Raw genomic sequence first — 122093 nt, 5'->3', positions numbered from 1 at the left:
TATTTCCTTTTCGTCAATGCTATCTCCAGCCTTAGTTTCAGTATTGACCTTTGGTGCTTCTGGTAGTTAAAAAACAGAACAGAACAAAAATCCCCACCTTCCTCTATAACGTTGAGAATAACATTGAAAATGTCGCAACAGAAACAGCTGCTTCACTTTGACTTAGCTGAGGTCTGTTTGAAGGGGAACTCTTCGTGCTTTAGGCTCTCTGTTCACAGGTTAAAGGCTTAAAACCAGCTCCTTATGGTTTTTTACTGGATTCCCTTATCTGTAACAACTTAGAAATATGATGTAGACTCTATGGACTCTTGTATTCTGTGGATAAGAGGAAGTTAGAGACCTATTTTGTAGTCATGCATTGCAGTTCCTTTAGTTCTCGGTGGTGGTGGACTTGACCAAAAACCATGTTATGAATGGGATCTGGTCTTAAAGCACTAAAGACAAGTGAGAGAGGCTGGGGTTTTGCAACAGAAATGTCTCTTCAATCCCGTGGCCATCAAGCCAGTGAGCAGAAGGAGCATAAACATCGTACACAAGTGGTTGGTATTCTAGGATGGGTGACACAGTAAGCAGTTACCCAAAAACATTCATGATAATCCAGCGTTCATCCTGGTGTGTGCTGTCAGCCTTCTTGCTGATGGCTCCTTGTTTCTTTTCTCAAAGATCTCAAGCATGTTTATGAAACTCTCCAAGCATAAACCCGGGTTGTGCTCTGGCTGGGTTAGGGAGCCAGCAGCACCTAAGCGTTCTTCATCAAAATCCCATTTTGGTCTGATGACTTGGTGTGTTTGCTCTTCCTTTGGGATGAGTGCCCAAAGAGTTGTTCTGTGTAGTCCCATGCAGGGATGGAGGAGCATGCTGTGTGTCCCTGGTTCTGGGCTGCCAAGAATCTTTACTCTCTGTCAGTAAAGCTGTACCTGCTTCCTTCCACGTGTCAAAAAAACCCAACAGCCACCCAAACAAACAAACAAACAAAAACACCAAAAAAGCACCGCCACCCCTAAACTCTTGGTTATTTGGACAAGTGTTTTAATTGCACATTTAAGAAGTTACATTCAAAACTTACAAGAAGTTCAGAAGCATTTCTGAATGTGTTGCTGCTCTTATCTTTGTTCATCTCACCCTCCTATAGCCCGATTTCTTTCATATAAAACTTGTATGTTCTTGACAACAGGATTATTGCTTGTAAGCTCCCTAGAGCATGGATAATGTCTCTCCCCTTCTGTCAATCACCTGTTGTGTACACAGGGATAGCATAAGCAATTTGAGAAATGTTAAATTACACTAAGATTTATGTGATTACTTGCTACGCCCTGTAGCAAGTAGTATTTTTGTGTGAAACTCTTGGTCTGGTTGCTGACAGAATGTGCTTTTTCTCCGTGAGCAAGCCAGTAGCATCCTGGTTAAACGCAGTAGCTGTGTTAAAAGGCATCCGAAAACCATCTAAAGGTTTAGGTCTTCCAAGCATGCAATAAATCACTGAAGCTGAAAGGTGGTTCCAAGAGCTTTCTGAAATCTTAAGCTGAACAGCAGTAAACTTTTGAACTTGAAACTTGTTTGGGACTTTCTGATTGTAGAAGGTGTTTTTTATTATAAACCCAGTGGAAAACACTTGAGTAATAGCAGTATCTTTTTATATAAAAGACAGAGGAAAAAAATAGATATTTTAGGCAAAACCAAGTTGGGATCCTGCTACATCAGATCTTAAAACGGGATTGTAATTTTCCAAGAAGTAGTTACCCTTGGCTCTACTATTGAAACCAGTTCTTCTCTGTTCCCCTTGTTCTGTGGCCAGATGGAGCGCTCGCTACTGGTGCGTAGTTTTGGGGAGGGAGGAAAGGTGATCATTTTGGCAAGTATGTAGAAATACCTCTTCCAGAGATGCCGGCTCTTTACCAGCCTCAGTACGGGATTGCCCGGCAATAACTGATCCATCACTCCAGCAGGACCTGTTAAGTTAGTGATGTAAATTTTGGGGGTGAACGCCTGTCTCCAAGTCAAAATTTTCACTGTCTCCAAGGGGGAGAGAATTTCACTGGCAGAAAACATCTAGACTTTGCCTAATAATGTGTAAAACCCGTATTTAAAGTTGGGAGCGTAGCTCCTACTGTGTAACGGTGACTTCTTATTCTTAGTGAACGGCAGGTTGAATGGAGAGAGTGTGGCTGAGGGTCTGACCTGAGCCTTGCTGAAGGCAGTAGGCAGATACTCTTGCTGGAGGCAGGATGGGGAATGTATTAGTTCCAGGAACTATTTAAAATATTCCTGGCAACAGACCTGCATTTGATTAAGCGCTTGCTTTATCCTGACTGTCTTCTGCTGGTTAGGGGCTAAAGAATTTTCCCTGTGATACTACGGCCACCTACGCTTGTTTGATTTTCCCAGCAGGTGAACTTTTTCAGATGAGGAAGACAGTAATAACGCTTTTCTCTGGTGCTGATGCAATAAATGACTGTTTCCTTTAGCAAAGCAAATAGCTCACTGGGGTGTGTAGACCAAAACACCTGTGGTGTTCCACACTACCAGTTTCAAGAGAATGTTTTTTTTCCACGCGAAAGCCTAACACCATCAGGAAAGTGGTTTTGCACGGGAAACCTCCTTATGAGTCATGCTTGGTCCTCTCCGTAGCCTCCAGGAGCTGTCACAACGAGGGTATCTTGTTTTGAGGTTGGTAATGTTTCTTTCCGGTGAAGGTCTAGTTGTTTCACAATGCTCAGCCTTCAGCTCAACGTAGGAACACCCTTTAGCGGGGGGGGGGGGAATCTTCCTCTCCAAAACCCTCTCCCACTGTAGCTCTTGAACATAACACCATTGAGTGACAATAAATCCGTGGAAGCTCAGCGTGCTTCTCAGCACGAGGGAGCACAGCAGAGAAAGGAAACGTCTCCGTGTCGTGGTTTAACCCCAGGCAGCAACGAGGACCGCACAGGCGCTTGCTCACTGCCCCCTCCTCCCCCCCCGCTCCGCCCCAGCAGGAGAGGGAGAAGAGGGAGAAAAGGAGGGCTGAGAGAAAGGCAGTGCAATAGAACAGTAACAGAAGGGAAAAATAATAACAACAATGATGATAATGGTAAAAGAATACACAAAATAAAATGATACAAGTCACTCTCGCCGCCCGATGATCGGTGTCGTGAGCAGTGATCCCTGCCCCCCGCCTAACGCCCAGTTATATACTGAGCATGATGTCTATGGTATGGAATGTTCCTTTGGCCAACTTGTCCTGTCTATGCTCCCTCTTAGCTTCTATGGGAAGCTGATAAAGTCCTTGACTAACGTAAACATCACTTAGCAACAACTAAAATAATATGTGCTCTCAACGTTATTCTCACACTAAATCCAAAACGCAGCAGCTACTAGAAAAAAAAAAAATAACTTTCCCAGCTGAAACCAGGACACTGAAAGCACAGCCCTGGGCGCTCAAATGTTTATCTGCGCTGGTGAGCGAAAGGGTCTGAGACCATCTGAAAGATTAATTATGATCCTTTATTTTGCATGGTCTTCTGTCTCTCAACTAGCGATCAGCCAGGTAAAGGCCCTTAACAGATGTCAGGAACTGGGTAAGGGTCTTCCTGGCTGACTATGATTTGAATGATGCTGAAGTTTTTTGCTCACGGCTTTTTACAGTAGACGGGTTTAGTCATTTCATTGCAGATGAAAGACGAGTGCAAAATTCTGTTATCTCGTTTTCTTCTCGTTTCTTTTTATAAGCTCTGGTTTGTTCTTATTTATGTAGTAAAAAACCCCGTTTTACTGAGAAGTAGGAGTTAAAACGATACTATGTGATGTCGTATGCTTTGCTCTGTTGCCTTCCTGGATTATAAATAATGCAGCAGCTTTCTCTTTCCTTTCCAACCGTACTGCCCCGCGGTGGGCTTGTGATGAGCTGTTTGGCGTTCTGCCGGTTTAAAGGCAGCAAAGGAGATCCTTCTTCTCCAGGGACGTGGAGTCAAAGGCTCCTCTGTAGCTGTTCTGGGTAGCCGAAAACTAACAAGTGTGTATAGTTTAGGAATGCTTCCCTATATCTGCAGCTGGTAACCTGCCCGGCCAGACCTCTGTGGATCAGAGGAAGTTTTGTGCCGCTGGAAGCAACAGATTGTGCGCTGCCCTTTTACCCTGTGACCGCGGGGACACTGCTCTGCCCAGCAGCGGGGCAGCCCGGGGCCCGGAGCCTTCCCGGGTGCGATGCAAAGGCGTAACCATTGACTGGAACCCACTGGCAAGCGGTGGTGAGGCTCGCTCACCAGCAACCAGACTTTGGATTAGACAGGATGCCACTCCCAAAGCTTTGGCCACTTTTTGGCTTCCTCTCGCAAAGTACGCATGTAGGGGGGAATTTCTGGCCGGGAAAGGGCAGCCCTTCTCTGGTGTGTCACCTTGTGGCAGTGGCAGAGGCGCTCTTGGGATAACCCCAACCTGCACCTGCAGAGCTGTCTGCAGCATCCAAAGGGTCCCAGAGGTTAACCCCTCCTTGCAACTCCAACCCTCCCCTCTGCCTAAAAGTGGATCTGGGGCACGTTTGTTTGCAGCAAGGTGAGGAACAAGCAGGGGAAAACCTCAGGTTTCTATTGGGAAGCGCCTGTCGGTCTTTGCTGTGGACAGGCTGTGCGTCTCTGTAGCAGTCTTTCAATCGAGGTGCCAGTAGGTTGGGTGTTTGCTTTGGTTTTCGATATTTTACTGTAGTCTCCCAGAGTAGGTTCCCTCAGGTGTGGAGGTGTTTGAATGAGGCTTTGCAATGTCAAGTCATTATGCACAATGTTGATGTTTTAAACATTTTTTTCCATGTGGCCCTGAAGGTCAGAAATTTGCCAGATGCAGGGGAATGAGGTTAAAATAAGCATCCCTGGCGGAAAAATTCACTTGCCCCAGAATTCATATGCCATTTTCTTACTGCCCGGTGTTGTGGATCCCTGCCAGAGTGGGTTTGACTAATCTTTGCCTGTGACTCAGAACTGAGATGTATTAGGAACCTCTTTTTTTCTTCTTTTTTTTTTTTTCTTTTCTTCTTCTTCCTTTTGAAAAATGAAGTGAAAGTTTATCAACCTGTGCAGTTAAATGAGAGCCCTGCCAGCCAAATGAGGAAGTAAAACCTTCCTATAGAACGAGCTCTAACCTGCTCACTGCACTTATTTGCTCTCAGCCTTGCCATAAAGCCTCTAAATACGGGACGACGACTTCCTTGTGAGCCCGGTCCTGCTCTGGATCCAGCTTCTGGCTCACGAATGGTGGGGTGGTATCGCTGGGACGCAGAAATCGCAGCTGGCGGGTAAGGAGCCAATTTTGCCGTAAGCAAACGGGGCTACCTGTGCGCAGGGCTCGCGCTCTGGGGTGTTTGCTTTTTGGGTTCTGGCAAACACAGCCGGGAAGGTTGGGAAGAAAAAGGCAAATCCCTTCTTAGTCATCAAGATGACAAATGACTGCTGCTATTAAGAGTTTGTGTGCATCTCTAATTTATGAGAGTAAAAATTCGTATTTTCCTGAAAGCAGAGCAGCCCATCTTCTCTCAGAGACACGGCTCGTGGAAGGGCTCAGATGGGCTGGTGGGCTCAAGTGGTTTGCGGCGTGATTCTCAGGGACAGAGGAGGAAGAAGAAACAGCCCAGACCTAAGGTGTGAGGGGGAGCACTGTCACGGCAGAGGGCTGTTGCTGTCCTCCTGGTGTCCCTCAGCATGGACATGCCTAGTTTAGAGATAGACCCGAACCTGCTCTGCCTCAACCAGTGCCAGGTCTGGCTGGGGCTGTGTTCCTCTCTGTCCCTGCTGCCACCACTCGGGCAGGACGGGGCTTTGGGGGGGGCTTTGAGGAGCCTCTGCTCCCCCTGAGTCAAACCGGTCCTTACTGTGGTTCTGTGGAGTGAGCGAGGCCGCTGGAGGTGCTGCTTAAACACACACCTGCGGGGCACATGGTCCCGCTCTGACTGTGCACAACTGGAGCAAACACCTGGTGGAAGGACTAGGCAAAAATTATTCTTTAAAGCCATTCAAGATGAGGAATTAGAATATAACCCCTACTTTTTTTTGGAAAGTTTTTACAAGAAGTTTGAATTATTATTTTCTAATCTTCCAAATGTGTCAAAATATAGAAAAGAGGGAAGACCCTGACAGGCCTTTCAATATTTGGAACTCGATGATCTTCAAGGTCCTTTCCAACCTAAACCATTCTATGATTCTGTGATTTTGGTCCAAAGTATTTTTTTTTAATAGCTAAAACGTTAAGATTAAAATAGAATTTCGGAAACATGGCTAAAGCCATACCCTCTGTGTGTGTGTGTGTGTGTGTGTGTGTGTGTGTATGCCAGAGGGGACACGCCACCGCAGGCAGAGAGGAGTGCTTTTTAACCTAGAACATAGGATGGGCACACGATTACCTGTGGATAAATTTAGCCGGGAAATGAGAAGACTTTGGCTCTACAGTGGAGGGAAAACAAAAGCAGCTTCTCAACAGGGTCTCTGAGGTGATGGGGAGGGAGGAAAGTGGCAGGAGGAAATGGGCAGGAGGAAATCCAAGTAATTTGAAAACAATAGTCATAAAATTTATAAATGGGATTTCACAACCTGTTTAGCTGTCATAGTAAAAGCTGGACTCTGTCATACACGTTTTCTCTTGTCATAAGCTTTTGTGCTGGTTATAAGCAACCAACTGACCTGTTGGACTTGGGCACGCTACTGACTGTTTACTAGCGTGTAAGCTAGTGATTTTATTATCCTTGAATTCTCTCTTTAGGAGGGTGACCTCAGTGTTGGCTGTAACCAAGGCTTTTATCTCAGGGGTTCAAACTTTTTCTCTCTGTGGTGAAAACCCTGCAGTCACAGTATTACTCACTTATAATAATTGGCCAAGCAGCAGCAGAAATCCAGTGGTTAACTTTGCCGAACTAGCGCGTTGCTGGTGATGGCTGATACTGCGCCGTCTCCACCCCAGGCAGCCACCCAGAGCTCCAGCCTTTCCTGCGCCTTGCCCCAGCTCCCCAAGCTGAGGGGGGTTCAGTGCTCGTGCAGAAGGGCCAAGCCTTGCAAAATGCTGCCTGTCAGGAAGCAAAGGCTGCAGCCGCAGACCACGGGCCTGGGGGCTTCCTGGGATGGGGCTGGGAAAGCGATGTGGTGAGCAGCCTTCATCCAGCAGGTGCTCGCCTGTGGTGCTGCTGCTGGGTGCGTGCTGCGAGGCGGACGTGGCCTCTGCAGATGGAAAAGTGTCTGGTAGAATTGTGATGGTTTGAATTGAACCTACTTTCTGATGAAATCCAGGACAAACGTACACATGACACAATGTGATGTGAACGTGGGAAGTTGCTCTGATATTAAGAAAGAAAAAAAAAGAAAGAAAAGAAAAAGCATCAGAATAGATAGAAGGACATTTAAAAAATAGTAGTGATGGGTATTAAAATATGTATTAAACGTTTTCTTTTCAACCTGATGACAGGTAGCAACTAAAGTTTTTAACTTACAATAATTTATTAAAATAATTTAGACATAAAAAAATATAATCAAGTAGTACCTGTGATAAGTGTTTGGAGCCACTGACCGCACACCTGGAAGCAGGGTTTGTTACATCGCCAGCCCAGCTGCGACAGCTTCAGCTATTTTCAGGTACAAAGATATAATAATGTATTTCAGTAGTTATTTCAAAGATGAGAAACCATTTCAGTAATAAAAAAGCAGGCAAATTCCTTTTCATCTTCAGTCCATGAATTAAAAGCAAGGATTAGATGTAAGAACTGCGACACTTGTGGAGTGCGCTGTGAGGAAAACCCGTCAAGCCTACAGCTAAAATAAGCAGCATTTTCGTTTAGATAGAAAAATACACATGGTAACTGCTTTCCCCTTATGTATGTGACATACTTAAGGTGTTTTTTATTTTACTGATGATATTTGTCACTTTTTAATAAAGTGCCAGATTTCTTCCCCAGGAGAATACCTGGAAGTTATAAGGCTGTTGTAGAAAAGTAAAGGTCAAAGTTGTATGAGGTGGGGTTAATAACTAATTATCAGTTTTTCCTACTGAACGAATCGGTTTTAAATTAACCGAACCCAATGCAGGTTTCTTCCCCATAGGCCAGGGAGCCCCTTAATGCCTCGGGGAGGAGCTGCACTCACGGTCCTCTCCCGTCTCCCTGTCTCCAGTCCCCCTGTGCCTTCCTACAGATGGTTTTGGCTTCTGAGCTCCTGGGGTGGCCCATTACTGGGCAGGGAGCAGCCGGCGGTGTGTGGGGCGGGCTGGGAAGGGGAGCCGGTGGGTGAGATGTGGTTATGGCTCTGGGCTCATCGTGGAGGTAGTTGTTTGGTCAGACAATCCTGCGTCATTTGCTGGCCGCAATTAGTGAAAAGAAGTGGGCTGTCCTTGCATCCTACATGTGGGTGGACGAACCAGCCACAGCTTTTATCCAGGTGGCATCAATAATTGCAGAGGTGTGGTGAGAGGAGCATTGCTGCAAGCACGCCAACAGTGGCCGAAGATGTTTGGCTTGATGGATGAGTGGTCGCCATGTATGTCCTGCTCTTGCCATGCTTGTTGGGCTGAAGCAGCTCTGGGTATGCCTGTGTCTGCTGCCCATCACCTTCATTTACTGGGTAGACCAGAAATGTAAATAGTGCAGTTCTGGAGAAGCCTGAAGTAGCTTTCTGCTACTTCTGCACCCTCATTTCTGAATTACCAGTTTCTCATGACAATAAATCTAAGTGAAATCAAAACGCTTTTCTGATTGCCTGCTTCCAATCACTGCCCCAGCAGCTTTCGAAAAACAAGCCTCTTCTCTGAATATAAAAGCCCTCAGTGACATAGCAAATAACAGGAAAAGAGTAAGTTAGGCATCATCGGAACAGATGAGTGACAGAATTTCATAAGGTATGTCTGTGTGTACATGCACGGACACATACAAAACTATAAAAACAAAGTTCAGAGTTCCCGGCTACTTTGCAAACAACTTGTTTCCTTAAATCACTCAATGAATTGTGCTATACTTGTTAGGTTGCTATGGCATCTGAGCTCATCCAACAACATTCGACAGATTTTTATCTGCGGCTCACAAACCACACTGAGCAAATTGAAAATCCCCGGTTACACCGTCCTTCATATCATTTCCTGTGAGATAAGTCTGAAGAACAAACTTACGCATACAGCGTGTCGCTGTACAGACAGGCTTGCATAGCTCATGAAGTAGGATGACACCTGTCTGACATAATGCCTGGAGAGTGACAAACGTGGCACGGGACACTCCAGTGCTTTTATAAATAAGAGTGGAGCAGAAAAGCGCTGAAATGTTGAAAGAAGACCGGGCAGTCTCTTCAGTGAGAAGCCAGCAGATCAGGTGGTCTCTTTGCTGTGCACTGGGCAAATAACTGAGATCGCACATTCTTCCTTAACGCTTGGGTTGTGTTGTTTCTAGTCTTTCCTGCACCTAAAGCTGATGCCTGTTGGACAAGACTGGGAAGACAGGAGCACTGGGTTTAAAGGAACGTAAATGCCTGCTAGGATGGCACTGGCCAGTTCACTTTCTAGCAAGCCAGTGCCACCACGCTCCAGAAAAGTTCCTACAGCGGGGGTGGAAGTGCACCAGAGCAAGCTGGATTTTTTCTGCAAGCTGGGCTATGGTAAGCAGGACATCTGCAAAGTGCTGGAGAACCTGGGCCAAGAGGCCCTGGAGGATGATGTGCTGAAAGAGCTGATTCGGATGGGGAGCAAACCTCAAGCTCTGGAGAGCCAGGCTCAAACTTCCCAGCTAAAACTTGTTGCCCGTGGATCATGTAGCACTTCACAAGGGTCAAAGTTGCTTGGAGAAGACGAGAGTGATTCTTCCGACCACTTGAGACCCATTGTGATCGATGGCAGCAATGTTGCAATGAGGTAAGCTCTGTCTCCTAAAAGGGAGCTCTTTTCCTCTGAAGCTTTTGACTTTTAAAGCTGATGGCTCGAAGTGTGTTTTTTCTTCAGGTGAGAGGTGCATCGATGTATTTAATGTATAATGTATGAACCACTGCTTACTCTTGTTCTTTGGCTGAGGCACAGCTTCTGGGGACCTGCTATCTCTATGCCCGCAGATACACATGCCAAATGCAATCACTGGCTTGCTCTGCATTTTGACCTTTTATAACCCACCAGCTAGCTAACCACTGCTGTTTATGGCAGGATGATTCAGCAGCTCTCCCTCCCTTTTAGTTCGCCATTGATGTTTCCCTGCCTTTTCAAATGGGTACCTACAATTTCTGAACCTGTATACTGAGGTGTTTCCAGGAAAAACTGATGACCAGATAGAACAACCCAACTAGCTTAAGAAGGAGAGGGAAAATAAAGATGGGTGGCTGCCGTTCCTAACAACATCACAGTTGTACTGTTTTGCCTTGCAAGTAAACCCCAGCATTGTTCCCTGCTTGTATATTTTTGTTGGGTTTCGGTTTGGCTTCATTTTATTGGAAATATAAGGAAATCAATAGTTGACTTTTCTACTAAATAGCCTTGTTTCTTCCTCAATTGAGTCTGTTTCTGGGAAAGAGTGATAGGACGATAGCGATAGGATGAGGGGGAATGGCTTTAAACTAGAGGAGGGCAGATTCAGATTAAACATTAGGAAGAAGTTTCTCACTTTGAGGGTGGTGAGGCACTGGAACAGGTTGCCCAGAGAGGTTGTTGAGGTTCCATCCCTGGAGGTGTTCAAGGCCAGGCTGGACGTAGCCTTGGGCAACCTGGTCTAGTGAGAGGTGTCCCTGCCCATGGCAGGGAGTTGGAACTTGATGATCTTCAAGGTCCTTTCCAACCTAAACCATTCTATGATTCTATGATTCTATGACATCTCATAGCAGCCCATGCTGGCCAATTTCATTTCCTAAGCAGTGTCCTGACACTGTGAAAGCACTCGTACTGATGGGGAGCCTGGCACGTCCCTGTCGATGGGAAGTTCAAAGACAGCAGTGGGATTGGCCTCGGCTTACCCGAGCAATATGAACACCCAGAGGCCCTAGCAGTCAAGAGTCCAGGACGCACTGGCTCTCCACTGCTTTTCCCTGTTAACTTCCCTTCCCGCTCAGCATGGCCAAGCCCATCCTCGAAGGCTGGGACGGGCCAGAGGAGGGCTTCCTCCTTCGGTTAGCTTTGGTGTGAGGTGAGATGGGACCACATTACCCCTGGTTAGAGGGCAAAGAGGACAAGCACATCCAGAGCAACTGGAGACTAAGTAAATTATGCCATCTTCTGGATGAAGGGAGAAATCCCATCTGAAAACAAGGGCTTCCTCGGTCAGGGCAGCTCACGAGCAGTGAGAAATACACAAGGGTGATGAAATGCTGGAACAGGTTTCCCAGAGAGGTGGTAGATCCCTCATTCCTGGAAACATTCAAGGTCAGCTTGCATGGGGTTCTGAGCAGCCTGATCTAGTTGAAGATGTCCCTGCTTATGGCAGGAGGGCGGGACTAGATGACCTTTAAAGGTCCCTTCCAACCCAAACTATTCTATGATTCTATGAACAGAGCAAAATTGCTTAGCCTTGGCTGCACCATGAGCTTGGTAGCCAGGTATTAGGGTCTCCTGCTCCCATTTGCATTTTCACCCTAGACCCTTCTTAGGGTGTCCTTCTTGCCTCTCTGCAAAAGGAAGGAGGACCCATTCAGGCAGAGTGGCTGAGCTGAGCACCTACCCTTTCATTGCGTTAGGGGCAACGCTACCCCTGACTGGCCATGTGCTCCATTCTCTTGGCCCAACCTTGTCCTCCCCGATTTACCAGGGCTTTTTTTAGAGCAGGCAGAGGTGGACAAGGCAGAAAACAGCATTGTTTCCAAGATGGCAGAAGATGCACCTTTGCCACTGAGCAGGAGGCCCAGAGTAGGTTGGTGGCTAATGAGAGAGTGCTTGTTTTGAGCTTGGAGTATGCTGAGAAAGCTCCGAGACCATCCTGCTGCATGAGCCCACGCACGGGAGCTTGCTCGACAGAGATTATGTAAACCAAATGTCATTACAGGTATGTGCAGCAGATGGCTTGAGCCAGAGTGCCGTATCACTTTCCTAGACCACATGGCCACCTAAATGGGTTTTCAAGAAGCCACCCATGCTTCTGGCATATAAAATTTAAATCTTTTTCTGGAATAATTTCCAAAATTTTAGGCTGAGAGATGTTTGCCTGCTAGATTATTGAAGGCTAGTGTTCTGCCATGGATTCCTCATCTTTCACCTGAAAGGAATCAGAAGAATGTGAAGTTTCAAACAGGCAAAGGTTTTAGAGCTCCTCTCAGACATTCCCAACCTCTGTCTTGATAAAGTTAAAGGCCATTTGGCACGATGGAGAAGACTATTGAGCTTGTTAGTTCATACTGAACAAACACAGCCTGGATGGAACTGCTTTCCTCTCCTAGATGCCTTTCCAGAGCGGTGCTGAATGACATTTACTTTGGCTAATGGGATGGACTCGGTGAGTGCTTTTGGTATCCTTGTTTTAATTTTTCTGGTTTGCTCCTGTCAGATGGAGAAGGGCTGTTTGCAGCATAGTCAGGGAAAAGGGATGTTAGGTTTCCTTGCCATGAAAACTTCATCATCATCAACACCAACAACCATAAAAGTGCAGGAGAAGCAGCAGTTTGGGGATGAAGCTGTCAAAAAGTTGAAGCTTGGCGAGGTGGTGTGTTGCTTGGATAGAGAAAAGCAGCTCGAGCATTTGTATTTCTGTCTTGGGACTGGCGTTTCTGGAACATTGCAGAATTGGTGTGGAAGGCCCATTGTGGAGTGCAAGGTTTTGCAAGGGATGTATATTCCCCAGGGTAATAAAGCGGGTGAGTTGGCGGTCTCTGATCATCAATCAGCCTGTCCGTAGAAACCGAATGGAAAACAACCTTGCCTCCAGCCAGTCTCACTAGTCAGATGTCTCAATACACTTTGCGTTTCCATCAGATGTAATGAGAAACTTAGCTGTCTGCCAGCCCCTCCATGGGAGGTGGGCAGGAGGGTTTAGCAAGGCTAGTGGAAAAAAATAAATTGAGTTGTGTTAATACGAAAAGGGAACTGTCATAACCCCACTCGCTGCACACCAAAGAGGCTATCTAGTTTAGCACGTGCACTTACACCCAGTTTTTAAGGCTTTACCTAGGCCAGTGGAGTTCTGCCTTAGGCTGTCTCCCTTCTGCCAAAGCTGTGGCTGATGCTGTGTCATGACCAGGTGGGGATGGGGCTATTTGACGTTTCCAAAAGGAATTCTTTTGACTAAATGTCTTCTCAAAGGCATTTGAATACCACAGTTTAAAAACAAATTGGTTTCTGAGAGAAGGGCCCTGCTGATCTGTGACCCAAGCGTGACATACCCTGTTGCTGACAGGACAGAGAGCGATGGGACTGAGTTCCACAGATCTGTCATCAGGCAACACAAATTGACCATGCAGGAGAATGAGAAGTTTTAAAGCCCCTGCTCCGTTGCACGGCAGACACGGTGTTCTGCTGTGTTGACGCTGCAGCGCACCGTGTGTGCACATACTATTTTAGATACGTGTTCCCCAGGTTTGGCTGTAGCCATACAGCAGCAACTGGATTAAGTGATAAAGCTGAGAAACAATTCCGGGTGCCTCTTCTTGCTTGTTCTGCTTGGCCTTTTGGCCGAATCACTTGTGCTTGAGTGCTTTATCTTCTACACTGGGGATACATCCAGAATTACTTTCCTAAAGCTGACAAGGTTGTATGTATGTATGAGTAGTCAATATTAAAGCAGGCTGCTGTTGAATTTTGTTTGAGTCACTGGCATTAAAGTTGTACCTAGACTTCCCTTTAAAGGCAGTTATCTGAAAAAGGCATCTGCATTTGCAATTCACCTGTCCAGGTGACTTTATACCTATCCTGGGCAGATCTTGTCCTTGAAAACCAAACAGAACAGTTGCTCTAAGATAGACTTTAGATGTGTCCAGCACTTCAGACCATTTATTATTGGTGGGTTTGTTGTTTTTTTTTTTAAGACTACCTATTGCCTAGGTAGCTATTAATAAACAACCAGGGTTTTCCTCCAAACTGTACTGTTTTTCATTTGTGAACACCATTCCAGCACTGAAACTTTTATTCAGTGTAAGATGGAGCTTTGATTATGAGATTGATGTAGGCAGAACCTACACTTGAATTCCTGGGGGATGGTGGGGAGAGAGGCATTTAAGGCAGCAGCATCATCGTTGACTTGGTCTGTCACTGCAGGTAGGTGTAGTAACCAAGAGAGCCTTTTACAAGTACGTTCTGCAGAGGTGAAAGCCTGAGTGAGACTGTGGTGATATTATCCAGAAAGCTCAAAGTACAAGGATGAGATTTCTGTAGATACTGTGAGGGCATTTGTCCATTTTAGGACTTTGTGTAGAGTTCGTTTTTGTTTCCTTGTGCAGAGGTAGTTAAAAAATTATCTTCCTTTACATGTGCACTGCACTGTAGTCAAATTTTAGATAAGAGAATGACAAGGAGTAAGAACTTTCAGTGTGGGGGGGGAAAACTCAAGAAGGATATCACTCCTAATTGTTTTTCTTGAGGTGGTTTTCTGTGTCACTTGAGTCACAACAACCCCGTGCAGCGCTACAGGCTTGGGGAAGAGTGGCTGGAAAGCTGCCCGGCAGAAAAGGACCTGGGGGTGCTGGTTGACAGATGGTGGAAAATGAGCCAGCAGTGTGCCCAGGTGGCCAAGGCGGCCAATAGCATCCTGGCCTGTATCAGGAATAGTGTGGCCAGCAGGACTAGGGAAGCGATTGTTCCCCTGTACTTGGCACTGGTAAAGCTCCACCTCGAATACTGTGTTCAGTTTTGGGCCCCTCACTACAAGAAAGACATTGAAGTGCTGGAGCGTGTCCAGAGGACGGCAACGAAGCTGGTGAGGGGTCTGGAGAACAAGTCTTACGAGGAGTGGCTGAGGGAACTGGGGTTGTTTAGTCTGGAGAAACAGGTGAGACCTTATTGCTCTCTACAACTACCTGAAAGGAGGTTTTAGCGAGGTGGGGGTCGATCTCTTCTCCCAAGTAACAAGTGATAGGACAAGAGGAAATGGCTTCAAGTTGTGCCAGCGGAGGCTTAGATTGGATGTTAGGAAAACATCTCTTTACCTGAGAAGTTACCAAGCACTGGAACAGGCTGTCCAGGGAAGTGGTGGAGTCACCATCCCTGGAGGTATTTAAAAGATGCATAAACGTGGTTTAGTGGTGGTGTTGGCTGTGTGAGGTTGATGGTTGAACTAGATGATTTTAAAGTGCCCTTCCAACCTATACATTTCTATGATTCTATGAATATTGATAATGCTCCAGAACCCGCCTTGCCTGTATCCTCTGCAGCACCTGTCCTAGGGTTTTCCTACTTCTTTGTAGGAAAATACACCCACTAGAGCAAGATAAAGATGGCACTGATGTCCACTGAGATCTCGTCCCTTTTTTGGTGTCCTGGGTTAGGTGTTCCGTATTTCCCATCCTGCCTCTTACAGTTTTGCCTCCCCCACAGTTTGACTACTGTTTCCAAGAGAGGTCAGCAGCTGAATGATCTTCGATCATGTTTGCAGCCGCCTCAGACATTAAAATCTCTAATGTCACCTACCACAGAAGAAAATTCCCACATCTTGTTTCTCATAGGAGACCCTCATGGGTTCCCGCTTGTGGTGGAAGAAACTCTCACTCCTCAAATCACTATCAGACAAGGCACGTGAAGGGTCTGACACAGCCTAAGATCTTGCTGGTACTTTAGGGCCCAAGTCCATCCAGATACAGAGGGAAGTAGCAGGCAGGTCATAGAAATGGGGGAGAGGATACCTCTGGTTTTAAGTATCCAAACTGCTCCAGATAGCAAGTTGCTGGTTCTGCTGGAGGAGGTCTTTGGATCTGTACAACCGGGACGCCCTGCCAGGTTATTTTCTTGGAAACTGGTGAATGACACAAAAGCTGTTTGTTTTGCCTTTTCATTACTAGCTCAGTTAAAGAGAACTCTAAGCTTCTTGAAAGCTTTGCCTCACCATCCTCCTCCTTTTTTTTTTTTATAGTCATGGAAACAAAGAGGTATTCTCCTGCTGGGGGATCCAACTGGCAGTGGATTGGTTTCGAGAAAGGGGGCACACGTACATCAAGGTTTTTGTCCCACTCTGGAGAAAGGAGCCCCCTCGACAAGACAGTCCAATTGCTGGTAGGTGACCATCCTGGGCATAATTTGGCAACCATTAGGTGCAGTGTAGAGGCAAGGAGTGTGAAGAGTCCAGTACAGTTTTGCTCTGTAAAGACAAGCACAGCGCAAGATGCATTTCAGGATTACATCACTTAAATTAGTCATTAATTTACTGCTGCACGCTCCTGGCTAGCAGCTACGTTACACTGCGTTGAGCCTTCTGCTTTAGAAGCACAAGTTACTGCCAGCTGAGTTAAAGAAAGAGCAAGTTTGTCAGCTTGCAACAAGTCTGCAGAACTTTTAAGGCCAGCCAGGAGGCAACAGCATCATTTCACACATTATCCAATGGCAGCAGTTTCAGAAGCGTTCACTACTGCATGACTATTGTCTGTTAGCCTGTTACCCCAATACAGGAGCTACGTGGGTTCCTCTCCCAGGAGAAGGAAACGCACCATCTGAAGTTTGTGGAGGGTGGTGAGATTTAGTTTGGATGGAACTAGATCTGCCAGATGTGTGCCAGCAGCTTGGCATCTGCAGCTGCAGATGAGGCGGCTGGGGATCTGTCTTTCTGTGTAGCACTAATGACAAGAAGCCAGAGTGTCCTCAACAGCAGGAAAAGAAGTTTGTTTATTTATTTATTTTATCCGGCACATTTTATCTCCTAGTAACACTCATACCAGGGCTGGTTATAAGCCTTCTAGCACCTAGTGGGGTGAAAAGGGAACTACAGCGGTTCAGCGTATCTCTGGTGTAGAATTCAAGCCGTCCTTCTCTGGATAAGGTTTAAAAATAAAAAAGGTATCTCAAATTTTAAGATTAGATACTTTTGTAAAAGACCTAATTTTCAAGCTGCCAAACAACCACCAGATATCAGTGTATCTGAAAATCGCACAGCTTTAAGGTGCCTACAGTGCTGGAATATCTTTAGATTCCTGTAGGCTTCTAGCATGCATTTGAGACCTGGTCATTACTAATTCATTATTATTTTAATTTTTATTTTCTGCCAACCACCCCACCAGATCAGCACATTCTTGAAGAGCTTGAAAAGCAGTCGATCCTTGTGTACACCCCATCCCGGAAGGTGAAAGGCAAGAGGGTAGTTTGCTACGATGATCGCTATATAGTGAAAGTTGCTTATGAGAAAGATGGAGTCATTGTTTCCAATGATCATTACCGGGATCTCCAAAATGAAAACCCCGAGTGGAAATGGTTTATTGAGCAGCGACTACTCATGTACTCTTTTGTCAGTAACAGGTAAGAGGCAGTTGTTCAACAATCTTGAATTTAAACTTTATGGGCCAAGTCAGCTCCAACATCAGCGCACCTCCCACTGGTAGCAGAGTACACAAGCTTTTTCTCTGAAAGGAATTTACCGCAGATTTTCTTATCTCATTTCTTTAGTTCCTGTTCCTTCAGCTTTGATCTTAAACGCCCCACGTCACTCTTCAATGAACTTCTCTGTTTGAACGGCAGCAAGAGTGACCAGCTTTGCTGATCCAAACTGGGATGTTAACCCAAGGCTTGGTATTTTTTAATTTCTATTTCCCATAAGAAACCAAATTACATCCATGAGAGAAGGCTGGCTCTCTGGCAGTATTTTTAATTCCTCTACAAAGCAGAACAGTTCTTTTTCCTGTGATTTTGTAATCATAACTTTCTAGAAGAAGAGAGACAAGAAGCTGGTCTGTCTGGCCCGTAACCATCCCCACTGGGGAAGGTTTTCATTAAGGCACTTGCACCGTGCCCACGAGGCTGAGCTGCATGCTTCTCAAACCAGTACCTACTAACCTCGTCTGAGTTTCCTAGCAGCCGAGGTGTTTGTCAGGCACCAGTTTGGCTGGGGAAATGCGCTCGGAGACATCCAGTGTGCATGGACGACTGCGAGCAGAGATGCTGACTCACACAGCGGCTCTCTCCATGGGTCAGGATGGAGACTCGGCTCTCCCACCACCAAAATTGGGTGGGAGTGCTTGGCACTGGGTTTCATTTTCCTTGTAACATTGTTCACAGAAATGCAGTCGCTGAACATCAGCATACTGTATTTCTCAAAGCTCTGGCCTGTCCAGCTCCATCCAGCCCAGCTCCACCAGGCTTCTTCCCTAATTACTAATGGGTTACAAATACTTATATGATATTTTCCTTCCTATTTCATAGGGATTCCCAGACCTTTTCAGAACCCTTCCTTCAGAAAGTCTAGCTGTTACTGTAAGGCGCGTTTGAGTAGTTTCAGTAGGACTTTCTTGCACAGCTTTGGGAACCTCTCTAAAACCACAGCCTGAAGTTGGAGGTTTCAGTCCCATTATGTGGATAACCAAATTCCCTGAGTGCCTCCCTTCCCCTCCTTCCCGCGACACCCTTCATCCGACAGTGACTTGTTCCATGGGTGAGTGCAGTGCAGATTCATTTGCGAACAAGTCCAGAGACGCTAATTAGTTTTCTTCTTGAAGCACCACATTCAGGTACTGGCATAGAAGAATAAACCGTTTTATCTGAGCGTTTTGCAGACCTTGTACCAGGAAGCTTTTACTGAATCCTTGAAAAAAGGCTGGGCTTGTTTATCACACCATGTGCGTGATCAGCTGTAGCTCTGAATTGACTGCTGGCTTTTTAATCCTTGTTCTCCTGCAAGCATTTAGTAAGAGAAAAGGGAAGGGAGCTGATGGTGAGGACCACAGTGCTGGTACCACAGAAGAGTGTGCTCCTGCTGCTGCTTCAGAGAAAAAGGAAGGATGCTGCAACGGCTGAGACCACTGGTTGGCTGGAGCTACGCCAAGTCACCGTGCTTTCCAGTTTTTTAAGTTGCTAGGAAAAAAACCAACAACTACATGAAGCTGAAGCATTGTTGTCTTTGCAGGCGGGAGGGCACTGTGTCTAGTAACCCTGCCTGACTCCTGACGGCCAGGCCACAAAAGGATCACAAGGATTTTCTGCCCTAAGCTCATGCCACAAGCTGTGATGGCACTTTAGCTTCAAAAGCTTGAGGTATTTTTGTTACCCCCTCGCCCCGTGACTTTTTCCTTTTTCAGGTTTATGCCTCCTGATGATCCCTTAGGCCGGCATGGACCCACTCTTAATAACTTCCTCAGCAAAAAGCCAGTGCTTCCTGAACCAAAATGGCAGCCTTGTCCCTATGGTGGGTTTCTCTCCATGCTGTGAACTGCCACCCCTCTCCCTCCTGCCCCTTGCTTCCCAGCGGCGCTTTCCTTCAGCTAAGGGCAGGCACCGTGGCCACACGCTGTCCTGCTGCGTGCGGTGGGGCCTTGGGTCTGGGCTGCTCACGGGTGAGGTGCTTTTTTCCTCTCCTGGGTAAGTGGCTTCAGCCTCAACAAAGGCAGCAGCTGCTTGTGGCTACTCCATCCTCCCCTGCAGGCAGCACCCAAACCAGGTGCCCTGGCTGTGCTGACCCCCTCCCCCCCCCGCCCCGGCTCCCCAGCCTGCACACACTTTCGCCTTTGCAGCCTGGATTTGTATTGTGGCACCCAAACGCTTCCCCTCTCTGCCCTCCCAACAGCCTTCCACTCATCTGGAGGCTTCTCAGAGGTAAAACCCTATGCCTTTTTTTTTTTTTTTTAAAGCAACCTTTTGTCTGAGTATGGCAACCAGAACATTAATAAATTTCAGACACTTCCAAAATAGCAAGGACTTCCTTTCACTGCTGCTTCACCCTGCTGTTTCGGTCAGCAGTATTTAAATCTGAGGTCAAAAGTACTGAATTGGAAAGTAGCACTTCCCCTCTTTGCTGTTTGTGTTCCCCACGCCCCTGCAAATGCACAGAGCTGGGGAGAAGTGACAAGTATGTTAATTGATGTGGCTGCTAATGACGACCTCCTTTTTTTTTTTTTTTTTTTTTTTAATTCTTCCAGGTAAAAAATGCACCTATGGCAATAAATGCAAATTTTACCACCCAGAGAGACCCCATCAAGCTCAGCTCTCAGTCGCTGATGAGCTCAGGGCCAAAATAAGGGTCCCATTAAGCAGTGGGAAAGAGGAGGAGAAGCGTAACCGCTTGCTGTACAGGACAGGAGGAGAGGCTGCACCATCTGATGCCTGCACAGAAACCCTGCCAGAAGCCAGGGGCTGCGCAGGGGCTTGCTGCCACCCAGGGTGGTCCTGGGGAAGCTGTTCTGAGCAGCCATCCAGTGCCTGGGCCAGTGTCCCTGGCTCTGACTTGGGGCCGGACCAGCAGTTGCTACAGCCAGAGCTGCTGCGAGACCAGCCGCTCCTGGAGAAGATGTCAGCGCTGGCCATCAGTGAGGACACCTACAGCTACAAACGGTCCCTGCGTACCTCTCAGGACAGAGAGGTGATGGACAGCCTTCATTGCTGTGGTGACCTCAGGCACAACCCGTACTCGCTTCATCACCCCCATAACTTGGACCGCACCTGCCTACCGGGATATCCCTTCCAGCAAACAGTGCTCCCGCCTGCGCGGGGCAGGATGTGCCCAGATGCCAGCTGGCCCCAGGAGTGCTGCGGCATGCACGGCCTGGGTCAGAGGAGCCACTATGTCCCTGGCGGTGCTCAGCACACACAGGCCCTGGAGACTCAGTGCCATGTTTTGCCGCAGTCCGCAGCTCTTCCCCCTGATCCGCTTCACTTGTACGGCGAGCATCAGCTGCAGCAGCAGTGTCACCGTTTCCCCAGCCGGCCCCCGGGGCAACCCTTTCTGTTAGACTCCAGCAACGGGCTGGGCTTCTTCCAGAAAGCCCATGCTTACCCCGATGCCTCTTACGGTGACTACTGGTCCCCCTCAGCTGCTAAGCCACCATCTGCCCAGCAAGCAAACATACACAGGGACCTGTGCTCCCTTTTCCCTTACGACGAGGTGAACCACGTCATGGCTTTGTACCCCAATATCAAGGATATTGCTAGCTTGACTTTACTGATTCAAAGACACAGAAACTTGTGAAGCCTCCAGATCAAACATTTCCTGACAAAAAGATGCTACTCTGAGGCTTAACTAAGTGTTATTAAAGAGCTTTATGGCAAGGGTTATAGCTGTTCCAGGAGGACAAGTCTAAGCATCAACCAGCTACATCGCATTGATGGGGCATCAAGTCAAGGCAAATGCTGCCGGTCCCTGCAGCGGGATCTCATTCACCTCCCATGGAAGCGAATGGGAGGGCTTGGGGTAACTGGGCCTCTCACCTCACTGGTGACCAGTTTCAGGATGGCAGAGATCTTCATTAATGCCTTGAAATACTAGATATGTTTTTAAAGTCCTGACCTATTGTTCAACTCCTGTAAAAGAACCATACTCCATGGTCCCCAGTAAAGGCCTCTCCATAGACCTCCCACGACTACTTGCTCAGCAACTTAAAAAGTAATTTAGCCTATTTCCCCTAGCACAGGGCTGCGCTCTCTGCTAGAAGACATCTTTGGGTCCACATTATTGCCACATACAGGCCCAGCCCTCTATCAGTGAGCTTTCAAGGATACGCCTTGTGTTTATAAACCAATGCTGTGAACACAGAGAATCACTAGCAGGGATGGTGGAGGTACAGCAGAGCACCTGAAGATTGCAACAGGTACATTTCCTCAGGGATCTCGCACAACCTAAGTCCAATCAGGGAAGTCATCTTCAATGTACATCCTGATGTGGACTGAGGCCTCAGGGGTGTTAATTCAGAAAAGAAACCTGGATGATGCCAAGGGGGAAACAAAACAAACAAACAAAGAGCTTTAAAGTGTCTCCGTTGTATCAAACAAGAAAACTACTGTTGCCTTAACCCTTAATGACCAAACATGGTCCCATAATGCAATTGTAGAGCTGATTTATGGTTACGAACATTTAAACTCTGTTCTGTTGGGACACGTTTGATTTTCAGTAAGCTGTAAAGCTGCTAATCTCTGCATTATTCCACTGAATTCTTCAGGTTGTCATTCAAACATTAAGGTTGATCCTGAAGGTTTTTGGCATTATACCAAAGTTTAAGTATGTCAGCATGACATGTTTTAGAAATGCTTTAACACATTATAAAATGGTCATCTAAAGCACTTTATTCTGAACAATGTAATCTCTTTTTTTTTTTAATTTTTTTTTTTTCCATTCCTCTTAGCACTGATGCTTCATCAAGTCCAACATTCAGGTGGAGTTTAAAAACTCTCCCCCACTGCAATATCTCTGTTAGGTTCTTCTCTGAAGTACAGTCGGTGATGTTGGTCCCAGGCAGGAATTATACATGGCCGTCACTGACAACTCTGAATTCTCTTGCTTTCAAAAAGGTGACTAAGGAGTAGTAATTTACCTTCAGTGACATTATCACATGATGCACTTTGTGAAAGTGGTGGTACTTTAACCTGTTTGCCTCTGAAAAGCATCAGCAGCTTGTTTTTGGTGGTGGTGTTTAAAGAATCTTCAGGAAATAAGTATACCGTATGAGTTCAATCTATTATGGCCATGTGGTTGGATCCAAGAATTTCTAATTTGGAGTTTGGGGGTATGATTTATCTCCACAGAACATGGCAGTTTTTTCCATATGTCATGAATTTTCCACTAATTATAGTCATAATATATATATAATAAATTTATAAGCCATTCTGGCGATACAGTTATCCACTGCATATTACATAAAGATCAGAAATGACATTAAAACAGAACTATGGAATAAATGCCCCGTGAAACGCTTTGAAAGGTACTTGAGCTCTACATCCATCCTTAGTCGCGCTGAAATATGCCACGCACCACACAACACACTGAAGCGACCCGAGACATTTCATGGGTCAGATGCCTTTATTGTGCCTATGCGAGGCCAGGCTCGCTGGCTTGCCTAACTACCCCTACTGCAGCTTTCCCAGCCACTGCTGTACACATACATATATACTGCAGCACACATATACACTGCTGTACACATATATACACTCGCAGAGAAAGTGCGATGCAGAATGGAAAAATACCTTCCCCATTCTGAAATGGAGCGAGTCCCAGATGACAGCATTCAGAAAACATACACACAGAGACGGAGCAGGATATAAGTGTAAAAATAAATATTGACATGTATGTCTGGAATGTATGTTCCATATTTCAATACAGAAAGCATTTAAAATCTATAGGAAAGTTGGCACATTGCCTTTATATAGTGCCCTCGGTTTGCTGGAGACATGTCCGTAAGCTTTTCTCCTTTTCCTTTGAGGATGCACAGGAATTTGGTGGTTGTTCAAAACCCTCTCTTGATGTCTAATAACTTATTTTTCTTTCATTTCTGTCTTATTTACTAGGGAGTCTTTCAGGAAAATGCATAGAACGTGCATTCTGCTGAGAAAGTGTCTGAGAAAATAAATCAGACTTTGGCCTTGAACAGAACTTGGTTTCTCTTGGCTCTTCTGCTCAGCAGAGGGTGTTTTCTCATGGAGCTTTTGTTTGAAGGGCAGCTCAGCAGCAGCGCTGTGTCACTGCCTGCTCCAGAGGAGCTCTGCCGCTGGCCCGGAGCCTGCGGAAAGCACAGGCTGTTTCGGTATTCCACTACGGCAACAAGAATCTGGGACTCAGGAGGTTCTGCTGCGGAGCCTTTTACGCTTTCCAAGACAGGAGGGTTTCTTTTTGGCTTTGTCAGCTCCTGAGGTAAGGGGAGGAAGGAGCTGTGAAGAGAGAGGCAGCGGCAGCTTTTGCACAGCCAGGGTAGGAGGCTGCTGCTATTTGGTGTCTCTGCAGAGATGCATTTGAGTCCAGCTCTCGCTGCCAAGTTGAAAATGAATCCATAAATCCCAGCAGGCTCGACAAGCCCTTGATGTTCTTTGCTTTTGGGTTCTCAAGACTCTTTCAGAAGAAGCTGGAAGCAGTGGGAGCAATCCTCCAGCAGACGGGCTTCTTTCCTAAGGGAGAGTTACAGAGTTGCCAAGTCCATTTTAAGATAAAAAAAAAGAAAAAAAAAAGTCATAAAAGAGAATCCTCTTCCTTCTCTACTCTCACCCTTTCCCAAAGTTAGGAAGCCATAGACACCCCCCCTTTGTGAGGGGCTAGGGAAACTAGATACAGATATTTCACTGGGAAGTCTTGGGTGGAAGTCACCCCTGTGACAGCTCCTCAGCATCAAAAGGGGGAAAGAGGGTGGTCCTCTGCTGCCCAAGCAGTCCTGGGCAGCTCTCGCTAACCTCCCTCCCACCTCTTCTTAAGTACAGAAATTTCTCCCTCACACAACACTGACAAGTCTACTAATTTGTTGAGCTTGGATACCATAAAAATTAATGCCATAAGACACTCTATGAAGTAGATATAATAATCTTGCTCCGCATCAAACACTTGTATTTGCCAATTATTCTGAGAATAATGCTAACTAATATGTTAACTCACTTCCCACAAGAACTGGCACAATTTATAAGCAAACATTTGAACTAATTACAAGCAGCTAAATAGAACAAGACAGTTTTCACAGCTTCTCTCATCCTTAAAATGTTGGATTGCTGGGGAAGAACAAGCAAGCCCTGTACTTCACCAAGCGTGACAGACCACCTCTGCACATCAAAAAAACCCTAAAGCTTCTGGTGAAAGCTTTTAATGGACAGACTCCTACATTGGGCACAGGTACTTTACATACATATTTCTAAGATAACAATTCAGATATTATCTTTCACCTTTTCCATGGACTTTTCCCAAGTCAGGAGTCAGAAGATCTCAGTTTACCCCTGAAGCTGTAATAAGCCCTTTGCTTTTCTGCCCCAAGGTATGTCTGCTCTGCATTCACTCACATATATACAAGACCACTCTAGTATTTACTTCCTACGTGCTGGTGGGACTGGGATGCTTTAAACTTTTGAGAACAGTTTAATATTACAGCACCACACATCACCAGCATTATTAAGAAAGCCCTATGACGTGCAACTGATGAAGGGATTTTTCTAGCATTTCAGCCACGTCCCTTCTCCGCCTTGAGTCGGACTCACTGCCTTGAGCTCTTGTAGCAGGCTCGGAGGAACTCTCTAGTAAGATGTACCGATGTGCTGACTTGACAAATGCAATCGAAACGGATGTGCAAACGAAGCAAAGCTGTGAACACAGCAATTTGTGGAGACAACACATGCAGGGCTGGCAGGCCTTTGAACGCAGTAAGGAAGTTAGACGATGTGCCTCTGCCGATGAGTGGCAGCATCAGAATTGCTCACTGTAACCGCACTGCCAGCTCCTCCTCTTTGGCTTCCCCTGGGTCACACAATTTCCTAGGCTTCCCAAGTTTTTCCACATTTTTTTTTCTCCTGTTCTCGCTGGGCTCAGGATTTCCACTGCAGTCTTTATGGAGTGGGTCACAAGTTACAGAATGTTTCCCTGTCCCAAGCCCTCTTCTTCCACCTCTGCAAAATGACATGCCCCCACCTGCTGCCACCCCAAACTCCTGTCTCTCCCCTGCTCCATCCCCACCTTAGGCACTCACCTCCTCCCTTGCTGTGCCACGTGCTCCTCCTGCTCAAGCCCAGGTCACATCCTACCTCTCCCCTCACCCCTGCTCTCCAGCTGGAAGCGTTTTCTAGTTTGTTTGGTTTTTTTTTTTTCATATTTTCTTTTTTTTCCTTTCTTTTTTTTTTTAATGTTTGGTTTTGGGTTTTGTTGTTACAATGGTGACATAGATACCTTCAGCCTCACAGAGATCTGATACGCTCAGGGCTGTTTTCCCATCACCCCTTAAAGCAGTCTTCCTAGCAAAAGCTGTTTGGGGAAGGAAATGGAGGCAAAGTTATGTTCACAGGTGCTTGTGCTGACTTTGTGCACTTTTTCTCCTCTAAGGACCACCCGGGATGCCAGCAGAAATTCAGCCACCATACACTCTTAGTTACCTTAAATCCTACTGTAAAAGCAACATTCATCCTTCTAACATCACCAAGATGGTACATTTGAGGGAGTTACTAATACTACTGGTTTCATACAGAAGACAAACGGGCATTAAGACACTGAATGGCAGAACAAAACCATAAACTAGAAGCAGACAGCAAAACACGGATGGCATAAAAAACCCTAGTCAGACTGGACAAATAGAAATAAATTTTCTTATAGAAGACCGAAGAGGTATTAAACAAAATTAAAGAAACGTAGAGGTGGTAGAAGCAAGTATTGTGTGTTACATACGGTACAACAGACCTGGGGAAAGTACTGCTGTGCAAAGTAAGATTGAAAAGGGTGGCTGCCGTCCACCTGCATGCTTGCAACACTGAGCGAAGCGGGGTCCAGCTCCCCTGCAACCGTCAGCTTGCCGAGTTTAATATCCGTAATTTAATAGCTGCCGAGGCTCCAAACTACTGAGAAAAGCGCTAAATAAGAAGTGGTACCAACTATAGTAACTGAATGAACTACAATGCTGAACACAAAGACAAGACAGAACAAAGCTACCATCACCATCTGGCGATTTGGTTTCTGGATTAGACCTAGTTTTACTACCGGAATAATGTTCTATTACTAGAACTGATTAACAGGACTAAAGAGCAACTGACACTTGCTAAAGGGCGTAGCAGGAGAAGCACAGGGAAACGTGATGGCTTTTACCACTTGAAATGGCAAAAGGCAAAATGCACTTCATAAATAAAACCACATTGTGCAGCTCCAGGGAAACCAAAAGCGTAAATGCCACGACAGCCTGGCAAAGGCTGCAGTCCATCCGATCGCTGCTCCAAAAGCAGTGCTAAAGAAGTTTTTAGCAGGGAAGCAAACTTGACTAGGATTTGTTGTTGCCAAAAAACACACAGCCATTGGCAGGCAATTATAAATGTTACTCAAAACTATCATCGGAATGAGAAGTACCGAGTTCTCCCCACAGGAGGTCCTGTTAGGAAGAGACTGAAGGGAATACAGAAGCTTGTAAAAATGTTATTTCCAGCAGGGAAACATTCTCGGAGAAGAACTTCAGCATCTGAATATCCTGTTGCTCATAACGTAATATATGACATGTGGTGGATTTGGAGCCCTGGCTTCACTTAAAAAAGCAGATGGAAGATCTTTAAACCTTTAGAGCATCTTTCTTAAGTTACATAGATCATAGAATCGCTGAGTTTGGAAGGGACCTTTAAGATCATCAAGTCCAACCATTAACCTACCCTGACAAAACCACTTCTAAACCATGTCCTCAAGTACCACATCTACCCTTTTTTTAAACACCTCCAGGGATGGCGAATCCACCACCTCCCTGGGCAGCCTATTCCAATGTTTAATAACCCTTTCAGTGAAAAAATGTTTCCTAATATCCAATCTAAACCTCGCCTGACATAACTTGAACCCATTGCCTCTTGTCCTATCGCTAGTCACCAGGGAAAAGAGGTCAGCCCCCACCTCTCTACAACCTCCTTTCAGATCATGTTTAAGCCTTGCAGAATGGGGAAAAAAAGTGACTACCAGTTTAGCTGAAGTCAAAATAGAAATATTATGGAAAAAAGGGGCAGAGAATCCCAACTCTAGGTGAGTAGAAAAGTAGAAAAAAACCCCCAAATTCTCCAGTGGTTATTTCTGTTTATCTTTTATGATATTGATATGCAACTGGGGATGGTATTTGGGAGACACTGGTTTGGGTCAGCCTCTGCACTTTGCTCTTTGATGTTCTAATGTTTGTATTTGTCCAAGGGAGCTTAAGCAGAGTTGTTGAAAGAGAAAGCATAAACAGCCAAGTGGAATGGCTCTAGGAAATGTCAAGCAATTGAAATCTGTAAGATATACACCAATAATATATTTTTAAAAAACACTATGGCCAAGTCCACCACCAGGTGTCAATGTGGTCATGCCACAAACAGGACTCCCTGCTCCAAGGGCCGACTTTCCCAAGGCAGCCCCATCCACTCCCATAAATCCCATCCACGGGGGTCATGTCCCTTCAGCCGCCGGCCGAGGGGCCTTGGTGGGCCCTGCGGCCGGGTTTTGGCTCTGTGGCTGGGTTTCAGCTCTGCCTGCCACGAAGGCAGCTCTGCCTGGGCCTCCTGCCTAGGGGGGCTCCCAACGGCTGAAAAAAGTCACATATGTGAGGCTCGATCACACCAAGGGCTTCTGCCACCTTCTGCCAGCTGCTGCTGCTCCAGACACGGAGCTGAAGCACGCTGCGTTGTTAAGTGTCCACGCTGCAGCTTAACTTTAGCATGTGTTTCACGTTTAAGCAGCGCACGGCAGCTCAGACCTTCTTAGAAGCTGCAGCACCGCGTCAGACCCTGGAGCGGTGAGAGCCAAAGGCGGGATCACTCGAGTAACAGGTTTCAGAAAGGGGACATTTTACAAAACCCACCCTTTATTCCGTCCTTTTATTCTCCCCTCACCTGCGGCTCAAGCTGTGGCTGCCCTGATTCGGGCGGCTTGGGATTTCTCTTGGCCGGGGCCCAGGGGCTGCTGCCAGGCTTCCCTTTCAGGGCAGCGGCCCTGGGAAAGTCACTCGGGGTTAAGTTTAGAGTTCCAGGTTGGCACATTCTTAACGCAAGCCAAAAATAAGTGTGAATGGGGACCAATTTGATGAATTTGCTGAGCTGCCAATTATATTTTAAAGCTGAAATCTGAAACTAGGTTTGCCAATTGGATGTCACAGCCAACCCTTAGACAGAAATTAATTGGAAAAACACTTTCTCTTCGAGTCCAGAGAGCATTGCTTTACAAATGTTATCTCTAAAGTCTTTCCAGGTGTACTTTGGGCATTACTGGTCAATCTGAACACAGGGGATTTTAACTGATTAAGTTTATTCTCTTGCATATGTGTCAATCAAGAGTCAGGCAGATGCAACACCAAGTATTCCAGGCATGCAACTGTGAGGCAGCATTGAAGGGAAGAAGAAAAGAAAGCTTCCTGAAAGCAATTCAAAATGCTGCAATTTCTTATTGCCTTCCTTTTACACCTTCCTTCTTTGCATTTTTGGGGAGAGGGGTCACCAAAGCCATACAGTTGCCCAAGGCCATGTACCTTGTGCACTCACACCTCCATAAAAGCGCAAATGAACCTCCCTGCTGGCTGTGCGGAGGCTGGATGAGCAACACGACAGAGGCCAGCTTGAGCTCACAGCTATCTGAGCCCTGCCCGCAGCCTTTCTAAGCTCCTTGCCAGAGGCACAAATAACCCCCTCGGGTCCCGCTATCGCCTCCCTGGCGCAGCAGCAACACTGGCTTGAAGGCAGGACCTCCCCAGCCTCTGGATGGAGCCTGTACTTGCCCACGGGCCGGCAGCTGATTCCCAACACTGTGCCATCCTCTCTTTCATTTATTCAGGCCTGCTTTAAATACCGCATCTATGGTACCCAGCAAATCTCAAAACGTAGTCTTTATTATGTTCTGGAAAATGCAGTTTCTGTTCCATTTCAAGGCAGAATTGCGTCACAGTAATAATATCACAAGAGTTGCACAGGCTTTCCTGACTTTATAATCTATACAAGAATCTGTAAAAACAAAAGACACCCCCATCTTTTTTGCACATATCTAATTAACAGGTAATGTTTACACTCACATATTTTTAATAAAATTGCTCTCGAGAGATTGCCATGGTGAAAGCAAAGACTGCACGAGGAATTGGAAACAAATATGCCTCAATTATAACTGGCTTCTTAAACAGTTAAGTTGAAAAACTACCGAGTTGTTCAGGGTGTTAAATTCTAAGCTATATAAATCCACTGGGAAACTTCCAGAGAAAATCTCCTAGAGGATACAGACGATGCTGTGACGTAGACACCCCCTGCAAAAGTCAGGTTACAATCACCCCGATACACAGGTGGGTCGGGACCCAGGACCCAGAACCCAGGCTGCAGGCAGGGTTTCACAGGAGCATTCCCAGGGGTGCTGCTGTGGCCCTGCCTGGAAGTGCTGTTCTCTGGTGCACAACATCTGAAGCACAGGGTCATCTGCACCAAAAGCTGCACACAGCTGAAAGCATGGGTGGCCTCCACCTGATTCTGAACGGAGCAGGAAACACCGGCTCCTCTCCTTCCTGCTCAAGGACCAGACAGCTCCGTATGGGGTTGAGTGCAATAAAACATTGCCAGCTCAGGGCTGACTCAGCAACTCGTGCACATTACATCAAGCCCCGCACCATCACGTACCCTAGCAAGAAATTCAAGAGAGAATGATAAAATGAACCGTTTGGGAGCTCTCCGCAACCATACCATGGTATGGCCCCTCACAACGCTGCAGCAGGCTTACCCGCTCCAGACTAGAAAGGGCTAAAAAGGCAGGGGAAGAAGCAAACTCCATCAACCCAGATATTGGAGGCTGATAAAGAAAAAAACACAACATCTGGAAAAGGTCAGTGAGCGTGCTGGCTTGCCTCACTGCTTGAGGACACGCAGAGAGAACTAACTGTGCCTGCATCCTGACAGCTGGCGGGCACCCTCTCAAACCACCAAATAAAAAACATCCAGAAGCAGCCAACAGAAGCAGCAGGTACGAAGCTGCTTTTGGAGCTAAATACAATACAGCAGGGCTTCGGGGTGGAGAACACCCCAGAAAGCACGCTCGCTCAAACACAAGTGACGGCTGCTGCTTTAGAGGATCTCATAGGAGTTGCAAGCAGATGACTAACAATGGACAAAACATGCCTCTGAGCAATCCAGTTTGTGCCACCTACCTCAGGCCCTTATCCACAGCTTCTTCACTGGTATGTTTTAGTGGTTGGTTTTCTGTAAGTTTGGAGTTAAATACTTTTACTCTTACAAAAATGAAAAGAAAAACAAGCAGGTTATGGCAGTAGCAGCAGAATCCGATTGTGCTGTGAAATGAGCTGTCACCTTTCTGAGACCTGGCTACAGTCATGCAAGCAAAATTCAGGGGAAAAAAATATTAATTTAATCAACACTTTGATAACCTCTTCCTTTTGGCCTCAGAAGCCCTTCCACATTAGTGAGAAAGTGGCAGCTGTGACCAAACAATGGGCGATGCTGAAATTCGCCATTCCCTGTCACGCCTCGGGAGGGGGTGTCAGTCTGCAGGCAGAAGCCAGGATTCACAGCTCCACGGAGGATGGGAGCCCCGCGGAGTACAACCCTGTAAACTAGTGAAGAGGACACTTCCAGCTGGGAGTGTGTGTGGTGCAACCCCTGCTCTGAAGCATTACTAATGCATTTAGTCCTAAAGTCTCATGAGATGGATTTCACATGTGAAATCAAAAGATATTAAGTGAGTTGCGATCACCACACAGCAGCCTACCACCTTCTGGGGCCGTAACAACTAATAAAAGTGTTTTAAGAACCAAGAGAAAAAGCATGGTTACCATAGGGTGACAGACTGATGTTCAAGTGAGATCTAGATGCTGATTCAAGTCTTGAACTAAACTACTGTATGCGATCAAAAATCAGTAGGTTCAAGCCTGATATCAGGATACAGGTACTGGTCCAGGAAAAGAACAGGATAAAGAGACAGGAGAGTATCAAATAAGTGAAAGAAAATGAAAACCAACACAAAGCCATAGATGAGGAAATGGATGATACACCTTTCAACAAAACTACGTAACCTTTGCATGTTACTTATCTTATATCCACTTTGAACATGGCTGGGCTCTTCAAGTGAGAAGGAACATTCCAAGCACAGTGCCCCATGGCACAGCTATGCCTGACAGTTGGTTTGGGTGCAATTTTAAATCTTGTGAATAGTAAAAGTATCTCTCTCCATCACCCAACTCAGGAAGCCCCAAGATCTGGAACACGTCACAGTTGCCTTGAAAAATGGTGAAGTCTGTTTTTAAGAGCAAAACTACTGATAAGTTTGGAGGGTGGAGCTTGGTGGCCAGGGTTGTGTGGCTGGTAGGAAAGCACTCCCCGGTGCGATCCACTGGGGCAGCTGTAGGGTCCATTAACAAAGGGAAATGTCGTCTCAGCCCCTGCGAGCTGGCTCTTCTGTTTCATGTAGTCCTGAGCCTCAGGGCCAGAAGCGAAGCTCACAGGGGCAGAACACTGGCCAGGCAGAACACCACTTGGTTTCCTTTGGGGTTCAAAAAGCCTGAGCAATTTTATTTAAAAGTCTCAAGCTCAGCAGAAAAAAAAACAAAACACATTACTAACCATTATTAGAGAGGGAAAACTTTTATCATGTCCTTCAGCTCAAAAACATTAACACATACTCATGCAGAGCTGTGCCAAGGATTAGGAAGGGTTTCTAAAGCCAAGAGTTACACTGCCTTTACTTTTTTTTTTTTAAATTTATTTTTATTTTTTACTGAAGTCCAGCAGCAGCTTAGTTGCACTGGTATAGTATGAACCTCTAGTACACAGCCCCATTCTGGAAAACCTTAACATTCAGGAACATGGATAGAAGACATGAGAAGAGGTACAAACCTCCAAATGCTTTCACAATACTGGGGGAATTGCAGAAGAAACACTGCAAAAATGAGAAAGGTTATGCTGTTCCACAGCAGCAGTTAGACAAGGATCTGGGTAACTGTATCCAAACCACCAAACATGTCTGTGACACATCAAGCCACATTCCGACTTCAAGCTGGATGCCTGATGACAGCATCCAGCATCCTCTCTATGACAGTAATTGTAATCTGTAGACTTCGGTTACCAAAAAGTGGTTTTTGCAGATGAAAAAGGTGCCTCAGGACAATCTTTTCATAATTGCGTCAGGTATCTCTGTTGGAAGACAGTATTTTCTTTCCTCAGGTCATATTTAAATTTGATTTATGGCCCCAAAACACAGAGGGAAGGACAAGGCTCATGAAAGAAAACAAAAGACACATCCCAGTTTTAATCCGAATTTTCACTCTTGGCTACTGGATAGCTCCAACAAAACGTAGGAAATGCAGCTTGAGTGGCTGCTCAGGTCTCTAATTAGGGAGGGGAAAAAGGAAAGCTGAAAAGACAGAGGCAGAGACAGGGACAGAGATTTATGAAGGCACAGGGAACAACAAAATCTTGGGTTCACCTCCTGCATAGTGCTGGGAGCAGAGCTGCCACGTTGCCAGAGCAGAGCACCTTTGCGAGAGTGAGCCAGTGACACGGTAATATCGCTGAGACAAACGGTCGCTGTGGTGGTGTTGGCACCTGTGGTATCTTTGCAACTTTTATTTAGTATCTTCTGTGATCCTTTGACGACTTCCCTGCCCCATTCTGCTCCCACTGGCAGCAAAAACGCTACTGCAACACGAAGTCTGTAAGAAAACATCTATTCTCTTTGGGATGTCTTTACAGGTTATACACGAAACCCTAAAGCGGTATCATAAATCTTCCAGCAGAAAGCAGCACTGGACCTGCTGCTGCTTCAATTGCTGCACAAGAAGGTGGTTCTTACAACTTTCCCAATTTGCCTTCCCTGTCCTCTCTAACAGGTCCCTTTAGACAAACTTAGTTTTGGCCAAATGAGTTCTGAGTGGCATTTCACACTTCTTCACTGCTGTCCACAGGATCCCAGTCAGCTCCAGCACCAAAATAAGGGAATGGGAAGGGGCGCAACGCGCCCAAGTACCTTCTGTGTCTTTCTTAGAAGCAGCAGCTCCCCAGACTGGGGGACAGTGAGCCACCGCTACAATGCTGTAAGAAGCTAAGCAAGTCATTCTGGAAATTTGACTAATACAAAACAAAAGCAAGCAAAAAAAGAAAAACTGAGAAAAGATTTTTGTAAAAAATAAGACCATCCATCCAATTATGTTCTACCCAGGATACAACGCATGAAATGCCAAATATTAAAAGTGATAAATAAAAACCAAAACAGGACTCCCCATCTTACAATTTACAGCTAACTATGAAGTACAGAGTTGCTACCACAAGTAAAGTAGTATTTGTAAATGAAGTAACTTTTTTTAAATATCAGCTGATAAGAGACATTCCATACATACAAACATTGCTTTGCTTATAATCTTAGATCAACATGAATATAAAGCCACTATAACACTAATTCTTTATTTGAAGTTTTTGGACTGATAACTTTCATAATCAAGTTTTCATTCCAAACATTCATCCTCTCATCTGAAACATACGTTTCCCATCACATCAGAAGAGCCATCAATATTCACCAACCTGTTTTGAACTCGCTTCTAGATTTACTACCTTAATTAGAAAAACACACTTTTAGGAGTTTATTGTTGTAGCACAATGGTAAAAAGCTAATTCAGAATTGCTGATGCACTGGCCTTCGTTTTGAGGCTACAGAGTGTCTATTTTAAGGAATAAATGTCCAACCTCTGAAACCGTAGAGGCTTTCAAACAACCCATTTTACCTGCAGGCACCCACATTTCTCTTGTGGAACAGGAAATGAGCTGTGTGTTGAGCTGTTTATGGGTACCTCCTACACAGACTGCACCTCCCGCTGCCTCTGAAGTGAGCCTGACAAGTCAGCCATCCTTTCCTGTTGACACGGATATAAATTGAATACTCTGATGCTGCTGTTCCCCAACCTTACTGTTCTTCTGCTGACCTTACTTAGCACCGTATTGTACAGGTCTGCAAAGAAATCATGGGATAGAAACACACTTGGTCATCATGCCCAGGAACATAACACATCAATCAACTCGATCAACCACCACAAAAGCAAGGAATCCCCCTTGATGACTGGCTACATGATGCGATAAATGCATTTACTTGTACCAACAAACTTCTAAGGCACCACAGACCATGCACATGACGAATCTTCATGGATGAGCACACTATGGATGAGCACACTATGGATGAGCACACTATGGATGAGCACACTATGGATGAGCACACTATGGATGAGCACACTATGGATGAGCACACTATGGATGAGCACACTATGGATGAGCACACTATGGATGAGCACACTATGGATGAGCACACTATGGATGAGCACACTATGGATGAGCACACTATGGATGAGCACACTATGGATGCTATGTTCCAAGTTCCTAACCCTAACAATTGCAGTCTTTTTTCAGTTTGCATGTTATCGTGGGTTGCAAGAAAAAACACCCCCACTTGCTTCTGTGCATGAAGAACAAAGGAGAGAGCATTCCCATGTCCATTTCCTCTACATCTCCATCACTGCAGTTCTTAGCCCTGGATCTCAATCACTTGCAATGGGAACTTGAATTTAGGTAAAGCTTATCAGTCATATGCTAGATGTGGTCTGCTGTTATCTACTAAGACAAAACCTCAGTAAATATGCTTAATATACATTTCCTCCATTCGTTACAGTTTTGATATAGTTGATTTGGTATTGGCACTGTGCTCCTGTAACGGTGTGGAAAAATAGCACGCAGTCACAGAATTTAAAGCCATAACCCAATGCACACCCATAAAAATGGAATCCGGTTTATACAAGCATCTCAGATTGCTCATTTGAGTAGTACCCAAATTGATCTACTACTTTTCTCTTTCGAAATCTGCACTCACATGCAATGTGGTAAGTGTTTTATTATTTGAAATAAACTTGCAAATAACAGGCAGTCTATCTGCAACTTAGATCAATGAAGAGAATAGGACACTGGGAAAAATAGTCAGCTAACCTCATGCCTGCAGCAGTATTGCACTGGCCAGAGATTGTTATATTTTGGTTAAATATTAAAAATATCTGCATATTGGATGAAAACATAGTTATACCCACCTACACTGCTGGAAATTAGCATGTCTAGTCTGACTGAAGCAAGCAGTTCAGTGAGGTCTACCAATGCTGCCTCTTAAGGTGGCACTATTTGAGAAGCTCTAGTGTAGAAGCAAGCATATCACTGATACAGAACTGCTCAAAAACCAAATAAAATACATTGATAACTGTATCAAAAAGAAAAAAGGTCAAAATTTAGTCAGATTGCATCATTCTCAACATTCACCATCGTTCCCAAATTTTTCTATAGCACTTAAGCTCATCATGGAGCCTGAAGCCCTCAAACATTTAATACTAAATCTGTTCTCTCACTTTCCAGTAATCTCTAAATAGTTTATACAAAATATGAGCCTCAAGGCATTTCGCACTATGTAAAATCAAAGACTGTTCCTCAAAGCTAGCAATAAAAGAGCTATTCAAGTAGTCAGGCTTGAAAAAGAAATGCGTAGTAATCATTCGACTGTACCAACAAAAGGAATCAAAAGTTAAAAGCTAATTCATAATTTCTGTTCAAATTATAAGGATTCTTTTAACAATAAGAGATAAATACAATAAATAAATCAAAGCATTTCCTTGCTATTTAAAGTCAGAATTAAATATTATAGTATAAGTTGCCATGGATTCACAAGCTGCCCTGCAGAATCTGTTAATTAACTGCACTGGAAAGTTTCTCACACTGTTTTATAGCAATACTCACATTTTAGAATACCAAAGAAGTAGTAGTATTGAAAAGGGTAAATGCAATACTTGGCTTTTTTTTTTTTTTTTTAAATGCTTGTTCAACATCCTTATTCAAGTATTCCTTTAATTTGTGTCCAGGCTCCAATGTACATTCAAGGTAGAAGAATCTGATTGAAGAAATGCAGTACTGACAAGGATACTTTTCTTAAAATGAAAAATGTATTCTCCCTGGGCATCTACAAAGTAGGCTGAAGGTAGAAATTTCAAGATCATAATATTGATTAAGCACACAATAATGAAACGAATACACAGTCACAAATACCAACCATACAGTTTTAAAAATCAATCTATCATTAGGTTGAGACTGCAGATATCAAATCTCACAATTAATCTTCATTTCAGGGGTGCCACATGTAACCATAATCCTGGGCAACAGAACAGCTCTACTCACTGGAGACTGCAGAAGACAAATGTTTTTGTAATTTATCTAGAGTGAACTGAAGTCAGTTCCACAGAGCTGGTGTGACACAGCAGCCCAGTTCTGGTTACCAGCTCTGTCCCAGTTTTGCTGCCTGCATTTCTAAAGTTATCCCAATTCTGAAGCTTGACCAAGTGATGAATATTTCACATATTCATGAAAAATAAACAGGAGCATCTCTAAAAGCCAAGAAATGTAATTCTGCCCTCCTGCTAAAGAGGGAAATAATTTTTTTTTTTAATAATTATAGAGATCCCTGACAAAGAGAGTACAAAAATATGAAGTCATATATCAGCATCCAAGATAAACTACTGATGTTCTCAAAGTTTAACCTTACTGCGAATGTTTTATTTTTTGTATTTATCTTCTGGGGGGGGGGGGGGGGGGAATCAGCAGTGAAATCTAGTTCTATTTCATCCTTCAAAATTTTAACCCTTAAAAGCCTACCCTTTAAAAACATACAGTAGCGATATGCCAATATACTGGTATCAACTTGAAGGAAGAGCTAATGATACACATGACCTGAAATACAAAGTCAACGTAAACCCCCTGAAGGTGAAGGTAAAAGTCTGTGGAACAGACGACACTGGAGATGTCATTTCTCTTGTCCCACTATTCCAGGATCAGTTATTGAAAATAATGCCTGATACACTCTCATGCCAGTGTGGCTCTGCATAGCTAGCTGGAGCTAGGATGTAAATATTCATTTTTTTCCCCTTCAGTAAATAAACACTCAAATAAATGCAGAGAAAAGATAAATCACACATTTGATAGGATAAGCAGAATTCCATTTTACCTGCATCCCCAACCATGCTTTTTCTACCCCACAGCTGACTGGAGTTTGTTGTTTGCTTTTTAAATGCAGCTAGCCTCCTCACTACAAGTATTATTTTTCATACAGCAGATTAAGGCACTCCAGTTGATCAAACTGTGTTAAGGAATGTTTTTTGCTGGATCTGTAGTTAATCTTTTTATAGATGCCTCCTGAAGGGCTTTTACATGGCACCACCATGTCTCAAGAAAGCCCAACTCCACATGCCAAATGTCTGTGTAGACAGGGTCCAAGTGGGAAAGACATGTCCAGGAACACTCCACATCTCACAGCACTATAATATACTATATTATTATATTATATACTATAATGTACATAGCACCAAAATACAGTTTAACCTTAAACTGTGCTTATATGAACAGTACACAAAAGTATATAACCTATTACCTCAGACAAAGTGGTTGCCCGTTTTGAATTAGAAAAGTATTTTTAAAATCATAAACCTTTAAAGCTTGAAGTAAAAAGGGCCTCTCTCTAGCTTATTACTTTATGAATAAGTGAATGGTTCTTTCATCAGGACACAATCTTGTCAGTGCAACTTTATGGAATACACTCCCTACTGAATTAGAATTAAACAGAATAACGCATGGGAAGAAAGACAAGATTCAACAAAACAAATGCTTAAATAAAATCTCTGGTTGGTCATAAGACATCAGCCTACTTTTAATATTGTTATTGCTTATTGTTCTGTTGAGCATCCTGTTACTCCACAGAGTGGAAAAAGCAAACAAATCACAAAACCAAACATTAGAATATAATTTTTTTTTAATTTTTATAAATAACTTATCTGTTACAAAGGCAGTTTACCCAGCTAAATCACAAAACCATCAACTCAAGATATCCAAATTAGGTTTTATTAATAAACAGGTAAAAACTGATTTGTCAATCTTCACATAGAACTGCAGATGAAGCTGAAAAACAAGGCCTCATTTTATAAACAAAATGCATTGAATGCAAGTGCTTTGGGTCTACTGCCTAATTACCTGGGATTGGCATTTTCTTCCCACATAAAAAAAAAATGCAAAGCCTTCAAAACAAAGGCTTCTGTGCATTCACATAGATCACTTGTAAAATTCCTAATAAAAGTGTCCACTGGCAAATGTTTACAGTGGGTGACAGTCTACTTTGTCTCCTGCTACATTATTAGCACTCCCTCCAGCCTCACGCTAAGTGCTGCTACATAATTCTTTGCGTGCCGTCTTTCATGCATACTGTACTGGAATTCCATTTTCTTGATCTCGGTTACGTACATCCCCGATCATGTGAATATTTTCCTTAAAAAAAAAAAAGATAATCAAAATAAAGAGATGCTTGAGGTTGCTTCAGTGTTCAAGTCTGTTTGATTTCTCTTTTCCAGCCTTTATTTCAGTTGTCCTAAATATTGCTATCCTTGTTTTCTATAAATATGAGACTTCACCACAAAGTCAGGTTTAGAAACTGGCTGCCAAAACAGGAAAGCATTTAAAGTCCTTGAACAAAGCTGTACGATGCTGCTGCTGTTGATTTTGGCACTGTATGTACTTCCCCAACGAATCTCTCTTCAGGAGTCTGCAAGATACCCAGCAGATGAAGCAAGCTTAAATCGGACGCTGATCTGTTGGTGGGTTGAAAGTTTCTTAGTATAAAGTTTCCTAACGCCAGACAAAATGCTACCTTGTGTCACCCACCGTAAAACTCAGTGTACAGAGTGAACTATATGCATAACTCTTCCAACTTTTCCTGCATTTTTACCACGCTGCATCTGCAGGTCTTCACAGATCATCAGCATTTACAAGAGCAATGTACAGAATGAGCAGAGGAAAGCTATTTTGTGCATAGTTTCTTATTAATGCTCTTATTTTAAGGCATTGCTTCTCTCAGATAAAAGCTTAAAAAAAAGGGACATGATCGTGCTTAATCATTAAAAGGGAAAAAAAGAAAGTTAACAAAAAGACTATTACACTATACATACAGAAGTACAAGAAAATAATAAAGGTGAAGAAAAGAAATCACTTAAAGCAGGCTCTAGAGCTATGTACAGTAGGAAAAGCTTTGGGGTATTTCACTGTGTGTATTGTACAGACAACGCATGCAGTTTTTCCTTTTCATCTTTAGACGTGATTGTGCTGATTTCTGGCTTCACAGAGATGTTTTCAGGGAAGACATGGCAAGGAGTACCACTGATTCGTGAAGTTCTTCCCTGTGTCGAAGGCACTATGTGGCAGCGAACAGTTTAAACAGTTAAACCTTGTTCCTTTTAGATCTCCTCTGTGCATGTAGTGTTTCACTGAAAGCTCCGAAAACAAAAACGCTAGCACTCTATTCCTTTCCCCTGTCAAAATTCAGCAGTGACATTGGGGCAGAGCAGAGGATGGGCAACACCCAAGCACTGAACATGGTGTGTGTTACTGGGACACTGGTAATACTGTACATGGTTTAGGCAGCTGGCAACTGAGTCTTTCAGCAGATGACCTTTCAGCCGATCAATTTCAACTGCCTGTGACACAACACTGAGGTATTACTAGCTCTGTGGGCTGACATTTAACATAAGCAAAATACCATCTCGTCACACCTTCAATTTTACAAAATCCTACGCATAAATGCTTTTTTTGCCCCCCAATGACTGGATAGTTCCTTGTACGAATGCTATGGTTTTACAAAAGGTAACAGGCCTGTTGGCTCAGAAATGCCTGGGCATTTCACACTGTTCACAGCGATTTAAGGCCGGGTGATTTAAAAAAGTACAGGCAGTACAACTCCACTGAGCTCCCTCATCTTCATCTGTGTCTGGAACAGTCTTTGGTGTTTTCACAATGGACCTCTGATCTGTGACATGAAAGAGATAAGATAAGCAGTTACTAACCAAGAACAGCATGGAAAGAATTTTGAGATGATTTTTTTTTTCAGTAACCGAGAACTATCTTGTTCCTCTGAGAAGAGCACAGTTATTACAAGTGACAGAGGCAGCTTTTTACCACCCCCTTGACTACAGCTTGATTGTAAGTCAGCCAAATGGCACAAGGTGAAACTATAAAAAGCAAGTTTCCCATCCCTTCACTCTGCTTTCTTCCCTTTTTGTCTCAGTTCAAAGCTGTTGCATGAAAAAGAGAATTTACAAATTATTCAGCACAGGAAACATACACAAGATTTAGAAGTCTGAGCTTTATGGAGTAGTCTAAAATTCATTATGACAAAAAATAAGTGCTCTGCAACCTTTTCACACATTTAATGTGTTGACCCTAGAATGAATATCCACAGTTCTTCCTCAAACCAGATAAGCAGTCAGATACACTAAAGAAAAATCAATGCTTGGCTCTGCAATGCTAGAGAGTAACCCTCTCAAGCATACAAGTGCATCTATTTTACACAATGTGTTAGACAACAACCTTCAACTATTTTAAAAGAGAAAAGATGAAAAGACATGAAAAAGATGAAAAAAGAGGAGTGACATCTCAAGTTAAGGGTTCCTGGTTTAGGCAACTGCAGTGAAGTCTTTTAACCAATTATTTCATCTGGAGAACATCTCATTAACAGCTAGCCAATTGAGAATGCTGCTAAATGACAGTGACAGCTTCAGGAACTACAACGCTAAAAATTATTTTTCATTCTTTTGTGAACAGCAGTAAAGCTGGTTTAAGTCACAGCCTGTATCGTAGTTAAACTGAAAAACTTAAAATAAAATGAACTGAAAATTAAAGTTAAGGAAGGACTAAGATACAGTAGTGATACTTTCTAAGAAAGAAAGAAAAAGAAAGGATAAGGGGGACTTCAGAGGTTTATAAACCACTCAGGGTTAACTTTGCATTTTCAAGATAGGTTGTATCAAATTGTTAAACACAAATTTGTGAGTCAATGTAAATGGTAACTAGTCACAGAAAATTAATTTTAGTTTTCTTCTTTGATAGGTTAGTTTTTATTTACTGTAAAGGGAACTACGTAACTGACATTTTCTGATAAATTCTTCATGATTAAGCTGTAAATGTGTACAATAGGACTGCATATGGATTTAACTTTACTTGGTAGTTTCACTAACAGCTTGGATAATGAAAGATAAAAAACCCTTATAAAGCATGAAGAACAGTATCAGTTTGGAGGAGTTACAAACAGTCTGAAGGAACAAAAATTAATTTATCTAGACCGTTTTGAAATACAGAATGGTGAGAAATCCCCAAGATGAGATTCTGTAACAACAGTTACTGCACACTACAAGGACGAATCTCTCACACATATATTATGTGGAGAACTTCCTGGACAGGAAGATTGCACAGAAACACAAGTGGATCATCTATTTCATTTGGTGGTCTGCCTATAAGGTCATAGTATGATGCTGTTGCAGAGATGTTAATTTCATTCTCTGCTTTATGTAACACACAAAAAGGTAATTACTCTGTTTCGTTTGAAATTCCACTAGGGAAAAAAAACAAAAAGTAGCGTGCAAAACTTAATGACAAGCAGAATGCTCAAGACTGATTAATAAATTCAGTGATCTTGACTGCCCTATTGAACAGCATTCTTCTCTTCCAACTATCTAAAACTATATTTAACAACAGTCAGAAGAGGCTTTTATGTAAATTGCTAATATAAATTCTATAGTAGCCAGGAAGCCTAGTCAACATGACCAACATGAGTTACTGTAACATGTAAATAAATCCCCTCTTAGGCAAGGACAGTAATCACAGAATGGTCAGGGTTGGAAGGGACCTCTGGAGATCATCTAGTCCAACCCCCACTGCCAGAGCAGGGTCACCTACAGCAAATTGCACAGAATGGCATCCAGGCAGGTTTTGAATGTCTCCAGAGTGGGAGACTCCACCACCTCTCTGGGCAGCCTGTTCCAGTGCTCTGCCACCCTCAAAGTAAAGAAGTTCCTCCTCATGTTAAGATGGAACTTCCTATGTTCAAGTTTGTGCCCATTACCTCTTGTCCTATCACTGGGCACCACTGAAGAAAGACTGTTCCCATCCCCCTGGCATGCTCCCTTTAAGTATTTATAAGCATTAATTAGATCCCCCCTCAATCTTCTTTTCTCTAGACTAAAAAGACCCAAGTCCCTCAGCCTTTTCTCATAGGAGAGATGTTCTAATCCCCTAATCATCTTTATAGCCCTTTGCTGGACCTTCTCCAGCAGATCCCTGTCTTTCTTGAAGTGGGGAGCCCAGAACTGGACACAGTAATGAAGTCATCTAAGTGAGTTTCACTCATCCCTGAGCAATGTGTCTCACATTTTTAAAAAAGATGCATGCTTCCATTTACTTAAACTACCTCCCAACATATCATCCACCTTTAAATATACCCAATTTAATATGCTTCTCTTCCCTGTATGTATGAATAGAGAGGAAACAGAAGCATATTTACTGCCAATACAAATAAAACGCAAGGTTTGTATACTTTTGAAGCAATCTATTTCATAATCAACATTTAACCTAGATGCATAGAATAGAACTTGATACTAGATACAAACCAGATATTAGTATTAAATCCAAATTTTACTAGTACAGTACCTTTGGGTTTTGGTGGCACCGGACCAAGAAATCCAATATTATCGTAAAAATTATGAATAGCACTGGGATTAAAATGTGGTCCTAAAAATAAAGAGAAAAGAAAGTGCAGCAGTATTAAAAATAAACTTGGGTAGGAAAGCATATCAGGATTTTTAGGCAGTAATTCTGAAACAGTACTTATCACCTTTTATAGCAAGGAGTCAATACAGACCCTAGTGAGATATTAGTGATATCAACAATACACTTGAAGAAACTTATTGCCCAAAATAGGCAATATGAAGTCAGAAACAAAATCCAGCAGACCAAATTCCTTAAATATACTTTTTTTCTGCCATTCTTAAATATTTAACAGCATTTTATAAGTTTTACCTGAAACTTATTCTAAATTGTAACTATAACTGAGATGTGCTATCTACTATGTAGTATTTTATATGTTTAGATTTAATACTTAGAGGAACTCCTAACTGCAATTTACTAAAACAAACAGATATAAAATCACATGCAATTTCAATATTCTATTTAAGGTCAGGTTTTTAGTGCAGCATTACATTCAGTACACCTGTCTACTTTCTCCTTAGCTGCAGGTACATTAAAGGAGAACTTCCATGGCCCATGACTGAACTAACAGTTTACTGCTGCTGAAAGCTGAAAGCATTAGTCCCTTCCCTCTAACTATCTCAGTTTTCCCTTCCCATGCCTCCCCCTCACATCATCTGTAGCAAGTTTTCCAGCAATGCAACATTTTTTGCTTGGCTAGCGAGCAGAATCAGCTCTGCAAAGGGTCTAAAAAGCTAGTAGAGAGCCAGAGCACAGTAAGTGGTGAGAGAGAGAAGCAGGAAGAGAGAGATCTCTTGTTCGCAGCTTTTGAATTGGTTCAGCTGTCTCAATTTCACTCTCATGACCAAAGGCTGTGTCCCCACAGACAAGGAAAGTGGAAAGAGGACAGCATACTGGAACTTACAACTGTACTTTGTATTTGCTAACTTGGGAGGCTGAATACAAGACAGAACAGGAAGATAAGAGAGGGAGATCGATGCATACATATGGCTGTATCATTTAGAAAACTACTTCTCCCTCTTCTTTGATACTCAAATAATCAGATTAACCCCTCAGCATTTATTAAATAAATGGCATCACAAGTTTCTCTTCTGAGCCAAGTATGACATAGGAATGACCATGGGATTAGGAAAATCATAAAGACAACAAGAACAACAGGCTTAGAAGACCATTACTTCCATGGTTTCACTCAAACTAATATGATGATTCTGCAAATAGTGTGTATACCCATCATTTATAACACAGACGCTTTTGATACATGCAGACAATGAAAGAAGAAAGGAAAAAAAATAATAAATCAACATTTACAGTTGCTGATGTACTAAGACATACTGTACCTCTTGCTTGAAAAAGATCAATCTCTTTGGTTAGGCAATCTATGTCTATCTGCAGCTGTCTGTTACAACTCCTTAGCTGTTGCATTTCTTCCAGCTGAAAAAATAAACTTGCCTGTTAGACTTTTTTGCCTGTTTTCCCATTTTATTATCAGTTATCATTCACACATAGGTAGACAGCATTTAGTTATTTCAGAAGTGAAGACGAAAAAATTTTCCCTTATAATGACCTTTCCTTTAATCCAAGCATAATCTTACAAAAAGCTTTCAGACCCACTGAATTCTTCTCTCTCATCAGACTTCACAGCTGACTGAACAGCTCCAGATTGTGGTCAGGACACAGCCAATGGTCCACCAGATCAATGGCTGATCTTCTGGCACTGAAAACTGGTGCATTAATCAGGTTCTTTGAGACTGGGATATACATGAAAACAAAAAATACCTTGTGTGGAAAGCAATATGAGTATTAAATTAGTCTGAAACGTTACATGATCATGCCTTTAAGAACATCTGGAAGGACTACCAAGTCAAACCTTTTGTGACTGCCTTTAAAAGCAACACCTCACAAAGCAATTAGTGAACTGAAAGGCTGTGGTTAAATAATGCATATTTAGTCTTTACTCTAAACTACACTGTTTACCAGTTTAATTCTAGCTATACTGCCTGTCACTAAATACTGTCAATATATGAGCAAGTGTTCCTTTAAATTATTGCAACAGACCACACTTGTTTAGGTTTATAGACTACAGATATTTCAACTTACTGATGGAATTTGGGAAACAGAATTCGATCTTTTCAGGCGCCTTCGTGTTAGATTATTCTCCATTTCATTGACCTCAGATTTTAGTTTATCCAACTTTTTCTTTTGAATCTCAAGTTCTCGTTGAAGTCGCTCCATCCTGGCCTTCTGGTGTACCAGTAAAGCTGCAATACATAAAGTCTCATTTTATCTTCTTTATTATCCTTCACATGGCAACATCAGATAAAGATGAAAGTTAGTACTCATTTGGGAAAACACACACAAAAAATATTGCTACAGATTGCTTTTCCATTCTCCTTACAAGAAAGTCTCTGCCATAGGACAGAAACTGTTATATTTTTGAAAACAGCACAAATTAATTACATACAACAAGCAAATACAATGAGAAACTCGTACAACATATGATGACCATGCAAAGTTTAGCTGTAATTCTTTTCAAGAAACCAACCAATACACAAGAATGACTACCAGAAACCAACAACAAATGTTTCCTTGCACCGTATTCAGCCCAACCATTGTAAAATAGGTAGGATGAACAGGATTTCAAAGAGATGGTTGCAATACAGAGCACTATATATGCTAGATTTTTATTTTTGTTGCTAGTTGGACTGGAACATAATCCAGTGTTCTTGTCATAGCAGGATACACCAAATTAAACCAAAACAGAAAGTACTACAAGCAATACCACTGGCAAACATCAGTTAGATTTATCACAGGCTAGATTGCATGCCATTTTATCCCTGAACTATGGTGCAGGACCATTAACTCAGCTTCTAACACTGCATACTATTTGTAAAGAAAATGGCATGAGGAGACCTAATTTAGAAACAATGAAATTAACATTTAAACCACAGTTTTTTAAAGCTATAAAGAACATGAGTAGCAGGACACACAATCAAAATTCATACAGTTTAAGGAGTTTATTTCATTAAAGGTAGGTATACTATTAAATATCACCACATGAGCAGATAACACTGGTCCAAGCAATAATCACCTTCCATAAAAATAAAGTATTTCATTAAATAAACCCAACAATCATTGACTTCTGCACAGCCATTCACTCATCCATTAAATTACTACTTCATATAAACCACAATCAGTTTTCACAGACTATGGATACCTTTATAGCACTGTGGAAATTATATATATAAAAAAAGGTAGCAATAACAAGGTATTTTAAAAAAGATTGAATTTCCCCTCACAAAGTGTTTAAACAAAACTATCTGGAACATGATGTTTAATTCACCATGATTTCTTTAGGTACCAAAAAATCAGAAGCACTCAGATTCAGTTGGTTAGATTTCCTGAGTAGTAGCAGAGGAAAAAATAGCACAACAAAAAGATGCAACTTTCCAATCTTTGGCAAGCAGAACTGCCCTCTGCTGCAATTCCCACCTGTTCATTCATTCCCACAGTCTATTTTGTCTTCCAGAGGTTCTTCAATAGGAGAAAGCAAGCCAAACTATTTTTGTACAGTGTTATAGAACTGCAAGGACTTACTGAGGTTCAGCCTAGGATTTGGAGTCACATGTTCAAAAGATACTGAAATGACAAAGCTACTTGAGCTTCTGCTTGCTTTTGTTCAATTTAGAGACGCTTGCATAAATAGGCACCTTTATTTGGGGTAGCCACTAGTCAGACTATAGTTAAAATTTGCAGCTGTGCTCATATGCAATATAAAAACACAGTAACTGAAATCCCAAGATAAAGATTTTTGTTGAAAACTTGGAATCATCATGTAAGCAGTCTCAAAAGACAGCCTCCCCTCTTGAAAAGCCTTTTAGAAACAGCTGAAGGATTTTCTTCCCATTTATGAACTCCAGGAGTTACAAATGTAGCTGCAACTATAAAGAAAGGAAATCAAAGACTACTTTGCCTCTATTCTTGCAAGGAGAGTACAGGCCTTTTCTTCTTCTATTTTCATTGCCTTGGTATTACTGCTGAGGCAACTCCTCGAAGCCCAGGTTATTGGTACCTGACCTGCAGTGACACAGTTGTGCTCTACTGACCAAACTCAGAACTCTTGAGACCTGTCAAACTACAGATACAGGCTGCTGGTGAGCAGCCAGTACACTGGACATGGTAAGCAAGGAAGAGTGCTACCGGAGTATCTCCAGGACACTTGGCAAGGCCTTAAGAGTAACACTACAAGCAAGACTGCATCTCTGGAGAACCTCCTCCACCCCACTTTTTTTTTGTTTTGTTTTGTTTTTTTAAGCTACTCTTGTAAAGGGAAAAAACCCACAACTTCTCATTTCATTATTCTTCCACTTCTGTAGTTTAGAAATTGAGCTGTCATTACGGAGCTGCACAGGGAGCAGAAGGCACTGATGGGTGCCCACAGCACTATTACATGTTCTTCATTTTTACATCACTTTCCAGACATGATCCAATTTATTCTCCTAGCAGTGTCGTGACTACTTTACTATTTTACAAATTCAGATCCCAACAGATTTTAAACACACTCATCACAAAATTACCATTACGATGAAAGAAAAATAATCGCTTGATATTGCTATGCTAAACTTCTATTATTAAAAATAACTTGGATAAGGGACTGGCAAGACATTGGTTTAAGTGGTGGCTTTCACAGAGTGTTGGGTAATTTTACTTAAATACCAGTTTGTAGCTGTAGGAAAAAGTGGGCTGGAGAACACCAAGTCTCCCCAAATCCCACTGCAGCATTTAATAATGGAAAGAGCAATTTAAGCATTTAGCTCCCTCTAGCGTTGATCAGAGCAACTGAAAACGTTAAGAAAAAAACGCAGCACATCCCCTAATCTAACGCAATTCAGCTACTAGATCTAGTTTACGCTGTCCAGTAAGAGACATTTAATGGCCTTTTTGATAATCCTGTGCTTCTTGTAGGAAGGGGATTCCACCTATGTAGGCAGCATAGGCACACCCAAACTTATGCTACATAGACTAGACACACCTGGAGTACAAGCCAGAAAGCCTCAGGCTTGCACTTGTTTATTCAAACATCCTTAAAAAAGCTATTTACTGTAATCATCCTAGCAAAAGAAGTACAAAGACTACCTTCTTGACTCATCATTATTGTACCACAACCAGAATAGATTTCATGTTCAACTTTTTAATTATGTACAATCAGGGTACTACGCACATTCAATTTTTTCAATGTTCATGTTCACGTTAGAAGATTGGCAAGAACAGTACACTTAAATGCTCTGCCAGATGCCACTGTTGCCTTTGACATTCAAAGTGCACATTTTCCACGAAAAGGCTATAAATCACTGTAATTACGGGGAGCGTGAAAGTCTGGAGGACAAAAGTTCACCTTTCCTTTCCTAGAGACCTATGCAAGCAGACACTGAACATACTTCTAGGTTTGACCATGTATGCATAATTGTTTTCTCAAGGCCCCTGTGAATCTGAATTTTTAAAAAAAAATCACTGCTTTATAGAGTGTCTTTTGTTATTGTAAGCGTTTCTAAGAATAATGCTAATCTAGGAACACAATGATTTCACCCTATTCTACAGACCTATGAATTTCTTAAATTTCTTAGTTTGCCAAATATGGAGGAAAAGGGAATTCCGGCAATGCAATTACTCTGTGGCAGTAGGTTTGTGAAATTTTCAGGATACACTTATGCTTGTGCAAATTTCAAAATCTATATTTGAAGCTGCACAAAATGCAATCATTTAATATGCATTTAATATGCAACTTCAGCAGTTCACATGGATTTTTTTTTTGTTCTACCTTTCCAATATTCTTTTATTTTTTTTTTTTTAAAAAGGGCATCACTCAAGAGTGGGGCCCTGATATCCACAGCCAAATATAAGGCTGTATTTTTTTCTAAAATCATATGATGTAATGGTCTTAAGACCCCTTGGAGCACGGAAACATGGAGCACAGCTGTAACTCATTCAAGTTTTGTGTTTTTTTTTTGTTTGGTTGGTTTTTTTTTTGGTTAAGATCTGCAAGGACGGGTTAGGATTTTAAGAAATGCTTCCTGCAACTTTTTTTTCTTTTTGAAAATTTTAAAAAGCTCCTAGAAACTAAAGCAAGAACTGTGCAAAACGTCAAGTTACTAAACTAGTTTATCACTTAACATATTTACATTAAAAACAGCAGCAAGAATTGCTAAGTAAATGTACATCCACATACAAACCTATAGTTGGTACCAATGATTAGCTCTAACTATGCATACCATCCCCTCCTCAAGGTAAAGGAAATAATATGAAAAAGTCAATTAGTCAAAAGCCAAGTAGCACTGAACTATGGGACTTAAGCTCCCTATTATGAAAGCAACAACCTGAAGATTTTATTACACAACAATGTATTTTCTTAATAGGATGTCTGCCCATTATACAGATGGAAAGCACAGAATAAGGCTAATTATTAAATAGTTGCTATTTAATGGATGACTCCACACATAGAGTGTACATCACAAAAATATTTCTGAGGAGTACATAATTTTCAGTTTCTAACAGGATTTCACTGTTTTTCATCCATAAGACACTTCAGTATGAAGTTAATTATATATTGAAATCTCAGATAATTACTTCTTATTAATAAAACTAATTATATTTAACTTGAAATCTCTGCTAAGTAATGGGAATTGTTACTCCTGTACACACACAGGAAACTGATACTAAATAGTTTAGTATAAAAATGCATCCTCCTTTGGTTGTACTTTTGGGCATGCACCTAGCATTACTTTTCTCACAGCATTGTTCTTATTGGCTTTAGCACTGGATGAGTGCTCTCAACATTTCCACAAGCAAGTCCACAGTATCTCAAACTGGAATCCAAGAAAACAAGAAACGTCAATTAGCAACCACTTCTGGAAAGTCTGGTGACAGTGAGTTTCTTAGCATCACAAAGTCAGTGGTGGAGACTCAACCTAGCACTCTGTCAGCCTTCTACTACCCACTGTGACTTACTTGGGAGGAAAACCAGAAGTCTAATCAAGGAAAGACTAGAATGCCTACATACACCATAACTGAAATAAAGCTTCTGAGGTGGCAGGCAGCACCACTTGCAGATAGGTCCAAAATACCTTCTATTCTCCAAGGTTGGACTACATATATGAATGTACTTCACTGGAACAAAGTAAAGAAAGTCTCCTTGGACACCAAATCAACTCCACCTTTTACATTCCTTCTACCCCAAGCCAAGGTAAGGAGCATTCTGGGCAGAAATGGAAAAGCTGATGAAAATACATTTTTCTCCAATCATGGCCAGAGAATCTACTCATCTCTTCTGGCTACAATTAAAATGAGACAAGCACCTAGCATGGATGGTTTTTTGCACAGTCTGGCTAAACTATAAGCAGCTTAGAGTATGGCCTCACAACAGAAAGCATCAAGTAACTCAAATCCCTTTTAGTATGTAACAGAAAAAAACCCCTCACCTCTAAGTAAAAGATTCAAGTTTAAAGGCAATAATTAGAACTTCCAGATATCAAGACCACACAGGTAAGTACATCACACGCTTCTTAACTTTCCAAAGATTAAATAATAACAGAAGTTTAAAAAAATACCGCACTTGTTGCAGCAGAAACAGAGCAACACACGCCAGAAATCTCAAACGCTTCTGAATGTAAACAAACGCAGAAGCACGAGTGTACTTTATACGAACTAGTGAAAGACACATAAGGATGGTGTGTCCCTAAAGCTGTGCCAATCCACAACATGCACCTACACTTAAATCTAAAAACTGCACCTACGTCTTGGCTTCAGGAACAACTGGGCTCCACAGTATGAGCCAGTCAACACTTTTGAACTCTAGGCTGCATAGCAGAATTAGGCATCACAAGTTAGCATCCAGTTTATCAAGCTGAGGCAGATACCCACAGCCTGTAGAGATTGTGCAGGACGTCATGTTACGGTATCCACCGCTACCAGGGATACAAGAGATGAAGAACTAGACCTGGTAGAAGTCAGTCCCATCAGAAAAGCAGAACAGGAGAAAGATACCTTTCCCCAACAAGTACCCAAAATGCAGAATACTTGGGAAGCAAGTTTATGATCTAGAAGATTAATTGGAGCCTAAGGACAAGATTTCGATTGCTTAATTTCTGGTGTCTGAAGTCTTCTAGGACTAAAACAGCCAGACAAGTCTCCCTTCAGGATAAGGAAAGGGAATACCACTTCTGGAGGGCAATTTGTTTTGCTTATCTACAGATGAATCATTTTCTGAAGTTCTTTAACTCTTCCTTGATTATAAAGCAGTCTAGGATGATAAGTTTTTTGGTTTTGACACCTAACCTTTAGACACTTGAGTTAGGATGGATTACTCTCCCACCAGAGATATAATTATGTAATTACTTACACAAACCAAAATGGCTAAATTAATCTGAAGGACATTTAGAGTGGTTGTGGAACAAGCCAGTTTTTTAACATTGAATTGCTTGCCAAGTCCAAGAGAACCAATGAGGTCAAAGAGAAATTATTTTGACAAGCTATCCTGAATACTACTTAAATATCCTAAGACTCATTCAACTTCTTTACACAAAAAGTCCACAGGAGGGTTAATGGACCATCAAGTTGGTAATAAAAGCATGCTAAACCATGAAAACAGAAGAAAAAGATTAACAGGTTGTGTTGCCATATCACATATTTTAAGCTTTACCCTCACATTACCACTGATCATTTAAAATAGCTTTCTTTCATGTTGTGTTCCTTCTCACATTTTATAACATAACAGAATTTTATTGTCAGACACACATTGGGAAAAATGGAGGCCAACACTTTGTCCCACTAATTGCTTTTTGGAGTCCGCTTTTCTTGCTTCTTAAACAACACTTGCAAAAAGAAAAAAAAGGGAACATTATCCAACAGAAACAGTATCTCAATTGATTCAAAAATCTGCCAGTAGACTTGTAACTTTAAATCGTCAGGACAAATTGAACAAGCTTAGATGTTTCTTTTAGAACAACATAAAAATGAAGATGCTATGACTCCACTTCATTAAACAGATAACATATCTACTTAAGACAAACAGAAGTTTTATCTCCAAGTATTCAGTTACATGTCTTCACCATAAAAAGAAATCTATGATTTGCTTATAAAGCTTTTTTATTTAGGAAATGCTCATGAATGCTAAAGTTGAAGATACTGTATCAACATCACAAAGGTTATCAACTGTTTCTTGTTCTGTAATCTACATACTGAATTGACAACTTGGATGAAATCTCTACTATTTATATTAAGAATATTACCTTGCGTGTAGGCAGCATCATCAGATCCCATACTCAATTTCCGTGCATCACTGATCCTATCCACATGTGCTAAAACAGGGTCAGTAAGATGCTGGATACCCTCTGGTTCAACATAGTGATCAGGAAGGTTTAGAAGGTTTGTAGGTTCAAAGGTTGGGGACACTACCCCTGGGGAAACTGCAGGGGGCTTATTTGGAGAAACTGTAATTTTAAAAGTATATTTTGTGTTAGGCTGCGTAACCACCACTCGAGGAGAGGTTGCAGTGGTGCTGTTGCCCACTGCTCGACTCTTGGGTGGATGGTGATGAATAAATGCAGGACCCATGCTTACTTGACCGGACATATTCCTAGAAGTGCTAGATACTCCAGGATTTGTCGATATGAAAAGCGTGGGCTGGTTCCGTACAACTTGATCATCTCCTGTCGTGGCATTTGCTGAAATGTAGACCTTAGGCTGACCACGTGTGATCACTTCGTCAGTACTTGGAGGACTGGCCGATATGTAAACAGTGGGTTGACTTCTACTTAATGTCTGGCTGTTGAGGGAAGAGGGAGTAGTGGAGGTGCGAGGGCCAGTTGAACGCAACTTAGAAGAATTGTTTCTTTGTGGTGGTTCAAGTTTGATTTCAATTTGGTTTTTGCGAGGTCCTGTGGATATATTCTGAATGTTGTATTGGCTATGAGCAGAGGATTGTGAGCTACCAGATGAATGAATCATAGGTGCTTGTGGAGTTGTAGGAGAACTGATAGGCATATAGACATGAGAAGTCTGGTGGCCTTGCTGATTTGGCTGTGTTGAGTGTTGTGATGAGGTATGTGGCGTAGTACTGGATGTAGGAAGAGTAGTCCAGGGACTTGGCTGCGAAGGCTGGTAGACTTGCTGAGGGTGCATGGGATTAAACTGAGATGCCCAGCCTGGCTGCTGCTGTGTCTGTCGAGCGGTACCACTAGGAGCTGTGATGTAAGGCCTAATATAGATAGAATTTCCCTGTGGACTGTTAAGTACAGGAGGAGGTACACCATGTATGTGCAAAGACGTAGGGGTATTGCGACCAGGCTGAATATTTGGGGCTAAAGTTACCATAATGGGGTTGAATCTTGGTGTTTGTTGAGACAAGTTAGATACTCCTTTATTGCCTAGGTGAAATCCAAGGTGCTGCCCTGGATTAGAAGTACTAACTGTATTAGCCATCCCGAAGACATTAAATCCTTGTGGAACCTGTGCAGGTGCTGTCTGTGGTTCCTGCTGAAACAGTTCATTGTTGGACTGACTGGTTTGAAGGTGTCCATCACTAACGCTGTGAGCTAGAGTCCTACTTCCATTCATTCTACTTCCTTCTCTTCCATGGTGATACACGTTCTGTGACTGCAAATCCAAATTAAGAGATGTCATGTGATTTCGTAGTCCAGGAATCCCAGAATCATCCGAAAAACCTAGGTCTCCTTCACCGTAGAGATATTTTGTGCTCTCCTGAGAGAGAACTGCACAACAGGCATCCAAGTTATTGTTATTCTATAAGAGACAGATGAAAGTTTGACATTACTGATAAAATACCATCACAGTTAGATATATATATTCATCCAATCATCACTGAAAAATTAATAATGTAGCATTAAACAGAAAGCTTTAGGTGGCTGACTAGCGTAGCTGCTACACAGGCACAAAGGGCTTGCACATGAAGCTTACTATTTTAAGAACAGTGACTCTATCACTGGCACCAAGGGCAGAGGTCTGCATTGCTGTTAAAGCAATGACAGGTAGATCTTGGACCTTGACAAGTTAACACCGTACAGTATGATACACCTGGAATGAATACTTTTGCTATTCCTCCTCAATTTCAGAACAATCTTCAGGAATGACCAAGTCTCTGGTTTGAGGGGGAAAATGACAGAAGGAATGGATTCACAGCACCTACATTACTGGTTAATAACTTAAAAACAAAACAAAACAAACAAACAAAACAACAACAACAAAAAAAAAATAATCAAAGCACATGTTTATTTTAAATGTTTTCCCAAACACTTCAATACCAGTTATGCATTACCACTTGCTGAAAACGGAAACGTATGCAGACAAAAAACATGCTGACCCACGGAGTTGTACAGGACTTCAGAAGAAACGTAAAAATTCAGTTTATACAAATACAGCAGGATTACTCTTTTGCAATATGAAACCATTAACAGAAATCCCAAGGGACATTTGTATTTTCATTTTAAACCACTGTTTACAAAGCTTTTAAATACTCACATTTGTACAAAGTTACTTTACAAAACCTGTAATAGGATAACTTAAAACAAAAGCCACAGCCTAGCTGATTTGCTTTTTAAGAACATCTTGGAAGCAAACTGCTAATCGCTCTTCCCTTTTTCCCACGTTTAGTAATACTATACTTAGATCTTCTCAATTTAGTTTCCTACGTAAGGATTTTTTTAGAAAACAGTGAACATGCATCAGTGGCATAATTTCTTAATGTTGTGTTCTGTCCACTTCACTTTTCTTACAGAACTCCCTGCCCATCCTTCCCACCCCAAGAAATAAAGGTTAATACTTTCAGCCAGAAGAGCACTGTTTGAGGCCCAGATGTTACTAAAACTAAACAGGTGTCAAATTCATCCAGCACACAGAAATAGTTACTAGAAAGAATGCATATGATCAAGGAAAAAAAAAATGCATATGCCAAGTAGTAACATTATCGGTTAGTTAAAGAATAATACAATCAAGATAAATTGATCCATGCTACATGCTTTGTATCAAGTTACATTTGTTAAACTAGCAGATGGTAATTCTCATCCTTCCATCAGAATGAGAGGTCAGAGAGGATTGTGCAGACATAGCAAGACTGTTGCTACCTTATAGATTTAAAAAAAAAGAAAAAGAAAAAGACAGACATAACAGAAGTGGGAGAGGGACAAGGCTAAACTCCACCCATAAAACCAAAACTATGTGTTCATACAGGCCAGATGCAGTTCTGAATTCTTAAAAAAAAAACAAACAAAACAACAACTCACCCACAAAAAAACCCCCACCCACAAAACCTTTTACAGTAACAGGATTCCCTAAAGACTACCTAACTAGCCAACTGTCCATAAGGATTGTTGCAGAAAAGTCTTGAGAGATGTGAAAATGGGTCAAACTGATGGTACATATAGTTTGGAATAAGCACCAGACGACAAAGTAATTGAAGTTAGTAGCGAAGAAAGGAATCGCACACGGACAGAACAGTAGGTAAGAAAAGATAAGAACAAGAGCCTTGTATTTGTTGCAAAGGAGAAAAGGGAGCCAGAAAAGGGAAAAAGATCAGATGCCACAGAAAAACAAGCTAGAAAGATCTTAAAGGCAGATTTTGCATGAACGTAAGTGAATTAAAATTATTAACAGAAAGGCCAAAAATACCAAACCAAAAAGGAACAGGCCAAGCTTGCAAGGCCCTTACATTCAGCTTGAATGCATTTCTTTGGACAATTTTTTTTTCTTTTTTAAGACTGCATCCAATCAATTCCAAAATTTCAGTGTCGTCAATGAGCAAATTGGAGAACTCAAAGGGGAAACAGGGGCACATGGCACCCCTGGCATCTTCTGGCTGGTAGAGGCAGAGTTTCAACCGCTTCTAGCTCTTTATAGATCAGAGAACCGGTTGATGGCAGAATTGAGCATATTCCAGCAAAACAATACCCCTCATCTTAGCTCTGCCCATGTCCCAATTGAGTTTAAAATGTTGGCACCCTGAAAGAGAAAGAAAAAAAAAGAAAGAATAAGAATGTTGGAGGGAAACGATGAAGCAAGGAGAGGACGTAGACTTGAGGAGCAAATAGTTATAGAATGCTCCAAACAAAAAAGAACAAAAGGGGACAAATGTCCACAGACCAGGGATGCTGCAGTGACTCCTTCAAATAAGGAGAAGGGGAGAGCTGAATGCAGAGGACTTGTTGGGAAGAATGGAGGGATGCAAAACTTTTCAGGAACATTCAGTGCTGTCAGCCCAAGAAAGCAATACAACTTTTTACTCCCTGGATTCCACAGGTTTAAATTTCATCCTATTAGATTTTTGGTGGTCCTCTGGTTTTAGAGTATTAGATATTGTTTAGATATTTCAACCATGGGCTATTTACCTGAAGATATGTGTACTCTGTTTATCCTTCAGTTTCTCATTATAAGCATATAATGCTATAAACCTTCCTTTAAAAACAAGCTGAAAGTGTTTGGCTAAAAACTTCAAAAGAACAGGACTGAAGCATCTGTATAGTTTTCCTGTACAATTCACAGTGATCTGAAGAAACTTTTCCTGTTACGCAAGCCTCTTGCCTGTATCATCATAAACTGTGTAACTGCTTAAACTTTCAGGTTCTCTCCTGGGATATCTTATACTTCCTGTTTTAAAACCAACTTCATCCTGACACATGATGCTCGCACATCAGGTATTAGGCGGGCAAGGCGAACCACCATTTCTTATACCCAATAATGTCCTTAAGTACTTCTCTGTGACCTAAACCATAGTTACTGCATTTATTGGAAACGCCTTCCACTATGCTCAACTACAAGACAGCAGAACTCAGGATTCAGATGCTGTTCCAGTAGTATTGCAAGACACGCAAAAGTACTCTCAAATTCTGCTTTCTAATCTTTGCCACCAGTCCAAGTACAAAATTTGTTGGTTTAAAGAGGTCATATTAGGCTTAATTTTTAATAGAAAAACCCAAACCAACCAAAAAACCCCACTATGTCAGAGGAGTAGCACAGCTAGAAGGTAACTGATTCAGAGAAACCAGAGCTCATGGAATGTCAAAGAACCACCAACATGACAGCACTTTTTTGATGAGTCTTAGCAGCTCCCAGTTAATAACAAAAAAGGTAGCTGTCTAGTGTAACAATATTGCACACATGGCACATTAATTACCCTACAGAATTTCTGAAAAATCCTCTTATAAAAGCTGACCTAAAACACTCCTTCAGAATCTAAACCCTTCTCCCATATCTCTGTCAAGTACGGTATCTTTTCTTCACAGTTATAAGACTCCTTTTTATAAAAATAATAATCCACTGTATTCAATGTTATGAAGACTGCTGAGTCTCTCAAGAGCCAAGCACTAGCTTTTAAATTTATCAAGAATTACATTCAAAAGGTGATTACTGATGCATTCACTCTGTCAAGTCCATTGACCTTGCTCAACAAGCAGTTCTCATGTTTGAAGAACAAAATTGTACTTGTAGTATAAGAATTAGATTCGTCCTACAGAGAAGTATTATAAAAATGGCAGTGTACAATCCTGAGAACAAATACAGGCAATTTATAGTCTGGTTTAATTTCCTCTTCAGCTAAATAATTATGAGAGAAAGGGTTGGGGAAAGCTTGAAACCTCACAAGCCCTGAGCAGAATTTTGTCCTCTTGCAAATCAAAACAAATCCTCTCAAAGAAGTGCATTTTTCCCAGTTCCTTACACTAGTATGAAAAGAGAGTCATGATAAAGTCTTGAAAATATGAACATTAAATTGGTAGTGTCACACTTCTCCCAACAGTACAAACACTATGTTTGGATGCACGTGCGTGTGACTACATATAAATATATAAGTATACATTTATATGTATTCTAGAAATAAAAATACATATAAAAAGCAAGACAAACAATTATCATATAAAGAATGTTGAATCATAACCACAGATGTCCTAGCCACAGTCCAGAGACAGCTAGCTTCTGGGAACTCAAGACCCATCTTTTTTCCAATCAAGTTGTGTATACTGATGATCAGTATGAACATTCAGACAATCCTATTATTAATTATTCAGACAATAATTATTCAATATTAATCATTCAGACAATCCTATTATTAATCCATCTTTTTTCCAATCAAGTTGTGTATACTGATGATCGGTATGAACATTCAGACAATCCTATTATTATCTAGAGTACTCAAAGGTTGAATACCTTAGATAATAAAAGAACGTTCTAATCACTATGGATGCTTTGAGATCACTGAAAAATGCAAAGCAAACATGTTCAAGCAAGTTAAGTAAGTCTATCAGCATTTGTTAACTCTAGGCATTCAGGTGTGTCCCTATGTCAGGCTTTGGATGGGCATATTAATTTATCTGCTGAAGTAACGAACACAATGTTATAGAGAAGTCGATACAAAATATGGGCATGTAAGTTACTCTGATATTGGCAGTACAGAAAACAGCTGAAGATAGAAGGTGATGATAGGGCAGTCCACAGCCTTAGCACTAACTGAAATACCAGGCAAAAATGCTTTGTTATTTGCAAGCCCAACAGAAACCTATAGATTAGCAGCATGGGCTCCAAAGCTACAACAAAACAAATGAAGTCCATCTGGCAGCCAAAACCCTCGGAAGCACTGGGCAGAAGCACACGAGTGCATCACACCCACTCAGGTCCAACAGGATGAACGCTAGGCTACAAACCACTTAAGTCCTGCCTGATTCATGCTGCCTCAGAGGACTTGGGTGTGCCCACATGACACTCATATACTCCATGCTGCAGAAGATATGTAAGGCCACCAAAAGCAGCTCTGCAGGCCAAGGGAGCTGAGAGTGAAAAGCAGTGGGGTCAACCTGCATGCGGGCAAGGGCCCACTAATTACCTTGAAGCATGATGGAGACCAGGTAGCAAAGTTGCTTCTGGACCTGCCCTGACCCTCAAAGCAGTTTAAAAAAAAAAAAAAAAGCTGCATTCTTGTAGCACTGCCTTAAGTTGTCCCTGCTGGGCTCAAGTTGGCTTTGCATCCCTCCTTTTGCCATGGTTAGTTTTGGCTCTTGAGATGGCCAAAAGGCACAAGCATACTGATTGGCAAGACAGTAGTCTCCATGCACACACTGATTTCCAGGCTGGTTTGCCCTGGGCCACCCCTGATTAGACATGGAAAAAGAGAGGCCAATTTAGCACTGAGCTTGCTGTGCAACATGAAGACATTAGCTGTGTGTATTTGTCTCACTCAAAAAGGAAAATAAAAAAAAAAAAAAAATCCACTTTCAAAAGGAGACACTCACACATAATGCTTAAAATAAGTAACACTGCTTACTTGTACAGTCATTAACAGAACACTGACCTGTAACATGCATCTGGATACAACACCTTCAGGTACCTCAGGAAACTTCTGTCGCAGGTCATGTAAAACCTGAATATCAATTTGCTGGCTTCCTTGGGCCATTCGTATGTTGCCTGGTCAGGATTGTTTTTCAACAGGCAGTTTTAGGCCTTAGTAAAGGGAGTACTCATCTCTTCTGTCCCAGCATTTTCTGTAAGAGGAAGGAAAACCTTAAGACACTGAAAGCAGGCACTTTTGATGTGACAAAACCCAACAAAAAACAACCCCCAAACCCAGAAGACACACACAAAATACCTTTCCAATTATGAAATATAAGCCTGTATTTTATGTCAGCATTTTCCCACACAGTATCTCTGGCTAACTAATTGCCCTTCACAGACTGATAACCTTGAAAATTGCGCATTTATAAACGCATCTCAGAATCAATTTTTTTCTGTCTTGGTTTTTATACTGACATTATAAAATATATTAAGAACAAAAAAATACTTGATTTATCAAAGTATTAAAAGTAATGGTTTTAAGAACAGGATTTTTACTTATTTAAAACACAAGTAAACACGAAGAACTCCACATCAAAAATAGGAAGATCATAGAATGGTTCTGTGGATCAGATTTAGCAATGGATATTGGGCATTAGTAATCAATAAGCTTTTGATCATAGAATCGCTGAGTTTGGAAGGGACCTTTAAGATCATCAGTCCAACCATTAACCTACACCGACAAAACCACTCCTAAGCCATGTCCTCAAGTACCACATCTACTCTTTTTTTAAACACCTCCAGGGATGACGAATCCACCACCTCCCTGGGCAGCCTATTCCAATGTTTAATAACCCTTTCAGTGAAAAAAATTTTCCTAATATCCAATCTAAACCTTATCTGACATAACTTGAACTCATCTCCTCTAGTCCTATCACTTGTCACCAGGGAGAAGAGGTCAGCCCCCACCTCTCTACAACCTCCTTTCAGGTACTTGTAGAGGGTGATAAGGTCTCCCCTCAGCCTCCTCTTCTCCAGGCTAAACAACCCAAGTTCCCTCAGTCGTTCCTCATAAGACTTTATCAGTGGGTTCAGAAATGTATGAGAACAAAATAATTCTAATAAGCTTTCTCTTAAACTTTTATCTCTAAGATCAAAGGAAAGAATTCATTTTCTGGCTTTTCATGTTCATTCAGCTTTTGAGTGTACTTACACTGTTACCTTTGCCATCACTGTTATTGTTTACTATCAGGATATTGTGGCTAGAAATTCAGTGTTTCTAAGTTTCAGGATTTACTAGCAATTGTCTACTTGTTTTTCACCCAACACGCTTAAATATTCTGACATTATGACTAGAAGGAAATAACCCTGTAACAACTCAGGTTTCTTCAACTAATTCTATTTCTTCTTTGAAGGAAATTATGACGAGTTATGAATAAGATTAAATCACAATCATCCAATCAACACATTTATACAAGTTATCTGTCCTGGCCCTGTGATACCCATAGGCTTTTACCAAGAAGAATTTCTACCCATTAAGTTTGGAAGAATGCACCTATGTATTACACAATGGAATGGTATCTTTTTCGTATAAACTAATATTACAAATAATTGTGACCACATGGTTTATAAAAAAACCCAAACTAGTCAACTCAAACCTTCATTTACCTCTTAAGTTAGCAAATCTTACTCAAACATCTCTATCAATTCACTCACTTTCTCCTCCCCTTCTCTACATGCTTTTCTTTTCTTTTTTCTTCATATTTAACTTTCATTATTACCCCACGTGCTGACTCACAACAACCTGCAGCAGAGAGCTGACTCCAGTACCACAAGGCACCTACCTGTACATGCTAGTCCCTGAATCCTGTCAGCCCAAGTTTTTTTTCCCCAACAATCCCACTGGCACACTCACTTTGTAAGTGAGCCTACGTACTTGTGTTTCTGTACTCCTATGCACTAAAAGGGGACTAGTGGCAAATTAATTGGCAAGCACTAATCATAATTTTCTAGTGCTTTAACACCACTTGTGATTAAAATGTAACGTAGTGCAATGCAATGCCACAACTTCTCTTGGGACTGAAGAGATGGAGAAAAACCTACAAAGAATTGATGGGAAAGCACAAAGCACAATTTTCAGCAGGGATGACAAGACAGACATAATATTATTCCAGGACCACTGAACTATACATCTATATTATATATAGATGGAAACTCCATCTATACACACTAGACATGGGGAAAAAACAACTTATTAGCTAATGAAATAATGAAGACTGAAAGTCACGAGAATATTCCAGTAAACATCTGCTAATTATTTTAGTCCCATAAATCCCATCTTCTCTGATATAATCACAACACATACTTAAACATACAAGCAAGAACAGAAATTTTTCTTAGAATACTCAGAGACGTTTTGATAAAATATAGATCACGATCCTACCCACAGTTTTTAGTGTATGTAACAACACAATATTATACTATTGAAAACTGTACCACAATTTCAGAAAACCTTGATGTATGACAAGTACCAGCCAAGACCGCTAGAGATCAAAACTCAGGTTATGGTATTCCTTCCCAAAATACACATTCTGTTTATGCAAGCTCAGCTTCCCTTCTCTCTACAGACTTTATTAACAGACCCAGAGCAGCCCAACTCTTCAGGAGCTAGGAAGCCTGGTTCCCTTCAGACCTGTATGATTAAAAAACACAACCCCAAAATATCTGTGAAGAGGTGACCAGTATGAAGATCTGTGAAAATAGTGGGCAAGACAGGATTTTGTGAGAGTCCTACAAAAGTAAATTAAAAGTAGTGAGCATACATTTAACACTAGCAGTTACAATATGATTACAGTTTAATTAGACACACCTGCACTAATCCCGCACAAATTTACTCTGCATATACTGGGAGTGCTATCTCAAAGGGGTGGAGAAATATTGAAGACAATTGCTACTGTGCTCTGTGGCAACTGCTATCAGTACCCAAGATCAGCAATTTAAAAGTAGCATGGATACACCTAAACAAGCTGTGGTCATACTTTAGACTGAAGTTTAGACACACCTAAGAGGCCTCAGAAACTACAACACTGCAAACAGAGGATCAAATTTTTTTTTTTTTTTTTTTTTTTTAAAAACTTGAGCTATACATGTGAAAAACAACCATGCTCAAAAGCCAACCGGAGCAGCAAATTATAGCTTACACAACTGAGAAAAATCACCCTGGCCATAAAGAAACACAAGTAAATACCTCTTCTGAAACAAGAAGCAGTAATTTATTTCCTACCAGAAAAAGTATCAGGCTTTTACTCTGTTATAGAAAAAAGCTACATGAAACATAACATTAACATGGTTAATATAAGGGATAAGAACGACAAAAGTTAAAATGAAGTCATGAAACAGCCTTTAAACATAAATTCAAGCACTATAGAGTTCCTTTACCCTCTCACTTCACATGCATTGGCTAGCACAACGTTCAGTATGTACATATACTGTTAAAACATTGCTAAAGCTTGTTTACATTCACTCAGGTTTCAAGCAGGCAATTGATAAAGGTTTGGGAACAAAGAATATTGTGAGAGTCACTGAAGTCTTGGAGCAAACAGCTGTTCACTATAGCAGACCCAAAGGAAGAGCTACCGTCCAGGCAGAGAGCACAAGCTCCAGCCAGACCAAAGAGCAGGCCCTCGAGTGGGTGGCTGCACATGCTCCCTTGAAAGCACCTTGAGCTAGCTATCCACCCTCAGCTTGGATTAACGGTGACTGGAGATCCTGCTCCCAATTGTTTAAAATATACGCCCTCAGACAGAAAACATGAGCTGGGTTGACACTGCTCTGAAATCTTACATCCCTAAACTTCAAAAAAGTCAAGTCCATGGCAGTGGTAGCACAATTTCAAAAATTCATGAATCCATGCCTCACTAACAACACACTCCTGTTATTTCTTCAATGGTTTAGAATGCTAGACAAATCTGAGCAGTGACAAAACACTATTGATCCTACACTTTCTTTTAAGCAACTGTTAAGAAAAATACTGTTCAGAAGAAAAAACACCAACAAATCAAGCAATTAAACACTTCAATTGTTTATCAAGGATATCTGTACTGCAATGCTTCTCTAAAATTCAAAGCTGGGAAGATCACAGCAAGTCAAGAAAAATACAGGATTCTATTAACAAGGAGGAAACTGTTTTACCTTAGTTCAGTATCAAATGCCATTTTTCCACCCCTCCCCTCTCACACCAAGCAGGCCATTAAACTTATTGCTAAATGAACAGTTAACCCTCCCCTATCCTCCTAAGACCTCTTAGTTTTTCTTCCAATCTCTAACCTACATTAAAGTAACCCATACCATAACACACAATATCATTATCAGAACAGTATATTCTATACTCTCTATCACAAATTCCCTGTACAGTACTAAAAAGTTTGTTTACTCTTCATATAAAATTTCCATCTTTTGTCTGATGCATCAGATTGGCAAAACAGCACCTTCACCGCACTCTTACAGCAAAAACTGCGTGGAAAAAGATTCATTTAATGAAAAACCACAGAGAATAGATTAAAAAACATTATTTAAAACATTTAAAACCAGGAGAACGTTTCACATCACCCCAGTGCCTAATTTCAATAAAATACTTTGTATTCTAGCTCATTTTTCAGTCTGTAGTCTTGATAAAACACAAAATGACCACAATTTCCATTTATTACTCCAAACCAGCAAAGCATTACAATAATTATGTTAAAATTCAAAGACGTCCTGCAGAGAAGCTTCTCTGCATCTTCATGACGGATGAAATGCTTGCAAAATCCAATTATTTGTGGTAGCATGCAATACTTGGAAGACTGCTTATTTTGATTTTGCTGCTGTACTTTTAAGTTTCAGTGGTTTAGCACCAAGAAGATGCATGTAGTTAGTGCAGGAAGAGCTAGAATTAACATCTACTCTATAATTTTACTGAAGTTACTAAGAAGTTTTTGTACATGTTCCACCATTTTGACACATTTGATGCACATGATTACATGTATTGTACTATGGGAGAAAATAAATGCAATAAGCTCTGCTCCCACTATCTTCATTCACGGAGAAATATACTCAAAGCAGTATACCCACCACATTCACAAAAAAAAAAAAAAAAGGTTTTTTTTTTCCTTCAGCTTTCATTATAATGGGTAACTAATATGGCTTTACTGACAATATAGCATATGAAAAATGCACTTGTATCATATGAATATTAAGGTCTCACTCCAATCATCACTTAAAAAAAGAAAAACCTACTGCAAAGCTCAAAGATCTTAAAGATTATTAATAAACTCAAATAAACCCTAAGGAAGACTGAAGTAGCGGGCCAGGAAGGCTCATGAGGCCTCTTTAGTACAGACAGATTAAAAAGTTTCTTCCCCAATTCTCAATGTTGCAAAGGAACTATAAAAAGGACAAAGCATCCATCTTGCCAGAGGAAAGCTTAAAGGAACTGAAAGTTATCTTGACAGATGCATGCCTAAGGAACAGAAACGTAGCACTGTTGTCGGCCATGGAACTCAAAATCTGCTAGCAGGACATCCAGAATATTGTTAGGAAGTTATATATACCAGTGGAAAATAAAAAGGCGCAAACTCAAGAGTGAACAGACAAGACTGCGAGTGAATAGACTGTAGAAGAAAGGACGTAAGGGAAACTGCTGACAGCAACATTTTGGCTTCATTCAGAGACTTGGGCATAAAATAAGGCCAATACAGCACTACAGAAGTAAGACGAAAAATCTATTCAAGAAATTAATTATCAGCAGAAACAAAATCCAGCAACAGTGACTCAGAGAAAGAACTCTTCCGAAAACAATTAAAAGCAGTTTACTTACAAATGGTAACTTTGAAATACTGGAGTGCAGTACAATATGAAGTTTTTTTTGTAGTAATGTCCATTTACTAATCTTTTTACATACTGCTTTTAGCTATTTCAAAAAACGCTTCAGTGGGACTTTATACTATTTGAGACAGACATGTACAACAAAGATCCTAGTACTCACTTATGCCAGAAACACTAAGTAACTGGAAAAATTAATGAGCTGTGTTCTTTTAAAGACTACTGGCAAGATCCGCAGATAACTTAAAAGGCTTGGCAATTGTAACATGATGGAGCTCCTGTTGAAGCTTTATTCTGTGAAAACTATTGATACAAAAGTAAACAATACGTTGTCTACTAAAGGCTACTCAGAACCATGAGTACGAGACAAAAACTGCTTATCTTGTTTATTAAAAAACTCATGGTTCTGAGTTTCACAAAGACTGGTTCACAAAACACTTACAATGCAAAAAACTGCCAAAACTGATTTTATGAAATAATTATACCTAACAAGAAGTGCAGAGTCCCTCCCCACCTTTCCTCTAGGCCCCCTTTAGGTACTGAAAGGCCGATATATGTCACCCCAGAGCCTTCTCTTCTCCAGGCTGAACAACCCCACTCTCACAGCCTGTCTTCAGAGGAGAGGTGCTTTGTGGGACTTGCCAGACTGGACTTGCTCCAACAGGTCTGTGTCCTTATGTTGGGGACTCCAGAGCTGGATGCAGTACTCCAGGTGGGGTCTCACAAGAGTGGAGAGTAAAGGGGCAGAATCACATCCTTTGACCTGCTGGCCACTCTTCTTTTGATGCAGCCCACGATATGGTTGGCCTTCTGGGCTGTGAGCGCACATTACTGGCTCATGGTGAGCTTCTCGTCAGTCAGCACCCCCAGGTCCTTCTCCTCAGATAGATATATAAAAGATAATACTCCATGAACTCCCTGGAGTCTACTGTCAAATGTAGGTATTGCTATTTTGAAACAGTATGCATTATTTCTACCGCAACTGTTCTGAGATGTGGAGGAAGAGAAAAAAACTTAGACAAAAAAATGTCAATTGAAAAAAGAGGCAGGAAAACACACACCTATATGACCAGCCCTTTATTTCAAAACAGTTTGAAGACAATGACATAATCTACACAGAAGCAATATTTGATTAAGCTTGTTATTTTTCTCTTCTTTTCAACTTACTTGACTAGCTTTCCTTTAAAATCTAGTTTTTACTGATGATTGACAAATAGAAAAAAATTCAAAGCCTTTCTAAAATGATGATTTTCTAAAAAGGGGTTATTTTAACCAACCAGTTTAAATCTAACTAGATGCTATAATCTCTTACAGATTCTCTGATCACAATGTGCACTAGTGCAAGGACTTAAGAAATATCCCACAGAGTCAGACGAATGGTCATTTTAGCTCAGCATTTTCTGCATCAGGGTCAACAAAAAGCAATGTTCAAGAATATGTAAACCTGAGCCTTTTTGTAGTACATTTCTCTCATTCTCTTAGGATATACATGTGTGTGGTTACAGAAATTATAGAGCAGACCCCCATCTACTCTCTTTACAGCCCTGTTGACAATCTGTTCAAATTCCTTTTCTTAACCTACTGAAATCAACTGCCTCTACAACACTCCATAGCAAAGGATTCCAGAAGTTTACTATGCTGTGCATTTAAAAGTAATAATAAAAAAAAATTCAACCAAAATCACACAAGTCTTCCTCAGACTCTTTCTAACCAGTTGTCCTATAAGCTTCAAGTGCTACATAGTTCTAAGGTTGCAGGATTCGGCGAGTAACAGTTCTGCATTCATCACTTTCATGAATTTGTAAGCTGCACTCATAAATCCTCGTATAACTTTCGCCTCTCCAAACTGCTAAGTCTGTCTCTTAAGTCCTTGAAAGGCAAGAGCTGTCATCTTGATGTAAAATAAATATTCTTGCTACCTTCTGTAATACCAATATATCCTCCCTCAAATATGGGGACTGTAGCACCCAGTACTCAAGAGGAGGGCTAAGCAGGGCTTCACATAGGAACAAAAAGACACTATTTCTCATATCCTCAGTATCTTTCTGCTGATGCCCAGCACCTCTGCAGGCTTTTCTGGCTGCTGCTGAACATTGAGCCAATAGTTTCAGGTAATTGCCATGAAACCAGGATCTCTCTTCTGAATTGTAATATTTCCAATATAGTACCTGTAAGCATCACCAGGTCTATTACACACCACAAGATTGCATACCAGAACTTTTATCACCTTTCCCTATCTCTTGCTCCCACCTATGCTTTTCCTTCTCCATATTTAGTTTCCTGAACATCATTAGCTGTGAGAGTCTAAAACGCTTTCCAATGCTTTACTACCTCCTAGTTTGCTGAGTAGGAGACAGCTTGGTAAAAGCTGCAACAGAAAGATGAGTCATAGTCCACAAATTCCTTAGTACACCAAAGTCAGAAAAGTGTTAAGGTACGTGTTGGTTGTGACTACAGTAACAAGTAGGGTAACAAGCACCTGAAAGTGCTGGTTTGTTTATTTCTATCCCCCCTGCTTTCATGAATTTTAATTACTACTCTACACAGAGAACAATTCTAAAAAGACCTGGCTCCAGAGCAGTTTGTAGAGTTCCAGTTTTTATAACTGACTTCAGTCCAAATCAGATCAAAGTCTTCCTTGAACAAGTTGCCCCCAAAAAGCTGTAGATGTTCAGGGACTTGCCAGTAACCTACTGCCAACAGCAGTAACAAAATGGACATGAATGACAAGTTCATTCAATAGCTTCAGGAACCTCTACAATGGTTGACTCTGGGCCAAAGGGGACTACCCTGTAGTCTAAGTACACAGAAGCCCATCTCAAAACCTCTTGGCTCCCAACACCCTCTCAATAGTATGAAACCACACTCCAATTAGACCTGGAGCTGCAAAGCTTTCAGGCTTCTGACTCCACCACTGAAAACCACAGTCCAGCATGACTGCCTGCTTCAGAGCTGTCAATCTGAACTCGAGTCAAGAGTCCCATTGTAGTTCCACTGAATCCAGGTAAGATTCAGCTTACACTTGTTAAGCCTATATTTTGTTTAAAAATGTTCAGCTAAATGAAACAGACGTCTGATGAAACAAGAATCATGATTTCTATTTTGCAGTACTTTTTCATTGTTATTTCCCAGTTTAAAAACAAAACAAGACAGCACACAAAGTAGATATCAAATCTTTCAGAAGAGACTGATGCACATGATTATTATCTGAAGAGCCACCATGGGACATCACCATGTAGGAGGTGGCACATAGGATGAGGATGATGCTTTTTGCTCTCAAAAGATCACACAACCAGGAATATCTCAGACTTCCTTAATGTAAAGCTCTCTTCAAAAGTATACATAAACAATTGATTTTTAGAAGACAGAAACATGGCTTATGAGAGAAGTAAATGTAGATGGAAACATTTTGAAATTGGATTAAAAAAAAAACCCAAAGAAAATCAAATCCACGTTGAAATACTTAGGTAGAGAACAATTGCTGGGCTTCATATTGGGGAGCCAATAGATTCTGTGAAACAATGTATTTATGCCTAAACATACAGCCATTATAGAGATCAGATTTTATTACAGCCTTGCTACAAAGTTTCTCACAAATCAAAGTTATGCACAGCTTGCTGTTACTTCACATACCTTAGCTCCCATCCTAAATAGAACAGCAAGAAGTATCACCACTTTGATTCAGAACTACATAAAAGTACTGTTACTACACCTTTCTCAGTGGGAAGACTGTATTAGAGAGGCACTTCAAACTCAACTGGTTTAAAACTGAAATAACGGGTCTTTTTAGTCAACAGAAAAGACGACTGAGGGGGGATCTTATTAATGTTTATAAATACTTAAAGGGCGGGTGCCAGGGGGGTGGGAACAGTCTTTTTTCAGTGGTGCCCAGTGATAGGACAAGAGGGAATGGGTACAAACTTGAACATAGGAAGTTCCATCTTAACATGAGGAGGGACTTCTTTACTTTGAGGGTGGCAGAGCACTGGAACAGGCTTCCCAGAGAGGTGGTGGAGTCTCCCACTCTGGAGACATTCAAAACCCACCTGGATGCCATCCTGTGCAATCTGCTGCAGGTGACTGTCCTGGTTTGAGGTAAAACAGAACCAATCTTGTTCAGTAACTTCACTTCTTAGCTGGGCCTCTTCTAACAACTGAAATTAACTACATATTGTGCAGACAGTGTTCACTCTCTCAGAGTGATAAGGCCAATTGTTTATAGCTGATGCCCAGGCATGGTATGCAGAGAGGCTCTTGCTTATACTTATTGCTATAACCCCCAAGGCCAACCAACTTTGTTATTTGCCACGTTGGAGGGTCGGAAGCAGAAAAGCATAGTGGGGTCCCACCTGCAGGGAGGAGCGGACAGGACAGGTGACCCAAAACTGACCAACAGGGTATTCCATCCCATCTGCCTCATGCTCAGTATAAAAGCTGAGGGATCAAAGGGTCATGGGCTCTTCCTTCAATGGCTGACATCTGAGGAGGACTCTGTTCATCTGCCTGTGATCCCGATCCTGAATGCAGATCCGGAATCCAGTTCCCGTCTGTCACTGAGTCCAGCCTGGGACTGCCCCAGTGCCAGCCGGTGTCGTGATTGTCATCTCGGGAGCTTGATACGGTTTTGTATATATTTTTCATTATTAATAATAAAATAAAAAGAAATATTTCATTAAAGTAGTTTAGTTCCTTCTAAACTCATAAGTCTCTTTTTCCTCCTCTGCCTCTCTCTTTGAAGAGGGGTAGAGGGGAGCATCTGTTGGTCCCGTTTGGGGTCCCTCGAGTCCCCAGTGGTGGATTTGGCCTAAACCACGACAGTGACCATGCTCTGTCGGGGGGGGGTGGGGGTGGGGGTGGGGGGTTGGACTAGATGATCTCCAGAGGTCCCTTCCAACTCTCACCATTCTGTGATTCTGTAAGTGTCATATTTATCTATGAAAAAGTTCTAGAAAAAAAATCTTCAATGTCATAACTGAAAGTACATTACTGTTTTTCCTATATCGCCAATTCAAAGATGAAAGAATGTAGAAGGCTGGAGAAGTGCTAAGTTACATGCATGATACATAATGCTTTTGCTCTCATTTATAATCACCTACAATTGTTAGATGTAAAGTTATCCCCTTGTCACATTACCACAACATTGGGAAGTCTGAGAGTGAACTTTGTGCCCGTTTAGTATGTTCCTGCTGACAGCATTTACCATATTTCTTCAAAATTCATGAGAACATAAGCAAGACAAGCCCTGTTGTGCCACGTTTTAGCTGCTTGCCCAGTAGTTCCACTTCTGATACGTATTTTGGGTTATTCAGTTCACAGCAGGAAGCTCTGGAAAGCCTCCATACGCAGGCAAATATCTGAACTTCAGCAGTTCAATGCAGAAGTCGGCACCAGCATTACAAATCTCAAAGCCTCCATTACGTAAGCCAATCTTACAGTGGTTTTACTTATGACTAGACTGGTATTTGAAAGACGCCTTTCTGTGTTTCATACCAATACTAAAGCAAGTACCCCTAAAAAATGCTAACAAGTTCCATTATCCAACAACTGTAAGCCAGAATTGAAATGAAACGATCAAGGGACCCGACAGCATTTTAGGGACAGCATTCCAGAATCAAAGCAACTCAATAAATGCCCATACCTAGAGACAAAGAACTCTGAATAAGGGGCAATGGTTTTAAACTAGAACAGCGTACATTTATATTGGACATATGGAAGAAATTCTTTATGAGGGTGGTGAGACACTGGGAACAGGTTGCCCAGAGAAGTTGTGGATGCCTCTCATTGGAAGTGTACATGTTGGATGGTGCTTTGAGCAACCTGATCCTGTGAAAGATGTCCCTGTCCACAGCAGGGGGCCTGAACTAGATGATCTTTAAAGGCCCCATCAGACCTAAACCATTCTATGAATCTGTATCAGTGACGTCCAAACCAAGGACAACTGCAATTCTTTTAACTGCATCAAAATACAAAGCATTAAGTAATGCCTTAAGAATTTTTTTTCCCTACAATCAGATGATGTTGCTGAAGTTAGGCTGTATAGCAACTTGTACACAATTACTTTAGAAAAACATATCCACAAAAATCCTAGCAGTAACAAGGTATGTCAACAGTTTTCTTATTCACATTATGTGCTGTGTCCTTTTTCCTAATCCATGCATTACATTTTTTCTTACAGAAAAGAAATGGCTTGCTTATAATACCGGACTAAAATCTTGTTATAACACACCTAGTGTATCAACAATGAGATTTTCTGAAACAAAAGAGCTCACCCCAAATATTTTTTAAAATTAAGATGATACCTTCTTGCTACTTTGACTGAAAATATTTATGGAAAAAAAATCATAAGCTTTTTGCATCTCTCTTAGGCACACATAATGTACAGGCTATTTCCTGGTTCTATTAGGAAGTTTTTCTATTTATTTTCCCGATTTCATTAAATTCATCCTCAATTTTTTGCCTTTTAACTTAAATTTCTACCTCCTTAGTTGTGCAACCCCAGTCTAGACACTTTGGCACAAGCTGGCCACTGCAACATGGCCCAGCAAGACAGTGGCATCCAGTGACAGGAAACAAAGACAAACAAAGCGAAGACCTGAAAGTCCTACTCCAACAAAACCTAGTCTCATCTTTAAGAAAATGACCTAGACAGCATGGGGCTGAGAGGAAGGGAAAGAAGGAGAAAAGCCAAGCTGCAATATATAAAATGTATTTTCGTTGACCTCCAAAATATAGGTTATGATTTATCCCCTTCTTCCACATCTCACTGCCTTTTTTTGGTGTTAAATCTCAAATGTTTATATGACTACAGAAAGAAACAAAGGTGAACACGTACTTCAAGTTCAGGACTAGCTGCACCTTTGATACTCTCTCCAGTTCTTTAAAATTCAAATCAAAACTTACATGTTCTTTTTTGGAAGATATTCACCTGTGGCAAGTACGGTCTTTATGTCTCATGAATCTGATTAAACCAGGTAAACAAGTAACTTTAGCTGTGTTTTAGACAAGCAGATGAAATAAATTCAGATTATATAAGTAGAGCCCCATATGAGTTACCATCAAGAGTGGCAAGTGGTTGTCTAAAGGCTAACAGTTCAATCCTCTTACTGAGGATAAAATGCATGGGTAACTGTAAGTGCATAAGCAGAAGCTGGAGAAACAAATGCTAGGTCTGGAAAACTGATTTGGAGAGAACTACCACCTCTAGTCTAAGACTTAGGAGAATCTTGTTTTCTTTGTAATAATCCCAGAACAGAATCAACCATTCAGAGATCTCTCCATCCTTCATTTATTCTGCTACTCTAAGGGTTGTTATTAATACAGCAAGGGCAATACAGTATAAGTATTTGAATGCAGTTGTCAGAGCACATTGCTGAAGTCTCCTCAAGTCATACAATTAGGAGGGAAACTTATTTTACTAAGTTTCTAATTCAGCCAATGAGATGCAATCAGTTTTCACAGGGTAAGCAAGAAGGGTCTCTAGCTTGAGGAATTCTCATTCCTAAATTTTAAAAATGAGCTTCTGACAATAGGTATATTAGAATAATAACAATCAAAGAAGTCTTTAAGACTGTCGTGTCCCTCTACAATAAAGCTACTATGAACAATAAAGTTGCTATGAAGAATATTCCTGCTGTGTCTTTGCCCTTGCAGCCATGTTATGTACTCTTCATCATATTCTACAAACGAAGTCAGACCAATGCAATAAATGAATAAAAGGCCTCAAAAATGCATGAATGTACCAAAGGCAAATTAAATATAGTTGTGATACTCTCTATTACTTACAAATTTAAGGGTGGTTGAGTGATATCGTGACAACCAAACTGTAGAAATAATACCTATTTTAAATACATCTCACTTTAATGAAATTATTCTTCATTTGTATCTTAAATTGGCGTGTAGTGTTCATCAGTTGATACATCTACTGCAGAGCAAACTATATTAATGCTGACTTAACTCAGTAAAGACTTCAAATACACATCCACATAAAATAACATCACTTTTGAAAAAAAAAAAAAAAAAAAAGTCAAGCACTGGGAAGTTAAGAGGAGTAAAAAAATTTAGTAACATCACAATTAAGCCATATGATGTGTATTTGCACACATGTCACTCGAGTCCTGCCTAACATCATGCAATAACTCCACAGTAATGTCAGGAATACAATTGCTCACTGATTTTAACGCACTGGAACACAACCAAAGAGACAATTTCTCTCTTCTTATCATACTCCAGCTCATTCATCATCCTTCTTTTGTATATCACTAGGCAAAACACCACACTTCTGAACTATTGTATCCCCTAAACAGTCTTATCAACACAGTCTTTTTGCTGATCTCATTTTAAAACAGAGCAGCAATTCTAACTTGTGAAACAACAAGAATTTTCCCAGGTCACAGAGATGAACAGTAACGTTTTGCAAAAACTTAAAGCAAGGGCTCTCATATCTGTGGCAGTCATACAACCAGGAACTGTCAGCACTGGTATACAATGTGCATACACCCCCCTCACACACACCCCGGATTCAGCCAGCTGAAGCCCCATTCATAATAGCATTTCACTGAGATTCACGGACTACTTTGAGAATGCCTGGTTTATACAAAACACCACTCAAAAGTGTTGGAAGTGAAAAATTCCTGAGCAGTACTACTGACTTTAAAGGGGTTATCTGCTCAAAGAAATGCAAAAAGATACCAAGGACAGCTTCAGCAACAGTATTTTGAGCAAGTCTGTAAGCCATTACAAATTACAAACTGTATAATTTAAGTGCAAAATAAATTAATCACGTATCACCTTCAGTGTTCTTTTCTGTACAGTATAAACAGTGCCTTTTACGTAAAAATGTATGTTATATGCCACATACAACTGTAGTTTGAGGCTCTGGTGGTGGAATTTATGATCCCATTTACATGAAAACCATGGCCCGAAGCGTTAAAACAGATCACCACCAATCCACAACTGTGTTTGGACTGTTAGTGCATTGCACTAGAAGAAGAAAATCAAGTTGTTTTCCTTCCTTGTAGTTGTCATGTATAGTCATGAACTACACAACTTCCTCATAGTAGTAATGTATACTCCTCACAACACAGATTTTTGCTTTTCAAGCCACTGAATTCAAATTCACAGTTTAAGCCTTCATTACCACAAACCAAATAATTTTACTCATGTTTCAATGAAGATGTAAACAAAGTTTAAGTTGCTTGACTTGTATTTGTAACTCAGTATCATTATTCAACCAGTCAATAAATTGCACTGTGGAACTATCACTCCTGGTATATCAAAGTTTCCTTATGAAACACTAATATCAAAATCATCCATATGTGTCATTTAAGCAGGTTTATACCAGGCATAGTATGATGGTTAGGACAAGAGGCATTTGGGATAGTATGAGGTCCAAGTTCAAGGTTAAGATCCTGCTTTTCTCTCCATTAGTATGTGGGCTCGCACTTCCCCTTTCTCCCTTGAGCGAGCACTTCCATAAAAAAAATTAGATTACTTATTCAGAATACACCTTAGTCTACTTAGTAATCCCATTTTTGGGGGGCTAGGTTAACTTTAATCTAAATCAGTTTCCCAGCCTTGGTCATCACTCTGCCAGTCAAATGCTTGTGCCAACTAGAGCAATACAGGCTGGCAGAAGTTGTGCTAGCTAAAATCATTCTCAGAATTATGATCTGAAGATGAAAAACTATTTCACAGAATGCTAATGCTATCCTTCTTCCCTGATGTTCCCCCCAGAGGAAAAAAAAAAAAAATATTTTGTGCCAAGAAATAAGCTTTTGGAATGTTTTTTAAAAGTATGTCCAGCAAGACAGGTACTTTATTCTCATTTACAATCCAAATGGAAGGAACACAAATTTAACACTTAAAGAGCTTTCAGCTAGTAATTTATACTGCCAGTAAGGTTGAAAACATGTGGGGAAGACTAGCTAATAATTTTTAAAATATACCATTTACAGAGAAACTGGAAGTAGCTTTGGACTGTTAAAGCAAGCATCAAACAGAACACAAGTAGTTTTATTTCATATATACCAGACTTGAGAAAGTATTCAAACAGTTGCTAGGCAGCAGCAGGCCATGGGCATCACATCAGATTTTAATGTTTAACTGATCATATGTTAGAGAAAGTTTTGCAAAATCATTTATCAAAATATTTTCTCAAAGTAACTATTTAGCCAGGTTTCAACAAGAGTGTATTTTGAAAACTTATTGACCAAACACTACAACTAAAACAAATGCAGACCCTGTTAGTATCACAAGTAACACATATCTGTATTTCAGTAGTCTAGAGCAAAAGAATAGAGACCCAAATAAAAGAGAAAGCTTTTAGATTCTGGCAGTGAGCTTTCCCCCTATGGACAGAACAGGCTGTCCCCACAAAACTAGTATTTACCAAACGTGGCTCAATGATCAAATTACACTTTCCCTGGCATTCACCAAGTAATGAATGCATGTGTCACAAAAAGCCACAAGGAATCCAAGAAGTTTAAGAGTAACTCCAAGTATTCCCTTTACTTTCCACATACTCCCTTCAGAAAGTGCTCTCAGTTCCCTGCTCTGTGTGTATAAAGTGACTTATTTTATATATTCCTATTTCAAGAAATCATTTCAATCAGATCAATTAAAATAATCTAAATATAATCAAGTAACTTAAAACATCAGTCCAGAATAGTAACGATACTGACTATAATGTGTCAAAAGCAAAACTTTTCTTATAGTTTGGCAGGACTGCCAAACTAAGAATGATTTATGGCAAAAACATTATGCACGGAAAAAAAAATAAATTGCTGAAGAGAATTGTGTTCATTCAGATTAAAGACTCCACAAGTAACATTCATCACACTCTTCCTGAATGTTCATAACTTTTCTGTTCTTTGTTAATTAACTAACAACAGTTATTTGAACATACCTATGCAAAAAAAGTAACCCCAAGTTTTAACGGAACAAACTATTTAAGGCCTGTCTTTTTGCTAATTGCCCCTTTCCCCCAAAAAAGAAAACACTACTTGAAAATATTTTAGCTAAAATCTACTGGCTTCTATACAAATGAAACCTGGCTAGTCAGCCACCTAAGAGTTTCCCGATTTTTAACTCTTCAAAGTAGTTTCAGACTTAACAATCTAGACTACTTTACTTTTGGAGAAGGAGTAGAAAAAAAGTCCTCTGTATATATATGCCTGAAATCTCTATGAACCTTCCCAAACCAAGTACAAAGGTCAGTCATTGTTGTTGATGCAAAGAATGAAGCTCTAGCATTATTAGATCTGTGAGCTGCCTCCTGTAGCGCAAGCCCAGATCACAAGCTACATTAGCCAGGAAAGGACAGAGCCACCTTGAGTCGATTTTGGGGTTTTTTTTTTTTAGCTTCAATTTCCAGACTGCTTATGAGGAATACTCAACAAGTGCACTGTCTCAGTCAAGTGACTATTCTCAGTCACTGTGAGGATGAGACTGTTGAGTGAATCTTCCCTTATGAAGACGAGAGATCTGCAGCGCAAGTTAATTGTCTGGCAGCAACAGCTAAACTTGCATGCTCCTTTACTAATTAAGTGCTTAGAGATTTAGGGTGAAACTACATGAGAAAGCCGAGAAGACTGAAAGCTTCCATAAGAGAACGTATCTCTCCTTCCTCCACTCTGTTCCCAGATACTGCAGTTCTGCCATCTGTCTTGCTCTGACCATGATAGTTGTTGACCTCTTTTCTGGGCCAAATTCAAGTGATCAATCTGTTAGAAGACAATAGCTTTCTTTTTGTTGGATTATTCTTTATGCTTCAGCAGCAATGAGCTGCTGCATGAGCTCAAACTGCCTTGGGTACATTCACCCGTACCACATCCAGCAGGCACTAGGGCACACTGGAAGACCCTACTATGCAAAAAGTCTGGAATTCCATCATTCTGAAATAAAAGATTTCACTGCTAAACAGAGGAAAAATGAAAGATGCTGATATAAATTACACCCACTTTCCAAGAACTGTAATTAAGAATATGAATTACAGACCCTGTAAGCATGGCTAGGTCTAAAGCTGAATTTGAGTAGTGAGTTATGAATCATGTATAATATTATTTTAGCAGTCAGCATTGGATCAAGGGTATGACTGCACTATTTGTATATATTCCACTCCTATTATCTCCCTGTGGAACTGCATATTAAACCAATTCTACAACTACAATTGGTGCATAAAAGCAGTGACTGCCTAAAAACACCCCAAACAAACAAAAAAACACCCCAAGCATTTCTAGGAAACATGTAAAAATGTATTGTAGGAAGCACTAGTCTCAATTTATGCAGCCTCAAACAGACTGGAATTATACTGTATTACATAAACTAAGACTGCTCTGTCTCAAACCACATCCAACAGCATCCCTGATAAAACAGCATTGATCTGGAATGGTTTCTAAACTTGGACTTACAACTTGGGAACACTCTGCGATAAAAAACAGCTCAATTTTCACAGAATCACTGAAAAATTTAGGTTGGAAGGGTCTTCTGGAGGTCAACAGCTCCAAACACCTATTCAAAGCAGGACTAACTTCAGGTTTAAACCAGGTGTACACAGCCTTGGCCAGCCAAATTCTGAAAGTCCCCAAGAATGGTGTTTCTACCAGGTTTCTGGAAAACTTCCTCCAGTGTTTAATCACCTCCAGTAAGAAGACCTTTCTCCTGATGTCTAATTGGAATTTCCCTTGTTGCAATCTATGACTTATATCTTGACATTTTGACCACCTAAGAAGAGTATGCCTCCCCCACTCCTGCCTGTAATTCCCATCAAAACAACGTAAGACTACATGTAAGTTCACCTTTAGCCCTTTCTTCCCCCACATTAAAGATGCTGAATTTCCTCAGCCTCTCCACATATATCACTAAGCAACTTACTTGCCCCCAGCTGAACTTGCTTTGCTTTGTCAGTATTTCTTGCAATGGCAGGCTCGAGATAGTCTGTCAGATACATCCTCAGAAGTGCTGAATAGAAAGAATAATCATATCCTACAACATGCTGGCTATGCTCTTTCTTATATTCAGTCTGAAAAGCCCTTTTGCCTAAGCTTTGAGAAGACTGACACATTGGGAAGTACTTTGAAGCCCATTTAGATACACAGCTGCTGTTTGAAACAGGCTTTTTTAAAAGCAAGGTTAACTTGAAGCTTTTACAGTGCTTTTGCATCAGCAATTGTATTCTAAATGAAGTAAAAACAGGTATCAAAAGAAATAGAATAATTAGCATAAAAATACCCTTTTCCCTACTTTTACGTGTGTAATACGTTCAACATTTGAATGTACTTCTGATTATTTTGTGAACAAACACACAGCCTGCAGAATCTGGAAAAAAGCATTTAGTTTGACAGCTGCCTACTTAAGGAAAGTAAGAAGAAAAGAGAAAAATGAAAGTTATGGGGCTGAATACGCTATGAGGAAGACCTATAGGAAAAATAAGCCTCAACGCATTTTGTGACGCTGAGCCCATATTGAATTCAAACTTCTGTGCCAAGTACTTATCTGCTACTCTTGGGGTCTATGCAGATCCTTAATCAGTAGCTCATGTGAGCCCTGACTCTTTTTTTCCAGAGTCCTTTAGATCCCTCTCCACTAACTAGATGTTCACATGTTTCAGTGGAATTTAGCTCCATTTGAGTAAGACTTATTTCTTTCTAGCCCAAATGTCCTCTCTGGACATCACAGAAAACCCATTTAAATACCCAAAATTCAAATTTTAAAATGCCAAACTTCTTAATGCCAAAAATCAAAGCTAACAATGGGAGGAAGTAGGAAAGTTTTAGATGCCAGTATAGACAGTGGAAAACCTTTTTCAACATCATAGTGACAATTCCAGAAAAAATTGTCAAGCCCCACATCTTCCCATGCCATAGCAGCTGACAGATCTTGCTCTGCATTTGCGGATAAATGCAGGATGGAGATCTATTGACTAAGAGAACAGTAAACCTTGTAAGTGAAATAGCATACAGATATCAAAAAGGGCTACTATGAGTTGTTACTGGCACCAGTCATTATGAAAATAAGAAAAAAAAACCCAAAACCAAAAAACAAAACAACCCCAAACCAAACCAAAACAGTTTCAGACAGACTTTTAAATTTCATTTTCCCCCTCCTACCTTGAAAAGCGGCTTCTTTCCAGTAAAGAATGGAAACTGCTACACTTTAAATGTAATAAAAGTTACCACCATGTTGCAAATGAATGGTTAGTTATTTTAAATGAGGTGGTATAGTTAATTCCTTAGGTGGAAAAAATTATTAAAAATATTTTGAAATGTTGTAGCTTCCTCTTAACCTACAGATCTTCCAGAAAGCCTTAGTCTTGAGACAGATAGATGTGTGATCATTTTTGGTCATTACACGAGAATTCCTCAGAACAAAAGCAAAGACTAGAGCCTATGAAATAATATTGAAAGATTACACCTCTTTTGAGCTTAAATGTCTTTCTTCCTTACCCTTAAAGCTATGTTCAAGCTGTAAAGAAGTCAATAATTTGCTGTTGGAAATGTCACACCCACACTCTGACACTGTCAGGGTACCCTTATACACGTTTTAAAAAAGAAGCCATTCTAGTGATTGGGCCACTGAGGGAATCAAACAGCACAAAATTCCAGGCATCCCTGAAACCTGGCCCAGACTGTGGATGTTGAGGCCTTGCACCCCCTATTGTTATAGACTAGTATTACTGACCAAGACATCTTAACCATTTCATTGGGACCCACAGCTTGGTTGATTGGTGTGTAATGACAAGTAACTAAATCATATCTGGACAAATTTTCAAGACATTGTAGCACGAATTTTGAGCATACTGTGCCCTTTTACATCAATGAAAGTTATACAGGTTTAAAATACATACCTAATTTTAGTCTCTGTAAGAGAGGCTTAGTGAAACTGGCCACAGACAGCATCCAAGGAGGCAAGTAAAACGCAAAGTTTTCCACAGAATCAACTGAATTTGTCATAATGCAATACAGGTTACCATAAATAATTTAAAACTAATAAACCTACAGCCATTCAATTGCACAATATTGAAACATATTCTGAAATATTCACACTTGCTTCACTGTTTCAGTTACAGTAAACCCCTTTTTACCATCCTAACATGTCCTAACAGGATTGATTGCTCCAGCCAAATCAAAACTAAATGCCGATACCAATACCATCAGCCTGAGGGGCAAGCTACAGGCCCCTACCCTCCAGGAACAAACCAAACCAACATACTCTAGAACAACAAAATCTATCATGAACACTGCCATTTTGGTTATATGAACTTAGAATTAAGAATGACTAAATGCTCCCAAGCCTGGGTTAATAGTAAAATTAGTATGTATAATAGTAGATTAAAATACATTCTATCCACTATAATGTCTCATAGTAAAGACTAATCTAAGAATAAATTACTTGAACTCTTCAATAATAAATGTAACTTGCTTTTTTAAAAGCATTCCTTGTATCTCAATTTATATCATAAAAGAGACAAAAGACAGTTCTTCTCAAACTTTAAAATTCTGTAAAGAAAACTCCCTTACAAACAACACTGGAAGTTAGAAATATCTTTCTTATAGATTTAAGAGCAAGGGAAACTACTATTATGGTGAAATGAGTTGCCCATGTGCCTTTCTCCAACTTCAGAAGAAATTCTGCATGAGTTTTCTTCATAGCTTTTAAATTACTGCATAATTTTCAAGTATCAGTGATTTTAGCAATTTCACTCTTGAGCACATCAGTAAACCTACCCGCATATTAAAATTTCTCTTTAGTGCTTAGGAAAGCTACAAAGAGTCAGCAAAAAACTGTCTACAAAGAACAGATTTGTTTTTCCTTTCCAAGCCACAAAATGTAGCAGTTTATGAGCTGCTTTTTTTCTCCCCCTCCATTTTAATGAAACCTTAAACTTTGCATAATTAGAAAAAGCTCTTTCCAGTTGTTGCCATAGGGATAGTGAACCCTTAAAGGAATATGCACAGCACAAATTTCTACTGTAACACTATACATTTCTCAGTCAATTTGTAATTGGTTCAGCATTAACATTACATGATTACAAGTAACATTTGATAAAAGCATTTAGAGTACTAGTTTGTTTCAAAACCTTAGATTTCTCACTATCCCTGCATTACAAAGCCAATCCCAGACTGGTATTTGGAAGCTGAATTGGGCAGAAGGCATTCCAAACACTAATTACCAAATGAAATCAATGAAACTGTTTTATAGCCACATGTGAGCTTAGATATTTATCAACTTGAAAAGACTAAAAAATATGAAATACTGTAGCATTTTTTAAAAATCCTATAAATACACTGTTGGTCAAATATGACTGAAGGAAGCCCACCTTAGCTGAATGAGTGGTATCTGAATAGAAAGAAATGTAACAACAGTTTTAAATTATTCTTCACTGTATATCAAATGTAGCAATATGCAGAATTAGAAATTTTAAAAGCAAAGCATGAAAAAATTAACTAACTATTCCAAGTAAGGGAGAATACTTGCACCCCCCCCCCATTTATAATTTATAGCATGAGGATGAAACCTGAAGTAAACCGACACCTAAAATGATAGAAGAACCAGATCAGAAAAGAAAATAAAGAATCTAATTGCCTAGGTGCAGGAAATTTGACAAGTAGTAGCAGTGCCCAAGTTTCTGGACAAAGAAGCAACACATTTCGATGTTTTCTTTCTGGAGTGGACCCATAGCTACGTAAACATCTTTTTAAGTGTGTAGTGACAAAAAAAGGAATTATTAAGAAATCCTGTATCTCTTGAAATTTTAAACCTCTTCTTCAGAGCTTTTAGCTTCTTATTGTATCTGCTCAACAATTGTAAATTTCATTTCTTGTAAGAGTTCCTGTTGTCCTCACCTTCAAAAATAAAGATTGCTATTAATATTTCATCATCTACAGGAATACTGATGTGGCTAAAGATGGAAGCAACTACCTCAACATTACATGTATTCCAAGTAGACAGTAAAAATAAACAGAGGATGCCTTGATTTTAAAGTTCTTCTATTTTCTAATGATATTAGTTCAAATCAGTTTTTTTTATGTAAATAATTTTTATACAGAATTGACAGACATGTTGTATACGATATATATTTTGACAACACAGAAGTATCAAGGCAAATCCCACAATTATCCTTTTCTCCATTCCACAATCAAAATAAATTGTACTGATGAAAGCTGCATCTGTGTCAGGAATATTTTGCCAGCACAGTATAACTGTACCAGCAAAACACCTAGAATACACAGATTAAGCCATAGGCTATAGTTTCACAACACTTTTTCCACTGCAGTACCAGCTTAAGCAGTCTTCATACCTCAGCTGTGCTGGCACAACTGTTTGTGCAGCTGAGCAGTGAGGCTAGTCAGGGAATCGATCCAGGTTAAAAATAATATTTTTCTGATGGTAAATTCCACAATCTGCTTTGCTGCATAGCCACCTGGAACATTAACTAGTTATACTAGTGCAACTGAGGGGCAAGGCAGGAATAAGAAGCTAAGGTCAGGGCAGCCATGCCGGTGCTGACATGGAAAGAAATACTTATGAACCTAAACCCTTGGTCTTTAAATGTTTTGGCATTCCCTGATTAAGTACACTATTCAAATAGCGCACAATGAAAGAGAAGGACACTACGTCACAAGTGCATAAAAAAAAAAAAGCACAGGAGGCTCCCACCCACTTTTCAGGAAATACTATACAAGAGCTTTAAGAAATTCTCTTAGAAACTAGTATTTTTTAAAACAGAAGTCACCCCCCCCCCCCCCATCATCATTCCCTGTTTGTGTAGAACATGTGTATTTTGTCATTTACTGTTTCTTTCGCTAGTTCACACACAAAACCTGGTATTGGATCTTTGCACTTCAGGCAAACAGGCAAGATGCTACTGCATTTGTTCTCTTAAATTCTGGGCAATGGAAAGGGAAAGGAAAATAAACTGTAAGCTAGAACAGTAATATCTGCTTACAGCACCTTTATATGTAAGCACATTTTCTGTACTATGATAAAATAGCAAGACAACTAAAAAAATACAACTCACCTCACAACATACCCTGTTTGTGCAAGGGCTACACCCTACGTCCTTGATAAGGTTTTAACCTTCAGCAGCAATAGGACAAGCCTTTCTGTTAATGATCTGCTTTACTCCTCATGTTTTTCAGTCCAAAGGAACTATTGGATAAAGATGTTGACAAGGCCACGAAAAGGTATGAACCCTTGCTGGCTGCACTTTATTGATATAAATGCTTTCTACTCCTGGGGACGAGAGCTATTGGCATACAAACTGCTCCAGTTTATCACTATGTGGACAAGGCTTCCAGACAGAAGCTGGTTTACATCATATTAGCATGACATGCAAGACACAGGGAGCACACACCTGTGTCTCAACCACATTCAAAAAGCAGCATCCCTGGCACATAATCATCTTCCATCTTCTAGTTACAGAGCAGTTTTTGAAGGAATTGCAGTTAGTACCCGAAAGCAAGTATATGCTGTTACTTAAAAGAAAAAAACCCTACTTTTGGTAACAGTCTATCATTTAAGTTCATATCTTATTCATCCATACATGATTCACACTTAGGCAAGTTTCCGTACACATCTCAGAATAGTTAATAAATCAAATGTATCTTTTCAAATGTTTAAATTGAACATCTATAAAACAGCCAAGTCCAACTTCTGTAGTTTCCTTCTATGAATTTTCTTCAAAGCATTCAGATTTGAAAGCTATCAACTTAGAGAATACAGGAATAAATGCATTTTTTTCACCTGTTAACTTCAGATGTTTATCATCAGATATAATACAAAGTAAAGTTTAGAATTTCAAGGGAGGAATACTGTAATTAAGGAATGAGTCTTATAAAAGTTATTCTGAATCAATATTAATGCCAAGAATGCACTGTACTCTTTCCAGCCATCACTGGGCAGAGAATGCTTCTCAGAGATGGATCATGAGCAACAGATCTTGTTAGTAATTTTGACCTTTTATTAAACTTCCTACAGATACTATGATGTAACAAACCAGTAACAATAATACATTAAAATCTGCCAACTTGGGACTTTTTTTTTTAAACCTCAAGCAGGTATCTATTTAGTGTGAAACACTGACACAGGCTTAATTCAGGTTAAGACAACGTTACCCTATATCTTGAATACAACTTATCCCACCGTAGTTGCTTACCCTCCCAGGAGTTAAGGTTGTACAATTCCAAATTCATTTGGATAAAAATACTAGCCAGAAGTGTGCACTACTTCAGCAATTAAGAGGCACAAAATAATGACAAGCAGTGTATTTGTCAGGCCTAGACCAAATGATCTCAAACTATGGATCATCCTGCAGCATAACTCCGCAGTAGCCTGTATTGTAAAGGAAACACCACACAGAAGTCCTGAGATAGTAGGCTGGTTTCTCATCTGGTCTGAACACAACTCTTCAGTGGTCAGGTTTCACTGCATTACTCTGTTATGGGGTGCATTCTGATAAACCCACAGTTATACTAAACTGTAGTCTGTGGAAGCCCATAAAACATACAACTTTATTTAGGTACTTTTTCCAACACTTCATTACAGTTGTATAAGACCAGGTATGAGTCATGAATTTCGATGTGCCCAAATAAGTCACCTCACATAAGTATTATCTACTTATGCACAAAAAGTAAGACACATTATTTAAAAATTTGTTTTCTCTTACTTAAGTCTTACTGTATCATCATGGTAACACAGATGCACTTAAATTAATCCACCTTCTCAGAAGGTCCTACAACAGGTAGTTGAGCAAACAACAACTTGCTGTCACTCAGAAGGGTTACTTTCTACATACTACTAGACCTCTTTTGGTAGGTGTCCTCAAGTTAAGTGTTCTGCATCACAACTTCCTTTAACAGGACAGTTTATTAAAAGCTAGCAAGTTACCTCAACTGAACTTTCTTCACTTGTTTATCATATACCTGTCCCCTCACACCTCCAGTTCATTCCAGTTCAACAGGTTGCTGCTGCCACCTACCGGAAGAGGTCTGACTCCCCTTTCTCCTCCACGGTAACTTTCCTCTCTGGCCCTTCTGCTCAGTGGACACTTCAAAGAGGCAAGTCCATTTGCTAGTACAGCAGAAAGTTTTTTTTTGGTGGATGGTGGGAAGCCTGAATTAGTCTCTACAAAATTGAGATGCCTAGAAAAAGGAACCTAAGAAGTGCCAAAACAAGTCCACATGTAGGGAAAGACTACAGACTGGGGACATACTTCCCTTGTTAACAGGAGCAGACTGTTAGATTGGCACTCCATTATTTCCAATTATAGGAACAAGTAGAATGACTGCTGAACTCAAGAAGTAACAGCCAAATAGCATGTTGCTAGTTATAAATAAAGTGACCACTGCTACTGCTATCATCAACAAATATCTAACCATACAAATATTGCTTACAGAAACCATAAAAAGTTGGTTTCTCAAGCTTACCAGTTTCACATACACATTTAAAGACACTTAAGCCTTTAAAAATAAACGCTTAGCTGACTTTAGGTACCTTCCATAATTCTTGGTCTTGCATAATTTTGTGTTTAAAAAATAGTCTGAAGTACTGAATTAATATGAAGATCATATATATATGATTCCAAGCTTTGAATGAATCTCCAAAGAGTTAAGAGTTACTCCTTTGTTAGCAATTGGGCTAGTACCCATCAGTCTTGTAAGAGAACAGAAAGTAATCTCCAAACGCCAATTCATCTTTCCACTAATCTCCTTAAAATTTGAATGAAGTCCCCTGAAGTTGCAAGTGAACTAAGGCAAAGAGACTAAAATCAAAGTTAGCCCAAGTGCTAGATACTCCATGAACACAACCACAGAACAGTTCTACCCCAACATGAAAAAAAAACCCACCCCAAATTGTTGTCCACATCACAAAGCAAGATCAAAGCATATCGACTAATTGAGTTACACAGGTATTCCGTAATTCACAAAAGTAATAGTTTCAAGCTTGGCACCAGACGTGCAATGGTGACATATTTGCTCAGATACATATTTTACCACCCAGTTGTGAACACCCTTCAGAATACCAAATTTTCAATTGGATAGTTCTACAATTGTAACCTTACAACAAGTGTAATTTTACTTCAATTATAGTCATCACCAGCATGAAGCTGACTAGAAGTGTTTGCAATTCCAGTTTTAAAAATAAAAAACAATCATCAAAAGAGATTGTCACAACCACATAAAAATGAGCTTCGCTTTTCTGAAAGGCTTCAAGCAAGAAAGAAGGAAGGAATTTTATCAGTATCATTTCTTTTTCTCTCTTTCACTTTGTTTCATTCAAAGCAAGCAGCAGTTATACCCTTTAATGGAGCAGATTAAGCATTAGAGGCTAAGTCTTGGAAAATTCTAAGGTTTACGGGAAGACATTAGGCTCCACAGAGTCTCTGCCTGACAGCATGGAAGGCAAAAGAGTAAAACCAGTCTAGAAGGTTAGGACTCTGAGCAGTTATAAACTCAGCACAGACTTTCAGTTTCACCTTTGGCGTAATGCTTTTCTACACATTCTGACAACTTTATCTGATTGAAGGACTTGGAAGGGAAGGAACTTGGTCTTACTATTGCAGCCCTATCCTCATTTCTCTCCTGTCTTTCCCTTTCATTTCCACATCACCCACAGTCCATCCATTCCAAAGATTAAAAAAGGAAAAAAACAGAAGCATTCAAACTTAATCTAGAAAACCCTGGGTTCTTGTGGTTTTGGGGTTGGGGTTTTGGTTGTTTTCTTAAAAAAATATTCACCCCCAAACTTTTTAACCTTGAAATTTTATAGAAGCAAGCTATGTTCTGCAGCTTTGAAGGAAAGAAGGTTGTGTCTTAAAGACATTCAAATTCTGACTTCAGGAGCCGGGGCTCAAAGGACACTAAGTATCATGCTGCTCATTGAAAAACCACTGGAGTAGGCACAGCGTTTCTTTTGTTACTTGTTCCTGTCATCTCTTCATGCACATCCTACCAGTAAACAAAAAATATATTCAGAAATCACAGAACGAATATATTCGGAAACCAACACTTCAGTTACCCTACATCCCTTTTTCTCCACTCTGTCATGTTAGAGCAACACAACAAAAAACTTCACTTTCCAACCATAATAGAAATTCCACTTGCTACAATCAGCAAGACAAAACCAGCTAAAGACATAGTCTGAAACAGACCTGTCACTACAGGCTGGAAGAAAAAAGGTTAAAAACAGGTATAGAAAGGTCCTGAGAAACAATCACTCATGAGAAAAAAACACACATAGCAGGCACTCAGTTTAAACTGCAGACTTCTCGAGGGGGGCAGGTGAGTGAATAAAATCTACTAGAAACAGTCTTTGACTACGCTCTATAGTATTCCTTTAACACGTTATTGATATAAATCCTACCAAGTACTGTTTACAACTACAAGGTCCCCAATATAGAAGTCCATGTGCCTACAACACCTTGTTGATCCTGTTCTTGGAAACTGCATCTGCTCTTGAAAGATAATTTTACTGGCTTCTCTGCTAAAACTCTTATCTACTTCAAAACATAAGACAACAGCATGATTTTAAGGCTCAAAGCTCAGTCTCTCCCCCTCTAATTTCAGCAGTCTTCAGTATTTTAAGTTTCATTCTCTCAGTCCAACAAAGAGGTGAGTGAGCTGCAAAAAGATAATCACCTCAGCAGCTACCTATGCAAAGTTAGATGATGGATTTAACATGTAGGGACAATTAAAAAGTCCCCTTTTTGGTCAAGGAAAGAAAAAAATAAGTGTAAACAAATGTGATCATAACCAAGAAGAGAGGAGTAAAAGTTTCAGAACAGACTATCAGAGAAGACCTTCCTACACACACAGTTGTAGTCTGATGTCCCTGACTCACTATTTGCTCAAATATTGATAAAAGCAAATGTCTGTTCTCCATGCATGACATTAAAGGTAAAAATAACACATACGGAATAACCAAATAATTTAACTATATTACCAAGACTTTTAAGTAATTATATTGCAAATACCTTAAAACTATAATCACGGTCCCTTAACAGAACGAAGGCACTTAGAACATCACTACCCCTAACTACTGAAGAAAGAGGGAAGAAGTTAAAAAAACCTCTCCCTTACAAACATCTGTAATCACCAGGCTTCTTAAAAAAAACACCAAACAAAAAACCCAAACCAAACAAAAACAACAACAACAAAAAATATCAAACAACCTGGTGATGAAAACCTACCAATTCTTTTCCCTCATTTAAAAAGTGAAGAAAGAACATTGAATCAGAAGTGTCATGAGATCTGAATCTAACGGTAAGAGATTAAATGAATCATTTAAGCCTAATCAAAAACTGGTTTGTTCAGAATATTCAAGCACAAAATTAGGTTCTCCAGCTTTTCAAAGAAAGTAGTCGCTGTCTTCTTCTTTACACCTTTCACATACAGCGTATTTCTTTCTGCTCAAGAAGAGTTTCAATTAAAATGTTTCATTAAAGACAATACCACTTTGAAATGTTCACACTACTTCAATCCAGACAATAAACACTGCCAGTCTATTAAAATGTTTCACACATCAATTAAAGTATACCACACAAAATTATTATACGTCACAGTCTAAATCTTTATCAAACTGAAAAGCAGAAGTGAGAGAAAAATATTTCTTTTTGAAATGTAAAGGGTTTTTTTGAGGTAGAAAATGACTGGCTAAAGCAGTCAGTCATAGGTTGCTCTTATTTCAATGAAGTAAAAGCAGATCTGTTCTAATGGGGTCAAACATTTTTTGCTATTTTAAGAATTTGGGGAATAATTCCATGCAAGAGTTTATTCAGAGAGGTCATCTTTTGAGAACAGCAGGCTTAAAGATACTGTGTAATAACCAAATGTATGATTAAAAGATATTTTCGCAGATTGAACAGAACACATCTTCAGTTTTGTACATTGCTGTACTTCATCTTACCCATACTTTTCTGAGAAAATTACTACAATTATTTAAGAAAAATGCTTGAAATTTCCTTGCTAGGCTTATAATCAAAATTAAACTCTGCTTTTTTCATTTTACCACACTTAAAAGTTTTTCCAATTACACTTGGAACTGGCATAGTAGGACAAGCCTCAAGGCAGCATCAAACCCATCTCTCTCTCTCTCTCTCCCCCCTCAGGCACGACCAGAGATATCTTGTTCTGCAGCCTCCAAAATGGTGAAGTCTCTTATGGTTAACTCCCATTCCATAGCAATTTGATCAGCTGAGAGGTGGGTAGGTGGAAGGAGGCTAGCGAGCAAAGAAAATAGATCCACCCACTACTTGAAAGTACACTGACCGTTTTCAAAATACTTCAATCTTTTGCAACAAATGACAGTGTCACCTATCACTACCGATTAGTAAAGAGAAAAATGTGTGACCACTATCTGGCACTTAGGTATCGATGAGAAAGTCCCATGTCCTATTTCCCACAGAAACAGATGCAAGCAGAATGAAAGATCTGAAGCAACTGCACCAGTGGACACAGTCAGATTAACTAAGCAGCTAAGTACCATGAGCTCCAACTTCCGTCCTGTTCCCTGATCATAAACCCAGCAACTATAAGGCAACTTCTACTACCTTCTCATTTACCCTGGGTGACTCACCTTGAGAACCACCTCAGTTTATTTCATGAACTTTGAGATTTAATTTCCCAGCAACCCTCATGCTATTCTCTCCTGGTCAACGAGCACAAAAGACTGTGTCACACACACACTTTTACTTCTAGCCTGGTTGAATAATTTCTTTACCATTCTTCCCCTCTTTACAAGACTTAAAAAAATTCTTTATTCGGCAGGAGAGGTATCACTAGTAAACCCAGCATTTGGGTAAATACCTACTGAAAGCCAGACTCTGGCAAAAAAAAAAAAATATTCATCTTAGTCAGGGACTTTACTTGTTTACTAATGTATCGTTTACTCATAATGTTTCAGTGACAGTAAGGCTGGGTATTTCAGCCACTCCTTAAAATGCAGTTCCAAAACAATTCAATACTGCCACTGTCATTCCTCCTGCTCCCAGGCACGCATTCCCCCTCTCCGTCCTGTGATCTACGCAAATGCTGGCACTCATCTGATCCTGCAGCAAGCCAGTTCATGGAGCAAAACCAGGGTGGGGATGGGGGCGGAGGAAGTGTTAATTTTCTGCTAGTTTAGCTTTTAGTCAGATGAATGCCAGTGCGAACACAGAGAAAGGAGCAGAGCCAGTTTACACTGATTTACAAATCACACCCCTTATTTTCTCCTGAGGGCAATCTTGGAGGGGGGGGAACAAGGTTGTACTCAACACTGAAAGAGATTTCTGATTTTACCTTATCTTGGCACTAGAATAAACATTTAGGAACTTAAAAATCTAGCCCAACCACACAAGGCTGCCTCTGGCAGCTGTTACAACCAACCAACAATGTGGAACTGTAGGGTAAGAGGAAGGAAGAGACATAAAAGTTCTACATAAGCAACACAAAAAGGGTTAATAACAGCAAACCACTTCCTTGAGTTGTTAGCAGCTATCTGGAAACAACTATCTTAAAAGACGGCACCTGAAGTAAGAACAGGTGGAGAAGTTTCAGAAAGACTGGTAGGACAGCACCAAGAGGAAAGCTACCACCAAGAGGTAGGGAAGGAACAACCTTCAGTTATTTAAGACAGTACCAAGAAAAGAAAGGCCACAGAAGCCCCCTTTTCTGTCTATCGTCTTCTCTCGAAGGGGAATTGAAAACCTTGGATATGAAGGGTGTCCATATTAGGAAGAGGCCTACAGCCGGGCTGCCATAGTTTTAGGCTAACAGACCTTGACTTTGTATCTAAGTGCAGATATCTTCACCTGTGAAACTACACTGGCAGAAGGTCCCAGAGTAACAGACGACTTCTTTGAAAGAACAGCTGCCAGGGAAAGGGGCAAAAGAAAGGGAGAAGCATGGTCATGGAAACCAGGAGTTCTTTTTTCCTTCTTCTGTTAGTTCCCAAGTTAACATACATAAGGACAAAATCAAGACCACCACTGCAACATTTGGGAGGTAGCCTCTAGTTTCCACTTACTTCCTGCCAACTTCACAGTAGTAGGGAAAAAACACACAAAAGTCAATTAACCCAGAAAAAAACCCACACCAAGATGGGGTAACAGACACCGATAAGCAAGAGTCAAATAGAAATAGTCATGTTGGTGCCGATACAACTTGTTTTTCCTGTTGTTTTTATTCAAGAAGCATATTTTATACACAAGGAAAAGTAACAGACAGGTGTCTAAATAGGCGTTCCTCTAACTCCAAATTAGTTTTCCATACTTTTCTTCTTCTAGAATAAAATACAGATTTCCCACCTAGGAACTGTTAATACATGATTTTAAAATTTGCTATCTTTCCCCCCGTTTTCCATGTTTCACTATGGACTTCCTTCAAAGAAAGGATAATGCTACTTGTTCTCCAACCTTCTGTAAAGGAAAAAAGATGCGATCACTGCACTTCCTGCTGTGTAAGGGACTAATACCCCCGACTTGCTTTTATGCACTTTACTCCACACAGGATTGAGAGAGGAAAGCTGGGAATAGCAGAAATGCCTCCAGTACTGAAGGCTTCTCAATACATATTGTTTCCTGCTGTTACAACCTTTAAAATATGGATGGTAATCCTTTTACAAATTAACCTATCTTCTACTTTTTCTACCTTAAACAATAGCTCTTTAAAAAGGTCCTGACAGCGGATACAAACTAACAAGACTACTAGATACTCAAAAGGAAAAAAATAAAAATAACCTGCTCTGAAAAAGGCAGATGAGGAAAGCAGCACAGGGAAGTTAAGAACAGAAAAGATGCCTCATAGTGCAAGGTGAGTAAAGAGCTTTTAACATTGTAAGGTTCTCCACTTTGTCACACCACTTGGGAAGAAAAGAGACTCCCACAACAGCAGCAAGATTTATAGAAGACTAAAATCCACATAAAAAAAAATTCCAGAACATTTGCAACTGAGATTCTGTCCCTGTCTTATCCCTCTTCCAAGGCCCTTTCTTGTAAACTATGGACAGGGGGGGCAGAGGGAAAGTGCAGAAATAAACCATTGTTTAAAAAGCTAGAAATCAAGACTACACTATTACCTAGCAGCAAAAAAAGAAAAGGGTTCTCTATAAATCTCACATACAAGTATTATTAAACTATGAAACCTAACAAACCTTTTAAATTAGGAAACTGCCAATATTTTGAACATATTAACACACGCCAAAAGTAAAAAACATGGATGCCTAACTAATTACTAAAATGCCGAATTCTGTTATTAACTTGCCAGTCATTCTAAAAATGAGTTAATTTCCCATTCCCTTTATTAAACACTTAATCTTTCTACTCAGATTTTGACCTTCCCCTGTGTTTTCTGGATATTATATCACCTTACAGCCTTTAACTAAAAAATTAGCTGTGTTTTATCTTTCTCTTTACGACTGGAGTTAAAGGCTGAAAATATAAAAAGTACATACAAGTCAGAAGAATTGTTAAGCCTCAGTGTTTATCTCCTAACCAGAGATACAGAAAGATATCAGGTATTTTCAGGAAACTAAAGAGAAACAAGATTCCATTTTATAAAAACAAATATTAAACAACTCCATGGAGGAAAAGTAACTCTCCTAGTCTAGATAGCTCTTCACAACTTAGACCTACTAATACATTTCTTGCATTTGCAACAAAGATAAGAGGCCTGTTAATAGAAGTAGACCAACTTTTGAAAGATAAGATGAACAATGTCATGCAGATAAAGTGGCAAAGCATTTGTAACTATTATACTCAGCATCATATTTCAGAAGGATTCAATTTTTCACCCATTCCAATTGTCTAATGCTTGTCCTGCAAAAATACTAAGCCCTGGGTTACAGGCACACAATTTTAAAATGCAGATGTGGACTTTTCACAGGAGCTGGCAAGAAAAAAAGGTATCAAAAAACTCTTGTGCTTTAATTTTATGGTAAAAGGACAATTTTTCCCCCCACAAATGAATAGCAAAGTATTATTCCTTCCAATTACATACAGTTTCACTCTCACAATAGGTTCAAAGGATTACAAAGCAGTGACAATAAATTCGTAAGTTCAGAAGGCAAACAAAGCTGCACTGCTAGGCTTCTCCTAAATCAATTTAAAATCCTAGTCAATATATGTACACCAGAAAACAAAGCTACAAGAGTCAAAGAAGCTGTACTGCAATAGTAAAATGTGAAAGGAGAAAGTGCTTTTGAAATCAGTGAATTTTGACAGTCTGAGCAATCACTGTAGGCATTCTGCAACATTCATTGACATGACAGTGTAAGGTGATGACTTGCCCTTATCACAAACAGGCAGCAGCTTGAAGTCACATAGACAAAGCTGAAATACTATTTAAGCTCCAAGATTCTTAAAAACTCCAAACCAGAAGACAACTGTTTTTTAATTAACAAGATCCCATGCTAGTATAACTCTGGATATTTTCCTAAAGTACTTTTTAAAGTATGAACTATATTATGTTGAGTCAAGTTGCAGGTCTCCATCTCATTTGCGTTGGCAAGAATTTCCCCACTCATTGATGGGGAGTGGAAAAAACATTCCAGAGAGTTGCCATTGGCTCTACACTGAAGAAACACAAGCTACAGTTTGGCCTGTTCTTCTGGCCAGTTTCAACAGGAAGGAAGCCTGAAGCTCCATCAACTCTGCTAACACCATTAGGTGGTACTTTGACTTTAAGATGCTCTCTGTTGCAGGGAGTTTACTTGAAACTAAAATCCACAAGAAAAAATTATGCAAATCTCATATAATAAACACAACCAAGAAACAAGAAAGAAGTAATACCAAACTTCAGCACCTAGATAAGGCTTAAACACCTGTGTTTTGTACAGCATTTTGTAAACAGATGGACATTTACATTAAGCTTTAGCTTGAAAACATTGTTAGTATCTGCCAGCCTAGAATCTGAACATGCAGGCCAGATTGGCAACTACTGTTATGTTCCAAAGTCCATAAAAAAATCTGCAGTTTAAAGAAAGAAAACACCTACACGCTAATTTTAATTTACTTATCTTTAAATGAAGCTTTATGTTCACTAATATGGCAGATTATAATTTAATAGATTCACCAGTTTCCTCTCACAACCATTAAAGGTTACAAAAGGCTCTGACTCTAGGCCAGCTCAAATAATACTCCCCGGTAGTACCCAGGTGAAATAGGAGTATCTTTACAAAACATCTGTTTTGCTATCCCATTTTAACCACATCCCTCCTCAAGTATTGACAAGTGCTGCACCTCTTTTCTAAATGATTCTCTCCATCTTTCTCCATTTCCATAGTTTACTTGCTTATCTATTGGCTACACTTTCACAAGTTTCAATGGGACCTGAATTTTCTACTCCATTGCAAAACTGGACTATAACATTTAAAGTCTAAACGCATTAGAAAAATCTAGCCATTCTTATTGACAAAGAGAACACTGCTAGGATCCTTACAGGGACCACCACTTAAAGCTCAATAAGTAAAACACTTCTGTTGAAAGCATTTGAGACTCCTTGATAATGTCCAGATAACAGGAGAAAGATTACAGTTTTTCACCCAGGTAGGCCACTGGTGAAGATTTCACACAATGTCAGAATCTACATATGTGGGTTCTGTGGTGAAGTCAGTTCAACTACTTTCTGTCCTACTTTTTGAAGGGCTAGCTTTGAATTTGCATCATTTTGGCGATTCAGTTGGTCACCCTGTAAACAGCTGCAGTGCCACAGATGGGCAGAGATGAATTCTTGAACTGGTCTTCCTGCTTGTCTATCATAACACTGCGCTCAGGTCTACAGTTTCATGAGAGGCTTTCTTCATCAACAGTACCAGCTTAATAAACTCTTATCTCTTCTTCTACTCTTTGCCAGACCTCAGTTTTGCAGAAAAAACTATTTGTGGGATCATACTATAAACCACATCAGTGAACTAAGGGGAAAGGATGGCAAATCCATACACTGTCACTGCTGTAGTGCAAAACATCCCACACAGTGTGAAGTTAGAGGAAACTACTGAACTGATCTAACAGCTCCTCCGCATGAAGAGGTTAGTCTTACTTCATGAGATCACCCAAGACAGTTAAATAGCAATCATCTTTTTCTGGTTAGTTTTCTAACCCCCAGTACACAGACTGACCTGGCTCACAGACAAATGAAACAAGTACCCAAGACCAGCTGCTTGTATCAATGGAAGAAATCTTCCCTGTTCAATCACAGCAAACTACCAAACTGGCCCCCGATGCTCATAAATGCTTGCATTCTTCCATTTTTTTGCTTTAAAGCTGCTATCCCAAAGCCATTTTGTTATATTACTCCAGGAGTATATTTCATTTACATAGAAATACTGACAAAAGAGTTAAAGCATTTCTTTCACAGCAGCAAAGGCATATTTTGTATCAATAAACCAAAACTACTCACCCAGGTAAAGACTGAAGCTCTTCCAGAAAAATAACGCTATTTAGCATGTGTAACTGCAGCTACACTAGCAACCTCTGTATGCACGCAGCTACATTATGGAAAGGTAACACTCTTTTGTGCATCCAAAATGACGCAGCCATGCTGGTACCATTCGCAGCTTTGACAAGATCTACATCACCGGGAGAGTGAAGATAACAGATTATCATGTCAATTTTTTTTCCCTCCACAGTATGTATATGAAAGCACTGCTGGGAGAACTGATACTTTCCTTTCAATCTGGAAACCACAGTGGTTTTCAACCCCATGGAGGGGGCGGGGGGGGGAGAAACACAAATAATGGGTATTTTCTCTGAACCTAACTGTTTAACACATCACCCGCTAGAAACAAGAGGCTGGAGAGAACAGAAATTTCCACAATCCAAATAACAGTTCTCTCTCTCTGCTTACAATTTATTTTATTCTCCTTCATCAGTTATGTGGAAAAGGAATCAAAAAATTGTTGCACTTTACGCCTGGAAAAGGAAGATCAAAATGTGCTTCTTGTAGAGGAGCAGGAACCGATTCTTTAGCAATCCTTTTTATGCACACATTCATGCTAAGTCCTAACTCAGACACACGAAGTAAGTTTAAAAAAATTGCTAGTGGTCAAATTTCTCCTTGTATTCAACTAATTTTACAAAAAAATGTTCTCATTCTGACTGAAGTCCTGAGTTGTAAGCATTATAAATGCGATCCACTGTCACAACCTTCAACAGAATCCCCAGCTTTGATACACCAACCTCTACCCTAAGCAGCTACCAGTGAATACAAGCTGGTGAGGGTCTAAATCAAGTAATTTCACAATCATTGTATGAATTGTTCAGATAAATATTAAGAGTCATGTGTCAAAACAGCTAAATGAATTACAGCTATTAAAGACAGTTTTAATTAATTTTTTAAGATTGGCACGGTTTAAAATGACTGAAGAACTAACAGGCATAATAGATGAAAAATACCAAATACTTTGCTAAATGTCTTTGTCTAATCCAATATATGCATCTTGATAAACAAACTTTATTATTCACAGGACTGCAAACTCTTCTGGGACTGACTTATTAAATAAATATTTATATAGTGCCTTGCACAGAAGGGCCTAATCCAAGTCAAGCTCTCTAGCCAATACGAAAGCATAAATAGAATGTAATAATCTGGTATTGCCAATTATTCCAGCAAGACAGTTTAAAATGCACAGCTTGAGACACACACAAATCTTATCCCTATTTACCAAAGACGAGTATTTAAAAAAAAAAAAAAGGGAACAAGATACCAAAATTCTTAACTGAAGCAGCCTCACAAGCCAATGTGAAACATACAGCTTTGTACTTATCAACCTAAAATGCCTTTTTAAGCATAATTTTGCTGAGCCCCTGGAGATTCCCTGTTCCCAAGCTTAAGCCTGTTACATTAAAGAAGGCTCTCTAAAAAAGATAACCTACTATTCCTGTTGAAAAAAACAAAGGTTTGTCCAACAAATGGAAACTAGCAGTTTGAACCAATTGAATGAATTGAAAGAAATCCAAGTACAGAACTCATTACACTTTCTTTTTCTCTCATTCTCTCAAGAAAGCCTAAATGGAGCAGGGGCAAACTTAGCAACTGATACTCTGAAGAGGAAACAGAATGAGAAACAAATTACAAGTGCTGAACTGGTCTCTTAAGAAGTAAAAAAAGTTTCCAAAAAGAATGCCAGAGAAGCATAAACAAGAGGGCACTAATATTTCAATTGTAAAGTATAGATCATATATTGCCTAGACAAGGGAAGGGGAGACCAAAGAAAGGATATGAATGAACAAATCTGTTTTGTAGCTGACCTACGAATGTGATAGGATGCCAGTAAAAAGGTGGTTGGAGATTAAAAATCTGCCCCATGTGGAATTTAAGAGTCAAGAAAAAATAAACAGAAAAAAATGAGTGCTGTAAAAAGACAGAGAAGTACTGTAAAAAGAGATATGTAGCACAGCACAGACACAGGAGGTGGAGACTTTTCTTAAGGGTTTAAGCACAACATGAACAGCAAAGAATACAATTACATGCCACACTGTACGACTTCATTTTTTTTTTTTTTAAGTCTGTGCTTTTTTTTTTTTTTTTTTCCTATGTAGTTGAAACAGTTAATTATTCCACGTGAGGAAAAAAGGCTTAGGACTTACATGGGAAAAAACTTCTCTGTATTTCTAAACTTCAGTATAAAGTAGAAATTGATTTCACACCCCATTCCCCCCCAACAGCTTCAGGAAAACAGATGATTTATCTGGATGCACATATTAGTCATAACTTTTGAGGCATCGGATCATTAACAAGCACTAATGGCTTGTGGGGTGGTTACATTCTGAAATTTACTGTATTTTTTTTTTTTTTAGTTAGTTTACCTTGCTGAAAAAATAAGATATTCTGAGAATATATTCATAAACAAATGAGGTTAGTTTGTTTTGGGTTGTTGTTCTTTGGGTTTTTTTGTTTTGTTTTTTGTTTGTTTGGTTGGTTTGTTTTTTACACACATGCGATTTCCTTTGAAAAACATTCTAAAGCCCTCACTTTGACAGCCTAGAGAATAATTCTTAGGAAAATTCTTAAACATATTTATGCTTGATCTTTCTACAAGTCACCTATGAAAATATCTGATAATAACAAAGCATCTTCTTGAACAATAAAGATATGCTGCAGCAGATAAAATCAAAAGTTTGCTGTTAAAGACTATTTCACATGTCTGCCAGTGGCTTCTTATCCATTTCTACTAGCATTATCTACAAAACAGAGGTATACCAGATAAATACTTATTTCAAGATTCAATGAATTCCATAAAATCTTTAGTCTGTAATAAAAAGCAAATAATTTCAGGCTTATTAAAACAATTTGATTCTACCATCGCTCATCTTCACAGATAAAGCTATTAGACCTGGGAGTATGTTAAATATACCATTGCATGCAACAGCCCACAGAAGCATGACTGAATTACACTAATAGCACAAGACAAACATCTACATCATGTTACCTAAAGAAACTATAACTACATATGATGTAACAATAAAATAATGCTTTTGATTAAGTATTTTGAGAATAACATGTATTTCTTACACAGCTTAAGTAACTCCTCCTTTACTCATGTACATTCTTGTCCTGTGCCACTACAGGCACTGTGCCAGCCTAAGGGTTAGGGCAATCCTCTTGAATCAGACCCATATAAACTCAGATGCAGGCACAGCAGAAGAGGCTGTGTATGCGTGGAAGCAAAAATATCACCCAACATCTAACAGCCACCTCAACCTAAAAATTTCTATCACTGTAGTCAAGTGTGCCACTGTTACAACACAGTCTTCACAGCCCAGCAGTCTGCTCAGCTACCTTACATCTCACCCTTTTTTTTTTCCTTTTTCTCTCTTTTTTTTTTTCCAGTCTTCATCTTCTTAGTCTATTGTAACATAACTTTTGTTTAGTAAACCAGAACTGGCAGCTGCTGCTAACCTTCCTCTTAAAGGCACTGTCCCAGAAATAGCAGAACTAACAAAGCCCCATTTCCCATAGATTTGCATTCTGTCTCAGCCATGTCCCCCGTGTTCCAAGTAGTCACATTCCACCTCTATCCCAGATGCCTATTATCTTACCCCTCTCTTCCAAGCACTAGCCACAATATACTTAACCTCTCATGTCCTCTAACTACTGACTGAAGAAAAGAATACTGAGCTTCATACCTAGTTCTTACCCCACAGACAACTGTTTGCTGGCCAACTGGCAGGCTAAATGCAGGTAACTGCTCAATTCATGCAAAACTTTCCCCTAAAGAGATGATCTTACTCAATGAAGCCATTAATTTTAACTAAGCTTGTTAAATATTATTAAAATGTAAAAATCTTTTGAGACCTTGCCCCTTGGCTAATTTCTTTGCTGAAATTAGTTGATAAGCTCAAAATTTATTAAGATACAGGATTAAAGAAAACATAATTGCTCAAGATATAAAAAACAACAGTAACTCTAGTTCTTTAAAAAAAAAAAACCACAGAAAATAGGTGCATCTCAACATTTTATCCATGTGAGAGCAGCTGATTCTGAACTCCCAAATTGCAAAAACTTCTTCTCTAGCACGTCTAATCATCTAAGGTTTCTTAAAGAAACCGCATTTACATGTTCTATTTGTCCTTTTAATATGTATTTGCATCCTCTGACCATTTTCAAGTGCATTTTAAAGGAGGCGCAGAAGTCTCAAAGATAAGAAAAGGCTTCTACAAATTTTGTGAAAACTGGCAGCTTTGTAGAAAAAAGAAACTCAAATTCATGTCTTCAATGAGGGGAAAAGCAGGCAGAACTCTGCCTTCTCCACTGGCAGCCCCAGCAGACCAATCAGCCAGCATGTGCATAGCACTAGATTTGATTAATTCTGGAACAAGCTTTAGATACTTAGTATTTGAGTGTTTTTCTAACTCAAGAAAACCTTCAAGTGCTGAGCATACATAATGGCTTTGTCCTGTTTTTGGTAAATTCTAGCAAGCCCACCAACATCATGACTAATAGGTGCACAGTTTTGGTTGGGGTTTTTTGGCTTTTTTTTTTTTTAAATTCGTATATGCAACCTACAGAAATGTATGTTTTTTCCCTACCACTGTGTGATCCTAAGTTAATGGTTTTTTAAACACTAAAGGGAGCACAAGTTTTACGTTCATCCTGAAACACCAATTTTTAAATAATAATTAAATTCGCTCATAGGACAACCAGGATTTGAACGAGTTTAAAACCACTCATCATTAAAGACAGTGAAATTTGATCTTCATCTGTGCACAGAATGGGAAAGAGCTATACATTTTCCCTATTGCTACAAAAATTGATTACACATACCATTTTTTCTAAGAATATAATGCATATTTTAAACAAAAGAATCTTTTTTTGCAAAAATCTGTGGCCAGATACTAACTTAAAGTTTATTTAGCACATTACCATAAGTTATGCTTAATTTCTTGCCCTAAAAAAAAATAATCTAACACATTCTAAAAATATCAACTATTTAACTGCACCTATGGCAACAAGAACACCCTGAGTGATGCCATTCATTCATTCAACAACGGACACGTTCCAAGAACATCAGGGTACCACATACAAATGACACAGATCTTTCAACTTTAATTAAGTCAAGCTATTTCACTTGGTTTCACTAGAACCCGATTACTACTGATTAAGGAACACCAAAATCCAAAGGCAGGATAACACAAAGCCAGAAAGAACACAGTAAAGATTTGTATACTGTTCGGAATACTTTCTTGCATGACAGTTGAGCTTGCTGATCAGTTCGATAAAAATAAGTTCCTAATTTTACTATAATTAGGATAGACATATACAAAAACTTTTGTCAGGGAAAGCATTAATATTATGTCAGTGATTTTTTGGTATGTATTCTCAACATAGGGTGAAACTGAAACAACTATTACACTTCAACCTCTGACTACAATTAAGAGTTTATAAAAACTATTATCCAATTGTGAATCTGATAGTTTTCTCGCTCTCACAGTTGCACTTAAATATGCGGAAACCAATCCAGATCAGCTTGCTAAGCAGGGTTCAAGATGCTTTAGAACATTCACCAGCATTTATCCTGTTTGAAACAAAGTGTGTATTTTTCCAGTTGAGATAACCTACCATGCAATTAAAGAGAAAAAAAACCCAACTTGAATCACTGTATACATTAGTGGGGAAAAAAGTTAACTTTCATTTCAATCATTTAAATATTTGAGTTTTGAGTATAGCTTTAAAAAAATCCAGTTCTGAATCACTGGAATTTTTGTTCTATTTCCTGTAAAAGCACCAACAGCAACATCATTCAGCATTCCGCTTGCAGCAGTTCAGAAAAGATCAGCCTGATCCACCTCAGTCCTAACTTTACAGTCATTTCATAAACTTGAGGTCACATCTGACCAACTTATTTCTTCCAGTTTTTCCAACCATGGAGATCACGATAAGGACGCAGCACTTGCAATAGGATGAGGAACAATCTAGTTTTATGTTTCAAAATGTTACATTTCTCACAAAGAAACAGTTTGCCAAAAGCTCTTTAAGATCCCTAGCAAAAAAAAAAAAAAAAGTTTGCTGAGAATAATCTCTTCAACAGATGACAGGTTTAATTCTATAAGGCTTGCAAAGCATACCAGTTACCTATAAAGCCAAAGACTGTTACAAAACAACGCAGGGCCTCAGCCTTCAAAGCAGTGCCATGGCAAGAAAAAACACTATCTTCTTCCATTCTGTCACTGCTGGAAAAGAGAAGTTTCTACCAGGATAGTGTCATAGGAAGAATGCCCATTTTTCAAGAATTCTATTTTTATATCAGCAAATTTAAAGCAAGAGAGAAGAACCCTCTGACTTCTCTTGATGTGGAGAAGGAAAATGGTTTACATTTCACAAAGTCTTTGAAAGACGGTGTAAGGCAGGGTAGCATAGCATAGCAAGAAGATGGCACTGCCCCCACATATAATGATAGGGATGATGCTTTATCAAACATGTCTCAGAAACAAAACTGGGATGACCCAAACTAAGTACCTCCTCCAACAGCCTTCCTCCCCTCTTCCCCCTTGCAGGCCCTCCCATGAAGCAATGTCAGAAAAACCACCCAGGCCTTCTTAGCTTTTAAAAGAAATCGAGAGTCAGCTCAGCATCCATACTGCTGCAGCACAAGCCAAGGTACTACCTACAGATGAGCATCCATACGTTTAACATATGGATAACAGCCATATGTGACAGAAACTTTCTTTTAAATTGAAGGGCAGAACTTACTGAAGCTGATGACATGTGTCTCCTAATTTGTCAGTGGAACTTCCCTCTTGCCAAAAGCAGATACCAGAATTCTGAGGTTTGACACAACCCAACTACAATTATACAGCTAAAGAACAAATAATTGAAATATGTATATGGAATGCAAATGCCTAGTTATCTGGTAAATCATTAGCTAAGCTGAAAATTATTCCTGATTTCAGCAAATCGTAGCCAATCATGAATATGGTGCTAATGCTACAGTCACTAGCCCTCCTTACTGTAGCGCATGTGCAGCAAGTACCATTTTGGTGGCTAAAGTTACAACACACAAAAAAATTGAAGAGTCTAAGAATGACTCTGTATTTAAAGTTTGTCTTTTAAAAATCTACCTAAGTCAGAGTACTGAAAATCCTATGCAACACCATTTTCTGTGTTCTACAGAACTTCAGAAACAGCTTCAGCCAATATCAAATATCCTAAACGTATGTTGACTAGAAAGCCACACCTGATACCCACTCCTTGCTAAGAAGTATTCCTTCAGAAACCCTTTTTAAAGTATGTACTTACTATCATTAACATAGAAAAACCTACAGGTCTGGGGCACAAACCAGGCTCTGCTGAGCTACCTAGTAAAGTACAAAGAACACAAGGTCCCTGCCCTGAAGGCCTTCATACATATAACAGGACTGAGCACTCAGACTTTTAATGCAAGCCTTTCAATGAATGAGACAAAGTACTACACACCTCTGCATAAAGTTCCCAGGTGTCTTGGAGGGACAAACCAGCAATAGAGAAGAAGAAGAGAATAAGAAAACATATGCATTTCCTCTCTTCGAAATCCCTCTTATCAGAACCATTTCAAGAATTTCTGCTCAACAATTAAACCGACTTGAATAATGGAAACTAACGTCCCAAATATACTATATATGGAATCGAGCCCAGCCAGCCCCCGCAAAGAAACCAGGCACCAAAAAATCGCACCTCTGACACCCTGTTACTCATCCCCGAATGGCAGAGTCGCGCCCAGCGCACTCACACCTGTCACCTGCTGGGCGCCAAGCCAGACCCCCCCCCCTCCCCCCCAGCAAGGCGAGCCCGCTGCAGGCTGCTTCCGCTCCTCCGCCGGCCGCCGCAGCCCCCCGCCGCGGGGCAGGCCGGGGCCGCCGCCACGCACGCCGCCCCGCGCCCCCGCCGGCTCCCTCCCCGCGCAGGGAGTGGGGGGGAACTTCCGCGACTGGCGAAGGAAAATAAAGTTTCCATCTCTCGCTGGACGCCCCGCTGCGCGGCGGCTTCCCGCCCCTGCCCTCCCCTCCACACCCCGCCGCGCCGGGATGAGCAGGGTGCCCGGGGACTGCTCCCTCCCGGCGCACAGGCCTCCCCTGCCCTCGCCCGGGGCGAGGAGAGGGGCTGCGGGAGCGCCTCGGGCCCCCTGCCCCGCTCAGGCCTGCGGGCCGGGCCGGGCCAGCCCCCCGCGCCTCTCCCTGTAGCCCCCCGGGGATGGGACCAGCCCCGCCAGGAAACCAGCCCGGGGAGCCGCCACCAGGCCCGCCTCGGCGGGGTCAGCCTTACCCTGCTGCCGCTGCTGCCTCTTCTCCTCCTCCTCCTCCGCCTCCTCCTCCTCCTCCGCCTCCCCCACCACGGCAGCAGCCGCCGCCACTACCACCGCCGCCACCAGCGCCGCCGCCGCCTCCGCCCGGCAGGGGGGACCCCGCCGACCCGACCCGCTCCGCAGCCTCCCGCCGCCGCCGTTCCGCTCCGCGGGGGGAGGAGAAGGAGGAGGTGGAGGAGGAGGAGGAGGAAGAGAAAGGGGGGTCCGTGCTGCCGCCGCGGGCGGGAGAATCGAGGAGGCCGGGGGTGGGTGGGTGGGTACCCGCGGCGCCGCTCGCCGTCCTCAGCTGGAACCGCTCCGGCCGCGCGTCGCTCCCGGCCCCCCCCCCTCCCCCCGCTCGCTGCAGCTCCAAATCAAAATAGTGTCACAATATGGCGGCGACGGCGGCGGCCCAGCATCGCGAGACCGGGCCCCGGGTACTAACGGGAGGCAGCGCGCGCCAATGAGCACCAGGGGAAAGGGGCGGGAGGGGGGAAAGGGGGCCGCGGGGGCGGGGCCTCTGCCGGCACCGCCCACAGGGTGGGGCGTGGGGGGTGCGGCCGCGCTGCGCGGGGTGCGGGCAGAGGGGGCTGCTACCTCCTCTCTGCGCGGGGGTGGGTGTCCCGCGGCGCGCGCAGGCTGCCGCGCCTCCTCCCCCCCCACTTCTCCCCGCCGCACGCGCGCGGAGCGAGGAGGGTAACGGCCACCGCCTCAGGCGACGGCGGGCCCCATCCTCCACCTCCCGGACCCTCGGGCAGCCCCGGCCCGGCTTGGCACTGCGGCCCTTGGCTCCACCATGTGCCCGGCCCATTCAGCCCCTTCTCTTCCCTCGCCTCTTCTCCCCCCGCCGGCTGCCCCGGCGGCAGAGGGTGGGTAGGTGGGCCACCCGCCCGCCCACCTGCCTGGGAAAGGGGGGGCCGGCTGGAAACGAAGGAGGGTTTGAGCTGAGGCAGGGACGGAGGGAGGGCAGCCGCCACAGAGGGTAGCATCTGCAAGGGGAAAAAGAAACTAGGAAAAGCAGGATTAATTAAAAAAGCCACCCCTATGCCTGAAACAGTTGTTCTGAGTCGAAATTGCCAGGCACTCTCAGTCAGAAATACTGTTGTGCTCTCTAAATTTCTTCATGCTTTACACAAAGTACATGATTTCCATCCTCCCTCTGAGGTATAGCTCGGCCTAATTCTCTTTCTGAACAGCCAACAGGCGAGCAGGGGCCCGTAGGCTGGCTGGACAAGCCCTCTTCTCCCTCAGCTCAGCAGCCACCAACACCTGCTGGAGGGATCCTCCACCCAGTGTGGGGTGCCAGTGAAGCCACGATTCGTAGGAGGGGAGTCTTGCCAGCCTCGGCGGCAGGAGTCCCTGTGGGTCCTAACATGCAGATTTGAAAACAGGGATCAAGTTCCTCCTACAACAGAAAGACAGGCATCATTTATTTTAGTGGGGCGTTCAAGCAGGTCTTTGAATTTCCATAATTCAGGAAGTTTCATCTTAAATGAAAAGACAACTTTTAGATGAGTTTGTAAAATCATCCAGTAAATCAATTGGTTTTTTTGGGGTGTGATACCTTACACCACTTACTCTTTCTCACTCTTCCTGTATTTCCTTTCTTCCTGCATCTCTTGGATCCTCCTTCCTCCCTGCAGTGATCAGGTGCTGTCTAACAATGGACAGTCCCTCCATCTATTCTTGGGTAATCCTACTCTGCAAAATACAGTCACAAACAGAAATTGTTTGAATGTAATCTTTATCACCTGTAGCGGAAGGAAACTGTCGGAAACCCCGCAACCCGGAATGGGGCTTGGCAGGGAAAGGGATGTGGTGGGCCTTTCAGAGTTCCCTGTAGAGCTCTGGTACTGGGCAGAAATCAGGAGAGAGAAAAACTATTTTTCCCCCACCTTAACTCCCAGAGGCACCAGTGATTTCCAGTGTGCTCCAGTATGAAAGGAACTACAAAACTTGTGAGATAAAATGACATTAACAAAACCCTAACAGATACACTAGGCTTATTAGTGACAATTTAGGGTAAGTGTTCTGTTACAAGAAATGAAATTGACTTTGCCATTGCAACAATGGATATTCTCAGAAATTATTGAAAATATGTTTTCCAAAGGAAAGTATTAACATGTAGAAAAAACCCCAACCTCTTGATTGCATTTAGTTAAAATTGTCAAACAGAGAGAATCCCAGGGTAAGCAATTGCAGAGACTAGCTTTGCTTGGAGCAGGCAGTGAGAGAGAGAAGATGACACCAACCAGTCTAATAGCGAGTTGTTATGATGGGAGAAAAAAAAAAGAAAAAAGTGAAAAAAGAAGGCAGTGTGTCCCCCTCCCCCAAATGTAGAAATAAAGGTGTGTATATACATTCCAGTAAGAATCAGTCATTTTCATAAGCTACAACAGAGAGGACTGCAATTCTTTATACACCAGCAGCATGGCATATGAAACACGTGTCCAAAGTTTACTACTCGTCCTGTGTTGAGTCAAGGTTATACAGGGCTGAGAATCTGCTGAAATTTGTTTGTTAGTTGTCAACAAAATAGTATTTCCCCAAAGCCAGCCAGAAATGAATATAGTCCCTTACATAAATGGGTAATGGGTCATCTAGAAAGAAGACACAATGGAAACTTCAGATCACAGAGCGCTGTACTGCTGGGGTTGCTCCACGGTAATTGTTCAGGTACATTAATCAAACCTTTCTCTTTTGCGACCCATGCTGTAGACAATTTGTGATCTGCTCAGTCACCCGCTCAAGCACACTGCTCTTCAACTCTTCCAGCACAACTGTTTCAAACTTTGCTAAGCCATACGTGACCTTTCAGACAGATATGACAGTATACGTACACGAATACCTTTTGTGCCCTAGAAACTGAGTTTATTTTGCTAAGTTTAATACCAAGTTAAATATTTGACCCTTTCGCCTGCAGTTGCTAAAACAGGGATTTGCCACAGGAAAGTGAAAGACCATCTCTCACTTCTCCATCAACAGTATTTACTGCAATGTTTAGGCACTGGGATCATGTGAGTGAGTTGCACGGCCCTTTCCCCCCCTCTCCCTAACTCTCCACGCTGCAACTATGTCTAAGCCTGTTGCTAAAGCTGCTCTTCTCTCCTCTATAGTGGCTAATTTGGAATAATTTTTTAACACCTTTCCAAAATCAAAGAACAACATATTTAGGAAAATAGCCCTGTGGACTGAGATTCAGAAAAGAACTCTTTTCCTATGTATCTGTAACAGGAACTAGGAGGATCTATCTAATATTAAAATCTGTGTGTAACTCCTCTCACGGTGCAAATCAAGGCTTCAGGCGCCAGTGGGGCTCAGGGAGCTGCCTGCCCAGCAGTGCAGTTGATTCCGAGCCTTGCTTCTTTCCCTGCAGATTTCAGATATTACCCATTTTTTTGGCCATACAAGGTATGAGTTCATGTTTTTAAAACCTTCATCAGACTGTTTATATTCTTCGCTGCTAGAAAGTGAAATTATAAATAGGGTTGGGGAATTATTCTAAACATATTGTACAGGGAAACTGTTTCTGCAAAGTGCAATCTTGTCAGCTTGGTACTGACATTTCTGATGCTGAAATTTCCTGAGAATGCTTTTTAGAAAAGGTAAGGAGATCTACAACAGCTGGCATAATTATTTCTGAAATTCAGTTTAAAATTAGTTTTCTGCAGGGGAAAATGGTGGCATTGGCAGCTTTAAAAGCACCACTTTTCTCTTGAACATTCACCTGGCAATTTCTTTTTCATTATTCTAGACAGAAGGTCTGTCAGTCTTCAGGTTGAGAAAAACAGAGATAGCATTCACTGGCCAAAGGACAGTCCTCGGAAGCTCCCAGTCTGAGGTGACATCCACAGCCTCTCCTATAAAACCAATTAGAATTTAGATTAATAACGTGACAAGGAAATACAGAAATTCACCTTATTTCACAAGATTTGTGCATTGTACTTTTCCGGTTCTATCTCAAAGTTATCAGCTCTGTGCTGTAGTACAATAATTTCACTAGCCTGGTGTAGAGAAGTGGATGATGCTGGATTTGGAATTAAATTCAGCTGCAGACCCTCAGCGTAAAGCCAAAGCTGTGATCAATGTACAGCATAGTGCAAGTGAAGTCTCAGCACTTGTCTCCCCCATCCACTATGAGTGCTTATACTATGTAATAGCTTTAAAAAAACCCTTTCTGTTCCCAGTGTAGGAGTAATCCAGCTATTGATGTTTATTTGGAGGAGTGTGTTGGAAACAAGTGCTGATATTCTAGTTTACTATCTTTTCCTTCTGTTTTAAATGTCAGTGTAATTCTAAGTCTGGTTTAAAAAACAAACCAAACCTAAAACACTCTTCTTAATCAGAAACATCAGCTCTAGGAGCTCAGAATTTATGTACAATCTTAAAATAACAAACAAGTATAATCATTCAAGTAGAAGAAAATGTATTGGTAAAAAAACGTGTTTCAGGTCAAATCATTCAAAGACTCTAGTGAACTCCAGTTGCTTAGATTGCATGTGTGTGCAGGTACGAAACACTGTTGCGCCTTGATGTTTTTCTTTTCAATCCACAGTAAACAAACAGCTCCGCTATCTCTGTTGAGACTCCCCTGGTTTTCCAGGTTGTTCCCTTCCTTTCTTCAAGATAGCACCAGCTTTTTTACTTCCTAACAGCTCATCTATTTAGGACTAGAGAGCAAACATGACAGTTGAGATAAGGATACGATTAAGAGGTGCCTTAGTGGTTCATGAGTTCTAGCAGCCTCACAGGATTTGGATAAGGCCTTTGCATAAAGGAAATCCATTGAGAGAGACAGCCTACCCTGGCATTTCAATTTTAAAAGCACAGTGAGCTGTGTTACAGTGGAGCGTTATTGTAGGCTATGTATTAATCTGACAGACTGAAATAATATGGCTTTGAAGACTTGGTAAGACTTTTTCCCCCCCCCAATATCTTAAAACCCCCTTTCATTTATATTGATCTTGAATCACAGAATCACGGAGTTTCAGAGTTGGAAGGGACCTCTAGACATCATCTATTCCAATTCCCCTGCTAAAGCAGGACTGCCCAGAGCACATTACTCAGGACTGCATCCAGGCGGGTCTTGAAAATCTCCAGAGAAGGGGACTCCACAACCTCCCTGGGCAGCCTGTTCCAGTGCTCTGTCACCCAAACTGTAAAGAAGTGTTTCCATGTATAAGTGTCTTGTTTTTGAGTGTCTAAGAAGAATGTTTACACTTCAAGGAAAATATCTTAGCCTGGCCAAAGCAATTCTGAAGTTTTTTTAAATAATTGTTCTAAAACTGGGAAAGAGTGCCATATTAAATCAATCTTTTGGCTAAATTGAAAAAAGTGTATCACTGATAGAATCAACAATTTACAGATCTTTCAGTACTCTGAATAAGAGAATTAAAAATGTATGAATAAAAGCTCATATACATTCACATGACATACAGTTGAGTCAATACCTACTAGGGAGACAAATTTAGGCTACCATATGCCTTTTTATGAAACAATTTTTTTATAAACATGGTGACATAAAATATAGAAAGCCAAGACCATCTGAGGCTCCAAATCCAGTTTCCTATGCTTTGTGGGAAATTCAGTAGACAGTAAGGATAAAAAAAAATAATCTGCTTTTCTTAAGATGTATATAATACAGGTATGTAGTCACTGCATGTCTTTAGGGTCTTGATTCAGCAAAAGATCTAGTCTCTCGCTAAAGTCCATCTTTATTCAGGATACCTTTCAACCACTTGCTTAAACTTTGTGCTGTGTTGAAACCTGAGGCAAAGAATGGGCTTAAGTGTTTTTCTGGACAGGTATAACTTGCCGATTTGAGACAGGAAACCTACCTTGAAGTCCAAACAAATGACTTTCCTGTTCCAGATTCAAATCGGGCATGAATGTTTTCACAGTAAAAACCCTTGCAGAACGTCTTACAGCTCTTTCATTTTCCAGCTACTGATTTTAACCTCTTCTGTTTCATTGACTTCAGCCAATTCCCTTTCCTTTACACGCTTTGTAAATGTGAGAGAGTGCAAACTGCAATATACCTTATCTTATTATATATGTTAACACACAAGTTGCAGTAATTATAATGTGTTTAAATTCCCCCAAATGTGGAGGGGGTTATTGGTAGGTGGCTAGTATATTTTAAAAAATAACCCAAAGTACTCTCTAAACCTAAGTGGTTTCTGGTATTAGATTTCTCCATCATCTTCTGGCCTTCTGCCCCACTGCTGTAATTACCTTAACTCCTCACCCAATAATAAAACTCTGAGCAAATCCTGTGCCTGCTATTAAGTAAAATTAAAACTTAGTATGGATTCTCTGCATTCTTTCTTCTCTTCAGATGTGGTGCTTGACAGCTTGCATGGTACAAATGAAACACACAAAGCCTTTAAGCCATCCCATATTAAAAAAAAACCCAAAAGGTAACTCAGAGCTTTCTAATGCTGATATGTATTAGGAACAGTAAATTTTGATGAAGAGCAGTACTGGATTCTCCATTTCTATAGAAAACTCACTGATGTAGCAAAACAGAATCAGTCATGTAAGCTTATATACGCACTGTACCGGTTTGTTTCCTCCTGGATCTCATGCAAGCCCTTGTAAGGAAAAGGCAGCTCCGATTCCAGGTCCACTCTGTCCTAGGTCTGTCTGAGATTGCCAGCAGGAGTGAAAATTGCAGCAACGCATTTCACTATGTAACCAGCTATCCTCTAGCTACTGTGTCAAAATCACCAAGTTCTACCCGTGTGACTTTCAAGTTCCAAGTTCAGGTATGTTTCAGTCATCATCTCTCAAGGTTTTACCTTTCCTGTGGGAAAAGATCACTTGTGTGTACCCACAGTTAAGAATGTTTCAGTATCACGGAACAAAATATTAAGAAATACTGAACTTCTAACTCATCAGCTCACTAGAAGGTCATCTTGTCTCCAAGCTAAAATGCTCCATACAAGTAGGAAAATCAATACAGAAGATAAGGTGTTAATTCATGAAAACAATCAGCTAGTATCTCAGCTGTTTTCAGCTACTATAATATTATACGGGGTAGAAGAGGAAATTGTGGGAGGTTTGTTGGGAGTTGCATAATGAACATATTTAAAAGAATGCATTAATGTAAAAAAATTCAGTGTTTACTTGTTGGTACTTTTTTCTTCTCAAGATCTTGTGTTAAATAACAAAATACCTTAAAAACTCACGGAAGTCTGTTCTTCCATCAGGAGGACACCCATTCCACAAAATACACGCAATCCTCAAGAACATAATCCAGAAACTATAACCCCAGCTAAGCCAAACGCAAATTTGTACTTAAATTCAGGCATAGTAAAGTTCTGTTGGCTTTATTCACACGCTTAAAATTAAGCATATGTTTTAACACTGTACTGGATTAGGGCCCATGTCAGCAAAATAAATTTATTGGGAAGAAGTAATAAAAACGTAGCTTGCAGTGAGGGACAGCAGAGCCATTCACAGCTACAGAAGCTTTAAAACACTAGCTGGTATTTATATATTTAAAGAAGAAATCAGGCATTAAACAGAACATTTATTTTAGATAGCTATCTAATTAGTCTGCTGCAGAAGCACCTTCATTTTTCTTAATTTGATGAAAAACAATTTTTACATCCTTGCATCCCCAAAAGCAAATTAATCTACACATCAAGGAAAAAAAAGTTTTGCAAGCACAAGCTTCAAAAGCAATTTTCCCACTGTTTAGTAACAGCCTGGCTGTTCCAGGTATACCATTGCATTCCCTGGAGAAGGGGACAGACAGGAGGCCAAGCTCTTTAAACACCAAGTTTCGTTACACATATGCACCTGAATTAGCTCATTCGAGTGTATATAATTGTATATAATTGCATATATACAATAAATGTCAGCTAACTAATTCTCTTGTATGCATTGTGCACTAATGTGTATTTATTTTTAAGGCTAAGAACCTCTCTAAATATTTGGTATTGTATGTTTAGCCTTTAAGGAGAACTTACATCATTTGCAAAACCGGAATGGATACAATTCTACAAGACTGTGTCTATGTTAATTTTATTTTTTCAAGCGAAAACTTTCTGTTGCTAACAACAGTGCAGCAAAGTATGAATTCTAGTGTAGACAGAGGTCCTTTGGCGTTTTAAGTACAGTGCTATCTGGCCCTGTTCAGAACAGCTCTGTCTTGTGTATCGAGACACCGGTGGTCACAGCAGCTCACTCTGCACAAGTGCTTTGGCTCTCCCCAGTCGCAGTGGAGCTGTACCGATGGGCAATACTCTCACTAATGTCCTTACACAGCAAATGTGTCAAACTCTTTCACAATGACAGCATCATTTCCTCCTTTAGCATTATGTCACACGTGGATCACCAGGCAATGCACATGCATTCTATTTTCTGCGTTTTCAAGAGGAAAATCTTTCATTCAAAAGACAAGACATAATAATTTGGTTTTGACTTAGTTTTTCCTCCCATCTTCAGTAGCCGTTTCCTTACGGCCAGTTCTCCGAAGGGGACAAGGTTGCTGAGTACACAGCCTGCAGGTGTTTGCATTCATCCCTCATTCCTAGCCACAGCCTCTGAGCCCCTTGGACAGTTCCAGACAGACACGTTTGGAATTCTCAAGTTTTTCAGAAAATAAGTGTCTGGCGTACAAAGAGAGACAGCACTGCCCCTGAAAAAGGGAAGATTAAAGAGGCGTCTTCCCTCATCCTTATGACACATGAGACAATCTACTGGAAACCCCAGCTTCAGAACACAGAAAAAACGAGGTTTCATGACTCCACTGTTACCAAATTCCTGATTTCACTGGGATTCAAAGCTCAGGATCCTCAGTCCTCTTTTCATTTGCACAGTCCATTGTTCAGTGAAGACCTGTTCAAGGTCCCAATGCCCTACAGTACAAACAAGCATTAAACAGTAAATTTATTGACTGCATAAAACTTGAGATCACAGATGGGAAGAAAAATGGCTCCAAGAGAATGTTTTCTCTGGTAATCCTTATGGACAGTTATGGGACTCTAATTAGCAGTGTTTGGTAAAAAAAAAAATAAAATCATTCTTCTTCCTACCTCTTATGTCAGGGGTTGCCTTTTCTTCAAAGTTCACCACTTTACCAACAATTCTGAGGTCCCCTTTTGAGTTCTGCAGTGATGTATATGGATACCATTAATCAGGTTAAAGTTTCTAACCACTTTTAAAATTGCACACTCCTAGTAAACCACTGTGCTGCCTGTTCAGCTGGAAATAAGCACCATGGAACCCATAGCACATGCCAGTCATGTCTCACTTCCATTGTATGCCTGTCATCTTCTGCCAATGGGCGGGAGACCCGAGCACAAATTGAAATTGTGTTGTGCTGCATGTGTGCAGGTTTTGTGTCGAGACAGTGCTGCAAAGAAGCCTTAGCACTCACCTGCGCATGGACCAGAAGTGTGGGAGAAAGGAAAGTTTGATTTATTGGCAATAGCAGCAAGGTTGGGGCGAAGTGGAGCTGGGCAGCTAAGCCAGGATGTGCTGACCTGTGTACAGAAACCAGCCCCGTTCACCAGGCTAAGAAGTGAGATGGCCAGAATGACAGTTTAGATTCACTAACAGTTAACTTACTGCTGTGTTTTTAAATAGCTGTAGTAATGGAACCATAAAAACTCCCACCAGGTTGAGGTCTCCAGTTTGGGAGCTTTTTTCCTAATGTACTACATATTTTAAAGCTTAATCATCAGCCCTTCTCCAAGCAAAACTCCTACCCGTTTCAGTTAATCTTTGTCAGAATCAGTCCTGGTACTGGGCAACAGGCTGCAGTTAAAGTATAAATTAAAAACAAGTCTCTAATCACAGAAATGAAGTTCTGAAATAGTCTTCCAATGGTAATGGGCAGTGAAAACCAGTTTCAAAATGAAATAAAACCGTATTATTGCAGCTTCATGGAACTATGTTCAATGAACCATAGATATCTCATCCCATTCAATTTCCTAGCTACCCAAGGAAGGAAGGAAGGAAGGAAGGAAGAAAGAAAGAAAGCCCAATACCTGGTAGTCATCTGAAATTTGTACATGCATTGAACTGTTACTGATTCAAATAATTGTCACAGAGTATTTATTTTAATGAGACCATCACCCTCAGAAAAACCGAAGATTTAAACCACTGTTAGTAACTGGTTAGTCACTTCTCAGCTCACTTGTAAATACCCGATGCCCAACAGCATAAACACGCTTTTTTTTTAGTTTAGAGAGTTTCAGTTTTATTTTTAGGAGTAATATTTTTATCCAGAAATCTTGCTACAGTAGTATGCACAAATTTTTGTTCCAAGTAAGTCTACAAAGGCAATGCATATATTAAATTACAAAAGCATCTGTACATTCCCAAGGTAATAAATATTCAAGTAGTAAGTGTGTTTTGAGTATGATTAGTGTTCTTAGGAACTTTGGGGTTACAAATGAGTACTTTGAAATCTAAACTAGCTTCTACCCATCAGCTTATATAGGAGAGAAGAAAACGGCAAAATAACATACAACAAAGGACCCAGAAAAGAAAGTTAGGTTTTGGTTATTATTTTGATTATAGTTATCCCACCCCTGAAAATACAAAGGAAGATCACAATGAAAGAAAAACAGATGTGGAAAACAATGAAGACATGGTGTTAAGGCACTGCAGCTGAGACTCATAAGGTACCTGTATAAAGAACAAGTAATACAGCATGCTATATAAGAGGAAGCCAGAGGTGATTTTTAAAGTGTGTAAGTTAAGATGCCTTAAATAACAGGTTTCTTTTTGGTTGTTCTTCTGTGATAAGTTAGGAACTTAATCCCTCCAATTTTTAGTTTAAGAATGTATAAGTCATTCATCTTGATTCATGATTCCATCTACTTTAACCTACAGCCTTTATTTCTTATAGCAGTAGCATAAGTGAATTTGTAGTTTGCAGCTTCAGAAAAGGAATGACATAGACTATGTGGTCATGTAACTGGGCAATATAACTACCAGTGCTTTCGGTTTCTTTTGGAGGTGTGATGAGTTGTACAGGAAAATTACAGATACGTAGTGACCCTGAAGCAATGTAGTGATGAAAAAGCAGTACCTGGTATCATTTTAGAATGGAATCAAATAGAAATGTTGTAAAAGGGAGGGGAAAAAAGTTGCAGTACATTGTGTAATTTTCTGCTGAAATGAAAGGACACGCTGTCACAGATGATGCAATAAAATAATAGTATACAATATTAGAACACAATGCATTGCAATAAAGGAGTTGGCTTGCAGATAGTACACCTACGTTTCTTGTAAGGTGTCCCATATTGCAGTTGTCACACTAAAATGAAGAATTCTTTCATGGATATTTGGGGCAAACATTGCCTTTTATTGGTATTGATTTGTAACAATTCCTAGAAATTGCTCTAACCATCTTATAATAGAGAAACAATAAAAAGTGGATAATTTTGAAACAGTAATAATTTGATACAACTTTTAAGAAAAAATATGCATATTACTTTAGGAAGTACTGTTAGCAGTATTGTGGCAGTACCACTTCTAGGCACTGAAATTAGGCTGAAAATAGCTATTGAAATATAGGAGAGTTGCAGTGTCCATATCAGTTTACGTCTTCTTGCGATAATCCAGTGCCCTGCCTTCAAATATGCAGATCAGATAATCAGAGTGTTCAAAAGTACACTGAAAATGTTTTGCTGAGCACAGCTCCAGTGTCGCTGTAATGTAACTAGCAGAGATACTTTCTGTTCTGGTTACCTGGCCAAGCATTAAGTTAATACAGCTTTTAATCTTTGTACCTAAGGAAAAGATCAGTAGTTTAAAAGAACTTGTTTAACAATCAGCTATGTATTTTAAGAGACCTCATTACTGTGTTTTTGGTACAAATAATAAACATTTTAAACTCCACAGTCTATGGTGCTGTGAGCATTAATCCCTGGTTTAGTACTATCTAGGACAGCGTTTCAAATGTAAATCTGAAGGCTTTTGGTCATTGACCTTGTGGAGCTGACTAGTGTAGATTGTAGCGAGGTCCTGTGTTCGTGGCATAACTCCAGGTAGCATTAGGCAAAATTGTTCGGAGCGTCATACTGGCAGCAATGCGTGCTATGTCGAGTCACTCTGTGCAAGCAGAAACTCTCCCGTCTGGCTTATAACAACCGATGCAGAAGTAGAGGGAGGACCACAAGGCTGCAGGAAGTACCAGACAGCTGTTTGCGGCGCACAGCTACAACCCCAGCTGGCTCTGCAGCCCATCTCGAAATAGACCCCCTATTAATCAAGATAATTTTATGAGCAGAGTTCTTGCATGTCACTACTCAACACACAGTACCTGCACTGTGTTGGCAACATGTGCCTTAAAGATACCCTGCTTAAGAGCGTGTAATCAACAGATACTGAAAATTGTATGATGTGTCTTTTAATCACGTTGCGTAATGCAGAGTGGTTGCTTACACGTGCTCTAAAGCAAGTATTGTTTATATTGCTACTCTGGCAAAGCAAAAGGCGGCGGGGGGCGGGGGAGGGGGAGGTAATGTTGCCGTCTTATTTTTACGGGAAAAACAAAGAATAAGAAGAGACCAAGAGGTTCCTGTCAGGAGTAATGCCTGAAACACTGTTAATAAAGACATTTGTTGAGCACTGTAATCCCTAACATTTTAATCCTGTAGGAAGATGCTCACCTGTAAAATATTTATTTCCTTTTGTGGTAAGAAAAAAAGTAAATAATGTGCCATCCACCTAACTCCGGAGACATTACAAATGTCTTAACTAAAAGGCAAGCATGTAGGACAGCACAGCAACAAACAAGATTTGTAACAAACAAATCTACATGTAGAAAAACCTCTCCAAAACCACAAAGAGCAGCAGAATTACCTGGGCAAAGGATGGGTCCTTCCCCCTAGTGCAGAACAGGTTCCTTGGCACGCATGAAGTAAACCCAGGCTGAATGGAGGCACACTGGGAGCATGGAGCCATTGGCATTTGGCATGCATACAACCTAAACCAACTTATTATTCACAGCTTATTAAAAACATTTCTACACAGAGCCAGTTCTTGGTCATCATTCACATTAGTTTGTTTCAGTTCTTTTTTTCGAAAGTGCCTGGCTGACACACGTTCTCACCTTCATGAAATGATCCTTTTTTAAAACAGGAAGAACTTCCGAGTAAACAATGTCATATTAGGCTTTATAAACAAGAATAAAGTCAGCGAGATAGAGAAAGTAATCTTGCCCTACTCAGCACTGGCTTTCAGAGTTCAGTATGGCTTTAGATCTGTTTTATTGAAACCAGAGAAGAGCAACAAGGAAGGATTAGAAGTCAGAAAAATGCAACCTATGAGGAAAAGATTGAAAGAACAGTGCTGTTTGATCAAGAGAAGAGAAGGCTGAAGGCAGATAAAATAACAATCTTCAAATATGGAACAGTTGCTTAAAAAAAAAAGGTTTTCAATTGCTGCAAGGTTTGTGGCTAGACCTTAAGTGAACCTTTCTAAACAGCGAGTGCAACAAAAGCATTGCAAAAGCTAGGGAAGTTCACACAGTTCCATCTTTGGAGATTTCTACAAACAGGTTAGCATCTGTCAAGAATGCTTTAAGGTATAGTTCGTCCCATAAGGGATAGATTAAATTTCTTCTTTAAATCCCTACCCAGGCCTATTTCTGTTATACACAACTCTGGTTATACAATAAAATTTGTAATTAAGATGCAAACATTTTTGTTAGCTTATCAGGGTTTTTTACTGTTGTGATCAGCTCCTTTATCGACGTAAAGCACTACTATGTTAGATACATGCAAAAAAAATGTTGTTCAATGTAAACAGAAAAAAAGATCTGCATTTTTGCAAAGTCTTACTGTTCACAAAAGGCTATACCTCTCTTCTTTACCTCTTCCCTCAGACTAACAGGTGATAAAAGAACAAGTCACTTTATTCTTCAATGCTATTTGGTATTAGAAATTATCATCTCATGCATTATCAGTAAGAAGACTGGTCCATGGGTATTTCAGCCCCTGTATTCCAATTTATATACAAAGGATTGGAAGGGATCTCCTGGGTCATCAAGTCCCAGTCTCAGAGTCAGCCTTGCAATCTATAATTTATCAAGCTTAAATTTGCTTGCGAAGTTCTGTCTTAAAATGCTGCTTCTATTATACTGACTGGGTGGCTGTTCCAGATCTCTTTCCTCTGAAGTTTCAAAAATTCTTAAGTTTTCAGTGTAAATTTAGTTAGGACAGTTTATACTACTACACTCTTGCCAGCACTTCACAGTGGCAGCATTGATCTTTACCTAAAATATCTCCTTTCTGTTCCCCCAGTGACAGCAATTCTATTCTCTCTTGTTTTTTAGGTTAATTTTTTTTTTTGTCTCTTCTTTAGCCACCTTTCACCCTTAGCCACCTTTCATTTTCTCCTACTAATTTTCATCTTTGCTACATTAACTCTTGTTTTCCTTGATGTTTCTTTGACATCTAGATGGATTGGATCCAATGCTTTCCGTGGCAGCAAGAAGATCAGTTGGTAAAGACATGTACCTCATCAGTATGGCATAATCTACTCCTAAAGTATATGTTGTGTTTTATCTTATTTTTATTTTTTTTTCAATATCTTCAGTTATGTTTCCTTCAATATCTACAAGCCTTGCATAGGGTTGAGGTATGATCAATGGATTCAACTGCTTATGTTGTCGTTTTGCTTCATCCTAAGCATAGGCACAGTATTTGCTATTTATGTCCTTTCCTCACTATCTGACTAAGTCTTAGCTATTTATTCAAAATCTTTACTTCTGGATTCCATTTCACATGCTACTTCTTCCAATATACTGGTTATTTTAATGTATTATCTCAGTCCCACCCTTCAAATAAGTACATTCAGGTCTTTCAACTTTGCTGCTATCTCAGGTGTGCTCATTTCCATTTCTCAGTATTAAACACTCTTCTCCTGAAACTGTGTATTCCTCAGTAACTTAAAGACAATACCATTTTTTACCCATGGTTTCACTCCCTTTACTTGTTTGCATGCTGTATCTTTCCTCAAATGGTTGGTTATCAGCACGTATTTAAAACAGAGGACACCAGTCAATAGTCTCACCAGCTACATTTTGCATGGTAGCCTACAGCACTCACCAGAAAGGAGGCAGCTCGGATGTGGAGTCATCCTCGACCAGAGAGGGTCCCAGTTGTTCCTACAGGCGTGCTCCACTCACCCACCCCACTGCAGGCAATTCTCACGTAGGGCCTCCAGCATCCCATCTATTAGCCCGAGTAACTCCGTAGTTCAAATAAAAAAAACCTTCTTGGGGCAAAAAGTGGAAGGAGGAAAAAAGAGCTTGTGTCTGCAGCCCAGTGTCAGGGTTTTGGGCAGATGTGACTCCTGAGGTGTAGGTCCCAGGCTGTTAGGGCATTTCACTCGGAGGTGGTGTAGTGCACAGCACCAGAGAGGTGGGTGCTCCAAGATGACATTCACAACAAAATCAGCCTGGGTGAATGAGAAATCCTGTGTCTCATTCACATTTCAGTGCCTACTGATGGTGCGGGAGAGAGAAACCTGCTGCTGTGGTGCAAATTAGCATGCCTTCAGATGGGGAGGCAGATAAGGAAGCTGGCTGCATGTTTTGCAGGCTGGACGGCTACAGTTAGGCACCTAAATTCCACTTTATACCAAATGTAAGCACTTTGGTGCTTAGAAAGTTACTTCTTTATCAACAATTTGCTGGTAAAACCTGAATCCAACAGAAATTAAAGAGAAGTTTTATGGCTGTGGACTACCTGACTTTTCCAACCACTTCAAACTCCTTAACCCCTGCAGCTTGCCTGTCTGTAAAGGAGTGGGAACACCCTAGCAGAGTTTATGTAACTGCTACTCAATATTGCATTAAGCTTCCTCCGTCTGACATGTAAAACTTCCACCTGCTCAGTCGCCCAAGTCCTGACTTGAACTAACGACCCTTGATACTACCGTGCTATATTTGCTCCCAGCAGGCTGATAACAAAGCGTATGGAGGAGTGCCTGATCCTATTTATGCTATAGCCTGAGACAATAATTGTTTCACACTGGCTGTTATCACCTAGCAGCAGGATCAGTTTAAGTTTGTTGCTCTCTAGAGAAGGAAACCGCAAATACAGTGAGAAATCCATGTACTGCAGTGTTTTAAAATGTCAGAGAGCCACTACTGTACCATTAACTATAATTTTAAGCTTTGACAATGCTGTCAATGAGCCTTGGTATTTTGTCATCACTGCACTATTTGTAAAAATCTATTTCTCTCCATTGGCTGCTTCTTTCATCTCTGTGGTTGGCAGCCTTGTTATTTGTTTTTCTGTCTAATGGAAACTCTAGATCTACTGGTAGAAAGTGAAGTGTTGCTATGAGAAACACATGATCCTCCCCCACTTTAAATACCTCTTTCTTTCTCTCTGTTTAAAAATGAATACTTTACAATGCGAATGAATACTTTTTCCTCCCCTCCCAATTTGTTTCAAAGGCAGCAGGAGCTTTTAAAAAGCTCTCTAAACTTACCAGTGAGATAATTCTGAGTCACTGAAAAGTTTCTTTCTGTCCGCCCTGTTCTCTTTTGCACAGAGACATTTTCACAAATCTCCTGTTATCAGGCAGTGCTGAGAGTAGAGCAACTGTGGAGTCTCTAAAATGCCAGCAAAGATGATCAAGTTTGCAATGATAAAGTGCAGGAATAAACAAAACATTGTAGCATGCTTTAAAGATTTAATCCTCCTCTTCATTTGAGCATTTCCTTTGCTTTAAAATAAATATTAAAAAGGCCAGCAAATACAACATAAGCCTCTGTATTCCACTAGAGCAGAACAAAGCAGCACATAGGCTTTCTGTTTAAGCAGCTTTGTAAAGCTCTGGTTATCAGTGAAGCTTCCAAACTTCTAACTCTGGCAATTTTTGTTACTACCTTTATACTCATTTACAGGTCTGCAATCTCCAATTCCCCCTCCCTCCTGCCCCCACCCCCGCCTTAAAGCACGCCCAGTTCCTGCTGCTGTATGCAGAATCAGCTTTCTGGATGTTTCCTCACAAAGTACGACACATCTCAATTTACCACCTCCAAATAGCTCCATCTGCTCCAAAAAAAAATTCTGTCTAAAGAGAAGCGAAGAGAGAAAGAGCTCCATTCACCTTGCTAGAAGGTGGTCACTGTCAGTACTCGCTCCCCCTCCATAATGCTCTGGAAAGCCAATTTAACGAACCAGCTGGACATTCCCTTCTTGACATTCCCTGCGATAATACAGGCTTTATGGTCCCCTTCTTTTCGCAGTTGTCTGGTCACATCAGATCAGGGGATGAGAGTCCAAAGGATTTGCATGCAGTGTCGACAGGGCAGATATGCTCTAACATACAGAAGAAACATTTCCAGGGCTGTTGTGTTGATGTAGGAGACTTTTCTCAATCTTTCATTCCTAGTAGATGTCAGTTTTAGCACTGTAGTAGACACATTCCTGGCCACAGACCGGAAGATCCACAAGAAAAGTTGACCATGGCACTGGGATGCTGAATTCAGTGTAACTGTATGAAAACAAGGTCCTCGGATGACCAGGGATACCTACTTGGTGAATTCAGGGAGGGGTTAGGTGGAAGCAGCAGTGGAGATGCTCAGCTGCACCAAGTTGTCCTGAGCAGGTAGCAGCAGAACTTGAGGGTGTACAGAAAACTAGCTATGCCTAGGGCTCCTCAGGTGCTAAAAAGCAAGGTCTCTTTTGTGGATGGCTCATTAAATTCCATTTCAGTAATGTTTTAGATTTCTCTTTTTGTATGTGGCACTCTTCCAAAGGAGCAGCAGTTTTGACCTAGTCTGGGAACTGCAGAAAGTAGGTGAGGTAGAAGGTGGTAGCACCACTCTGGCTTCTCCTGCTTTGCAGGTCATTTACTGCTGTGGACTCACAGAGGATTTTAGCCACAGGTAGTTCCACAAGTGCAGCAGTAGATACGCTAAACTCAGTTCTTTCAAAGAGTAACTGGATACTTCAGTTCTGACCCATAGCTAAACTAGTAACCAGCAACAAGAGCAGAAACCTTGCAGGTGGTTTTAAGCCTGTCCTTGGGACTTTTTTGTAACCATTGCCATGGAGGCATTAATGTGAGCAGAACACATTGAAATGCCTCAGGGGCATCAGACGTCTCAGACACAGCGCCTCTACTTAGCTCTGAGTGCTTATATGCTCTGGGTGTCAGTGAAAGAAATCGTCGTCATT

General features: G+C 40.8%; 2 protein-coding genes across 2 annotated transcripts; one reads left to right on the top strand and one right to left on the bottom strand.

The window, feature by feature from the left end:
* Positions 1-9454: 9454 nt before the first annotated feature.
* ZC3H12D (zinc finger CCCH-type containing 12D) lies at positions 9455-20977 on the top strand (the record flags this gene model as incomplete). The annotated part of the gene is made up of 5 exons (XM_082480715.1): positions 9455-9837; positions 15950-16089; positions 17088-17322; positions 19095-19201; positions 19932-20977. The coding sequence occupies 5 exons, from the start codon at positions 9455-9457 to the stop codon at positions 20975-20977; spliced, it is 1911 nt and encodes a 636-aa protein (XP_082336841.1).
* A 17256-nt stretch (positions 20978-38233) lies between these two features.
* Positions 38234-104305, bottom strand: TAB2 (TGF-beta activated kinase 1 (MAP3K7) binding protein 2). Its single transcript, XM_082480815.1, has 7 exons — positions 103908-104305; positions 59360-59549; positions 52299-53811; positions 45115-45275; positions 44355-44448; positions 42961-43041; positions 38234-40285 (listed from the first exon to the last, which is right to left on the bottom strand). The coding sequence occupies exons 2-7, from the start codon at positions 59459-59461 to the stop codon at positions 40140-40142; spliced, it is 2097 nt and encodes a 698-aa protein (XP_082336941.1). The 5' UTR covers positions 59462-59549; positions 103908-104305; the 3' UTR covers positions 38234-40139.
* Between the last annotated feature and the right edge of the window lie 17788 nt (positions 104306-122093).

This window comes from Vanellus vanellus, assembly GCF_965231255.1.
Source record: "Vanellus vanellus genome assembly, chromosome: 3".
Lineage (NCBI taxonomy): Eukaryota > Metazoa > Chordata > Aves > Charadriiformes > Charadriidae > Vanellus > Vanellus vanellus.
Note: the sequence above shows the minus strand (reverse complement) of the source record. Positions and strands in the feature narration are given on the sequence as shown.

What these genes read in the sequence shown, in the direction of transcription:
- TAB2 (XM_082480815.1), bottom strand. Translation starts at nt 59,461, where the DNA reads ATGGCCCAAGGAAGCCAGCAAATTGATATTCAGGTTTTACATGACCTG. An exon ending in TGATCTTTTTCAAGCAAGAG is followed by an intron (nt 43,042 to 44,354) that starts GTACAGTATGTC and finishes CTTTATTTTTAG; the next exon opens with GACCACATTTTAATCCCAGT. An exon ending in GGTGCCACCAAAACCCAAAG is followed by an intron (nt 40,286 to 42,960) that starts GTACTGTACTAG and finishes TTCATGTCACAG; the next exon opens with ATCAGAGGTCCATTGTGAAA.